At 38.5% G+C, this 142,201-nt stretch overlaps 11 protein-coding genes across 20 annotated transcripts in view; 8 read left to right on the forward strand and 3 right to left on the reverse strand.

Moving 5' to 3' along the window:
- The first annotated feature begins 12,989 nt into the window (after positions 1-12,989).
- Positions 12,990-18,828, forward strand: LOC306989212 (uncharacterized protein). The gene is made up of 5 exons (XM_079594660.1): positions 12,990-13,500; positions 15,172-15,519; positions 17,145-17,402; positions 17,497-17,751; positions 18,597-18,828. Exons 1-5 carry the CDS (start codon positions 13,254-13,256, stop codon positions 18,620-18,622), a joined length of 1,134 nt encoding a protein of 377 aa, XP_079450786.1. The 5' UTR covers positions 12,990-13,253; the 3' UTR covers positions 18,623-18,828.
- A 409-nt stretch (positions 18,829-19,237) lies between these two features.
- On the forward strand, positions 19,238-27,242 carry LOC306989201 (uncharacterized protein). The gene is made up of 6 exons (XM_079594643.1): positions 19,238-19,752; positions 19,967-24,718; positions 25,251-25,440; positions 25,522-25,613; positions 26,294-26,379; positions 26,474-27,242. Exons 1-6 carry the CDS (start codon positions 19,696-19,698, stop codon positions 26,535-26,537), a joined length of 5,241 nt encoding a protein of 1,746 aa, XP_079450769.1. The 5' UTR covers positions 19,238-19,695; the 3' UTR covers positions 26,538-27,242.
- Positions 27,243-34,679: 7,437 nt separating this feature from the next.
- On the forward strand, positions 34,680-43,604 carry ppp4cb (protein phosphatase 4, catalytic subunit b). 2 transcript variants are annotated; one of them, XM_079594674.1, is made up of 9 exons: positions 34,680-34,889; positions 37,116-37,392; positions 37,490-37,541; positions 37,994-38,044; positions 40,083-40,184; positions 40,284-40,457; positions 40,602-40,728; positions 40,812-41,001; positions 42,598-43,604. In XM_079594674.1, the coding sequence occupies exons 2-9, from the start codon at positions 37,295-37,297 to the stop codon at positions 42,725-42,727; spliced, it is 924 nt and encodes a 307-aa protein (XP_079450800.1). In that variant the 5' UTR covers positions 34,680-34,889; positions 37,116-37,294; the 3' UTR covers positions 42,728-43,604. The 2 variants fall into 2 exon arrangements, with proteins under 2 accessions (XP_079450800.1, XP_079450801.1); XM_079594675.1 differs by lacking the exon at positions 34,680-34,889 and adding an exon at positions 34,914-35,214.
- Positions 43,605-44,329: 725 nt separating this feature from the next.
- Positions 44,330-64,039, forward strand: eif3c (eukaryotic translation initiation factor 3, subunit C). 2 transcript variants are annotated; one of them, XM_079594653.1, is made up of 23 exons: positions 44,330-44,563; positions 45,877-45,992; positions 46,898-46,963; positions 47,058-47,247; positions 48,629-48,754; positions 49,951-50,002; positions 50,125-50,249; positions 50,365-50,489; positions 51,584-51,829; positions 52,728-52,869; positions 53,374-53,499; positions 54,170-54,263; positions 54,344-54,531; positions 55,505-55,729; positions 55,811-56,002; positions 59,208-59,379; positions 59,476-59,635; positions 59,720-59,785; positions 60,429-60,516; positions 60,604-60,769; positions 61,619-61,660; positions 63,308-63,355; positions 63,607-64,039. In XM_079594653.1, exons 2-23 carry the CDS (start codon positions 45,895-45,897, stop codon positions 63,702-63,704), a joined length of 2,835 nt encoding a protein of 944 aa, XP_079450779.1. In that variant the 5' UTR covers positions 44,330-44,563; positions 45,877-45,894; the 3' UTR covers positions 63,705-64,039. The 2 variants fall into 2 exon arrangements, with proteins under 2 accessions (XP_079450779.1, XP_079450780.1); XM_079594654.1 differs by having other exon boundaries at positions 44,557-44,818.
- Positions 64,040-67,577: 3,538 nt separating this feature from the next.
- prodh2 (proline dehydrogenase 2) lies at positions 67,578-74,611 on the forward strand. Of its 2 annotated transcripts, XM_079594656.1 has the most exons (12): positions 67,578-67,865; positions 67,983-68,463; positions 69,721-69,911; positions 70,486-70,612; positions 72,995-73,066; positions 73,151-73,231; positions 73,320-73,463; positions 73,553-73,719; positions 73,850-73,876; positions 74,051-74,161; positions 74,250-74,338; positions 74,413-74,611. In XM_079594656.1, exons 2-12 carry the CDS (start codon positions 68,221-68,223, stop codon positions 74,592-74,594), a joined length of 1,434 nt encoding a protein of 477 aa, XP_079450782.1. In that variant the 5' UTR covers positions 67,578-67,865; positions 67,983-68,220; the 3' UTR covers positions 74,595-74,611. The 2 variants fall into 2 exon arrangements, with proteins under 2 accessions (XP_079450782.1, XP_079450783.1); XM_079594657.1 differs by lacking the exon at positions 73,850-73,876.
- Positions 74,612-76,584: 1,973 nt separating this feature from the next.
- tbx6 (T-box transcription factor 6) lies at positions 76,585-82,200 on the reverse strand. The gene is made up of 8 exons (XM_079594655.1): positions 82,115-82,200; positions 80,936-81,143; positions 80,267-80,534; positions 79,478-79,621; positions 79,271-79,341; positions 79,082-79,143; positions 78,646-78,907; positions 76,585-78,564 (listed from the first exon to the last, which is right to left on the reverse strand). Exons 1-8 carry the CDS (start codon positions 82,182-82,184, stop codon positions 76,911-76,913), a joined length of 2,739 nt encoding a protein of 912 aa, XP_079450781.1. The 5' UTR covers positions 82,185-82,200; the 3' UTR covers positions 76,585-76,910.
- Positions 82,201-87,034: 4,834 nt separating this feature from the next.
- Positions 87,035-92,898, forward strand: gdpd3b (glycerophosphodiester phosphodiesterase domain containing 3b). Of its 2 annotated transcripts, XM_079594671.1 has the most exons (10): positions 87,035-87,201; positions 88,152-88,194; positions 88,269-88,404; positions 88,486-88,531; positions 88,634-88,752; positions 90,140-90,229; positions 90,332-90,465; positions 91,829-91,888; positions 91,978-92,029; positions 92,121-92,898. In XM_079594671.1, exons 1-10 carry the CDS (start codon positions 87,060-87,062, stop codon positions 92,259-92,261), a joined length of 963 nt encoding a protein of 320 aa, XP_079450797.1. In that variant the 5' UTR covers positions 87,035-87,059; the 3' UTR covers positions 92,262-92,898. The 2 variants fall into 2 exon arrangements, with proteins under 2 accessions (XP_079450797.1, XP_079450798.1); XM_079594672.1 differs by lacking the exon at positions 91,978-92,029 and having other exon boundaries at positions 92,121-92,568.
- nif3l1 (NIF3 NGG1 interacting factor 3-like 1) lies at positions 92,754-98,069 on the reverse strand. The gene is made up of 7 exons (XM_079594659.1): positions 97,935-98,069; positions 96,844-97,463; positions 96,616-96,772; positions 96,414-96,537; positions 95,643-95,781; positions 93,530-93,613; positions 92,754-93,431 (listed from the first exon to the last, which is right to left on the reverse strand). Exons 2-7 carry the CDS (start codon positions 97,454-97,456, stop codon positions 93,247-93,249), a joined length of 1,302 nt encoding a protein of 433 aa, XP_079450785.1. The 5' UTR covers positions 97,457-97,463; positions 97,935-98,069; the 3' UTR covers positions 92,754-93,246.
- Positions 98,070-103,888: 5,819 nt separating this feature from the next.
- On the reverse strand, positions 103,889-109,469 carry cabp5a (calcium binding protein 5a). Of its 2 annotated transcripts, XM_079594682.1 has the most exons (8): positions 109,423-109,469; positions 109,209-109,317; positions 108,994-109,077; positions 107,396-107,426; positions 105,190-105,333; positions 104,845-104,954; positions 104,327-104,474; positions 103,889-104,211 (listed from the first exon to the last, which is right to left on the reverse strand). In XM_079594682.1, the coding sequence occupies exons 3-8, from the start codon at positions 109,027-109,029 to the stop codon at positions 104,183-104,185; spliced, it is 498 nt and encodes a 165-aa protein (XP_079450808.1). In that variant the 5' UTR covers positions 109,030-109,077; positions 109,209-109,317; positions 109,423-109,469; the 3' UTR covers positions 103,889-104,182. The 2 variants fall into 2 exon arrangements, with proteins under 2 accessions (XP_079450808.1, XP_079450809.1); XM_079594683.1 differs by lacking the exon at positions 109,423-109,469 and having other exon boundaries at positions 109,209-109,331.
- A 3,268-nt stretch (positions 109,470-112,737) lies between these two features.
- taok2b (TAO kinase 2b) lies at positions 112,738-138,696 on the forward strand. Of its 4 annotated transcripts, XM_079594649.1 has the most exons (20): positions 112,738-113,190; positions 115,871-116,011; positions 116,128-116,199; positions 118,221-118,322; positions 118,538-118,583; positions 118,712-118,808; positions 120,317-120,430; positions 120,613-120,704; positions 122,022-122,115; positions 123,434-123,515; positions 123,625-123,792; positions 124,950-125,156; positions 125,335-125,694; positions 126,136-126,210; positions 126,886-127,014; positions 127,093-127,296; positions 128,336-128,575; positions 132,976-133,188; positions 133,393-133,575; positions 135,345-138,696. In XM_079594649.1, exons 2-20 carry the CDS (start codon positions 115,880-115,882, stop codon positions 136,185-136,187), a joined length of 3,453 nt encoding a protein of 1,150 aa, XP_079450775.1. In that variant the 5' UTR covers positions 112,738-113,190; positions 115,871-115,879; the 3' UTR covers positions 136,188-138,696. The 4 variants fall into 4 exon arrangements, with proteins under 4 accessions (XP_079450775.1, XP_079450776.1, XP_079450773.1 ...); XM_079594650.1 differs by lacking the exon at positions 126,136-126,210; XM_079594647.1 differs by lacking the exons at positions 132,976-133,188; positions 133,393-133,575; positions 135,345-138,696 and having other exon boundaries at positions 128,336-132,455.
- A 594-nt stretch (positions 138,697-139,290) lies between these two features.
- mazb (MYC-associated zinc finger protein b (purine-binding transcription factor)) overlaps positions 139,291-142,201 on the forward strand; it is a 14,136-nt gene continuing 11,225 nt past the window's right edge. The window contains exons 1-2 of one of the 2 annotated variants that reach the window (XM_079594658.1): positions 139,291-140,078; positions 140,263-140,413. In XM_079594658.1, coding sequence (XP_079450784.1) covers positions 140,046-140,078; positions 140,263-140,413 — 184 coding nt within the window. In that variant the 5' untranslated portion in view covers positions 139,291-140,045. The remainder of the gene's footprint in view (positions 140,079-140,262; positions 140,414-142,201) is intronic. The other variant, XR_013795596.1, reaches the window with a different exon arrangement.

Below are 142,201 nucleotides of genomic sequence, written 5' to 3' on the forward strand. Positions count from 1 at the left end.
CCTATATAAGTGTGTTTTTCAGTATGCAATACAAAGAGCAAGAAGCAATGAAAGAAAGAAATAGAGTAACGATAAGGAGTATGTTCGCACTCCAGTAAATCGACATGAAGTTTAAAGTCCTGTTCTATTTATGGCTGCTGGGCCTAATAAAGCCAGGTGAGTACTATAGCCCGTGCGTTTCATCACAGAAACAACACTACATATATTGTTAAGGTTCTCTAAAGGCATTGCCAAGAAAAAAGTTATTTAATGTTTGCTATATATTTTGTAATTGCCCTGAACTGAATTTTAAAGTTTAAAACTGGACGTGTGTTAGCTTACAATATTTTGCGGTGTAGTGTTGTTGTTTTTGAATGCTTTGTATTTTTGACATTATTGAAGATAACCAAAACTTTACCCAAAGATGAACAATAACTGTGTGATTCAAATTTTTAATACCAGAAATGTCCAAGTTGTTTGTATCCACAGCCTCCTTTCATAAATGGAAAATATTAATAGTCATTAAATAAACTGACAAACAATTCTCAATGGCACATAAGTGTTTATTAATAATAATAATAATTGTTGTTGTTATAAATAGCCCTCTAAAGTTGATTTTGTCTCCTAATTAAAATAGCATTTCTTCTTTTTATTGTAAATGTTTATTTAGCACCCTAGTGTCAATTCAGCATGCCGTCTTAAATCAGAAATGCAAAGAAGAACGTTTGAACTTAGAATGATAGACAAAAGCCAAGAAATGCATTAGTTTGTGTTATCCAATCATGGGAATAATAATATCATGCGTAGTCCACATATAGAGAGGTCTAGTAAGATGACCAAGTTAATTATTATAAAGCAGATGAGTTTTATTCAAAACAACTCGCAGTGCACTTAATCAAGTGACAGTTCTCCTGAATTTGAGTGCTTTTCTTAAAACCTTGAAGCGTCCTTATTTTTTAAGCAGTCCTAAATCGAGCACAGGCTTAGAGCTACTGCTCTTGTTTTTGGATTAAAGTGCCCCTATTATGCTATTTTAAAGGTTCCTAATTTTCGTACAGGTTTACATGCATCCACGGTCAAAAACACATGAATGTTCTCATAATATACATTGCACATCACCTAATTTCTCAAAGAGTCTGAAAACGGTTCGTTCAAAGATTCCGTGTAAACCCCTCCTTTCCGCAAACCCACTCTGCTCTGATTGGTCAGACGGCCCAGTCTGTTGTGATTGGTCTACCGCTTACATCACTATACCATATCTGAATTTCAGCTCCAGAGGCTTCCTCAGCAGTTTTATACACAGTGATATGAACTTTAACAATGGCGTCGGTTTTACTAAATTAATTCCAGCGTGAGTCCCCATCCTTTTTTAAGTGCATGCAAAGTAGATTTGCAGCACTGAAAACAGCGTCTTCTCAGCAACAACTACTGTGTCTGAGGGCGGGTCAAAGTACACCTTGTTCGCAGGCAGCCAATGAAGACCATAGTCTGACATTATGCAAATATGTTACATTGTTACATAGGTATGCAACCTGAAGTCAGACTGGAATTGAGACTGAAACTTGTTTCGGCAGTTCAGAATCGATTCTTTCTTTTAAGAGACAATAATTTAATTTGTTGTGTATCTTGATCTTTAAAACTTTTGTTCAAAAAAGCATAATAGGCCCACTTTAAGAGTCTGAAAATTGAAATGCTTTTCCTTTCATATTTTTCTGGCCTTCTCTTAAACTCAGGCTCCTCTGCAGAAGTCTCTGTGTCTCCGGGCTCCTCAGCAGTCCTCAACTGCTCCTTTACACTGCCGCCTCTAGTTGATGATTCACTCTTAAACATCACCTGGTCCTTCGGTGATTTAGTCATTGCCTCAAGGAATCACACTCAACCAGGCTTCTTCTTGAACACAACTGCTTCCTTCATTGGCTCCTTCCCACTGACTGTTTACAATGCCACTCCAGACCAGCAAGGGGTGTATGAGTGCAGGGTGAACTATAATGAAACCGATTACTTCACAGATGTGACTCTGACAACACTAGGTAAGTCTCAAGTGCATCTCACATAGGTCACTTGTATGACATAGTGGATGTTGTTGAAAAACACAGGACCAATATTCAACTTATTCTTATACAAATAAATATAATATCAGATACATATCCCAGACAAGCTAAACCGTGGATTTGCATTCTAAATCTCTTACAGTTCCTCCACTGGTTTCCATCATCTTACCTGAAGTATTCCTGAAAAGAAAAAGTGTGTTCGAATGTTGGGCAAGGAGCTTTAGTCCTCCACAAATCATGTTTACCTGGACACGAGCAGGAAACAAAATCCAAGAACCCCAAAAGCTGCAAGTGAACCGTACAGAGGACGGGCTTTACGATGCAGTCAGCTGGCTAACCTTGATCCCTGAGATCTCTGACCAGAACACAAGCTTTGGCTGTAAGGTGCAACATACAGCCCTGGTGAAACCTATCCTTGAGGAGTTCACACCTTACATTATAGGTATTCAGAATTTACACATTTGATTGGTAGATGTCATTCATTTGAAACAGGATGCAACTTTGCAGTAACAGTACAACATGTATAAGTTCTTTCAGCTTATTTAACATTAGTTACATGCATTTCACCACTCAATGAAGTGGCTTCATCAGTTCATGTCGCAAGTTTTTTGCAGAATTGTGCAACTTGCTGTGGGATTTGTCTCAAGCATCAGTTGCAATTGATGAAGGAAATAACTTCTTGATGTTGTCAGTTTTGCTCTGCGACTCTGAATTGGGGAAAAACTATCAGGATGTAATGGATACATTATGGTTGTTCTTCTTTGACATACATGAACTTCCTACATCATTCCTAAACAATCAGTCCACTTTATCCAAGACTAGTAGATCCAATCACCGGCCATTTGGTCCTTCACTTTTAGAGTTTTCACACTTGAAATAGTTAAAGTCCCTATTTCCAAATTTGTGGTGTCAGTGTCATTGATTGAACGAACGCAGCACGCGACCTGTTACCATAAAGGCTCTAAAAGAAAGCATGCATCGAGCTGTAATATTCTAACGCAATGCGGGGCTAATACCGCAAAAGTGCTAACCCTGCTCCGGAGCAGGGTGTGAAGAGTTCCTTTACTCAGGGTTAAAAGCGGGATTTAGAATGACAATAGCAGTGTGACAGGACCGTGTGAAAAGCCCTAAAGATTTTCGGGTAGAAGTCTTCTGTTAAGTACGCATCAGTGTTGTTTCTGTAAAAGGATGCATTGAGGGTTTAAAGTGAGTGCTCATAAGCATCCTCCTGAATCATAAAACTACAAATGGGACACCCTATGTCAGGACACTTCAACTCCAGTCCTGGAGGGTCAGTGTTTTGCTGAGTTTAGCACTAACCCTAACCAAATAGACTCAAACAAGCTAATCAAAATGTTCAGAATGACTTGCAAATTACAGGTGGGTTAAATTGGGATTGGTACTAAAGTCTGCAGAACATAGGCCCACAGGACTAGACTTGAATAACCCTGCCCTATTGTATTGTAGACTTCATGAACATCAATTGGAATAATTTGGGACAGAATGCAAGTATGCAATGCTGTCTCAAGATGGTTCACTCGTCTGTGCTGGCCCTTATGCCTATGAAGCAGTTGTTTCATTCTCTGATGTCTAAGAACACTTTGCAAATAAATGTTCATTGACTGAAGTCAGACAATGCCAGAAGTGTCCACTCCTGCTTCTGGAGGACCAGCGTCCTGCCGAGTTTGACTCCAATCTGCTCCAGATTACCTGCTTGGGAATTTGTAATAATCCTGAAAACAATGGTTAGCTGGATCATTAGGGCTTTTTAATTAAGTTTGGAGATTAACTCTGCAGGACAGTGGCCATACAGGAGCAGGATTGGACACCCCTAGACTAGGCAATAGTTGCTTTCCAAAATCTTGCAGGCCATTCAAGGCCGACATTTTACTACTCATTCATGGTCATTTATTCATCTGGGAAATCAACATACTCACGTGGTTTTAATGGACTACTAGTAATTTGTGGTTAAGATTGATTACTGGTACTTTTAGTATATTTCATTCTTTTATATCTCTTTTTTTAGTTCTCCCGATGGTCACTCTCTCAACTGTTCCCTCATATTCCCACTCATCTCCACTCACCCTCTCCTGTGACATCAGTGGATTCTACCCTAACAACCTATCCATTCTATGGATACAGAATGGAAAGGTTCTTCCTGAGCTTCCCTTGTCGATCCAGAATGAGGATGGAATGTATATTAGACATCAGTATCACACCTTGAGCGTGGAGGAGAGGAGCAGAGGAGGAGAGGTGAAATGTGTGGCCCAGCAACACAATGTGCAAGAACCTGCCTATGGAACCATTGACCTTTCCACTGATGACCCACGTGGTAAGCGAGAAAGGACTTCACTTGCCTTCTTGCACTTCACTGCTCCTGGAGGACCACATTCCTGCAGAGTATCACAACACACCTGCCTGGAAGTTTCTAGTGATCTGGAATACCTTGATTAGCTGCAAGGTGTTCTTATTTAGGGCTAGACCTGATTTCTGCAGGAATGTGGCCCTTCAAGAGGAGGATTGCTCACCATTAGCCTACTTCTGTTGCAATCAAGTTCTCATGGGAAGTTTATATTTGTACCATTTCTACATAAAATTCAACAAGATTTTTTAAACTCTACATCTAGAAAATGGTGAAGAATGTGCATTGGGTGCGTTTTTTTATGTTTTTATTCAATTTATGAAAGTGGTGTTAATTTAATCGTTATAGATTATGTTGCAACCATGGAATTTTATGATGAATGAAAAAAATATTTTTTAACAAATTTGCCAGATGATGCATCCATTCTGTCCGACACTGACTCACCCTCAACTTAAGACTTCTGGGCCACTCCCTATTATGAACTTGTGCTGAAATTCATGTGACATGACTTGAACGCATTATTCGACCAGTGGGTATCAGTTTACTGGAAGGGGTGTGCATAAGACTGACATGACACCTTCATAATCATGACATGACACATGTCATAAATGTGAAGGAATATTTATGCATGTTTATGGCAAGTGTCATTTGCTCAATTATGACATTTTTAATGCAAATATGACATTGTTTGAGATGTCTGTGTTATGACAACTTGACATAAACCAATACATCATAACCTGTCAGTGTCTTTGTCATGACAACTTGACATTACCAAGACAACATAAATCAAGGGTAGTGTCAGTTCTGGCAGGTCATGGTAGTCGAGCTCGCATCAGCTGACTCTCAGCTGACCCTCATCTACCTATAGGAATACGACGCATATCACCATATATAAGCTCCTTCAGTATTATCAGTTGATATCTCGTTTCTCAGGAGCTAATTACCCTCCTAAATCCTCAGCTCTTCCTCTCGTCAGTCTACTTTAAAATCAATACAATACAATACATTTATGTTGGTTCTGTTCTGTTTATAGCTGCTCTTATCCATGCTAGGCTGCACGGATGCACATGGAGTTCTTCCCCAGAACAGAACCATACCGCCAATCCAAACTGTATGCTAATTGTCAATCGTATTCGACAATAGTGGTCCTGACAGAACCTGTCATAAATATTACATAGCAGATTAATTATCAAACTTAAGAAACTACTTAGCTTTATGGGTTAACATTACATTAAACTGGCATGTGGTTGGTTTTGACATTGGCTGTCATGAGGCCTTTATAACTGTGTCATGAATGTTTTTCTGACCACTTTTTTTTCCAGTGATACAAATTGAATTTGTTATTAAAATGTCATTAAGTGTTAATACTCTGTCAAATTATTTTATAACAGTGTCATGTATACTTTTCTTGACCTCAACTACAGTGGTACAAATTGAATTTGTCATTAAATTACATTTTAATGACAAATTCAATTTGTACCACTGTAGTTGAGGTCAAGAAAAATATTCATGACACAGTTATAATGGCCTCATGACAGTCAATGTCAAAACCAACCACATGACAATTTAATGTAATGTTAGCCCATAAAGCTAAGTGGTTTCTTAAAGGTGCTATGTGGAGTTTTTCTACTAAAATGAATCCATTTTTTATTGCCTGTGTGTGAAGGGGTTGTAATCTCACAATGAAATGTTCCACTTGGCGGGTTTTGCTCTGAAAATAAGTATTCCTATTTCTATGTGAAGTCTCCGGGTCGGATTCAACGTGAAATCCAGTGAGGTGACTGAGACCTGCATGCGCACTCCCGAGCCTCTCGCCTCGTCTACTGACTTTACACTCAACAGCGACGACACTGCAACTTTATGACATGGAGTCTGCTAATACTAAGAAACTACCAGCACAACATAGACTCTAACACAAACTCCACATAATAATAAAAAACAAAAAAAAGCATGAGCACGCGCACGAGCACTCGCTTGTAAACGTATTGGTTGCAATCTGAAACATCACCGCTAGATGCCGCTGAAAACTCCACATAGCCCCTTTAAGTTTGATAATTAATCTTCTTTGTCATGTTTATGACATATTTATGTTGTCTTGGTAATGTCAAGTTGTCATGACAAAGACACTGACAGGTTATTATGTATTGGTTTATGTCAAATAACAAAGACATCTCAAACAATGTCATATTTGCATTAAAATGTCTTAATTGAGCGAATGACACTTAATGACAGTTGTCATAAACATCCATAAAACCATCCTTCATATTCATGACATGAGTCATGTCATGATTATGAAGATGTCCTGTCAGTCTTATGCACACCCCTTCAATTAAAGTGTTCCCGTTAAAGGTAATAGAAAACAAGTACATAGAGAAAAAGATACTTTATACATTTACTGCTCTAATCTCTTTCAGTGCAAAACCCAGGTCTGAATAAGTCAGCCAAGGCTTCGGTAGCAATGATGATCATTTCACTCACCCTTGTTTTATTGCTCTGCTTGGGATTTTCTTGGAAGAGAAGGGATGGTAAGTCTAGTTACACACCAATGACTTAATAAAATATTATTACAAAGTAATATTATTACTTAGCAGAGTCAAACTGCTAAGATTCTGTTAGCAATCCCATTGATCTTAATGGGAGTTGCTTGATTCATACCTAAAAAGTATGTGACATCTTTCCCAATCTGGAAACATTTTGAGTCAAGTCAAGTCACCTTTATTTGTATTTATATTATACTTTTTACAATACAGATTGTATCAAAGCAGCTTCACAGTTATAGCATGAAAATAATACAACAAAGTTTGTTTCTAGAAGAAAATTGCGTCATCGTCCTCCTTAAGTAAGGCAGATCAATAATATTGTTGAATATTAAATGTCCCCAACTAAGCAAGCCAAAATCCAAAAGCCAAGGCAACGGTGGCAAGGAACCAAAACTCCATCAGGTGACAGAATGGAGAAAAAACCTTGGTAGAAAGAAACCAGGCTCAGTCGGGGACCAGTTCTCCTCTGGCCAACAAACGAACAGTGTATGATTATAATTCAGGCAGCATTACAGCTCAGAAGTCAGATTGGATCAAAACATTCAGAGTATTTATCCATTTCCTTCTGGAGTCTTCACATCGGTATGAAGAGGAGTTTGTTGAGGATCAGTGCCGATGGCTGTCGTGTCGATGAGGCCTTCACGGGCTGATGAGGACTTCACAGGGCTGATGAGGACTTCACGGGGCTGATGAGGACTTCACAGGGCTGATGAGGACTTCACGGGGCTGATGAGGACTTCACAGGGCTGATGAGGCCTTCACAGGGCTGATGAGGACTTCACAGGGCTGATGAGGACTTCACGGGGCTGATGAGGACTTCACAGGGCTGATGAGGACTTCACGGGGCTGATGAGGCCTTCACAGGGCTGATGAGGACTTCACGGGGCTGATGAGGACTTCACGGGGCTGATGAGGCCTTCACAGGGCTGATGAGGACTTCACAGGGCTGATGAGGACTTCACAGGGCTGATGAGGACTTCACAGGGCTGATGAGGACTTCACAGGGCTGATGAGGACTTCACAGGGCTGATGAGGCCTTCACAGGGCTGATGAGGACTTCACAGGGCTGATGAGGACTTCACGGGGCTGATGAGGACTTCACAGGGCTGATGAGGACTTCACAGGGCTGATGAGGACTTCACGGGGCTGATGAGGACTTCACGGGCTGATGAGGACTTCACAGGGCTGATGAGGACTTCACAGGGCTGATGAGGACTTCACAGGGCTGATGAGGACTTCACGGGCTGATGAGGACTTCACAGGGCTGATGAGGACTTCACAGGGCTGATGAGGACTTCACAGGGCTGATGAGGACTTCACAGGGCTGATGAGGACTTCATGGGGCTGATGAGGCCTTCACAGGGCTGATGAGGACTTCACAGGGCTGATGAGGACTTTACGGGGCTGATGAGGCCTTCACGGGGCTGATGAAGACTTCACGGGGCTGATGAGGACTTCACGGGGCTGATGAGGACTTCACAGGGCTGATGAGGACTTCACAGGGCTGATGAGGACTTCATGGGGCTGATGAGGCCTTCACAGGCAGGTGAGGACTTCACAGGGCTGATGAGGACTTCACGGGGCTGATGAGGCCTTCACGGGGCTGATGAGGCCTTCACAGGGCTGATGAGGACTTCATGGGGCTGATGAAGCCTTCACAGGCAGGTGAGGACTTCACAGGGCTGATGAGGACTTCACGGGGCTGATGAGGACTTCACAGGGCTGATGAGGACTTCACAGGGCTGATGAGGACTTCACGGGGCTGATGAGGCCTTCACAGGCAGGTGAGGACTTCACAGGGCTGATGAGGACTTCACGGGGCTGATGAGGACTTCACAGGGCTGATGAGGACTTCACAGGGCTGATGAGGACTTCATGGGGCTGATGAAGCCTTCACAGGCAGGTGAGGACTTCACAGGGCTGATGAGGACTTCACGGGGCTGATGAGGCCTTCACGGGGCTGATGAGGACTTTACGGGGCTGATGAGGCCTTCACAGGGCTGATGAGGACTTCACGGGGCTGATGAGGACTTCACGGGGCTGATGAGGCCTTCACGGGGCTGATGAGGACTTCACAGGGCTGATGAGGCCTTCACGGGGCTGATGAGGTCTTCACAGGGCTGATGAGGCCTTCACAGGGCTGATGAGGACTTCACAGAGCTGGTGAGGCCTTCACGGGGCTGATGAGGCCTTCACAGGGCTGATGAGGACTTCACAGAGCTGGTGAGGCCTTCACGGGGCTGATGAGGACTTCACAGGGCTGATGAGGCCTTCACGGGGCTGATGAGGACTTCACAGGGCTGATGAGGACTTCACAGGGCTGATGAGGACTTCACAGGGCTGATGAGGACTTCACAGGGCTGATGAGGACTTCACAGGGCTGATGAGGACTTCACGGGGCTGATGAGGACTTCACAGGGCTGATGAGGACTTCACAGGGCTGATGAGGACTTCACAGGGCTGATGAGGCCTTCACAGGGCTGATGAGGACTTCACGGGGCTGGTGAGGCCTTCACGGGGCTGATGAGGACTTCACGGGGCTGGTGAGGACTTCACGGGGCTGATGAGGACTTCACAGGGCTGATGAGGACTTCACGGGGCTGATGAGGACTTCACGGGGCTGATGAGGACTTCACAGGGCTGATGAGGACTTCACGGGGCTGATGAGGACTTCACAGAGCTGATGAGGACTTCACAGGGCTGATGAGGACTTCACAGGGCTGATGAGGCCTTCACAGGGCTGATGAGGCCTTCACAGGGCTGGTGAGGCCTTCACGGGGCTGATGAGGACTTCACGGGGCTGGTGAGGCCTTCACGGGGCTGATGAGGACTTCACGGGGCTGGTGAGGCCTTCACGGGGCTGATGAGGACTTCACGGGGCTGGTGAGGACTTCACAGGGCTGGTGAGGCCTTCACAGGGCTGATGAGGACTTCACGGGGCTGGTGAGGACTTCACGGGGCTGATGAGGACTTCACGGGGCTGATGAGGACTTCACAGAGCTGGTGAGGCCTTCACGGGGCTGATGAGGACTTCACGGGCTGATGAGGACTTCACAGGGCTGATGAGGCCTTCACGGGGCTGATGAGGACTTCACGGGGCTGATGAGGACTTCACAGGGCTGATGAGGCCTTCACGGGGCTGATGAGGACTTCACAGGGCTGATGAGGACTTCACAGGGCTGATGAGGACTTCACGGGGCTGATGAGGACTTCACAGGGCTGATGAGGACTTCACGGGGCTGATGAGGACTTCACAGGGCTGATGAGGCCTTCACGGGGCTGATGAGGACTTCACGGGGCTGATGAGGACTTCACAGGGCTGATGAGGACTTCACAGGGCTGATGAGGACTTCACGGGGCTGATGAGGACTTCACATGGCTGATGAGGCCTTCACGGGGCTGATGAGGACTTCACGGGGCTGATGAGGACTTCACAGGGCTGATGAGGCCTTCACGGGGCTGATGAGGACTTCACGGGGCTGATGAGGACTTCATCAGGACTGATTCAGGACTGCGTTGTCGTCGTGTCCAGACGCAGGTCCTTCATCAGATCTGGATACGGCCTGGATCCGGCGGGCTGCGGTAAACCTCGGGATAAACAGAGAGACTAATATTAGCGTAGACGCCATCCTTTTTATGATGTACCAAGTACCAGGATTTATAGGAAGTGTTCCGGGTTCCGGCTTATCTAAATGCAGCCTAACATTGAATTATAGAAGTCTATAATGTGGTATTTGTATGACAGGTTAAAGATATGTGTTTTTAGTCTAGATTTAAACTGACAGAGCGTGTCTGCTTCCCGGATAATGTTAGGAAGATTGTTTCAAAGTTTTGGTGCTAAATAGGAAAAGGATTTACCACCAATAACCTAAGCTGTAAATGTGACTTTTCACTATTAGAAGCTAGGTATCAAGCTTTTCTTTGTTAGCATGGTCCTGCTAGTGCTAGGCCTGGGTGTAAAAGCTTAATCTGCACTATTCTGGTGCAAAAAAGCATCTTTCTCCATTGGCGGGTATTCAAAAGAAGCTGCGCATTCTGATGAAATGTCATTATTGGAAAGCGACATATAAAGTGCAAATATTTCATCATAGTATATTAGATTTGTTCAAGCCCTTAAAAGCATGAAATGGGCTTATATTTTTATACGTCCATTTCATGTTTAATGTGACAGATCAGGATAGTTACTAGTGACTAACAAATGATGGCAGAATGCTAGTGAGCTGAATGGAAATGCTAACACTTTAACCTCTTTTTTCTCATGCATTTCTTTTTCTCAGAGAAGCTGAAGTCTCTGAACATCTCAGCGGTTGTTCTGCCACCCAGGGTGATTGTGGGTAAGAAAGGCAGAGTCACTATCAGTGTGGAAGGCAGGTTGGCAGAGAGGGTACAAACGACATGGTTTCTGAATGACGTGCCCATCACAGACACTTCATACAAAGGTATCAGACCACAAGACCATTCACCTTCATCCTTTACTATATCAAGCTGACCATTATATATGCGGCCATTAGTTTATTAATCAAATCTAATGACACATGAATTGATTATGGATAGAGGAATTTTGAATTCTGTGAATTTGTGTAAAACAATTGCAAATTAAATCATGTTAACCGGAACACACAGAATAGTAGAAACAAAACTGTTTGAAACTGACATTTAAATGCATTGTTTTCACACTGCTTTTTCATTAAGTCAAATGGACAAAAGCAGTTGATATGAAGTTGAGATGAAAGTGGTGGATTTAGACATGACTGAGATTTTTATGAACTTATTCAAATTATTAACGTGCATTATTAATTCAAACTGGTTGTTTGTCTGAATATGTGTTTCATCCTCTCATTCTCTCACACACAGAGAAAAAATATGGTCCTTTTCGCTCAGCATCCTACACGCCTCGTAACTCTCGTGTGTTTGTGGTGTCAGAGAAAGGCCCTCTGCTGCCCTCTACTGCCTCTGGATATTACAAGATACACACACAGATGCCACCGCGCTCGTCCTCCAGCCTGAACAAACAACTGTTCTCCTCTGTCACATTTATACCCAACCTGTCCATTCACAAGGGCGCAGTCTTCAAATGCCACATCTCGTATAAGGGGAAAGACAAGATTGTGGCCGAGAGAGTGTCCGACAAGTTTACTATTCTAGGTCAGAGGGCATGTTGAGGTGTATTGATGCGGTCAAGTCCTCCTGCATGGGAAGTTTGTATTTACAAGTTGGGAAGTCGTAATTATGATGTCATGTGTGTTTAAATTTAATAAAATATAGCGATACCTTTACAACATAAAATTCAATATGTTAATGAGGGGGAAAAAAAACATTAATGTTAACAAATCTACCATTATAGATCCTGCATTCATTGGATCCAAAATGTTTTGTCATTGACACACCCCCAACTCAAAAATTCAGAGTTTCCCACTCGTAATTACGACTTTTTGGTGTTGTTGCGTTCAACTGATAAATATGATCTTTCCTATGTGACTTCAACACACAATGCATTCACCTCACGATTTACCTGCAGCTTGCTTTATTTTCTTTGAAGTTATTGTGAAAATCATATCACCCCAAAATGAAGAATTGGAAGAAATTATATTTTGCACAAAGAAATTCAAGCCTGTTTATCACTGTTAGGATTTTTGCAGTAGACATTATTTTCAAGACAATTAATCACATTTTGCCTCAATATCATTATTGTAATGTGTTCAGACATGCGTTTTTTAAGTTTTTTTTTTTTTTTACTTCAATTATTCTAAAAGGGTGATTTATTAATAACACAATATTTTTTTAAATATAATATAATAAATGCAAATTATACAATGAATTATAAATATTTATATAAATATATAGGCTATTAAATGTAATTATATATATATATATATATATATATATATATATATATATATATATATATATATCTTTGTTTGTTTGTTTGTTTGTTTGTTTGTTTTTACATTACGTTATGAGAATTGGATTTAAAAAAGTTATTGATTTTAGAGTGAAATATGACCCAGACATGTTGACCCATACTGGCGAGGTTCACCTCAAGTTTCATCTACTGGTTCCTGTTAATAGATTTTTGTTCTCTTTTAGCATATGAAACAAGAGGCATGTTTGCATCTCTTTTCATTTCATCATGTTAACATTTGTTGACAGCATTGTTTTTTTTTGGTTTAGCACCACCGGAAGTTTCAGAGATCCAGTTCTCAGAGCCAAATGAGGAAGGAGGTATCACATACAGAACACACATTCAAATATTTCAAACTATTTGAATTTATTATGAAAGGCTGTCAGTAACAGACCCTCTCTGTCTCAGGAGTTGTGACAATGGTAGCCCAGGCCTCTCGCTTTCATCCGGACGTCATTACCTTCCGCTGGTTCTGTGAGGGAGGCGAGCTGAGCCCGGTGTCCGTCCCGCCAGCGCTGGCAGCTCCTCGGCCTGATGCTGAAGGCTTCTTCTCAGCCATGAGCCAGTGCCGGCTTCCCAAAGTAGAGCTGGAGAGAGGAGAAGCCAGGGTGTGGGTCACCGTTCACCACGTGGCCCTAAAACAACCCATCACACGGGAAACCAGAGGTGAACACTGGAATGAAACAACTCAATTCTTGTAAATGAGATTGAAGGGTTAGTTCAAACAAAAATTCTAATTCTGTCATTAATTACTCACCCTCATGTCTTTCCAAACACGTAAGACTTTTGTTCATCTTCGGACGTTGTTGCGAGAATGCGCATCGATAATTATTATTTTGTAAATAAAGTGTTAAATTGTGTTTTTTGTGTGAAAAGCACTCATGTCGCTTCATAAAATTGAGGTTAAACCGTCACATAGATTACTTTAATAATGTCTTTACTACCTTTATGGGGCTTGAAAGTGGTAGTTGTGTAACTGTCAATGGAGAGACAGAAACCTCTCAGATTTCATTAAAAAAAATCTTAATTTGTGTTCTAAAGATGAACGAAGTCTTATGGGTTTGAAACAACATGAGGGTGAGTAATTGAATACAGGATTTTCATTTTTGGGTGAACTGGGCATTAGTGTTAGACAGGGTAAACCCAGCCCGATCTGCCGGAGATTTGATTTCGCCCTGCAGCTCAGGCTGGAAACCTGTACATTTATCTCTCCTGCTCATAGTTCGAATTACAGAGGGCACTGGGGGGTACTATACCCCTCAATGAAGACCCAGTACCCCCCAAAGGGACAAAAATATCAGTTTTGGGGGGGGTCAGATAATTTTTCTGATATTGTGAAAAAATATAATTACAGTTACAATACAGTTACATTTCAACTCCTATTTTCACTGTAGGAACATTTGAATGTAAAGCGATTTCAGACACCCCTATTGTGGACCGTACCATTTTTAACCACCGTGGCTAGAAGCAACGGAGATAGAGAACGACTTCAACTTCTCAAGCAAGTGTCAACGTTGGTCAAACGCTAGGGAAATTCCTCCAGTAGGCTAAATTCGGTTTGCTGCTGACGTGTATGGGTAAATGTAAGTTGCTAGCTATCGGCCAAGAGTTGAGACATTTAAACAACAAACTTGAAGCAAAATACCCATAATACTGTTGGTTTTTGGTACATAAAGTGTAACTTATATTCTACTTTACTTGCATACATACAGTATACTCACGTAAAGCATGTATACTTAAAAGCAAATCTCAGCTGCGATTGTTTATCGTCGCAAAATGTAATTTTTATTATCGCCCAGCTCTTTATATATAGTTAGATATATATTATATCGAACTTTATTTGCAAACATACAGTACAATGAATCACGTAAAGTGATAATATGTAGTAAGCCGTATCACAGCAGTCCAATGCTGGAAGTACATTAACGACAAAAATCCGTCCTTCGGATGAGACGTTAAACCGAGGTCCTGACTCTCTTTGGTCATTAAAAAATCCCAGGATGTCCTTCGAAAAAAGAGTTGGGACGTAACCCCGGCATCCTGGCCAAAATAAGCCCAGTGGCCTCTGTCCATCATGGCCTCCTAATCATCCTCATATACTGATTGGCTTCATCACTGTCTCCTCTCCACCAGTAAGCTGGTGTGTGGTGGGCGTTCTGGCGCAATATGGCTGCCGTCGCATCATCCAGGTGGAGCTGCACATTGGTGGTTGTTGAGGAGATTCCCCGCCTTCTATGTAAAGCGCTTTGAGTGTCCAGAAAAGCGCTATATAAATGTAACGAATTATTAAAAATGTAACGAATTATTGATCAAATGACTGACTTTTTTCTTTTTTAGGATTCATAAAAAAGCCCACCGTTTCAGAAATCATCTCTCCCCTTCCGTCTGCTGAGGAGGGACCTTTGACCCTGGCCTGTGACATAACTGGTTTCTACCCGCCTGAAATCTCTGTGAAATGGCTGCATCTAAAAGGGAATGAGACTGAGGATGGAGAGGACAGCGAAGGGGAAATCAAAGACGGGGCTGAGCTTTGGGGCCCTTTGCAAACTCTGCCGAGGACATTTCGAGCAAAAGCATTACTTACAGCGCTGGATGATACAGCGAGGGGAGGAGAGATCGTCTGCAGAGTGGCACACTGCTCCCTCCTGAAGCCTGTGGAGAGATTCTGGAGAACTCCTCATATGGGTAAAAGGACACACTCAAAAATAATGCATTTCTGAAAACTAATTTATGCTCACCAGTGCATCTATTTGATACAGTATGTCATTATTATTACAATTTAAAATAACTGTTCTTTATTTTAATATTTTCAAGTCCATTACTCCAGTCTTCAGTGTCACATGACCCTTCAGAAATCATTCTATGCTGATTTGCTGCTAAAGAAACATTTCTTATCATCAGCAATGTTGAAAACAGTTGCGCTGCTTCATATTTTTGAGGAAACCATGATATTTTTTTATATAAATAGAAATATATGAATAGAAAGTTCAAAAGAACAGCATTTATTTGAAACAGAAATCTTTTGGAACATTATAAATGCATTTACTGTCATTTTAATCAATTTAAAAGTAATAATCTCTTCTCTTTTTTTATCTTACTGACCACAAAGTTTTGAACAGTAGTGTGTAAATATCTAACTGTCCATCATCACTAAGAAAGAAATAAGGATGTTTCTAAAAAAAAAATTTAATGTTAATGCATATCATACATAGATATAAATTGATTTATGTAAATTTTTATGTTTAATACGTCTTATGTTTAAAATGACTTGCTAAGGTATGCCAATCGTGTGGCTTGTTAAGGACTTTGATGATTATGGTTTACAGTTTATGAAAACCCCAAATTCAAAATTAGAATATTGTGAAAAGGTTTTCATATCTGTAAGCCATAATCATCAAAATTATACCAAATAAAGGCTTGAAATGTCTCACTTTGCATGTAATGAGTCTATATAATATATTAGTTTCACCTTTTATAAGTGAATGTTATTAAAGGTGCAGTAAGCGATTTCTGAGAAATGCTGTTGATATTTGAAACCAACCCAAATAAACACAACTTCATTGCTCCGCCCCCAAAATGCACGAACGAACAATGCAATAGCTAAGTAGATCTATAGCTTACGTTACAACAACAGCGAAGCTTGATTCTGTGAAACACAGCAAAACCAATGTTACTCCCGCATGGAGCAGAAACAACACAATCTTTGTTTTCAAGCTTTCTTGCTTAGCTCTCTCCAGCGCTGGAAAGCTTTTCTGATATTAACGTGGGTCCTAAACCTCTTGCCTGATCATAACCCTTCTTTTTCCAGTGATATTCCTCTGAGCTTTTCTCTTTTGTAATGTCTCTCAGCCATCTCTCTTTCTACAGTCTTTCTTCAAATCTCCCTCTTTCTCTCTCTCTCTCTCTCTCCTCCCCCATCATAAGTGGATATGCCCCCTACTGCTGATTGGCTACAAGTGTCTTGTGCTGCTCTGTCCAATCCGCTCTTAACAGCGTTTCTCAGAAATCTCTTACTACACCTTTAACTTTCGAACAATCAGACTTTCACCTCCTGGATGATAAAACTAAGGAAGACCATATCTAAAGACCAGAATATCATAGAGACTTATGTTAAGGCTCTTTTGACGCAATCACCAAGCAAAGCCCCAGCAACCACAAAGCAACATACTCAAAACAACTGAGAACTCATTAACCATTAAGCAACACTCTGACAACCACCCACAATGCCTTAGAGCATCAGAGTTTTGCACATGCAAGCACTGCACACATTTAGTTTTCACACCTCTTTCTTTCTCTGTCTTTTTTCTCAGTTGCTCCCTCAATCCCTCGTTCTTTGTCGGTTCACTGGAGCAGAGATGGAGTGGGAATATTCTCTGTTCTTCTCTCTGGAGGAAAGCCTGTGGCTGAACTGCTCTGGGCGGCTGGTGGCACAACTCTCTCCAAGCTTTTGTCAAAAGAGAGAGAGAGACAAAACAGTGAGGGGAAACTCGAGCTCAAGAGCGTTTGTGCTTTGGTGAGGACGACAGGACGACAGGAAAGTGGCAGTCGCAGAGGAGGACACGCACGCAGTAAGTATGCCTATATTTCTTAGAATAATATGGTGAGTAGACTGAAAAATTCTCAGCATCAACCTTGAAAACTAATTTTGGGCTTATTCTACAGAAATCAGGACACCGAGTGTGGACCATAATGCAGAATATGAAAAGATTAATGAAAGCGTGCAAGGAATGAAATCAGTGCAAGAGGACAATCAGCCTGAGCCGAACGAGCACGGGGAAGAGAATGATGAGGATGAGGACATAGATCCATCATATATAAACACTGTGAGATTGAGGAAAGAGAAGAGAGAGCGTCTGAGAGTTACTGTGGAGATTACCCATCCTGCACTATGCTCGCCTGCGTACCTTACCTGGACAGGTGAATAATGTGTCTCTTTGCTTGTTGTTGACGTACACGATGTTGTGCATGCGTAAAGTTAGTAATTTACAGGATACTGTCCAATTAAATCACAAATATCCTAAATATAATTATCATTTCGTTCACTCAATTATATATGCCTCTGTAAAATATACACGGGCCAAAACTGGGCAAAAGTTTGGAATAATTAACTTTTATTAAATCTTTTTCAAATTTCTTATGTTCACTGAGGCTGCATTTATCTGATGAACAATACAGTAAAAACAGTAATATTGTGGAAATATAATTTACAATTTAAAATAACTGTTTCCTATTTGAATATTTAAAAAAATATTCCTGTGATCAAAGCTGAATTTTCAGCATCATTACTCCAGTCTTCAGTGTCACATGATCCTTCAGAAATCAGTCTAATATGATGATTTGCTGTTCAAGAAACATTTCGGATTATTATCAATGTTGAAGACAGTTTTTGTGGACACCGTGGCACAATACAATTTAAAATTTGGGTTAAGAATTTTTTTTTTTTTATGTATTCAACAATGTACTCAACCATTAAACTGATTCAAGTGACAGTGAAGACATGTATAATGTTACAAAAGATTTCTATTTTAAAAATAAATTTTCTATTCGTCAAAGAATCCTAAAAATAACAATAAAACTGCATCAAAAACTGAATAGACTCCTTTCAAAAACATAAAAAAAACGTAATTATTCCAAAAATTTTAACTCCAGTGCAATATTGTTGACAAATATGTTTAAAATCATGTACACTCACATGAGATGAAGGCTGCAATCTGTGGCGAGATTTGAAGGTGAATTTTACTTCTCAGTTTTGTGTTTTGCAGAGCCTGCAGAGGAAGTGTCATCTTGATGGCCATAAAGATTATTTAGAAATCTACATCTTTTCTGGACATCCACCCAACTCTGAGCACCTTTATACCTTTGCTGTTATATTTATTTTTTAAAGTATTTTTTTTTACTAATATGATCCATGAAACAGAATATTTAGCATTCACTTCACACTTTTGAATTACCATCCATTTTCATTAAATAAACTCTTTAAAATTAGGCCTAAGCTATGTGGGTTGTTTTTGTGTGTTTTTTTAACTGTATGTGAGAAAGAAAGAATGAATGCACCACTGTGACTAATTTTGTCCAAGGAAGCAAAAAGTCTAGCCTAGATGTCAAACCTCAACCACAACACTTGTGCATATTCAAACAGTGCACATGAAATTTTATTAAACGCTTTAGTTATCTACCATAAACAAAGTCATAATTGTCCAAACGCATAATTTGCTACATCTTAAAGCTAATTTGATGAAATATCTTGACGGAAGTTTTAGGAGCTGCTCGCACTTGTTCCGCAGCTGTTGCAGCAGTTCACTATGTTTGTGTTTCAAGACCTAATGAGATTCCTTCCTTTACAGCATTTCGGTGCTTTCTGACTCTAAAGGTGCTTAAATATTATGATTTCAACAATGATACTGCGTCTAAAATACTGCGCGCCTGTAGCGCCCAAAAAGGCACAACGCGCCTGCCCAAAATGCCGTCTATTTAGACAGCTCACTAGGATTTGACACACAGCCGGTAAACTTTAGAGAAGTGTTCACAGAAATGATGTGTGGTTGGACATGACAGGCTCAGTGACTCTAACCACAAACCAACTCCGTGCGAGTGTTTGTGCTCGTGCGTTAGCTGGTGTTTATGCAGCTTCACACTGCGCGTCTTCCTCATTTAAACGCCGGACTTATGAGCATCACGAACTAAACAGATGCGAGCTCCGTCAGTCAGTCACCATATAACTTCCTTTAAATGACTTAACTTACAAAAGGGACATGTAATGGTCTGAATGTTGTGAGGAAACATTCGCAATCAAATCAAACTTCGAAAGAGCTTCATTGATCTATAGCTGTCAGCACTTCATCATTTTTCATTTAATCGGCTATGGATGCGCCTGAAACCTCAGTGAACCGCATCGGTCGCACTATTTGGACTGTTTGGGTGAGTAAATGCAGCACCATTTTACAATCAACGAGTTTCACTGATTAAGTTGTGAATAATGAGGACTAATTTGTGTGATTACGATTACTAGTGTGTATGTATAATGAATAGAATGCTTAGTCTGTATGTATCAAACAATTCTATATATTTGTATCGTGATGAGTTATAAGGTATTTTCAATGAGTCATATTTTTTTCATGTTTTGCTGATTTAGGGTTATCTGTCAGGGGCTGTTGCAAAATATCTGAGACCGGAAGTCACAGATGAAGGAAACCAACGTGTTTGTTCAAGATCAGATGAGATTGACTTGAGTGCAGCAAACAAGATTAAGAGAGAAGTAAAGGCAAATAGTAGTGAGAAGGAAGAGAATAAATCTAATCGTAATGACAAAAGCACAGGGGAGGTCAAGTGTTCCCCGGCTGAAGTCAAAGTGCAAGTGGCCTCGGTACAGTGGGAAAACACTGATGTGGTCAAAGACGACAAGAACGATGAACTTCATGTTGACACCGCAAGAAAACAAACTTATTGTGCATGGTCAGCTGAGGCCGGTCATGAAGGGGACATTTCAGGTGATTCGGAAAGCAGAGGATGCAAGAGTGGCATGCGTGTTGAGAAAGAAGCAGTTTTATCCGATGAGGGTCCGGCTGAAAGAGTACATGCACACAGGAAGGACAGTGAAATTGTTCAGGAGTTGGATGAAACTGGGGGGATTGAACTAAATGATGGTAACGATGAAGAATGTGATCAGAATAAGGATGAAAAGTGTTCAAAAAAGAGAGAAGGTCCAGATAACGCAGATGTAATTCAATCTGAGCTTTATGGACAAGATGTAAAACAGGGAAAGCAGATTAACATGATGGACCATGGAGAGACAGAATGCAGTGGAGGTTTTAGACATGCAGGTTTTATTGATGAAATGGAGAAAAAAACTGTTGGCCTGAGCGATCAGGTGGAAACTGAGATTGATGAAGACCGAGGACCTGAATTACAAGTGCCAGCTGATGCATTTGTCCTCGCAGTGCAAGATTTGCCACCAGAGTTGGAATATTCTGCAGAGGAAACTGATGGCCTTTCAAAGCCTGAAAGGCTGAAAGTAATGGAAAAATATTTGGATGAAATTGCAGAATTCTGTGAAAATGAGGTTGAGGAGATGATTCCAGAAAATAGGGGTGCAACCGAGAGTGAACAAGACACGATTCAATCTGAGTTACGGGAGTCAGCAGAAACACTGCAAAGAGTTTCCCAAGAAAAAACAATATTAAACATTGAAACAGAACTGAAAATGACTTCAGTATTGGATGAGTTTTTTGAAACCGTTAATACACCAGAAGACTCCCTGCAGTTAGATTCAAAACAGGATACTCCAGAAAATACTTCAGAAACAGGAACTGGATTGCCTGTGGTGGCCATAAAAACTGGAGGCATGTTTTCAAAGCCGATTGTTTGCGAGTTCCCTGGAGAATCGGGGAAAAGGCCAGAGACTGCTTTGGGATGTTTTGAGGAGATCAAAACTGAGTCCAAAGTCTCTGTTGAGCATCCCGAGACACAGAAAGCAGTTGAGGAAGCTGTGGAGATTGAACAAGACATTGAAAGTCCAATCGAATCCTTGGGTGCGACAGAAAGTCAGACACATCAGGAAATAGACGACACCAAGTTCTCTCTTAAAAAACATGTTGAGTTAAAAACGGAGCTGATTGTTGAAACAACAGAAATAAAGATCAGTTCTGAAGACGAGGAAGCAGAACCATTCGAGTCACAAAGTCAATCATCAAACATCAGAAATGTCACTTTACAGACACATGAGCTTCTTGAGTTCACAGAAAGAGAATGCCAATCATCTCAAGAAACAATGGACACTTTCTGTGAATCACTGGGAAATGCAAGTGTTCCTGAAATCACTGGAACTGCAGAGATACAACATGTTGCAGAGGACCAAACCGACGCCAAACCTGTATTAGCAAGGCCTTTGAGCCCAGTCGAGTTTCTGGAGGAAACTCTAGATCTGCAAAGTGAATCCGAGCGATGCGTTGAGGAGCTGGAGACTCTGGACACAGATGTGGTGAAGACCGCTTTAGAGTATGTAGAAGGAATAACAAATCAAGTCTTGAAGGAAATGATAGAAATGGATAACAACTTGGTTAAAGAAACAGAAACTTTGGAAGGACTTTCAACAGAAGAACTCGGTGATGCAGAATATCAAGGACCTGGCGGTTGTGTGTCAGTCGGTGCATTTGTTCTGGAAGAAGAAAGGAAGTTATTGAGTGAAGCAATGGGAAGTATAATGGAGGTGGAAACCACACGCAGGGAAGTTGCTAAACAAAATGAGCAAGATATTATTTCACAAGAGTGTGAAACAACTGAAGCTGATCAACAAACTTATCTTTGTGCTGGGACAGATCATGGAGGGAGCAGTTCATGTGACACAGAAAGCGATGTTGAGAATGAAGAAGTTTCATCCAATGAGGGTCAGACTGAAAGAGTACACGCACACAGTGAATGTAAGGAGAGTGAAACGCCACTAGAGGTGGATAAACCTGGCCAGATTGAACAAAAAGATGATAACGATGAAAAGTGTGATCAGAATCATGAGGATGAAAAGTGTGAAATGAAGAGCGAAGATTCAGATAACACAGAAGTAATTGTCCAATCTGAGCTTTATGGACAAGATGTAGAACTGGAAAAGCAGATTAACATGATGGACCATGGAGAGACAGAAAGCAGTGGAGGTTTTAGACATGCAGGTTTTATTGATGAAATGGAGAAAAAAACTGTTGGCCTGAGCGATCAGGTGGAAACTGAGATTGATGAAGACCAAGGGCCTGAATTACAAGTACCAGCTGATGCATTTGTCCTCGCAGTGCAAGATTTGCCACCAGAGTTGGAATATTCTGCAGAGGAAACTGATGGCCTTTCAAAGCCTGAAAGGCTGAAAGTAATGGAAAAATTTTCGGATGAAATTGCAGATTTCTGTGAAAATGAGGTTGAGGAGATGATTCCAGAAAATAGGGGTGCAACCGAGAGTGAACAAGACACGATTCAATCTGAGTTACGGGAGTCAGCAGAAACACTGCAAAGAGTTTCCCAAGAAAAAACAATATTAAACATTGAAACAGAACTGAAAATGACTTCAGTATTGGATGAGTTTTTTGAAACCGTTAATACACCAGAAGACTCCCTGCAGTTAGATTCAAAACAGGATACTCCAGAAAATACTTCAGAAACAGGAACTGGATTGCCTGTGGTGGCCATAAAAACTGGAGGCATGTTTTCAAAGCCGATTGTTTGCGAGTTCCCTGGAGAATCGGGGAAAAGGCCAGAGACTGCTTTGGGATGTTTTGAGGAGATCAAAACTGAGTCCAAAGTCTCTGTTGAGCATCCCGAGACACCGAAAGCAGTTGAGGAAGCTGTGGAGATTGAACAAGACATTGAAAGTCCAATCGAATCCTTGGGTGCGACAGAAAGTCAGACACATCAGGAAATAGACGACACCAAGTTCGCTCTTAAAAAACATGTTGAGTTAAAAACGGAGCTGATTGTTAAAACAACAGAAATAAAGATCAGTTCCGAAGACGAGGAAGCAGAACCATTCGAGACACAAAGTCAATCATCAAACATCAGAAATGTCACTTTACAGACACATGAGCTTCTTGAGTTCACAGAAAGAGAATGCAAATCATCTCAAGAAACAATGGACACTTTCTGTGAATCACTGGGAAATGCAAGTGTTCCTGAAATCACTGGAACTGCAGAGATTCAACATGTTGCAGAGGACCAAACCGATGCCAAACCGATATTACCAAGATCTTTGAGCCCAGCAGAGTTTCTGGAGGAAACTCTAGATCTGCAAAGTGAATCAGAGCGATGCGTTGAGGAGCTGGAGACTCTGGACACAGATGTGGTGAAGACCGCTTTAGAGTATGTAGAAGGAATAACAAATCAAGTCTTGAAGGAAATGATAGAAATGGATAACAACTTGGTTAAAGAAACAGAAACTTTGGAAGGACTTTCAACAGAAGAACTCGGTGATGCAGAATATCAAGGACCTGGCGGTTGTGTGTCAGTCGGTGCATTTGTTCTGGAAGAAGAAAGGAAGTTATTGAGTGAAGCAATGGGAAGTATAATGGAGGTGGAAACCACACGCAGGGAAGTTGCTAAACAAAATGAGCAAGATATTATTTCACAAGAGTGTGAAACAACTGAAGCTGATCAACAAACTTATCTTTGTGCTGGGACAGATCATGGAGGGAGCAGTTCATGTGACACAGAAAGCGATGTTGAGAATGAAGAAGTTTTATCCAATGAGGGTCAGACTGAAAGAGTACATGCTCACAGTGAATGTAAGGAGAGTGAAACGCCACTAGAGGTGGATAAACCTGGCCAGATTGAACAAAAAGATGATAACGATGAAGAGTGTGATCAGAATCATGAGGATGAAAAGTGTGAAATGAAGAGCGAAGATTCAGATAACACAGAAGTAATTGTCCAATCTGAGCTTTATGGACAAGATGTAGAACTGGAAAAGCAGATTAACATGATGGACCATGGAGAGACAGAAAGCAGTGGAGATTTTAGACATCTAATTGATGAAAAGGAGACAAATATTGTTGACCAGAATGATCACGAGAAAGCTGAGATTGAGGAAGACCAAGGGCCTGAATTACAAGTGCCAGCTGATGCATTTGTCCTTGATGAAGGAAGGGAGTTATTAAGTGAGACAGTGGAGGTGGAAAACGCAAGTCGTGAAGTCGTTAATCAAATTGAGCTACAGAGTTCACCAGAGTGTGGAACAAATGAAGCCGATGGACGTCATGAGCAGATACAGAACGCCATTGCTGGAGAAACAGAGTCGAGCGGTCATGAAGACTTCATGGAAATCAGCCGACCTGGGACGAAAAGAGGATTTGATGAAGTGAGCAAAGACCTTCCAGTGGTGAAGATAGAAGGAGAATTTGATTTGGATCTACAGGTAATATTACATATTTTCAGTAACAGCTCTACTAATACATTCAAGTTGACTTGTCTAGTGCTTTTCACAATACTTTTTGTGTCAATGCAGCTTTACCGAAAATGCATTTTTTCATTGTTAGGGAGTATTCCTTTGATTTTGATTTGATTATTTAATTATATCAAGAATACCTTAAACATATAACAAAATGCATCAAATACAATCAAGGATAAAAAACACAATAAAGTCCAGGACTTCTTTCCATTGTGGTCCTCAACACATAACATCAGGACAAGACACATACAAATTGTGTGATAATCAATGACATAACATACTGTACAAACATGTCCCTTAAATAAACGAAAATAGAAACGTTTATAAGCGTTATCAGTCATAATAGTAATGTTCATATGGCAGTTATACAGCTATAAGTTATGTGGTTAGTAAACATCATCTATTCAGTTAAGCAGATATAAAGATTACTGCATTTATATAGAATAGTGTGATCCTACATCATGATTAAAGTTAAACCTTCATGACTTTTTATCCATAGGCGTTTGAGGACTCATCGTTGGACTTTACCGTTCAGAAGTCTAGAATTGCTGTGAAGAATCCTCTCGTTCGGCCCCCCAAAGACCCCAGAAAGCTCCTCTACATGATCTCGGTCGAACCGCGTCTCCCACGGCCTCCGCCGCGTGAAGTCCCTGTTCCGAGTAAAGGGGGGGTTGGATTTAAACTCCCAGGTATTTACCTCAATAAACCCTTCATGAAAAGTACATTACAATTTTATCAGTCCATTAAATCAGTCCATTATATATTCTTAGGACTGGGCGCAGGGCTGCCGGCTCTGAGAAAAACTGAGTTTGGGAAGAAAGCGAGAGAAGAAGGAGAAGCGGAGCGCACACTACATCCACAGGTACACAACTGAAGCCGTGTGTGTCCTCATGGAAACATGGCGATGTTACTGTAGGATCTAAGCACAGTATTACACTCAAAAATATTTAGGCCTATATTTAAGATTTGTGTATTTGAATTGCATATCAAATTTCTGCACATTTGGATTACACAGTTTTTACACAAAGTGAGAAACTTCATGTGATGCATATTTGACAGTTGTACATAAATGAAACATGTAAGAAATAGCTATATTTATGCATGCAAAAAAATACATATTTTATTAACTATTTGCATCTATTTGATTTTATTTAATTGACAACATTTTCAAAATGCATTCATTCAAATTACTCAGTTAAAAAGTGTGAACATGGGTAAACAAGCAACATTTAGTTAGTTAAAATGTATGAGATTGAAAGAAATTGGATTTATTGATGATAAATATGTAAACCTGGTTATTGTGTATTTAAAAAGCATTCAATTTATTAGTAATATTACAGAAATCTTACCCGTTTCATTTATGTGTATACTGACAAATATGAGTCATATTAAGTTTATTAGTTTGTTATTTGTATTGTGCATTACATTTTTATCCAAATGACTGGACATTTTATATACAATTCAATTGCATAAATCTTAAATTTAGGCCTAAAATGTTTGTATCCAGGTAGTTACTTTAGGAATTATAACTGTCTTTCTCAGCAAAAGTCAGTTGCAGTAACAGAGGATTCTGTCAAACAAGAGCAGGCGTCAGCTAAACCCAAGTGGACACCCCCGAAGCTGCCTGGGTATGGCCTGAAATATTCATCTGAATTCTTCATTTTATTCTATTTTGTTCACAAATCAAGAACTAAAACTGTTTCTTTATTTTGTTTTGTGCAGCATGGGGAGTCCCTTGATGATGGCGGAACTCAGAAACAAACTCAAAAAGCCTGTTCAGGAGTGATACATTTCATCACATCATGATTTTCAAAGGCATTCTTCATCTATTCTTTATCTGTCGTCAGCTGTCGTATTCAAGCACTATGCAGCCTGGTAAATATCGTATGAAATGATTCTATTGCACAAGTATGTAGATGTAGCATAACGTTTCATTTTACTTGAGTTGTTGTTAGAAGTTGTTGTTGTTGTTGTTGTTGTTTGCTTTTTTCTCAACCTCTCAACCGTTTAATGAGCTTGTAAGTCTTTATTTGTGTCTGTATTTATTTATATTTGAAGAAAAACAAGTATGAGGAAAAAATGTTGTAAACATACAAAAAAAATTAAAAAAATTGCACTTTTTCATTTCAGTATTTAGTTTCTGTGACATTTATTTGTTTGCCACTAGAGGGCAGAGGAGAGCCGCTGGATATACATCACAACGCCACTAGAGGGCAGAAGAGTCCATTTCAAAAAAATTAATTACCAAAGCATTATACACAAAACAAATAATATAATAACAAAGGGACAAAATGTACAATATAACAAATAATTGTATTACAATAAGGTGCTAAGTAATTCATAATATGAGATTTTAAAAATCTATTATATATGTGTGTGTGTGTGTGTGTGTGTGTGTGTGTGTGTGTGTGTGTGTGTGTGTGTGTGTGTGTGTGTGTGTGTGTGTGTGTGTGTGTGTGTGTGTGTGTGTGTGTGTATGGAATAATGAAAACATGAAGAAAAAATGCTTTTATATGTGTACAGTTATGATCTTTGATTATATTGATCAAGGCAGAAGTTGTTTTTTGAGGGTATGCGGCTGAAAAATGAATTTTGCTAAAATGAAAGCGCTGGCTGTTATATACATCACTCCGCCACTAGAGGGCAGCATTGGATTCAGTTGTGAATGTGATGTTGATATACTTTGTACATTTTGTGATCTACATGCATAAAAAACATTCTGTTATTTTGGAGTTGTCCTTATTCAAACATATTTCTGCTCATTTGTTAGAGATCATATCATGCCCAGCATTCAACTTCGTTTTGAAAATGTTTTATTTGGCTTTTTTTTTTTTTTTTTTTTTTTTTTTACTTATGACATGTCTGTCCTATTTTTAATTTTGAAATCAGAAGTTTAGCAATACCTAAAAGACTATTTATAATCTGAAAAACAAAAAATCGCAATGTTTTTTATCTAGGTTTTTAGTTATTTATTGTGTTTGTATTTACTCTTAAGTACTCTAAAACTGTTTTTATATACCACCTGGCTATTAACTATTTAACTATTGTTAAAAGCTGTTTTCATATCACTCTGCCACTAGAGCAAAGCAGAGTCATTAGCTGTAATTATGTGAGTACGCCACTAGGAGCAGCAGAGAGTTATTAGCTGTAATTATGTAAGTACGCCACTAGAAGGCAGCAGAGAGTCATTAGCTGTAATTATGTGAGTACGCCACTAGAAGGCAGCAGAGAGTCATTAGCTGTAATTATGTAAGTACGCCACTAGGAGCAGCAGAGAGTCATTAGCTGTAATATATGTAAGTATGCCACTAGAAGGCAGCAAAGAGTCATTAGCTGTAATTATGTGAGTACGCCACTAGAAGGCAGCAGAGAGTCATTAGCTGTAATTATGTAAGTACGCCACTAGAAGGCAGCAGAGAGTCATTAGCTGTAATATATGTAAGTACGCCACTAGAAGGCAGCAAAGAGTCATTAGCTGTAATTATGTGAGTACGCCACTAGAAGGCAGCAGAGAGTCATTAGCTGTAATTATGTAAGTACGCCACTAGAAGGCAGCAGAGAGTCATTAGCTGTAATATATGTAAGTACGCCACTAGAAGGCAGCAGAGAGTCATTAGCTGTAATTATGTAAGTACGCCACTAGAAGGCAGCAGAGAGTCATTAGCTGTAATTATGTAAGTACGCCACTAGAAGGCAGCAGAGAGTCATTAGCTGTAATTATGTAAGTACGCCACTAGAAGGCAGCAGAGAGTCATTAGCTGTAATTATGTGAGTACGCCACTAGAAGGCAGCAGAGAGTCATTAGCTGTAATTATGTGAGTACGCCACTAGAAGGCAGCAGAGAGTCATTAGCTGTAATTATGTAAGTACGCCACTAGGAGCAGCAGAGAGTCATTAGCTGTAATTATGTAAGTACGCCACTAGGAGCAGCAGAGAGTCATTAGCTGTAATTATGTAAGTACGCCACTAGGAGCAGCAGAGAGTCATTAGCTGTAATATATGTAAGTATGCCACTAGAAGGCAGCAAAGAGTCATTAGCTGTAATTATGTGAGTACGCCACTAGAAGGCAGCAGAGAGTCATTAGCTGTAATTATGTAAGTACGCCACTAGGAGCAGCAGAGAGTCATTAGCTGTAATATATGTAAGTATGCCACTAGAAGGCAGCAAAGAGTCATTAGCTGTAATTATGTGAGTACGCCACTAGAAGGCAGCAGAGAGTCATTAGCTGTAATTATGTAAGTACGCCACTAGAAGGCAGCAGAGAGTCATTAGCTGTAATATATGTAAGTACGCCACTAGAAGGCAGCAGAGAGTCATTAGCTGTAATTATGTAAGTACGCCACTAGAAGGCAGCAGAGAGTCATTAGCTGTAATTATGTAAGTACGCCACTAGAAGGCAGCAGAGAGTCATTAGCTGTAATTATGTAAGTACGCCACTAGAAGGCAGCAGAGAGTCATTAGCTGTAATTATGTGAGTACGCCACTAGAAGGCAGCAGAGAGTCATTAGCTGTAATATATGTAAGTACGCCACTAGGAGCAGCAGAGAGTCATTAGCTGTAATATATGTAAGTACGCCACTAGAAGGCAGCAGAGAGTCATTAGCTGTAATTATGTGAGTACGCCACTAGAAGGCAGCAGAGAGTCATTAGCTGTAATATATGTAAGTATGCCACTAGGAGCAGCAGAGAGTCATTAGCTGTGATATATGTAAGTATGCCACTAGAAGGCAGCAGAGAGTCATTAGCTGTAATATATGTAAGTACGCCACTAGGAGCAGCAGAGAGTCATTAGCTGTAATATATGTAAGTATGCCACTAGGAGCAGCAGAGAGTCATTAGCTGTGATATATGTAAGTATGCCACTAGAAGGCAGCAGAGAGTCATTAGCTGTAATATATGTAAGTACGCCACTAGGAGCAGCAGAGAGTCATTAGCTGTAATATATGTAAGTACGCCACTAGAAGGCAGCAGAGAGTCATTAGCTGTAATATATATAAGTACGCCACTAGGAGCAGCAGAGAGTCATTAGCTGTAATTATGTGAGTACGCCACTAGGAGCAGCAGAGAGTCATTAGCTGTAATTATGTGAGTACGCCACTAGGAGCAGCAGAGAGTCATTAGCTGTGATATATGTAAGTACGCCACTAGAAGGCAGCAGAGAGTCATTAGCTGTAATATATGTAAGTACGCCACTAGGAGCAGCAGAGAGTCATTAGCTGTAATATATGTAAGTACGCCACTAGAAGGCAGCAGAGAGTCATTAGCTGTGATATATGTAAGTACGCCACTAGAAGGCAGCAGAGAGTCATTAGCTGTAATATATGTAAGTACGCCACTAGGAGCAGCAGAGAGTCATTAGCTGTAATATATGTAAGTATGCCACTAGAAGGCAGCAGAGAGTCATTAGCTGTAATATATGTAAGTACGCCACTAGAAGGCAGCAGAGAGTCATTAGCTGTAATATATGTAAGTACGCCACTAGGAGCAGCAGAGAGTCATTAGCTGTAATATATGTAAGTACGCCACTAGAAGGCAGCAGAGAGTCATTAGCTGTAATATATGTAAGTACGCCACTAGAAGGCAGCAGAGAGTCATTAGCTGTAATATATGTAAGTACGCCACTAGGAGCAGCAGAAAGTCATTAGCTGTGATATATGTAAGTACGCCACTAGGAGCAGCAGAAAGTCATTAGCTGTGATATATGTAAGTACGCCACTAGGAGCAGCAGAAAGTCATTAGCTGTAATATGTGAGTACGCCACTAGAAGGCAGCAGAGAGTCATTAGCTGTGATATATGTAAGTACGCCACTAGGAGCAGCAGAAAGTCATTAGCTGTAATATGTGAGTACGCCACTAGAAGGCAGCAGAGAGTCATTAGCTGTGATATATGTAAGTACGCCACTAGGAGCAGCAGAAAGTCATTAGCTGTAATATGTGAGTACGCCACTAGAAGGCAGCAGAGAGTCATTAGCTGTAATATATGTAAGTACGCCACTAGAAGGCAGCAGAGAGTCATTAGCTGTGATATATGTAAGTACGCCACTAGGAGCAGCAGAAAGTCATTAGCTGTAATATGTGAGTACGCCACTAGAAGGCAGCAGAGAGTCATTAGCTGTAATATATGTAAGTACGCCACTAGAAGGCAGCAGAGAGTCATTAGCTGTAATATATGTAAGTACGCCACTAGAAGGCAGCAGAGAGTCATTAGCTGTAATATATGTAAGTACGCCACTAGAAGGCAGCAGAGAGTCATTAGCTGTAATATATGTAAGTACGCCACTAGAAGGCAGCAGAAAGTCATTAGCTGTAATATGTGAGTACGCCACTAGAAGGCAGCAGAGAGTCATTAGCTGTAATTATGTAAGTACGCCACTAGGAGCAGCAGAGAGTCATTAGCTGTAATATATGTAAGTATGCCACTAGAAGGCAGCAAAGAGTCATTAGCTGTAATTATGTGAGTACGCCACTAGAAGGCAGCAGAGAGTCATTAGCTGTAATTATGTAAGTACGCCACTAGAAGGCAGCAGAGAGTCATTAGCTGTAATATATGTAAGTACGCCACTAGAAGGCAGCAGAGAGTCATTAGCTGTAATTATGTAAGTACGCCACTAGAAGGCAGCAGAGAGTCATTAGCTGTAATTATGTAAGTACGCCACTAGAAGGCAGCAGAGAGTCATTAGCTGTAATTATGTAAGTACGCCACTAGAAGGCAGCAGAGAGTCATTAGCTGTAATTATGTGAGTACGCCACTAGAAGGCAGCAGAGAGTCATTAGCTGTAATATATGTAAGTACGCCACTAGGAGCAGCAGAGAGTCATTAGCTGTAATATATGTAAGTACGCCACTAGAAGGCAGCAGAGAGTCATTAGCTGTAATTATGTGAGTACGCCACTAGAAGGCAGCAGAGAGTCATTAGCTGTAATATATGTAAGTATGCCACTAGGAGCAGCAGAGAGTCATTAGCTGTGATATATGTAAGTATGCCACTAGAAGGCAGCAGAGAGTCATTAGCTGTAATATATGTAAGTACGCCACTAGGAGCAGCAGAGAGTCATTAGCTGTAATATATGTAAGTATGCCACTAGGAGCAGCAGAGAGTCATTAGCTGTGATATATGTAAGTATGCCACTAGAAGGCAGCAGAGAGTCATTAGCTGTAATATATGTAAGTACGCCACTAGGAGCAGCAGAGAGTCATTAGCTGTAATATATGTAAGTACGCCACTAGAAGGCAGCAGAGAGTCATTAGCTGTAATATATATAAGTACGCCACTAGGAGCAGCAGAGAGTCATTAGCTGTAATTATGTGAGTACGCCACTAGGAGCAGCAGAGAGTCATTAGCTGTAATTATGTGAGTACGCCACTAGGAGCAGCAGAGAGTCATTAGCTGTGATATATGTAAGTACGCCACTAGAAGGCAGCAGAGAGTCATTAGCTGTAATATATGTAAGTACGCCACTAGGAGCAGCAGAGAGTCATTAGCTGTAATATATGTAAGTACGCCACTAGAAGGCAGCAGAGAGTCATTAGCTGTGATATATGTAAGTACGCCACTAGAAGGCAGCAGAGAGTCATTAGCTGTAATATATGTAAGTACGCCACTAGGAGCAGCAGAGAGTCATTAGCTGTAATATATGTAAGTATGCCACTAGAAGGCAGCAGAGAGTCATTAGCTGTAATATATGTAAGTACGCCACTAGAAGGCAGCAGAGAGTCATTAGCTGTAATATATGTAAGTACGCCACTAGGAGCAGCAGAGAGTCATTAGCTGTAATATATGTAAGTACGCCACTAGAAGGCAGCAGAGAGTCATTAGCTGTAATATATGTAAGTACGCCACTAGAAGGCAGCAGAGAGTCATTAGCTGTAATATATGTAAGTACGCCACTAGGAGCAGCAGAAAGTCATTAGCTGTGATATATGTAAGTACGCCACTAGGAGCAGCAGAAAGTCATTAGCTGTGATATATGTAAGTACGCCACTAGGAGCAGCAGAAAGTCATTAGCTGTAATATGTGAGTACGCCACTAGAAGGCAGCAGAGAGTCATTAGCTGTGATATATGTAAGTACGCCACTAGGAGCAGCAGAAAGTCATTAGCTGTAATATGTGAGTACGCCACTAGAAGGCAGCAGAGAGTCATTAGCTGTGATATATGTAAGTACGCCACTAGGAGCAGCAGAAAGTCATTAGCTGTAATATGTGAGTACGCCACTAGAAGGCAGCAGAGAGTCATTAGCTGTAATATATGTAAGTACGCCACTAGAAGGCAGCAGAGAGTCATTAGCTGTGATATATGTAAGTACGCCACTAGGAGCAGCAGAAAGTCATTAGCTGTAATATGTGAGTACGCCACTAGAAGGCAGCAGAGAGTCATTAGCTGTAATATATGTAAGTACGCCACTAGAAGGCAGCAGAGAGTCATTAGCTGTAATATATGTAAGTACGCCACTAGAAGGCAGCAGAGAGTCATTAGCTGTAATATATGTAAGTACGCCACTAGAAGGCAGCAGAGAGTCATTAGCTGTAATATATGTAAGTACGCCACTAGAAGGCAGCAGAGAGTCATTAGCTGTAATATATGTAAGTACGCCACTAGGAGCAGCAGAGAGTCATTAGCTGTAATATGTAAGTACGCCACTAGGAGCAGCAGAGAGTCATTAGCTGTAATATATGTAAGTACGCCACTAGGAGCAGCAGAGAGTCATTAGCTGTAATATATGTAAGTACGCCACTAGGAGCAGCAGAAAGTCATTAGCTGTGATATATGTAAGTACGCCACTAGGAGCAGCAGAAAGTCATTAGCTGTGATATATGTAAGTACGCCACTAGGAGCAGCAGAAAGTCATTAGCTGTAATATGTGAGTACGCCACTAGAAGGCAGCAGAGAGTCATTAGCTGTGATATATGTAAGTACGCCACTAGGAGCAGCAGAAAGTCATTAGCTGTAATATGTGAGTACGCCACTAGAAGGCAGCAGAGAGTCATTAGCTGTGATATATGTAAGTACGCCACTAGGAGCAGCAGAGAGTCATTAGCTGTAATATATGTAAGTACGCCACTAGGAGCAGCAGAGAGTCATTAGCTGTGATATAGAGCTGGTAAGTCCCGCCCCTCCGTAAAACCCCTCTGGACCTCAAAGTTGAAAAACCGTCAATGCAAGTGAATGGGAGAAAATAATTATTTTCTGGTCCCGTTTGAATTGTGCCATGAATTTGAACATATGTTGACTGTGAATTTTTTATATAATCTTTCGTGTGAAAAATGCTACAATTTAGCGGGTAGAAGTTTGATACAGGTAGACTTTGTGTGAGAGCACTTTGTGGACTACAACTCTTCGCTGCTGTCGCCGCGTTTGAAACGTCAACACCACTAGCTCACGGCTCTAGCTCACGGATCCCGCTAGACATGGCTGTGTCTTTGGTGCACTTCACCGCCTTCTTTCAGGGAGAGGACAAAATCGTTGAGGTTGGCGAAAACCACGGGTAAGTCAACTTTATGCGGTGACGTCACATAGGCGACATGTAGTCTTTCTCGTTATGTCTTTTCCACAACTGCTAGCCGACGAATCGTACCATATACTGTCAAACTTGTAACATGAAAGATTATATAAAAAATTCACAGACAACATATGTTCACATTCATGGCACAATTCAAACGGGACCAGAAAATAATAATTTTTTCCCATTCACTTGCATTGACGCTTTTTCAACTTTGAGGTCCAGCGGGGTTAGCGGAGGGGGCGGGACTTACCAGCTCTATATGTAAGTACGCCACTAGGAGCAGCAGAAAGTCATTAGCTGTAATATGTGAGTACGCCACTAGAAGGCAGCAGAGAGTCATTAGCTGTAATATATGTAAGTACGCCACTAGAAGGCAGCAGAGAGTCATTAGCTGTAATATATGTAAGTAAGCCACTAGAAGGCAGCAGAGAGTCATTAGCTGTGATATATGTAAGTACGCCACTAGGAGCAGCAGACGTCACATATGTGTGGCTTTCCAAAAGGGAGGCGCTTGACGCCGGTAGAGGGTGGTGGAAGAAAAAGACCGACGAGCCGGGTGGAAGCCCTAAAAAGCGAACTGACGTTATATTCCTTTGATTGCTCTATTTTTTACAGGTCTGTTCGGAGTGATTAAAGGTAGGTCCCACTCGTATATTTACTGAACTCTGTTGTAGTTTAACCGATAAAGAAGCATACGCTGGCCGTGTGTTTGAGCAGATGTCTAACGTTAGGCAGATGAGCTCATTTTCTCAGGCCTTTAACGTTAGCTGCTCAGGCTAGTTAGCTCGGCTAATTCCGGATTGATTCGCCTGTGGCTTTAATTTGAGGTCGAGTTTGACATTAGGACATCGTGATGACTAATACTTATCGGTGGTGTGTTTATCATATTAGTTTAGAGGTTATTTAATTCATCAGGGAGTTTTCAGGAAAGTTGTGCCAGTCTAATTCACCGTCACATTGGGTAAGCGAACCAAGCCAAGTAGTTATTCCATGTTTTGTAGACCCTATAATAATTTTGACAACGTATATGAATATAAAGGCTTTTTAAAATTATTTTTTAGGTTTTATTTTAAACAGAGCTGTGATAACTCTCGGCTAAAGTAGAAACCAAATTGAACTGTCATCCTATTGTGATTTAATGTGAAATGTAACGTTAACTTGCCCGTTTTAGATTCGTTTTACTCGTTTGACTTTTAAATTAAGGTCGTGTATGACTGTGAAATGAAAACTTGTTTAACTTGAGTTGTGCTGCATAGTCAGCAGGTTTCTTTACCAAAGGCCATTGACCTCATCCACTAATTATTTTTCCTCTCGTGACGTTGTTCATTACGATGATTACTACCATACAATATTCAGATTTTACTCCCTCATTAAACACGTGTAACTGTTTCCAGAAAGCCTCAAATGACTGTAAACAGCGTTATGTTGGCCTCTCTTCTTCATGACGTCACACTGTGTCGTCATTTGCATTGACTAATGTTGTACTCGCGGATAAAGGCCAATTAAAGCTTTAAAAAAAACAGTGTAATTTCTGCGTCACTACTATCACCACACGGAATGACAAAATAACTAAGTTACACACACAGAGCACAGACAGGTTTTCAAACAGTCCCCCGTTTGCTATTGGTCGAACGAACGAGTTAGTCCCGCCTCCAGCGCACGCGATTGGTTTAAGCAATAGATCGCAACCCTTAAAACCCGACCTACTGTGAGCTACGAGTTTGTTAATTAATGGTGTAGCTTTTGTTAAAGCCGTCAGTGTGCGCATTATTTCAACATAGTATTAAAATTCATTATATAAATATTTGAATAATATTTTGTTGACCGCAGAATTAACTCCCACCCTCTGGCATAAATCAACCAATAGGCTATTAGAGAAATGGCGAGCAAAATGGTTTGAATATCAAAATAACAAATTATTTGAAATAAATGATCTGGTTGGGCAAATATGTCTACCCTTTTAAATCAAGACACGACCATGGTGTGGGATAGGTCATACTCCACGGACCCATTGGCATTTAGTGAAGGGTGAAGAAGCCCCTAAATGTCAATACTGTAGTTAGTACCAGCAACTTGTCTATAAAACTTATACTTTTGGACTGCCCAATTTTTAATGTTATGAGACGGCACTTTTTATCAGGACAAACTTTTAAGGACTTATTTATGCATCCAGAAAAACTTTTACAATGTTTTGTTCAAGTACGTCTAAAGAATATGTTATAGAAATGTACTCATTTTGTACATGTGCTTATTTCTCTTAGTTTTTAAGTCTTAGTTGAAATATATAAAATGTTTGTTTTCATTATACTGTATTTATGACTATGTTGTTAAATGCATTAATAAAGCCATGTAATAGCCAGTGATGCTGATATGGCAATAAACTCAAATACTACTACATGACAGCAGAATTTCTGGTAAAAAATTACCCATGACTCTGCAAAAAAAAAAAAAGGATTCAATATACACAACCAACATCTTTAAATCAATAGTTTTATATTTCTCCATCCTTCAATTTTCGTTTGCCATGCTTCATGGTATTAGTACTTTCCCCTCATTAAATCCATTAAGTTCACAGTCTTGTACCTCTTTCTTTTCTTTTCTTTTTTTGTTTCAAATCAAAGTGTATAATATTGTGATCCTCCTCGTAGCTGTTTGGTTCGTAACTCTTAAAATTAATACTTCTGAAACCAAGGCCATTGAAATAGCTTCTTGGGTGGTTTTAATATTTTAAAATTATCACAGATCTACAAGATTTTTGAATTAACTTCATCAGTCTTTCCATCACTGGAATAAGAGACATATATAGTATAGTTAAATTGACCTTATTAAAATAGTTTTTTCTGTTCTCTTTACTCCTGACAGGTTACTGTGCCCAGATTGGTCCCGCCACCTCTCCACGTCTCTTCACCTGGTGTGTGTGTGCGTGTCTGTTTGCATGTGTCTGTGTTTGGATTGCACAGAGAGACACTGTTAGTCCTACAGTAGCTGTATTCACGGGTTTCGTGTGAGGGGGAAACAGCTAGACGTCTCGGAGATCCACCATGGGTGACATGAGTGATCTGGACAGACAGATCGACCAGCTGAGGAGGTGTGAGCTCATCAAGGAAAATGAGGTCAAAGCCCTGTGTGCCAAAGCCAGGTGATTACCACAACCTATCGAAAACAAATCAGTCGCTTTAAAAAGCATTTTAATGTTGATCATAAGCTCATACAACACCAATGTGTGTGTGTTCCAGAGAGATTCTTGTAGAAGAGAGTAACGTACAGAGGGTGGACTCGCCAGTAACAGTAAGTGTCCTCAAACGGTGCTTTACAGCAGGTTTCCTTTTGTCAAACTACATAAGTTAACATGAACTAACAATGAAAAGTACTTCTAAGGCATTTATCAATATTTAATGTTGATTTCAACACTTACTAATACATTATTAAAATCAAAAGATTTGAAACGGTCACATGCCTATAACAAATATATTGCTCATAGTTAATGTTAACGCATTAACTAATGGGACCTAATTGTACTAGTTACCAAGCTTCCTTATTTAGATCTTTTGAATAATGTTAGTAACCTGAACGTTTTGGTGACTATTGACTTCCACAAAACAAACACAGAGATATTTAGAGATTTATTTTTTCAAAATATCTTCTTTAATGTTTCACACAAGAAAAGCAAGTCATTTCTTCAAGATTAAAAATGATTTGATCATGTAAATGAGAAGTAAAAAGCGCTTTCTTCCCTCCAGGTGTGTGGTGACATCCATGGGCAGTTTTATGACCTGAAAGAATTGTTTAGGGTAAGTTATTATTCATGAAAAGTAAATACAAACTGGTAAAGCGGTGCATGGAAATCCAGAGTTCTCGCGAGAGCACAAGTTGAATTTGCTCAGCGAGTTACTCTGGTGTCGAGTAATGATGCTCATTAAATATGCCCTTGTATCTGAGCTGCACCAATCACATCGGGTTATCTGATATATGCGAGCTGAACAGATGACGACAGCGCGGTGACGTCGAAGTCATTAGTAAACATTGCAAGATGACTATGGATGAACACCAGTTGTTTGAAACGGCTTTGGCCGCTACAATGAACGAGTTAGACTTGGCTTTTTATCTAAAAGAGGATCAGAAGACGGCGCTCGAATCGTTCCTTTGCAAGAAGGATGTTTTTGCTGTTTTGCCGACCGGATACGGCAGAGTCTAATCTCTACCAGTCAGCTCTGCTGGTAGCTAAGCGTATGCGGCTTAGACCGTGTATTGTTGTGATTGGTCGTAGTGTTATCCAATTGCGTGCCGTGAGATTTTCAAATGCATGCTATTATTTGAAAGCAGATTTACAGAAAATAAACGATGTTATTGTTTAAAATGACTTGTGTTGATTTAGCAGATTTGAGTTGGGTAATAGTATAGTTCTAAAATTTCAGTCCCCAAGTCTCCCTGCTCTGCACAGTTTGTATGTCTCTTATCCGACACGCCTGCTTCAGATCATCAGCTTGTTAGACGAGAGCTCTCTGAACCATGTGCGTCCAATCACAGGGTCCCTATGAAGTGTTCACTACTCCCTAAGCACGATATATCTGTTAAAGTTCACGTAACTTGACTTGTTATTCGCAACACCCTGCAATGTCATCAAACACCGACGAAACTCAAGTCACTCGTCTATGACTGCGTCCGAATCTTTAAAATGCTGCCTTCTGAGGATGCGTTCCAAGGCATCAAGACACGTCCAATCCAATGTTAGCTACTCTTCCTGCCTCCTGACAGGCCTTCATCTGATGGATTTGTGAAGGCAGCAGAGATGTATCCTTCACTGTCTTTGATATCCCACAATCCTTTGCGTTCCATTCTGTGACAGTTGAGCTAGAAAAATAAACATGGCGTCTGAAAGTTGCGGTTGGAGGTCAGTTTGTGTGTAATTGTACGTTTTTGACCAACGTTTTCCTCATTATATATTAATTATTCGCTTAGTTTTCATCAAAGCTCGCTCTATTTTGCTGTGGATCATTAAACCGTTACGCTGCCTCAGAAGTCTCTCCAAAATCAGTTTCGTGAGGTATCTCTGTGTGCCTACAAAAGCTGTTTCCACCTAAATTACCCGGAACAATTTGTCCCAGGAACTTTTTTTCCCCCCTGGTCCTGTTGCTGTCTGTGTTTCCACCGCGGCCTAAAGTACTGTGAAGATAGTACACCGGCAAATAGTCCAGTGACGTAGGACTGCGCGCTACTTCACAGTTCCCGCTGGATTTCATCCTCTGATTTTAAGCTTAATGAAGCCTGAACCTCGTCGTCGGTCCATCTATCGTATTCTTTAAACTCCATCGTTGATTCGAATAGCAAACAACTGTTACTCCACGCACCGCAACAGATGAAATGCTGCGTGGACTCAACCAATCAAAATGTGGCATGAATTCAACCAATCAGCAAGTCCCACCCCTGAAAGTTCCTGAACTTTGAAAAAGTACAACCTCGCAAGCAGGGACTTTCTGAGGGGGAAATATTTGCCCAGAACTTCATTTAGACCCTGGTTCCTGCAAAGGGACAGCGCCAACTACTGGCCTGGCAGCATAATACAGCGGTTGTAGTTTTCACGGATCTGTGTGAACGGGATAATTTTGACAGCATTTTTTTCAGTTTTTAACACATCGTTGTTGTATAAATGTACCTTTAGTTGGAATCAAAACAGTGGTGCAGTTATTTACTTAAATACATGCTAGATGTGTTACTGAGCTGCATATTTAGGAAACAAGCGTACTGTTATTTAACTGGAATATACCGTACTGACTAATCTATTAGTAATTGATTAATAAATTAGTGTTTAAAAAATCTGTTCTGCTTCAGGTGGGAGGCGATGTTCCAGAAACAAACTACCTCTTCATGGGAGATTTTGTGGACAGAGGGTTTTACAGTGTCGAGACCTTTCTGCTACTTCTTGCCCTCAAGGTACTGTCATCGTGTTATTCATAGGACGTCTGTAATGAAATCTGATGCTTGTCGTTGTTATTATTGGACATGATGAATGTATGGTAATGCTCCTCGCAGGTGCGTTATCCAGACAGAATCACCCTGATCCGGGGAAATCACGAGTCCAGACAGATCACACAGGTGTACGGCTTTTACGATGAGTGTTTGAGAAAGTACGGCTCGGTCACGGTATGGAGGTACTGCACAGAGATCTTCGACTACCTGTCCCTCTCCGCCATCATTGACGGAAAAGTGAGTTTGAAGTTGTTTGTTAGTTAAAAGGATAGTTTTTAAAATTAAAATGGAATATGATTTTTTGGGTAAACTAGCCCTTTAACTCTTGTTTCCTCAACACTGGCCTGACTTGGATTTGTTTTTTCATCTTGCGTTTTTCAGATCTTCTGTGTACACGGAGGCCTGTCGCCCTCAATCCAGACTCTGGACCAGATCAGAACCATCGACAGGAAACAGGAAGTGCCTCATGACGGGCCCATGTGTGATCTTTTGTGGTCTGATCCTGAAGGTAATTCTGATTTCTGGAATACCGCAGATATGTTCTTCATCATCAGCATCTCATTATATGAATGTGTCCCCCGTCTGACTCAGACACCACCGGCTGGGGCGTTAGTCCGCGGGGTGCTGGATATCTGTTCGGCAGTGACGTCGTGGCCCAGTTCAACGCCGCCAACGACATCGACATGATTTGCAGGGCGCACCAGCTTGTCATGGAAGGTTACAAGTGGCACTTCAACGAGACTGTTCTCACTGTGTGGTCCGCTCCAAATTACTGCTACAGGTGGGGTTTCGTCACACAGCTGCGGAGTTAATAAAGTATAGTCATTGTTATTTTTAGTATCCAAGTGACCATTATAGTGTTTATTGATATTTTAAATTAGTTTTTATATATTGTTATTTTAAAGTTTTAGTAATTGTATTGTCTTCATTTTAATAGTTTTAGGGGTTTTTTGTACATCAAGTTAAACTAACTGAAAATGAGAAACATTTCCTTTGGCAACTTGCTGAAATGATTTTTTTTTACTGTATTTAAATAAGTTAACTTATTATATTGGGGGGGAAAAAGTAGTTTTTTATTTTAATTAAATTTTTGTTTTAGTTTTCTAATGTATTTTTTGCTATAGTTTGATTTGTTTTTATGTTTTGTTATTTATTGACTTGGTACATCAGTTTTTAGTACGTTAGTGAAATCCTTGAAAATGAGTAATGTTTTGAGTAGTTTCTTTCAATGTTTTTTGTGGTTTTATTTTTTTATTTCGACAGTTTTTATGGGGGTTTTTTTGTATTTTTTTTGTTTATGTATGTTTGTACATCAAGTTAAACTAAAATGAAGATGAGTAATGTTATAGCTGAAATAAAACATGTTTTTTATATTTTATTTCAGTTACAAACAAACAATTTGTCGTTTAAACACTTTTATAATGTTAGTTGATATAAAGCGTGATGAGTTTGCTCCGCAATTCAGAGGATCTGATAGCCTGGGAAAACCCAGACCACTTCCGGCAAATTTAGATTTGCTCTGCAAGTGGGTCTGGCAAAGAGCCCATTGAAACCCATTTCCAATCCGTCGAAATCGCGGCACCAATCAGAAACGTTGGGGCGGGCTTTACACGATGACGACAGAGCAGAGACGGTCACGCAGATTTTGTACATTACAAAGATGGATGCCGCCGTGGAACATCACAACATCACTCGTTCGAATCAGCTATCGCGTCTGTTTCAAGCGATTTAAAATAGTCATTTTCGTTAACACAAACAGAGAATTGCTGAGAGTCTCGAGATGTTTCTCCGTCGCTCTGCATACGTCATGTCATTCATCGCTCTGATTGGTTTTAGTTTTATCCGACGTTCGTTGGTGACGCCCCTGTGGAAATGAATTGTCTATGGAGCTTTGCCAGACCCTAACTCAGTTACAACTGAGAGTGGTCTGGGTTTTCCCAGGCTAAGGATCTGATGGATTTACATAATGAAAATTCTTCCATTTTCCCCGAAATGCATAATAAGTGGCCAGTGAACATGTGAGAAGAATCAACTTTGTTTCATACACAATGTGCATCTGATATTAATAAAGCACAACGTCAGATTATAATTGAAAGGATTACTATTGCAGCTTCCACAGACATCAGTGTTTGGAATTTGAATAAAAAAAATTATAAATGTCTTTTTTTATATATAGTAATTCATTTAAATCTCTAAAACCTCAAATAAACATTATGTGGTTAAAAACACTGAATAGTTGTGATATATGAAAGCACTGAGCGCGTCCGTCTCTGGCTCGGACGTAAGAGGCTGTATCATTAAGAAAAAAACTAATAATTCACAAAAAATATTATTGGTAATTATTTAACATGGTGATGTCCCCTTTTCTTTGTCACAGATGTGGTAATGTGGCGGCAATCCTGGAGCTTGACGAGCACCTGCAGAAAGAATTCATCATATTCGAAGCTGCCCCACAAGAAACGAGAGGCATTCCCTCCAAAAAGCCAGTTGCTGACTACTTCCTGTGAGCTTCCTGTGTCCTTAGGATGCAAGCACTCTCAACAGGAAGTGGTGCCCTGTGTGTACTTGTATTTCTCTTTCTGTTTCCCGTTCCCTGCCCAACTGTCTTAATTGTGCTTCTTTTTTTTACTTTCTCTATAATATTCCGTTTTTTTTGTTTTTTTAACTTTCCATCCACTTTCACATTCTTCAACTTTGCCATCAAGACACACATTGGCATTATATTCTCACCCACTGCTGTGAAATCTCTTGCTCTCAGACTCATTGTATGCTGTAGATGTAGACGTTTATTATGAATGTGAATAGCAGTAAGGGAAGGTGGCGTTTCACGTGTTCCTCAGAAAGCTGCGTTTGGAAACGGCAGGTTAAAACAGGTTGTTGGACATTTTTATTTTTTATTCATATTCTTCCTGTACGTTCTCTTCTCACGCAAGTTGTTAATGTGTTAGAGAATGGGTATGACATATTTCCTGCTTTTATTATAGTTTACAGTTATCTGTTTTCACCGAGTCATCACAGTTTCACAGATTTTGAGTTTTGTGAAGGAAACGACTGCAGATGCTGAGCTCCCAACACTGCAGTAAGATATATATATATATGGACATTAACTACACTGGAAAACATGAACACGACACACACACAAACCAAACTGGATTTAGAAAATTTGCTTTTTCCCTCTTGACTGTTTTCTCTATAGGACTTATTGTTGATTTTTATTTTTAATTTGTGAAAATAAAATGTACTTTTGTATGAATTTAAGATGTGATTTTTCTGGTTTTCCTCATCAATTTCTCAGATGTTCTGCCTGATCAACTCGCCCATTTATTTCATCCACTCTAGCAAATATTTTTCTAATTGAGAATTGGAGTTGCACAATGTGTGTAACTTTGGGACACAACCTCAGCAAATGGGATTTGAAACAGTTAAGTTATTTGTAAATAGCTTCTGTGTTATTCTGGTATTAGTTAATGAACCTTAAATAAGCTATATAGTTTATGCATTTTTGTGTAGAAAAATATTCAATACTATTTTTCAAAAGATTGGGAAGAATTTAAGTAATACTTTTAATCAGCAAGGATGCATGAAATTGATTGAAAGTGACAGTAAATATGTATGTTACTAAAGAGTTATATTTTAAAATAAATGCTGGTCGTAGACTTTTTCTGTGGTCACGCCATGTCATCATTACCGCAATTTCGATATGACAGCACGTGACGTTCTACTCGGAGCTTTTCACGGACTCGGAATTGTTGCAGCGGTCACGTGCACAAGTCGGAGCTCTCGGAGAATTGCCAATTTACAAGTTGTAATTAGAAGGACATGAACGTTTTTTACAAGTTGCAATCAACATGGCCTTTTTTTATTGATCAAAGAATCATCTGTTTCCACTATATACTGTAAAACAAAAGGTTTCCACAAATATTAAGCAGTAACGTTACAACTTTGAAATGTTTCTTGAGCACCATATTATAGAATGATAGTATTATAACGATTTCTGAAGGGTCAGGTAATAAAACCATTTACAAATAAGAGAATGTTTTACCGCGATATATTTCCTTATATACTGTCTATGTATATTTCACGTACGTTCCTTCATTCTACTATGGAATACATAAGTGAGTGAGGTATATTTTGTGTAGTTCTGCTCCAGGCCAGCCGGTGGCGGTAGAGCACGTGACCTGTAGGTTTGGCGCGTCTATCGATTCGCTTCCTCTCTCTCTCTCTGGAAGTACAGGGCTTTTACGCACGCCGTCAATTGTGCTGACAAAATTGCAAACCTGGATCTAAAATCTACACAAAGGGAAATTACAAACGAGGAATATTACGTTTCCAGCACGTAACAGGTACGGTCTGTCATTTATTTTATCTGTCGGTTCTGTAGGACTTACGTAATTTACACATGCAGTTACGGTCCCGTTAGGCCTCAAAGCCGGTCGCGGCACGCTTTCCTCGATGTCTACACGATAACTGATGTAACTACGCAGCAATCGTTTATTATGAGTCACATATTCACCATTCACACCAAATGGCCTATTGGTTATAGTTTATTTCCATTAATGCTCAGATATTTGGTCTTTTATCAGTTGTCAACTAGTGAGGTGAGTGTAGTTCATTCATCAGCAACTGCCAGTAGCATTAGCCTTATCTGATGTGTTTCTGAATTTGAGTTATTCAATATTTAACGTTATTCATTTTTTATTTTAGTAACTACATAAGGATTTTGTTTTAAACTTCCTAGTAATTTTCTAATTTATGCTTTTAAACCTGTAGAGCCTGAAGAATGATACATGGTAATAAGATAGGCTACATTTATTTTCTCTTACGGTTTATTGAAATAAAGTGAAACTTTAATTATGAAATGTAGTGAAAGTTCAATTATGTATGTGTTTTGTATTATATTTGATACATCAGGGTTGTATGGCTCGACTGTATGATTCAGTAAAAATGTGGAGCTCATACTCGTTGAGGAAGAAAACGCCTTCATTTTTATACAAAGGACCAAACTGTGCTTAAATATCCAATGTGATGCAGATTTTTATGTTATTATATGGCCAAAAAGTTGATGAAATTCGGATAACTTATAATATAAGTCAGTGAAATATGTTTAATACAAACTACTTGCATAAAATGCATATAAATTTCAGTCGTCACTATATCTGTCAACAATATGTCTTAGTAAGATTATATTTAAAAGCTAAGTTTCATATGATCAAAGCTCTGTAGTTTAAGTTATATTATACAATACAATATTAGGATTATTGAGATCATGTACAAACAAACCTTCCTCAAAATCCTGATGGCTCAAATTTGATTCATACATAAAAAAAATTTAAAAAAATCAGTCAACTCAAGTTTTAATTACAATATAAAAGTTATTCTTACATTTACTTTAGAAAAATCTGTAAAGATTTCCAAGCAGAAAGACTTGTTTACAATTATACTAAAAGGCCTAATCAATGAATCAATCAGACTATAAGTAAGGCATGTACAACATTGTGTGCAACAGGTTGATGGTTTTGATCATTTAGAGCCCTTTGCAATTCATGTATCAAATATGAAACTGTAGGGTTAACGTTAGCCGAATTACTTCTAAACAAAGCCTTGTAGGTTTGAGAAAGTATTGACCACTGTCTGATTTCTGCATTTCTCATTTCAGTTTTAGCAGCCATCTGTAATGTCACGTTTCTTCGCTAAATCCGACAGCGAGTCGGAGGAATCCTCATCCGCCGATGAGATCACTCCCAAAGCCACTGGGACCGCTTTCAATAAGCAGTGAGTCTGCGTTTCTTTATGAACCCTTTTCACACACTGCCAGTTATATATATATATATATCTGTATGCTATCCAATTAAGGGAAATTATATGTATACAATGCATAATTGTTCACTATATTTTCACACCATTAAAGTAAATAATGTTGACGTTTTTTTTTTTTGTATAAATTGTTATATTTTACAAAATTCCAAGAAAAAATCTAAGTTTGACGAGAGCAAAACAGAATGAAATCATGAATTGCAGTTATTTTCATGATCATCAGCACAGAATTCATCATTGCAATTCTAAAGTGCTGTAATTAGTTATAAACAAAGTAATTGTCTTCAATGGATATATTAAAAACTATTGCCGATAGTTCCACAAACCAACTGTTATTGGTGCCGATTAATCGGTAAAAAAAACAATACATTGGTCGACTTCTAATGCGCAATCATGGAACGTTTTCATTATTTTATTTATTTCAGGTTTATTTAACAGGGACAATGCACACTAATAATACATAAATAAATGTACAGTGTGCCAAAATTAGCCAAAAGGCTATTTTACATCTGCTGATCCTGGACAGATCTTGTCACACTAAAAAATTTTTTTTTTAAAAATTAAATAGTACATACAGGTTAGTACGAATAAAATAATTACTAAACCAACATATAAAATAGAGCAATTGGTAAATATCAACACCAACACACACATGCCAAACTGTCAGTCCATTGAACAAAATTGTTTTGGACATGCACAAAAAACAATATAACTTTGTCCAATTACAATGGACAAATAGCGTACTCTCCTGTTTACCGCTATATAAGTTTACCCATCAATGATGTCTTCTGGGTCTGAAAAGCAAGGAAATGTGAAAAGGGGTCGTTAGGTGATCAGTAGTGACTCTGCTGGTGTCTCTTCAGGTCCCTGTTGCTGAGCGATGATGAGGAGGACACCAAAAGAGTGGTACGCAGTGCCAAGGACAAGAGGTGAGTGTGTGGGATGCCAACGTCGGCACTGGAGAATTAAGGAGCGTTCACACTGACCTCATTTATAAACGCATCGCTGTCCGCTGCGTTTCAGGTTTGAGGAGCTCACCAACTTTATCAAGACGATCCGCAATGCCATGAAGATCCGAGACATATCCAAATGTCTGGAGGAATTTGAGCAGTTGTGTCGAGCGTTCATCAAAAGCAAAGCCATCGTGGATAAAGAGGGTGTGCCGCAGTTCTACATCCGCCTGCTAGCTGATCTGGAGGACTATCTCAACCAGGTCTGTAGATCATACTGGAGCCAGCAGGAGATCTTAAAGGATAATTCCGGTATTTAACAGCTTGAGTCTATATTGTAGTTTGTTTTGGATGAACAAGAGTGGTGGACAACATTTTTTTGACTGATTCCTCTCTCGAGTTTTTGACTATAATGGAATTGGCCATGGACCCATTTAACATTGGAGTCAATGGGCATGTCCGAAAATGTCATTAAAACAGCCAATAATGTTCGTTTACAAAACTGTTAAACTCACCGAGTGGTTAGTGGTGTTCGTTGATGATTATAAACAATATATCGTCGCAATATATGATTCCAATCCGTTTATTTTGCGTTAGTGGAACTATTTTTTCAGACACTTCACAACTGTGTAACTTCCGCTCAATATTTGAATCTGAAGCGTTAGCACACTCCCGACCACTTGATGGCGATAACCGATGTTTGTGTCTCGCGGGACACTCACGGTCACAGTCGAGTTCAACTTCATATTACAAGTAACAATTAATGAAGGTTTTGTTTGTTTATTTCGCTTACTCTCCCGGAGCACAGTTGCTCTGCTCGCTAGCCTTATGAGAAACGGAAGCGAGCAACAAGACTACATCGACCAAATGTAAACAGCCCCCTTTCCGTTTCCGGTAGCGCATTTATATTAACGAGCACTCAATCCTTCAACAGAATTCAATGGGATTTTACAAAATGACGAATAAAACACGACAGAAACTGTATTTCGCAACACTTTTTGTTTCTGGAACATCAACTAACATCACTAATCACTCGGTGAGTTGCACAGTTTTGTAAACGAACATTATTGGCTGTTTTAATGACATTTTCGGACATGCCCATTGACTCCAATGTTAAATGGGTCCATGGCCAATTCTTTTATAGTTAAAAACGAGAGAGAGAGAGAGAGAGAGAGAGAGAGAGAGAGAGAGAGAGAGAGAGAGAGAGAGAGGAACCATTGTCAAAAAAATGTTGTCCACCACTCTTGTTCATCCAAAACAAACTACAATATAGACTCAAGGTGTTAAATACCGGAATTATCCTTTAAGTCACGTGATTAAAGGGATAGTTTGCCCAAAGATTACATTTCTGTCATCATTTACTTGTGCCAAACCTTTCTTCTGCTGAACACAAAGATATTTTAAAGAATCTCGGTAACCAAAAAGTTGATGCGCTCCATTGACTTCCATAGTTAACGGGCTCCATCTACTGTTTGGTTACAGACATTCTTCAAAATATCAACTTTTGTGTTTAGCAGAAGAAAGATTCATACAGGTTTGGAGCAACTTAAGGATGAGTAAATGATGACAGAATTTAAATTTTTGGGTGAACTATCCCTTTAATGCTTCTCCATGAGCATTCAACAGTGTTTGCTTTCATTATAGCTATGGGAGGACAAGGAGGGCAAGAAGAAGATGAACAAAAACAACGCCAAAGCCTTGAGCACACTGCGCCAGAAGATCCGCAAATACAACAGGGACTTTGAAACTGAGATTGTCAGCTATAAAGAGGTACTGAACTGTAGCCAAAATGTTATTTGTGTATGAGCATGTTTATGATTTTCTACTGGGTTTCAGCCGGTCCTTATGTCTTAAAGGCACACTGTACGATTTTCGGATCAAAGTATTCAAAAACCATTAGAACAATGTTAAATATTTTGTTTATTTGTGTACTTGCAAAATCCTAAATGTTTCTACGAAAGTTTAAATTCAGAAAAATAAGCAGTCGCCAATCAATGACATCATACCCGCGTTACCCTCGATTTCTGGTTTTATTTTGTAGAAACCATGGAAACACCAAAGACGCTTTAATATATTATGTGTTTTTTTAGACCGGTTTGGATACATTCATCGACAGAAAACTAATCATTGTTCTATAGCTCAACACAGTTAGTCTTTTTGTCTAAATCTCTTTTTCTTGATTTACCGCGAGTGCCCGATTATATTGTAATTTGTTGTATATGATTACCAGAAGGCATATTTTATCTTCATCTTTTTGAATGAGCAGCTGGAAGCATAGACATTTCATAATAAGAGTCCTAATGAATTTCGGTTTTGTTTATATTTAAAAGTTCTGTATTATACATATAATCTTTTTTTCTGGATGTTATTGATATTTTGGTTACATGATAAACTGTACCTGACATTTACTTCAAACTGCTTTTTGGGCTGCTGAATGTCACAGGAAGAAAAGACTAAAACATTAAGACATTCAGTGTAGATTTGACTAGTATCAGCACAATAATCTTTTTAATCCCTTTCTATAAACGCATTATCATCGAATCGGCAAAATAATAAATTGATCAACCTCTAATTGGTACGCATTAATATATTAGTGCATAAACCAATTTTATGTATTGTCTAAAACGTCTTGAGAATTTTAAACTTGTTGTTTTGCAGTTGAATGTGCGCACCAGCCTATATAATTAAATAAAATAATCTGAGATATATGATTTTCTTTGAGGTTGTTATGGATGGACATAAAATAATTTTACTTCTTCAGCTCTTAAAAAGGATCTTAAGAAACCCTGTAGAATTTTAAAGAAACCTTTCTCTCATAAGAATTAAGTATTTGTTCCTTAAATTGTCATTAGTGCAATTTAAAAAAAAATAGTAATGTATACCATATCCTTTTGTTTTATTTTTTGCTGTCTTTTTTTTTTTTTGGTTTTGCTGTCAGTCTCATGTTTGCTTTGTTTTTATTGCAGAACCCTGAGCAGTCAGCTGATGAAGAGGAGGAGAAGGATGACATTGGCAGTGGTTAGCCTTCTTGTTTATCCTTGAGCTGCTGTCAATCTTCCATAAAGTTGTATTATGAAATATTGTAATGGTGTGTCTTATGTCTTGTTCGTTTACTCTTTCTTTGCTCCTGTGACGTGTAGGATCCTCGGACAGTGATGATGACGACGATGATGATGATGGCACTGCCAAGAGCTTTATGAAGAAGAAGCCTCAAGAAGAGGAGAAGAAAGCACCAGAGGCCAGCAAGTTCCTCAAGGGTGCTGCTGTAAGTCCAAACACTCCACGTTTGACAGTCAATTACCCCAAAACGACTTTTTGAAATGTTCTGTGTGACTACCATGAACATGTGTTTACTATTCACCACTTTGTCTTTGTGTCAGACTGAAGAGTCAGACAGTGACGATAATGAGAGTGAAGATTGGGCCTCTGATACAGTGGACAGCGGCAGTGAGAGTGAAGACAATGAAGGAACTGCGGCATCACTGGCTACGGTTTTCCTCAAAAAGTATGTGCTTCAAAGCTGTTGAGTAGGGGTGTGTGATATGTATCGTCTATTACAATATCGTAATTATTATTTTAACGATGTGCATGTTGATATTATCGAGTATTTCTCTCACTTTGCAGAAAGCAAACACATATGATTTGAGTGCACTCTTTCACTGTAATAGTAGTTTAAAGGTTGTGAGAAAGCAAACTTTTCTCTTTTTTCTTCAAACTTTTTTCCAGGCAGAGCAAACTTTTCTGGAAAGTTTTACACTTTCAAACTCCAGAAAAAAAACCTTCATTTTAAACTGATATTATTCTAAATGACGTCACACCAGTTTGTTCTTTGATTTCGCTTAAAGTATATCGGGACCTTTTAAAATACTCAAAATTCAAAATATACAGGGCCATTATCTCTTTCAAGTTTTGTTATATTTTGTCTTTTTACGAGTGCTGTTTTTCCCAAATACCTGCACAATTGTGAATGTCCGATTTGGAAAATGTGGAAAAGTTAGACTGGAGCCCTGAACGGTGCGCTTTTTTGGATATTCAAAAACTCTGGCTCTATTCAATGGCATTATAAAGCTGGAAAGAGCCAGGATATTATTTAAAATCACTCCAATTTTGTTCGATTGAAAGAAGAAAGTCATATACTCCTATGATAACTTTAGGGTGAGTAAATTATGGGGGAATTATTCCTTTACCGATACCAGCTGTTGTTTTAGTTTCATACTTAAAGTATCATTTCATTTTTAACAAATAATTTCATAATTGTTTAATTTAAAAAAATCTCAGCATTATTTATGCAATTGAAAATGCAGTGTAAATGCTTTCAAGTAACCTCAGATGCAGATTCTGTGCCACTTGTGGATTCTGTTGATACTGTTTTCACTTGATTGGTAACAGTGTCTTTTTATTCTAATATCACGAAACACACTGGGCGAAATATCATCTAATTATAGTTATTGCCAAAATCCATGACGGAATCGAGATATACATTTTTTTTTTTTTTTTTTGGCAATATCACACACCTCTACTGTCTTTCTCTTTGTGCCTTAATGGCATCAAGTGTCTTTTAAACTCCACTGAGACTTCATGATTATTTGCTCCGCACAGAGCTCAAGAAGGCGACAAGCCGACCGACACCAAAAGGGAGGAAAGAAAGAAGAGACACAAGAATAAGGAGCGAGCAGAGGAGGAGGGAGATGGAGAGGAAGGAGGATGGGAGACTGTGAAGGGCGGCGCGCCGCTTGTGAAGGAGAAGCCCAAGATGTTCGCCAAAGGCACAGAGATCAATACTGCTGTCGTGGTCAAGAAGCTCAGCGAGATCCTGCAGGCCAGAGGAAAGAAAGGAACAGACAGGTATGACAACACCATCAGTCTTTTAATGAGTTGCTAGACCCTCATGACAGTGTCCAGTTCAGTAATCATTTTATATTACAAACAATCATATAATTTGATCTTTTATGTGAACTCCAAGGTTTTCAGATGGTAGGACCACTCAATATTCATGATTAATGAAATGATTATTTTCAAGTACAGTTTTATAAAGTTTGTTTATGCACTTATGTGTATTCAAGAGAGATATAAATATTTTTAGTCACTACTTGAAAATAGAATATTTACAATAAAACTATTTCTAAGAACTCATCTAAAAAATATATATTTTTTTTTTATATATATATACTTGACCGTTCAAAAGAATGACGGCTGGTAAGATTTTTTTTTTGTGTGTTTTTAAAAAGTGTTTTATGCCCACAGAGGCTGCATTGATTTGATCAAAAATACCGTAAAAACAGTAATATTTTCTATATTAATATATTTAAAAACATAATTTATTTCTGTGATGCAAAACTGAATTAGGCTACTTCAGTCTTCAGTGTCACATGATCCTTCAGAATTCATTAATATGCTGATTTGTTGCTCAAGAAAAATGTATTATTATTAGCAATGTTGAAAACGGTCGTGCTGCTTCATAATTTTGTAGGAAACATTTTTCCTTAGGATCCCTTTTAATAGGAAGTTCAAAAGAATAGCTTTAATTTGATATAGAAATATTTTGTAACATTATAAATGTTTTACTCTCACTTCTGATCAATTGAATGTGTCCCTGTTGCATAAGTGTTTTTTTTTCTTTGGAAAGAAATTCTTACTGACCCCAAACTTTTGAAAGGTAGTTTAGCTACTCATCTTGTCATTTTTACTTGGTAAAAAATTAACAGGCATAAACGCATTACATTTTTGTTCTCTTGTCATGCAGAGCTGCTCAGATCGAGCTCCTTCATGCTTTAGCTCTCATTTCTAATGAGAATAACCTCGGTGAAGGCATCCTCGTCAAGATTAAGTTCAACATCATCGCCTCCCTATACGACTACAACCCCAACCTAGCCGCCTTCATGAAGGTGAGAAGCTCTCTGGCGTGCTGACTTAAGACTTCAGCTTAACGAGGACCTATTATGTTTTTATTTTTTGCATTTCAGCTTTCTTTAGTGTGTGATGTTGCTCTTTGAGCATGAAAAAGGTCTGATAAGTTACAAAACACAAAGTCCCTCCAGCGGAAGTTATTCTCTATATCAGTGTCAGTGTTTCTGAACTCCCTGAAACGCCTCCATTGTAGTCTTGAGGGTTTTTTTCCCAGATACAATTTTCCTCATTTAAATAATTTGACCCTATTGACTATTATTAAAGTAAGTGAAGCCAGTCCACTGTCTGGTTACTGACATTCTTCAAAAATATCTTTAATATCCTCTGACTGGACAAAATCATACTCTGAAGCTACACTACACGATTTTATGCGATATTTGTCCAAAATCTGCAGACTGGCTGCAAATCAGGGCAAGAATAAGTGCAAAAGTGGTCTAGTGTATTCCAGTCTTTACATTATGCCCTGTTTCACCCTTCTTTAGGCGGATATGTGGAAGAAGTGTCTGGAGTGCATCGATGAGCTGCTGGACATCCTGTTCAACAACACCAACATCTTCATTGGAGAAAACATCATCGAGGACAGCGAGAACCTGGCCATTTCTGACCAGGTTAGTATTACAATGTCACGTGAACAGCATTTCATGCTTACTTTTGACCCATTACAAATGTAATGTAAAATAAAATACTTTTTTAGTCTTTAATTTCTCAATTTTCAAACTTTAACCCATCATCACAGCCTTTGCGGTTTGACAATCGCACTAAGCCATGTCGCGATTTCGGTTTTATTTCGATTAATTTTGCAGCTGTTTTATGGTGCGTCAATTTAAACACCTTTTACCTGATTTTAATTATTCTCAGGTTAGGTAATGTAAGTCAAATCTGTCCTAAATAATAAGCATTTGAATTTCCATACTTACAATATTTAGATCACAGAAGACTTGACGTGGTTAGTTCAGCTCAATCTTTTATAAAACAGAGACTTGTGGCAGGCGTGCTTAATTTCAATTTTATATATATATATATATTTGATTAAATACAGTTTAACTAGTTTACATAAAAGGTACTAATATACAAAAAGGCATAATTATAATAGAATAATTGCATATTCCATAACACAGCCCTAATTGGCAGTTTCACGTGAGGCAGAATGTTTTCCCCACAGATTTCACACATGTTCAAGCAGTGCTTTATACATTGCTACACTTTTGACAATGGGCCTTTTTTTGCTTGTGTAATTTAACGGTAAGGCTGTTTATGAACTGCGTTTCCTTTCTTCAGCCGTTCCGAGTACGTGGCTGTATTCTCACTCTGGTGGAGCGGATGGATGAGGAGTTCACCAAGATCATGCAGAACACAGACCCTCACTCTCAGGGTAAGTACAGACAGATTTCAACCTCTGAGCTCATTAGGACAGCGTGTGCCGTGATAAAGCTTCCTCTCACACTCTTGCAGAGTATGTTGATAACCTGAAGGATGAGAGCCATGTGTGTGGCATCATTGACCGCCTGCTGGAGTATCTGGAGACTAAAGGCAGCACGGAGGAAGTGTGCCGCATCTACCTGCGCAGAATCATGCACACGTACTACAAGTTCGACTACAAAGCCCACCGTCGCAGCCTGGGCCTACAGGGAGAGACAAAGGTGAGTGTCACACCATAGATGGAGAAAGATGCTTTGTGGAGCCAGTAGAGGGGTGTGATATGGATCATTAAAATAATGTCATAATTGTTGTTTTAACAATGTGGAAGATGTCAATGTCGAGTAGCCTAGTAGAATGCCGTTACAAAGACCCTGCAATTCAAGAGATGGCAGCAACGGGTGGAAACTCGAAAAATTAGAATATCGTGCAAAAGTTCATTTATTTCAGTAATTCAACTTAAAAGGTGAAACTAATATATTATATAGACTCATTACATGCAAAGTGAGATATTTCAAGCCTTTATTTGTTATAATTTTGATTATGGCTTACAGCTTATGAAAACCTTTTCACAATATTCTAATTTTGAATTTGGGGTTTTCTGTACGCCATAATCATCAAAATTATAACAAATAAACTCACTCGAATTAATCGGGTGTTTGAACTAATAGGTTAAATAAATTACAGTGACCATTTCACTTTTTTTTTTTTAAACCTTTTCGATATTCAGAATATTATTTTTAAAGCATTAATCTCTTAGTGATATTTTTTCAATCGTACTTGCAGTGTATATACATCTAAATACTGCTTTAGACGCAGCTTCTCTGCCACTTCTGCAGTGCTAAAATGGATTTAGTTTTATTTGATTGGTAACAGCCTATAGTGTCTTATTCTAAATAAATTTGATTAATTGTGAGAAATAAACGCATTAGATTATGCATATGTCTAAGAACATTATGTAAAAATGCCCCTGGAAATTAATTTAAGGTGACTAATAAAAAACTGAAGTTTCTGTCAGTGCTGGGAACTGACCACCGCACACAATATGACAAGCTTCAGGAGTCAGAAATAATCGTCGCATTATCGCTACAAAAGCCCAGAAATAGAGATTTATTTAGTCAGTATCACGCACCCCTAGGAACCAGCTAACTGGACCACTCATTTAGACACCTAACCTCTGGCCTCTTTGTCCATTAGTCTGAGCAGGATCAGGAGGAGAGCGAGGGAGAGGACAGTGCAATCATCATGGACCGTTTGTGTAAGTTTATCTACTCCAAAGACCGCACGGACCGTATCCGTACCTGCGCCATCCTGTGCCACATCTACCATCATGCCCTGCACAGCCGCTGGTACCAGGCCAGAGACCTCATGCTCATGAGCCACTTACAGGACAACATCCAGCACGCCGACCCTCCTGTCCAGGTGCACACACACTTTCTCTCTGAAGAACAGTTGGTTTGTGGGATTTGAGAGTTTCCTCGCTGATCTTTTCTTATCTCTTAGATCCTGTACAACAGGACCATGGTGCAGCTGGGCATCTGTGCTTTCCGTCAGGGCATGATCAAAGACGCCCACAACGCCCTCCTGGACATCCAGTCCAGCGGCAGAGCCAAGGAGCTGCTGGGACAGGGACTCCTCATGAGGAACATGCAGGAGAGAAACGCTGAGCAGGAGAAGATCGAGAAGAGGCGACAGGTACAGCCACATCACACATGACAGTTTGCTCTTATGAAATCAATCCTTGCAGTGGCTCATGGTCAATATATGATTTAATTTGTTAACTTTGCAGCCTGAGGTCCAAGAAGGGCTGACTTTTTTTTTTTTTTTTCACAGTTGTAAGGGTTTCTATAAGAGCTGTAATATTTAGAATTTAATAGTTTGGACTGTTAATTTGAACATTTTAATAATAATGTACCAACTGACAGTGTTCACTGTATAGCTTACAGCAGGGGCGGTGCTAGGGGTGGGCTAAGGGGGCTTAAGCCCCGAATGTTTTGTCAAAAGCCCCGAATCTTTTAGTTTAAAAAAATAAATAATTCAACTTAGTTTCATTTCCTCTCAGTCTTTCTGACTGGAGCGGCAAAAAATGAAACAAAAGCTCTATTACCGTGCGTGGTGGCGGACGGTAATGCATCGCGCATCACTCAGCTTGTTTGACAACTGAAGAATATAAATATTCTTCTTCGTCGTTGTCATCAGGGGCTGGCGGGCTATTGTATGTTACACCGGCGTCGTAGCGAGCTTACTGGCTAATCGGCTGAAGTTAATATGGACATAAAGTTTTTTATATGGAACACTAACAACCTCACCGGCCGGAGAGAGATTCAGAAGCAGCGTCGGACGAACCGCGGACAAGTGTGTGCTGCTAATAGAGCGTCTGGCGTGAGTGATTTCAATGTTTAAGTCAATGTGAATACGCGTTTACGCGCGTCTGGGGAGGTCCTGCGGGGTGATTGAGGCGTTTACTAGCCCGGCGCGGTGAATTCACTTCTTTCACGCGTCCAGGTTTTTTTTTTTTTTTTTTTTTATGCCTAACTATCATCATTTTCCCAGATAGTTTATAGATTTTTTAGGCATTCTATTATCTCAAACAGCCTGAAAAATAGTGCATTTAGCTGACGTAAATGGGAAAAAAATCTTCCCGGGGGAGTATGCCCCCAGACCCCCCTACATTTGGGCTAAGCCCCGAATGTTTACATCGTCTGCCTCCGCCCCTGGCTTACAGTAATAGTTGGGATTTTTTTTTTTCTTAAGAAAAATTGTGCTGTACCCATGGTCCGAAATTAACTTTTTGGCTCACCTGCCACGGGGACATTTAATTGAGATAATAAGGTATTATGTTGAATACAAACATAAAAAATTGTCCAGAGCAAAATTTAAAATGTATAATAAAAAAAAAAATCTATATAGGCTATTCATTTAAACCGTATCTGAAGACAAACATTACCCTAATGTTACAGAGCCATAGGAAAGCATGGAGCTCTCAATGTCAGCATCAGCAGGCCTATTATTTTACTGTATTTACACAATTATTTTGAGGTAAACCAAAAGCTTAACAAAATCTGAGAAATAACCAATACTGGCCCACGTCTGCTAAATAGTCTTTAAAAACTACATACAAAAACACTAATCTAGCTACAGGAGGAAAAACATTAAGGCGGGCGTACACGGTCCGATTTTTGCGTCATGTTATTTTTGTAGCTCTGAACAATCTGATTATCCCGGCAGCTAGGACATCCCACAATATTTGTGTCAACACAGAAAACGTTTAATCACTGCATACTAGTTTTTTTTCTGTTTATTTAAAGTGTGGTTTATGTCAGCTGAATGTGCGGAACGCTTTTCATAGAAGGTGTTTTAGCACAATTCACACCCAGCGGTAATTCAGGAAAAAAAAATATCCGAATGCTCCACAAGAAACTTTGGTCTTCCGACCTTTTACCATCGTGTCGATTTATTTTGATTAATATGTGCCAGGGAGAGAGAGCAAGACAGCGCTTATATAGGAGACAGTGAAGCATTTATACTTTTGCCTGGCTCCACAGAGAGAGAGAGAGAGAGAGCGCGCGCACGCGACAGGGGCTCGCTCTCTCTCTCTGCTCGTTCTTCAGTTAAACATGCGCCGGCGCCCTGTCACACGCGCAGCAGTTCGTCTACATTCGGCTACTCATCACCGATCAGATAAGACTATGGTGGGACAAACATTTTATTAAAAACATTTTATTACATTACTATTTTGGTATGAACATTCACCCGCCAGTGTGGCGGATAGCCTTTTGAGATTTACTCGCCAAACGGAAAATCTACCCGCATTTGCTAATCTAATTCATTTGCGCTTGGCGGGTGTTAATTTCGGACCCTGGCTGTACCTAAGAAAACAATATTATCGAATCAAGATAATTTAAATAAAATTGATAGTGAATAACCATCTCTAGGTTGTATGTAGAAAGTTTAGCCAGTAATTAAATTTAGTAGCTTTAGTAAAAGTTGCTGTCTGGTTGTGGCTGATATTATGAACATATTTTATTATAATTTTGCCTGCTTAAAAAGCCCACAACACTGCCCTAAAATGGCAAAACACTTGAAGTATACATTTATGTAAGTACTTATTGTCAAAATTCCATTATAACCAAACTCGTTCTTTTAGACTTATTAAACTCATCAAAATAATCAAACTTATTGATTGATATGATATGGTTACCAATATCATACATCCCTAATTTTGAGGTTTGTAGCTGGGTAAATTTGACTAAATGGAGGTTATGTTGGAGGATATGTTTGTACATCCATTGAAAGTCCAAGTAATCGATATAGTCAGTCTTTAAAAAGTACCTAAAGACTTTGCATAATAATAATTATAATCCATTTGAACCAAAGAGACACAATCGCTTCATATGATGAAGAGATTTGAGGTTTTATTCACAGATAAACATTCATCAATACACATACACATCAAATATGGTAAACGGATATGAGGGTTACCAAGTGATTGCAGTAGGGCTGTAAACGATTAATTGCGATTAATCAAATCCAAAATAAAAGTGTGTGTTTACATAATATATGTGTGTATTGTGTATAATTATTTTGGATATATATATAAACACACACATGCATGTATATATTTAAGAAAAATGTGTTGTTTATATATAAAATAGTTATATTTATATATAATATAAATCATATAAAAATATATATCCAGTATATAAATGCAAATATTTCTCAAATATATACATGCATGTGTGTGTATTTATATATACAAAATAATTATACACAATACACACACATATATTACGTAAACACAAACTTTTATTTTGGATTCGATTAATCGTTTACAGCCCTAGATTGCAGTATTCATATTTGGATGAGCTATGGCTTCAATGTTTGTCATGTTGTTTTTTAGGTGCCGTTCCACATGCACATTAATCTGGAGCTCTTGGAGTGTGTGTACCTGGTGTCAGCCATGCTGCTGGAGATCCCTTACATGGCGGCCCACGAGTTTGATGCCCGCCGCAGGATGATCAGCAAGCAGTTCCACCACCAGCTGAGGGTGGGCGAGAGACAGCCACTGCTGGGTGAGTGAGAGAGAGAAAGAAGAGGGGAGAGATGGGGGATACAAAGCGAATGACCTCGAAATACGAATGACCTCTCTCTCTCCATGTCCTCCTCAGGTCCTCCTGAGAGCATGAGGGAGCACGTTGTGGCCGCCAGCAAGGCCATGAAGATGGGCGACTGGAGAACCTGCCATTCCTTCATCATCAACGAGAAGATGAACAGCAAAGTGTGGGATCTGTTCCCAGAAACCCAGTGTGTGCGGGAAATGCTCGTCAGGTAGAGACTCGATGCTTGACATCATTTTAGCATCATTCACATTTAATTTAAATTGACTTTTGGTTGTGTTTTCTGAACCTACAGGAAGATCCAGGAGGAGTCGCTGCGCACTTACCTTTTCACCTACAGTAGCGTCTATGACTCAATCAGGTACATGTGATCAACGCACAGACTAGTGCTATATTCATGGCCAGAATTTGGATGCATAATTTTATTCTTGGTTCACTTAAAGGGTAAGTAAAAAGAAATCGCTAGTTAATACCACTAACACGGCTCAAAATAGACTCACACTAACACGGTAGCATAATGAGGGTCCCTACATGCAAACCGAATGTAGGCTCCTGCCTGTATACGTGACGGGTACTGTCTTTATAAAGTATCTTCTTATTAAATTGTCTGTACACTTACAAAGTTCTCAATGCTTCGGTTTGCATGTAGGCACCCTCATTATGCTACAGAGTTAGTGGTATTAACTAGCGATTTCTTTTGACTAATATTCAGTGCCCCATATACTAGCGTTATAAGCTAATCAGTTTTTAGAGATAAAACTCTTTACATTCGATTATCATGAAAACAAATCCCAGAGAACGATCGACTCGGTAACCATGTGTTAATTACCCCTAGGTTCATTTTGCGCCGGAATTGTTTTTTAAATCTTTTATTTCCTAAAGATAGTTCTGCCTGAACTGTCCTTTTAAATGGAGCCCAGTGATTTTCCAGCTCTTCATCTCTCTCTCTCTCTCTCTCTCTCTCTCTCTCTCTCTCTCTCTCTCTCTCTCTCTCTGTTGTACAGTATGGCGACTCTGTCAGAGATGTTTGAGTTGGAGATACCCACAGTGCACAGCATTATCAGCAAGATGATCATCAATGAAGAACTCATGGTAAAAGAAAAACAACCGGTTTTCCCCTAACTCTTCAATCCGCTATCCATACTGGTACCTTTTATTTATTTGCGTCTCCTCTGTCAGGCATCTCTAGACCAGCCGACCCAGACAGTGGTGATGCACAGGACGGAGCCCACATCCCTGCAGAACATGGCCCTGCAGCTCGCCGAGAAACTGGGCGGCTTGGTGGAGAACAACGAGCGTGTGTTCGACCTCAAACAGGGCGTCTATGGAGGATACTTCAACAGAGGTACGTGATTAAAGATCACATTCATATAAAGATAATTTTATGTTAGTTTTGTAAATGTTAAAATAAGGAATGTAAGGAATATGTGATAATTTATTTTTTAAAATTTAATGTAATTTTATTATAATTTAATTGATAATAATGACTACATTTACATGCACCCTCATAATGCGATTATAATGTGATTTTGGCAATACTGAGATTAAACTTTACTCCGTGTAAACACAACACTAATGTGATTAAGCTCATAATCGTATATCAATAATTGCATCAAACCATGTGGCGTACGCCTATGTTATTCGCTCTTTTTGCCATGTTTATCACAGCGCTGAATAATATCTAATAAGTCCATAGAAATGTGTTTTGCATTTGATTTTAAGTGGATTAAAACTGGCCAGTAACACCTACTGTATCTTTTGTGCTTTGGGGTATGCAAATTAATGGTGGTAAAAATAACCACACTTCTTGGCAAATAATCAGAATTATGAAAATTGCATGTAAACAGAAATGAAGAGTTTAATTACTCTGATTATTGTAAAAAAAATTATCTATTATTTACTGGTAATTATGATTTGTTTTTTATTATTTATATTTTATATAAATAATTAAGATTAGTTTTGTGTTTTTGAATGAAGCCTCTTGTGCTCACCGTGGCTGCCTTTTTGATAAAAAAAATCAGTATATTCAGTCTATTTGAATATATTTAATAGAGTAATGATGCTAAAAATTCAGCTTCACCATCAAAGAAATAAGATACATTTTTAAATATATTAAATATTTTGAAACATTTTGGATCAAAATTATATATCCCCCACCATAATTGCACATGACTTGAACCTCTTTCTCTCACAGATCAGAAAGGTGGTTACCAACAGAAGCAAGGCTACCAGAGAGGTAATTATCATTTACGAAGCCATTTGAACACTCAACCATGACAGAATGTCAATTTAGGGGTTTAACGGTACCGTCACAGTTCGGTGCATATACAGTCAGTCACAGGCGATCCACACTACAATCCAGTAGAGGGCGATCACAGAAATGCAACGCTGTTTGCTAACCGCCACAACAGGAAAAAAGAGTAGAAGAAGAGACGATCTTCGCACCTACCCAAAACAAGAGTTCAGATGACACGCAGGAGCTTGCTAGTGGTCTATATGCTGATTTCTGCTGTTATAATAAGGGGGGTAGTGGACATCATCCAAATGTGCAAAAACTAGGAGTGCAAAAACTAAACTCTTCTAAACTAAAAGTTTTTTTTTCTCATTTTTCAAGTACTTTTTTTTTTTTGTACTTCTATAACACGAGATGCTTTTCCGTTTTGTAGCTGATCGTGACCAAATAACTTGTTTTGTGTCAGCCCTAAAAAAATTACCTAAGCAAGAGTGCACATTCTGTTCATTGCTTAGTGCAATATACTAAAAAAGGCTGTACTGTAGCAACTACCTCAGGGGGGATTTAATGCCTCTAGAGCCGCTTTCACACAGCGCCTTGATCCCGGGAAATTGCCAGAGTGCCTTCTGTGTGAACGCAAACACTTCCCGAGATGGCAATGGCGATTTATTTATATAGAACAATTAAATACAACCCTTACTGTCCAATGTGCTTTACAAGAACTAAAAACACAGATACTAACAATACAACACATTACAAAAAAAAACTATATATATATAAGTAAAATACCATAAAATAAGTGCTTCAACATTTTTAAATAACAGTGGAAGGGTGCTTCAACATGTATTAAATGCTTTATCACACTAAAATGTTTTTAACTTAATTTAAAACCAGATAAAGATGAGGCCAGTCTAATCGATATGGGAAAGTCATTCCATAGTCTGGGGGCAACTACAGGAAAAAAAAGAGCACTAGGGTTGGGGATCTAGTAACATAACCGGTATCAGTCCCGGAACGCACTCTGTGTGAACAAAAGCTGTAATCAATACCGTAAGGTGTGTGTCGTAGTGATGACGCTGAACCTGCGATCGTTCGCCAGCTAGTGAAACGGTACGTAATGCGCTAGTTTATGATCGAATCAGGAAAATAAAATGCACTAGCGAGAGAGAAATCGCAGCTCATACGCAAACTTAAGACGCTGGAGACATTACGTCACATCGATGTCACGTGTCTTTACGGGATCTTTACGTGTTGTGTGTGAACGCAAAATTACTGGCAGTGTAAATGAACCAAAATCAAACAATCCCGGGTCACATTATCCGTGTATTTTCCGCAATCTCTGTGAAAGGGGCTTAGATGGAACAAACTGTAATTTGCACAACTCTTCAAATAAATAAAAAGACACCTAGCATTGGGGATTTGTTGCTTTTTCTTGTACCGAACTCGTATCAAACCGTGACCCCAAAAGCGAGGTACGTACTGAACCGTGACTTCTGTGTACCGTCACACCCCTAATGACAATCCATACACACTGTGCTTGTCGCTTGTGGTCACTTGACGCGGCTGCTGTGAAATGTTCCTGAAAAAGTGTGTGTTGAAGTGCTTTTGTGGGTGAAAGTGCTTGTCCTCTAAACACTTTTCACTATGCAGCTGGAGACCAGAGGGGAGGTTACCAACAGAAGCAAGGTTACCAACGAGGTGGTTATGAACATGTTAAATCATTCTTCATCTCTTCATCTCTCACCTGTTCACTCATTTCTACCTTTACCAATGAATGTGGTGGCAACTCCACCTGGCTGTCCTTTACTTCTTCTTGCTCACTATCTTGTTCTTCCTTGAGAAACTCAAAGCAGCTTTAGTGTAAACAGTGATAAGAACAGTAAATGCCACATGTATGACTTGTGAAGTCCAATATCGCTGTCTCTTTCTGTTTTCTGTCACTGCTATAGATCAGAAAGGTGGTGGTTACCAGCAGAAACAGAACTACCAGCGAGGAGGATACAGGAACCAGAACCAGAGCTCGTACCAGAACCAGAGCTCGTACTGATCCCAGTGCAACCTGTTCAAACACGGCTTCATTCCAGAACCAGTTCCTCTGCTTTGCTCTTCATCCACCAACTCCAGATCTGGTGCATTACATCAGCTGTACCCTCAGTTTTACAGATAACACCAAAACATACAAGCCTTTATTGTTAACGCATAAAGTGGCACCACAACTAGCATGTTTTTCTGTGTACTTGAGTATTATTTGAGTACTTGAGTTTACAGTGTCAAGGGTTCTGGAGTAGCAGTTATGAACATAATATAGTGGGCCGGGAAGAAATATCAAGTTTTTTGTGTTACAACCTGGTGAATTAATAAACATTATTCAGTCAAAATGAAGTAGAGTTTCCGTCAGTCATTTGTGTTGAGGTTTCAATCTCATTTCCTTTCATTTCTCAGTATGCTGAATTAAACTGCATCACATCAGCTAAATTTCTGTGAAATGTTGCATGCATAAAAGGTCCGTTGTATATGTGTAGCTATAAATGAAGCGCAGCTCACACAGAATTCACATTCTAGCAGTTTAATGTTGGTCAATGTGGCGATTCCTATTGAAATGGCTGCATTTCCAATGCAAATATTCACAGAACATTGGCATATTTCAAGCATCTTGTAAATGATCTGTAAACCTGTTTAACAACGTTCATTTGTAATAAATGCTTTGATAAAGCAAACCTGAAGTAATGGAGGAAACTACTCTACCATTGTCTATGAAAGCCCGTTTCTGCCACAAGAAAAAAAATTATGCTTTTGTAAATTGTAATCAAAATTCAAAGTCATATTTATGAGATGAAGTCACATCAATGACCTAAGTCGAAATTGTCACACTTTGTCATTATAGTTAAGTTTCCATCCACTTGTCAATCGAATTATATGAAGTTCGGTAAAAAAAACTCATGCAAATAAAGCTGGTGAAAGTGTGTTTCCATCCAACGGCTTTAAAGCGAATAAAAACCTGATTTTTTTTTAGACATTTTAAGGTGTTTGCATTCATTTTCGCACTGATTCGCACAACATTCAAGCCAACATTTGCGAACAAAGTTTTGCTAGACAAAATGCAATTCATTATTTATTCGGCAAATAACGTTTCCATCAGCGTTTATCGCATAAGCCGTATATCGGTCAAGATAAAATCCAATGAGACCGAACGCATTTCATTTGAGTCGATATTCATGAAATTCAATCGAATTTTACTGTTTCCATAAGGCATTTTTCGTTCGATATCTCTTCATTCGGATAAAAACGTGTGGATGGAAACATAGCTAACGACATTGAAAAGTCAAATTGACAAAATTGTGATGTCATAATTTGGATTTATCTCAATTTCGATTTAGGCTTACACTAAACAAAATTAATTGCCATTATTTGCATGACAATCATCAGCATTTGTCAAACCTCATGACCGTGGCAGGCCTTGTGGGAAATCTGTTCTGAAAGCAGGTGTTCAAACAAACACGTGTACTGTGTATAACACTGTCCCACACAAAATCCACAGACCTTCAGTCGTCTACAAGTTCTTGACATATAGAAACATTTACTAAATGTCAAGCCATGTGATAAACCATTTTAAGCCGTAAGCACAGTGACTACTAAACTAAATATTACTAATGGAACACATCTACGGTCAAATGCATTCACTGCACAGAAGAAGACGTCAGTAAAACAATACTTGTAGACAATGCTTCCAACTTGTTACAGAAAATTTGAGTAAAGGCGTATTAATATATTGCCGGTAAAACAGAGAGAGGATTGATGTTAGTCACATTGCATTTAATACCTCTGCAGCTGGTTTTCTGAATGTTTTAATTTAAGGTTGTTTGGAGTTAATTTTTGTCTCTTGTTTGTAAGTATCGACTGTTCAGGACAAAGTCTAGAGTCTTGTCCAACACATCCCTCTTCTTCCCAAGATCCAAGGTCTGTCTGACATCTGCTCGGTTCCCTTGCTTCTCGTTTCTGCTGTATTTTTTTAACATCTCTTTCTTTTTTTATATATATCCTAATAATTCTGCAGTTGTTAATTAGGGCCCAAGCCCTGAAAGGGCGCAGAGCCCTATTGTTCTTCTAAGGGTTTTTTGTTCTTCTTCTTCTTCTTCTTCTTCTTCTTCTTTATAATAATTTTTTTTTCAAGGTTTTTGCCACTTTTGGGGGCCTTAACGTGCTCAAAAACTCTTGAAACTTTGCACACTGGTCAGAACCTGCGGCCATTAGAGCCGGACTGAAGCTGGTACCCGGGCGTGGCAGGGGGGCTCGACAGCGCCCCCTGTAACGGGGTCCGAAAACTTGGTCCATAAATCAAACACGCTTGCATGAAATAATATGAAACTCGGTACACTTATAGATCTCATCGGTTCATATATCCTTCATGCTCTGACTTTTTACCCCAGCCCAACAGGAAGTCGGCTATTTGGCGTAGTTTAAAAAACACATGCAATGGAATTTAAAATACTCCTCCTAGACGATTCAACCAATCACCACGAAACTCGGTGTGCATGAAGTCAAGACATTGAGGATGAAAAGTTGCGAGGGGATTTTTGATATCTCGAACGGTTTGGCCGTGGCGAGGAAACGAATTTATGGCGAATATTGGAAACAGGAAGTGTGTTATAACATCCTCATACATTAACTGATCTTGATGAAACTTCAGCAGTGTGTTCGCTGTAAGAGGCCGATCACATGGATGTGACTATTGTGAGTCAAAGTTATAGCGCCACCAACTGGCAGCAGGAAGTGTGTCACTTTCGAAATGCTTTGAAATCACCCTCTTATTTTTACCCGATTTGCTTCAAACTTCATCTGTATAATGTAAACACACGACAGATGTAGACCTGTGAAAGGATTATTGATATCTTTAATACTGTCGCCATGGCAACGCTTTAAACTTTTATATTCTTTTTGGATGCATTTGAGGCTCTTAACATGCTTCAAATTGCATGAAACTCAACAAGCATTTGACATTTATTGTGTAATAGACATGTGCGAAGTTTCAGAAACGGGCGTGGTAAGGGGCTCAGTAGCGCCACCTTTAGTCAAAAATGGGGTATTAGTTTTACCTACAGTAACCAAACTCGGTACGTATATTCTTCTCTTCGATCCGGACAACTTTCTAATTTACAGTCATTAGCTCCGACCAACAGGAAGTCAGATATTTTGGTTTGAATGTGTACTGTTTGGAGCATTTTCCTTCTGCCCCTCTGTGTGTGTGTGTGTGTGTGTGTGTGTGAGGAGGGGGGCTAGTTTAGTTTAACCCTTTCTCTGCTGTGTGCAAAATCTCTGGCACTTTTGAGGGCCTTAACGTGCTCGAAAACTCTTGAAATTTTGCACACAGGTCAGAACCCGCGGCCATTAGGGCCAGGCTGAAGCTGGTACCCGGGCGTGGCAGGGGGGCTCGACAGCGCCCCCTGGAATGGGATTCGAACACTTGTCCGTATATCAAACACGCTTGCATGAATTAATATGAAACTCGGTACACTTATAGATTTAATCGGGCCGAACAACTTTCCCTGGGTCAAGTTTTACGCCAGCCCAACAGGAAGTCGGCTATTACGGGTTGATTGGAGAACGCTTGCTCTCGCATTTGAAACACTTCTCCTAGAGAATTCATCCGATGACCACGAAACTCGGTCAGCATGAAGTCAAGACATGGAAGATGATAAATTGCCAGGGGATTTTTGATATCTCGAACGGTTTGGCCGTGGCGAGGAAACAAATTTATGATTAAAAAAGGATGCATAAAGTGTGTTATAACTTAGTTATAGTTTTACCTACAGTTACAAAACTCAGCGTGTATATTTCACTTTGTTGTAGCATCACTGCGTTTTCAAAATATGAGTTACCTATGCTGTGTCTTCAAAGTGGTTATTAACCAGTAACTATCAGTGTGGTTCCAAATCCAGTGTATCAAACTTGATTTAAAACTTCTTAAACTTCTCAAACATTTAAAGAGTAGCTATTGATTTTGTCATATATCAGAAAGTTAGGGCACAAAGTATCTGCCCCTCAATCTTAATGTCCCAAAGTTCAGACGGCACATCAGTCATTAACCAGCATGCCTAAAACGAGCCTCCCCTCTCTCTGCCCCTTTCATTTGCTCTCGTCATATCTGTTTATTTGCTCTGGAAAATTGCACAGAACTTGCATATGTTCATCTTGACGTCCATAATAACAGGTGAGAGAAGTCATTTTCAAAATTTCCTGATAATTTCAATCTTTTCACCCCAGTTCTCCTGGACTTGGGCACTAAAGGGAATATGTTCTGTTCTTTCCCATGTGTGTATGCTTACAGGAGTCACTGATGTTTGGTCTGTCTGTGGAAACCAACTGGTATTGGTCTGTATAGGTAGATGTGGTTGTGTGCAGGCATGTATACAATAACACAGTTTATTAACTGAATGAGCATTGAAATTGCACAATATTAAAGGATTTCTGAAAGAACGGCACATTCTGCAACTCCTGTGCACGGATCAATAAGTTTCATTAAAAACCCTCTCTTAGTATCTTTATTAATTGTCAGAGCGGTGGAGATGTGTTCTCTTCTCCGGCCTCCGGTGTTCAGTCGTCTGGTGTCTGTGCGGCTCAAGAGTGTGGCCGCCCCGCAGGCCCTGACGGCCAAGCATGATCTCGACCTCTGTAAGCCCTCGTCTCCTGGCCTTCTGACCTTTGAGGATCCTCAAGCATTCAGGGTGAAGAGTTCCTGGGAGCTGATCCGAGCCCTCGGCGTCTTCAGGCTTTGCTCGTTCCCTGTGCTGGTTAACAACTGTGGTAAGGTGAGGACATCAGCAACATCTATAGATCCGTGTGTTGTTACCACTAATGAAACAAACTTACTGAATCAATGTGAACCTGTGAAGTCACCACTCATAATCACTAACTAAATCTAGTTTATTTGCACAGCACATTTCACAATATATACAGGTGAAACTCGAAAAATTCAAAAATCGTGCAAAAGTTCAACTTAAAACTGGTGAAACTAATATATTATATAGACTCATTACATGCAAAGTGAGATATTTCAAGCCTTTATTTGTCATAATTTTGATGATTATGGCTTACAGCTTATGAAAACCTTTTCACAATATTCAAATTTTGAATTTGAATTTTAAAATGATAACAAATAAAGGCTTGAAATATCTCACTTTGCATGTAATGAGTCTATATAATATATTAGTTTCACATTTTAAGTTAAATTATTGAAATAAATTATTTTTTTGCACGATATTCTAATTTTTCGAGTTTCACCTGTATATATTGTGAAATGTGCTGTGCAATAAACTAGATTTAGTAGTTTCTAAGTAGCTTCACAGAATGATTGTCAAATTAATGTACATATGGCAATAATATGCAGCTACAGATGGTACTCAACCAGAATGCATTTTTTGCTGCCATGGGTGCCGGATAAGATAATACAAGTTATGTGGTTAGTAAACATCATGTATATAGTTAATAATGAACAATGTTAGGCAATGATTACAATAAAAGGATGATATTTGACAGTTTTGTATGTTGACCTGAAAAGCTGGACTCATCAGAAGTCTTCACGATAGTTGGTGCAATCTGTACTAACTTTGGGATGCCATTTTAGGCCAAATATGATCATTTCATAATTGTAGTACAAGTTTATGAGAAGCATTATGTGAACGCTTGGCTAAAGAGTTGTCTTTAGTCTGGGTTTATATAGAGTGTGTCTGAGCCCCACACATTTTCAATAAGGCTATTCCACAGTTTAGGAGCCAATAACTCCCTCGGGTGCAAGAGATCTAATGTTTGTGTAATTTTATTATTATCTTGTTTAATTGCAATCAGATTTTTTTTCTCAGTCCTGCTCCTGTCGTAAACTGTTTGTTCTCACTATTCGGGTAACAGACACAGTCTAGTCTATAGAATGGACTAGGCTATGCCAAATATGATTTAAGTGGTTAGAATATGTTATCATAATAATTGATGTTTAAAATGTTACTCATAAAGAGGATGGTCCATGGACAGCATCTATGGTAACATTTCTCGTCATCTCTTGTCTAATAAAGCTAATGAGCTTTACTCGGACGGTTTTGGGTACGCGAGGTTTCTCCATGGTCGTACGCCCATCCGTGTACGCTCAGTTTGTTGCCGGGGAAACGGAAGGTGAGATCGCAGACTCCATGCAGAAGATGAGCTCGCTGGGGCTCCACCCCATGTTAGCCGTCCCCATTGAAGAGGACCTAGGAGAGAGCACTGGGTAAGATTTTGCCATAAAAATATAACCTCACTTTAATAAGTCAGACAGCATTGAGTGGATCAAGTGCATTGTTGCCTCTATGAGTGCATATTTTTGTAAACACAAAACATAGATCATCATTCAATGTATATAAAAAATAAATTCCACCTTGAATTTTTTGCACAAATTAATTTGTTCACAAGATGGCAACACTGCCCTGGCCCTTTGCTCCCGGCTTTACACATGCTGAGTATTCGTGTAAAAACCGAAGCATACTTGGGGCTTTACTGAACTCAGATGATGAGCTGCACCACATGGCCCAGTGAGCCCAGATATGCAGCTGCACCATGAGACCCACTAAGCCCCGAGGCTGAGCTGCATCACGGGACCCAGTGAGCCTGCACTTGAAGCTCCGCATTATAAATTTATCAGGCTTTTTTGCCCTATATTGTACCAATAACTTTTTAGGTGAATTTGCAGTGATGCGATATAGTTTGCAATATAGTTTATAGTTTGATTTATTGAGTGGTGGGATTGTAAAACATTTAATTCTCAGCGAGTTTGACTTTGATCATGGCACACATTATATCTACAGAGAACAGCGATATGAAGACAACCTGGCTGCCATGCTGGATTGTGTCCTGATGTCTTACGTTAATGGCTGGAGTAAAAATCCCATGATGCAGCTGAAGATCACAGCACTAGTCAGCCCTGAGCTGTGTGTGGGTGTTTCCTCTCATCCCAATATAAAGATTCATTCTTATCAGTTGAGATTAACAAAGATTAAGGTTCTTTAATTAAGGTTAAAGGATAATTCCGGTATTTAACACCTTGAGTCTATATTGTAGTTTGTTTTGGATGAACGAGTGGTGGACAACATTTTTTTGACAATGGTTCCTCTCTCGAGTTTTTGACTATAAAAGAATTGGCCATGGAACCATTTAACATTGGAGTCAATGGGCATGTCTGAAAATGTCATTAAAACAGCCAATAATGTTTGTTTACAAAACTGTTAAACTCCCCGAGTGGTTAGTGGTGTTAGTTGATGTTCCAGAAACAAAAAGTGTTGCGAAATACAGTTTCTGTCGTGTTTTATTCGTCATTTTGTAAAATCCCATTGAATTCTGTTGAAGGACTGAGTGCTCGTTAATATAAATGCGCTACCGGAAACGGAAAGGGGGCTGTTTACATTTGGTCGATGTAGTTTTTTTGCTCGCTTCCGTTTCTCATAAGGCTAGCGAGCAGAGCAACTGTGCTCCGGGAGAGTAAGCCAAATAAACAAACAAAACCTTGAAAATATTGAAAGACGTGACCACTGACCAGTGCAATATGAAGTTGAACTCGACTGTGACCGTGAGTGTCCCGCGAGACATAAACATCGGTTATCGCCATCAAGTGGTCGGGAGTGTGCTAACGCTTCAGATTCAAATATTGAGCGGAAGTTACACAGTTGTGAAGTGTCTGAAAAAATAGTTCCACTATAGCAAAATAAACGGATTGGAATCATACATTGCGACGATATATTGTTTATAATCATCAACGAACACCAATAACCACTCGGTGAGTTTAACAGTTTTGTAAACGAACATTATTGGCTGTTTTAATGACATTTTCGGACATGCACATTGACTCCAATGTTAAATGGGTCCATGGCCAATTCTATTATAGTCAAAAACTCGAGAGAGGAACCATTGTCAAAAAAATGTTGTCCACCACTCTTGTTCATCCAAAACAAACTACAATATAGACTCAAGGTGTTAAATACCGGAATTATCCTTTAAGGTTCTTTGTCTGGTACACAACTAATCAAAAGTTTGGAATATTTAAGTTTTTTCTTTAATGTTTTTGAAAGAAGTTTCTTATCCCCTTATATTGGCCACGGCCATTACGTATTTAAAACAGTAATATCCTATACTAAACCTAAACTAATCTTGACAAACTATATATCATTTGAAAGCTTACAATCTCTATACATATTTGGACTGATTTTCAAAATAAATTACAGAGGAGCCATAATTTATCAATATGCAACAAGAATATTTTCATACTCCTAAGGCATGTTCAGACCTTTATTTTGAAATATGAACATGAAAAATCATAAAAGAATGGTAGAAACCTTAGTTTGTTTTCATGCCAAGAGTTAAAAAGATAGCATCCATTCAATTCTTTTAGAAAAAAAGGTTTGAAAATGTTTTAATATTTAGAAAAAAAGAATAGATTCAGCATTTGTGATGTGGCAGCGAGCTATAATGCACATACTTGATCTTTTGTGTTTCTTAGAGGTTGAATTCATTTCAAAATCTGCCAAACTTCCAATACTACTTCTGAATAGGTTGTCTACTTCATAAATTGTATGAACATTTTAAAAATAATGGTTCAGATCAGTCAAACAACATATGGAAATGGAGGCACCATTATGTGGGCAGTAATGTCAACTAGTGGAGAAGTGTGGTACTGCGCCCAAACTAAATCTCACTGAAAGCTTAAGTTATTTCAAGAGATATCAACCTAAAATTTCAAACACAACTTGTTCAGATTTTTGGCTTTGATTTTTTAGCATTTTTAGAGTCCACCAGGTTTTGAAAATATATATTAAATATAAAATATGAATAATTAAAATTTGAACATTGTACATTTTCATAAACTCAAACTTCTATAACTTTTTTCCTTTTAACTTTCTTTTTTATGTCTACAAAATCAGCCAAATGTCTTCTTTAAAACAAGACCAATCGTACATCTATATTCCAAAGCATTCTTGAATTACAACCATTTAAGTTCGGCATGAGCATGTCTATTAAAAAAGGGGGGTGTCGCTTAAGGGGTTAAGCTCACCAAGGCTGCATTCATTTAATAAATAAATAAACAGTAACAACAGTAGTAATTTGAAATACTATAACATTTGAAAATAACTGTTTTCTATATGAATATATTTTAAAATGTACTTGTGATGCAAAGCTGATTTTTCAGCATCATTACTCCAGTCTTCGGTGTCCCATGATCCTTCAGAAATCATTCTAATACGCTGATTTGATGCCCAAATAACATTTATTTTGATTAGAAATTGCTAGCAGTATTAGTAGGCTAACTATATAAACCCTGTTCAGGTTAAGCTGACTTCTCTGCTGAAGACAGAACAGTATGATCTGAACGTGCTTGTGAGAGCCATGGAGGGAGAGGTACAGTCGCACACCACAAGCTTACTATAATCTGCTATTTATGTCATTCTTATTGCTTTAGATGGTTTTCTTTTTCACCGATAGGAAGTCGTGTTTCCTGGTCTGACTGAGGGTGAAAACACACACTTACTATTCAGCCTTCAGAGACTCAACAAAATAGGAGAGGTACCAAAATGTAAACGCACAAGTTAACAACATGTTAAAGCTAAAAGAAAGATGATGCTGGGAATGACTGAACAAACGCTGTGTTTAGGCAAGTGTTGATAAAGTCCGTGTCCTGGTGGATGCTGAGTACACTTACATGAATCCTGCCCTGTCACTCATCACCATGGCTATGATGAAGAAGTTCAATCAGCAAAGCGCCTGGATCTGGAACACATATCAGTGCTACCTTAAGGTTGCCACGAACCTTCATTATTTAGTGGTCATTAAAAAAAAAAAAAATCTATCATGGCTTTACAGATATACTTGTTTCTTCACATACAGGAATCCAAGAATCTATTACTTGATGCCATTCAGACATCCATTGATCAGAGTTTCTGTATTGGGGTTAAACTCGTCAGAGGTGCTTACATGGACAAAGAGAGAAAACTAGCCCAAAAAGAAGGGCGAACAGATCCAATTCATGAATCATGGGAGCTCACTAATGACAGGTGATTCTTTGACTCCAAATGCCATTAAAAATGGAAAAAAGTTATCATTGAGAATTTTCAATGGGTATAAATAACCTGGAAATATATGACTGATTTACTGGTGTGAAACTGTCCTGACATTTTTTCACAGTGATTTTTTGGATCCATATTACTCTTTGTGAGTGCACTAATATTTATAAATAAAAATGTATAAATTAATTGCCAACAATAAAAAAATAAATGATAGGCTACAATTACTTTTTCCCCTTGCAATTTGTGTTTTGCAAGTGTTGTAAGTCCTTTTAGGGACTTCTTTTTTTAAAATGTCTTTAATTTTTTTTGTTATTTGCAGTTATAATGGATGTCTGGAGATCATGCTGAACCTCATTTCAGAGAAACCTGAACGCTATATGATTATTGTGGCCACTCACAATGAAGAATCGGTGAGACGGGCAGTGACACGGTACACCTTCATAAATCGGTCATTCCACTGACAAGTCATTATCAGCATTGTAAAGAAGACCAGTGTTTATTTGTGTGTTGTGTTTCAGGATGGACGAGTTGGGGCTTCACAGAGATGGAAACTCTGTCTGTTTTGGTCAGTTGCTGGGCATGTGTGACCATGTCTCTCTTACTCTAGGTGAGTCTCATTTTATTCAGTAGCTTTCCTTGCCTGAACCCCGGTCAACCCTCACATTCATCTTCTCTTCTCAGCCCAGCATGGTTTCTCAGTGTACAAGTCAGTGCCGTACGGCTCAGTGGACGACACACTGCCATATCTGGTGCGGAGGGCTCAGGAGAACCGCACTGTGCTCCAGGGAATCCGTAAGGAAAGAGATCTACTCAGACAGGAGCTCCGGCGCAGACTCAAAGAAAAGATCACAGGGGCCAGATAGAGAGAGAGAGAGAGGGAGAGAGAGAGGGAGAGAGAGAAATCAGGGTAAAGGGCAAGTGGCAAAAGACTTTCAAAACATCTTAACTCGACTGATTGCCATGCGTTTGACACATTAGCCTTTGAAAGTCCTTCTAGGAGATAAAATAGTGCCTTCTAGTGGACATTTATGATGATTTAGAATTGAAGTGAGCATGAAATCAAAATTGTCACTTTCTTAATGCATGTTTCTGTTCTTAATATATATAATTTAGGGCTGTAACGATTAATCGCGATTAATCGAAAACCAAAATAAAAGTTTGTGTTTACATAATAAATGTGTGTGTATTGTGTATAATTATTTTGTATATATAAATACACACACATGCATGTATATATTTAATAAAAATGTGTTATTTATATATAAAATAGTTATATTCATATATAATATAAATCATATAAAAATATATATGCAGTATATAAATGCAAATATTTCTCAAATAAATACATGCATGTGTGTGTATTAATATATACAAAATAATTATACACAATACACACACATATATTATGTAAACACAAACTTTTATTTTGGATTTCGATTAATCGCTACAGCCCTAATATAATTGCATTAGAATCAAAATGCACAATTATTATCAGTCCAAAATATTCCAAAGAAAAAAGTTTGCCTTTGTAACATATATTGCATTAAAATCCTCATCAGAAGCACATTATTCATCAGTGTGGACATTCAGTGTGTTTGCCGCGGTTGGCGGGTCACGAACAACAGTGTGAGACTCAAATAAAATATATTAAAATATATCAAACCACTTTCTAATATGTACTCAGTTGAAGTGTCTCTCTCAGCACCCTGTGCTTGAGTGTAGAGCTGTTTACCTAACCTTATTTTAAACCCTCTCTTTGTCTATCGCCAAATGGAAAAGGAGGAAAGAGAAATCAATGGAGGTGGGAAAATGAAGGAGGGGGTTGAGGTAATTATCACCTGGACTTTAATGACTGTTCCTGAGTTTCTAACGCACACCCACTCTCAACACCTGACCATGAGCAAATGTTGTGCAGAACTGGAATCAACCCTGAAGGCCAACTGACACCCAGAGCTGATGGTTAAACTAAACTACTGGAGAGATATGGATCGTTTTCACAGATTTGTTTTTATATTTAAATTATATTCTCACTTTCATGTTCTGTCACAATTTGAATGTGCAATACTTTTTAACTTTCTTTCTAAACTATCTGCGCCCAATTGCATGTAAGTAACTTATCAGTTGTGGTTGGCTGGCAAAAATGCAGCAGCCTTATCCACATTTTTTGTCAAGAGTTTCAGTTTCTTTATCTTACAATTTGAAGAATAGAGTATCTGCAAAAGCAAACTAACCTGTTAACGGTTTGCCTCATTCAAGTATTGGTCAGGAATTTGACCAATGAAATTAGATTTACTAAAATATATTTTTTTCATGACAGGAATAGGAGCACTTTTATGTTGTAATGTACACTGTAAAAAAATATTTTCATGATTTGTTATCACAACTTTTTATATTTTGTCAAATCAACTTCGATAACTAATGTGGTGAAGATAACATACTATTTTGAGTTTCTGTTTATTAAACCATTCTTCTTCATTGTATTAACTCAAATTTTCAATTACAACAAACTCAAAATTTTAAGGCAACAAGGTAACTTGCTTTTTTTAAGTTAAACCAACATTTTTTTTACAGTCTATGTTAATTAATGTGCATTGACTTTATACAGTATATGAACACTGGTTAGTGGAATATTAATATGCCTAGTTAATGTGATAACCCACATCTATGGTTACTTTGCTTGGACATCCAGGGGACAGGAAAGGTCTTGCAGCGTTCGTTTGCGGATGCAAACTTATTTCACATTTTGGTATGTAATTTTAATGCAATGACATTTAAACATTTAAACCTGACCACCATAGAACATAAGAAAACAAATAATTACAAAAAAATACAGTTAAACTCATTCAAACTTTATTTTGTAATTTAAGAATACAAATAGAAATAAGATCTAGAAATATACAGCTTTATTAAACTTCATCAAGCACTGGTTAGGATAAAATGTACTAAAAACCTTCTAACAATCCCATGAGCAGCGTAGTTATGATTTTCTTTTTCAACCATAAACACCAATAAGTTTTACATTTTAAACCACTACAATGTTTGGGATTGTCTCTTTTTGTCTCACATGGCCTCCAATGCAGTAAATAATGTGCAGTGCTTCCATCATCTTCCGAGCAAAGTCATTGACTGATGCAGTATCCTTGCAAACTTTGCCCTACATGTTATTTTTCTGTTTATCTTCAGAAAACTGCTCTTCCACCAATGTCAAAGTAGGGCCCCTGACCATGAGCATGAGCATGCTGTGGCTGTCTATAAATATGCCTGAGGGGTAAATGCAGGGAGGATCGAGGATCCTGGCAAAGACGGAGTGAGTAGGAAGGGAAAGGGTTATAAAGGGACGGGGGAGCAGGGGAGGAGAGTGAGGGATCAAAAGGAGGGAGCAAGGAAGGGTGCAGTACCATCTCTGGCAAGTAGGGGGCAGCAGAATTGAGCTGCGAGAAGGTGCCGATCTCAGTAGGAGCTACAGAAGGGTATGCGTTTGATGAGGTAGGACATTGTGGATGGTTTGAGATTTGAGGAAGTTGGGGATTTAATTGAGAGGTATTTGAGGTTTGGATTGGGTGAAAGGACTGGGAGGTGATTTGAGTGGGGTTTCCAACTTGGGGTTGAATATGAGGGAAGGAGGGATTAGGGTAGGACTGGGTAAAGGTAGATTGCATTTGGGCAGGGTTTGGGATCGTCTGGACACTATAGATTGAGTTAGATGAGGGCAGAGTCAGACTCTGAAGAGGATGTTGAGCAGATGGGATAGAAGTTGGGAAGGGGTAAGAAGTGTGAGATGATGTTGGTGCAGGATTTTGGAGAGGGCCAGGAGTAGTGTGTTTCGGCAGAGATGCAGGGAATGAGGTGACCGGGTATGCTGTGGTATGGTGCAGTGTGTTGGAAACCGACTGCATAGGGCTTTGATGGATAACATTGGTGGAAGGAAAGGAGAAGGATCCAGTTGAATAAATTGGGTTTGGAATTGTTGAAAAAGTGCACAGACCTGAGGATTGGGAAACTGGAAAGGAACAAGTTGTTGGAGTTTGAGCAGATCCAGGGGTACTCAAGTTGAGATTAGGGATCTGTTGAAAAGGGGGAAATGGGAAGACTGATTGGTTTGTCATAGAGTTAGGGGTGGACTGTGCTGCGGGAGGGAAGGGGAATGCAGTTGGCGTCGTATTTGAGTCGGAAGGGGTGGGAATTTGATTAGGGTTGCACTGCGACACCGGTTGGAAGGATAGGGCAGATTGGGGTAGACTTTGACATTGAGGGGATGTTGGATCTGGGTCGTTTGAGGACTGCACTGGAGGGAAGGGAAAGGCTGTTTGGGTTGGGTTTTGGATGGCAGGAGTTGTTTCATTGGATGAGCTCAATCCACCGTCGTCCACCTGATTTTGGCCAGGGTCAATAGTTAACCCAGAACCTTGACAAGAAGAGGGGGGGATAGATTGGAAAGGTGGATTTGTAGGTGTATGGGGACTTAGGTTGTCTTGGGATTGGTCTGTTGGAAGAATAGAGTGGTAGGATGACGAGGAGAGAAGGTGTGGAGAGGTGGAGTGAGAGATGGGAGGGTACGAAGAGCCTGGGGGAGAGGTCGTAGAGGAGGGCATAGTCGTAGAGGAATTTAGACCAGGATAGTCTGATGAAGGTAAAGAGGAATATGTGGACATAGAGGGTGGCGATGAAATTGTGGAGGGCTGGGGGAGCTCAAGGCCTGAGTTTTGTGTAGAGGACACCATTGAATAGATGGAAGGTGACTGATGCAACGGCACTGATGCATGTGATGAGGATCTGAGATGAGCAGTTGGGAAAGTTGATGTGTATCCAGGAAGGTCCATCAATTGACCAGACCTGTAACAAAAAGTAGACCATCTTTAACCCTGCTCAAAAACATTGAAAAAGTGTTTGATAGACATAAGCATATAGACTTACCCATCCATCAGTGTGTTGTTCACATTATTTTCAGGGGTTGTCTGTGGATGACTTTCCATTGAAGAGGGAATCTCAGAGGTCAAGAATGATTGTCCAAGGACAAGTGGTTGGTCAGAGACTGTCTGATCTGGGAGGGATGGTACGTCTGTGTGAAAACCTGAGTCTGTAATTGGGAGGGCAGAGTTTATAATGGAGAGGGCGGAGCTTGGGAGTTCCACTGATTGTGGGAGGAGCTCAGTGGAATCACACGGGTCACATGACTCTGAAAGAGGGAAGCAGGAAAGCAATATTTGAGAAACCAAGTACTTTTTTATCAAGTATTTTTTTTGTGAAGAGAACAGAATAAATCTCATGGATTTTTAATGTATTTCAGTTGTGTCTTGGTTTTGAAAGATTATAGATTCTGAAGTAAATAAAAATACATTATTATCCTCACCAATATCCAAAGATTCCTCTTGATTGCATGTAATTTTCCTCTTCAGCCTTGCATCTCTTTGTCTGAGGAAAACAACAGAAAAATATTCCACTCTCAGTCCGAATGTCTTAAGAAGTTTTTGTGTTTAAATGAGAAATGATGTGTACTAATAGTGAATTAATATTGGTGTGTAATTGGTGTTTAACTTACTTCTTGCAGTTCATGCCATTCTCTCTAAAGCCTTTCGCAAAAGGATTTGAGTTTATTTTCAGTTCAGTGATCTAGGAGAAAATGAGAAAAGAAAAAAAAAATCAAGAAAACAGTCTGGATTTATTTGTTTGTTAAATGTAAATATTTAGTTTTTCATTGTGTTAAAATGATTTGATCTTAATCTGAGAAATGTGTTTTTGCTTTCACCTTGTTGTTCTGGTATGCAGTGACCGTAATAAACTGTGTTTCTGGGAAGATGAAAGAGTGCTGGGCTCTTCCCCACATCAGCACATCACGGGCCTCGATCACATGCACTCGTGGCTGGTATCGATGTAGGGAATGGAGAATGATCTTTAGGAGAAAGAGCGTGGGAAATCACTGTTACAGTTGTGGTATTGCTGAGGCATTATGTTTTTCATAAAGTCATGATGCCCAAAACAAAACATAAATACCACTTTATAATTAGTTTTATTATTATGTCATGAACAAACATTTTAAAGTGCTAAACAGTTCAAATGTTAATATACAGTGGCTCAAGAAGAATTTGGGCACTAAAGTCACACAATATCAAACCACCAAATATACCATTTTATTAAAATGATAAAATAGATAAGGAGTTCAATAATGAATACAGAAACATTAGAAAACTCCAAACATTAGTGGCACGTTTAGTTTAAAAACATTAGTGACTGTCACTCAGAAAAGGGAAGTTAGATTTGAGAAAAGTCTTGCATTATTTGTTTCCTCTCACAAACCTGGTTTGATATCTGTTTAATATCGTATTATCCATACAATGAAATTTATTTGAATGTACAAATAGTTTTTGGAGCCACTGTATATTATAGAAAATGTCAAAAGTATTGTAACAAAGTATTCGGTTTCATATTACACTATTAAACACCTTTGAAAAGTTAGTTTTACCAAAATTGAAAATAGTAGTATAATAGAATCGATAACTTTATAGGGACAGGTATTGAAAGATGCCTTTTTACTCACATATCCTTGTGCGTCCAGAGTGTTATTGGTGAGTTTGGCCCGGTGGAAGGATATGCTTCGATTCTGCCAGTGTTCTCCAGTTGCAGGAGAGTCTGGGTGGATGAAGACGCGGTCTGGCAGCCGAGCCTCGGCGCCGCCGACCACCTGCCAGCTGCTGTCTTGGAAACGATAGCGAGAGGAATCAACAGGTACAATGTCTAAAAGAAGAATGTAACGCAGAGTTGGGTTCAGCCCTGACAGCTTCATTCGCAGCTGTGGAAACATTCTCCTGAGGAACAGAGAAGGATGAGAAAGGTTATGGCATTTTACCAAACTGACCAAATGTGTCGTAGTGACACTCGAAAAATGTATATTATATAGACTCATTACATGCTAAGTGAGATATTTCATGCCTTTATTTGTTATAATTTTGATGATTATGGCTTATAGCTTATGAAAACCTTTTCACAATATTCTAATTTTGAATTTGGGGTTTTCATAAGCTGTAAGCCATAATCATCAAAATTATAACAAATAAAGGCTTGAAATATCTCACTTTGCATGTAATGAGTCTATATAATATATTAGTTTCACCTTTTAAGTTGAATTACTGAAATAAATGAACTTTTGCACAATATTCAAAATTTTCGAGTTTCACCTGTTTTCTTTCCATACTCAAAATGTGCTCACCTGCCCTTCTTAGTGACAATCATCTCAGTGCCAACTGTGCTGAACTGCTTCCACAGTGACGCGTTCTCAAGCTCCATTTTGACATTGTCCTGTGGCGTCCCAGGAGTCTCCGTGGCAGGAGGAGGCTGCAGCAGCCGAGCGGGAAGCCCACGGGCCGCCATGTCACATGTAGTGGGATACAACGGCACATGCGCTGCGGGTTCACGGTCTAAAGGAGAGATGGGCAGACAGGAGGCAGAGGGTGATATCTGTATGTTAGAATTCAACATTTAAGATCCATTGCACAACAGGTTCTTTGTGGTGGAAAAAGGTTCTTTAGATTATTTACAGGAGAATAAAATGTTATTTTAGGAACTGTTCAGTAAAAGGTTTTTTGGGGATCCAAAAATGGTTCTTCTTTGGCGTCACTTATTTTGGAACCGGTTTTAAAGAGCTAGACGCAGAAGTCTCAACGTGTTAGATAATGGCTTGATGAGTGTTTTATCATACTGGAAATGTCTTACAAGTCTTCTAATGCACTGCTTATCTCTAGTACCATAGTGTCGGCCCACATCTGGCACCCGTGGAATCCACATGTGCCAGATGTGGCCCGGATCTGGGCCGACACCATGTTGCTGTATTCAACTATAAACCCTATTTTCACAGACAGGGTTTAGATTAAGCCAGGATTAGGCCTTAGTTCAATTAGGACATTTATAGCTTTTATAAACGTGCCTTGGAAAAAACTTTACTGGTGTGCATCTTGATTTTAAGATATCAGAGCAAGTTTCTTTCAGTTAAAGCTCAAACATGCATTTTAGTCTGGGACTATAGGCTTAAGTCTTGGGGTAAATATTTGAGACTTAATTATTATCAGCACTCTTAAAAATAAAGGTTATTTATTGGCATCTGCTTCCACGAAGAACCTTTAACATCCATATAATTTTCCTATGCACAAAAGGTTACACTAAGAAGAAAAAAAGGTCTCTTTTAAGAACTGTTTGGTGAACCCAAACCGGTTCTTCTATGGCATCGCTGTGAAAACCCCATTTTGCTGGATTGTTACTTGAACTGAAGTGCTCGACTCACTTTCTCCCATTAAATCTCTGCAAACACTCATACTAATTTAAATGCATGCACATTTCTGCTTTCTTCTATGATTTTTTTTCCCATTGCATTGAAAGATCTGCTCTCTCTCACCTCTATAATAGCAGTCGCTCAGTCTCTGGGGTCCCAGGGCCAAACTAGGGTACATCTCCACACCCAGCATGTTTCTCGACGTCCTTTTGTCCTTGCTTCACTTTTGAGTTTATCAGTATCAAATCAACACCTCGCTTATTGAGCTTTCATAATGGAGAAATACTGTTTCAAAGTCTTCTGCTGTCTTCGTTCGAGCCTCCGGTGACTCTTCCTTTCTGTATCTTGTCTTCTAATGCCCCTGCGTGTGTCTCCTCGTGTATTATATAGGTGAGCACACCTTCACACGTTTACCAAATGGTGGTGAGGTCTTCACACTTCATCCCTCTTCTGTTTCTTCAGGGTCCATCTTTTGGGCCCAGCACTTCTGGTCTTAACACAATGGCTAAATAAACACTAGTCTGTTTCTCATACACAAACACACACACACACACACACATTGCTTAGCACATCAAACCTAAAACATCAATGTAGTATTCCTGCTTCATCTGCTTCATTCAAAGTTAGTAGTTTCTACATTGAGTTGTGTGTGAATCGACTGGTATCTGTGATTCTGCATTGACGTTGTACTGGCCCACAGTCATAAATAATATTTTTTTAATAACTTAAATAGTTCTGATTGACAGTAATGGGATTAAATGTAGACGATCATTGAAGTCTTTCAATACTTAGATGTTGCTCTAGAGAAAAACAAATTGTCCCAAGGATGTATTCGAACGGCACTTTTTTTTTTTTTTTTTAAATTGCTTGTAAAAATATGAGCTATAACAGAGATAGTACAGTATGATTAAAAACAGTGAAATGGTAGAGATTTTTATTTAGTCATGGTACACTTTACAGTAAATTTGTTTTCAATTAATTCAGATTAGTTATGCAGTATCTATTATGCTATGAATATAAATAGTTTGTTTATTAATCTAGGTTAATGTTACTTTATGAATAGTTCACTTTAAATTCAAGTTCATTCATTATTTGCAAACTAATGTTAATTTATACAACTTGTTCAAATGTATAATATACATTTTTAACATTTTAACAATACATCTTCTATTGTTATGTATTTTAAAAATACATACATATTATGTAGAAATTAACTAACATAAACCTACATAACTGTTGTTTATTTTTATTTCATGGTATTATATTCTATATATATTATATTCTGTAAATATACATAATATATTTGTATAATATACATGTATATTAATGTAATGGAAAATGTATATTATATTAGTATATTGTGTTATGTTTTATATTATATTGTATTAATGTATTTTTGGTTATGATTTAAGAGTGAAGTGAGGTGGTCACAGCAGAATTTCGTCTTTCCTGAAGAACTAAGAGCTCATGGATTTAACTGCTGATGTCAGGTCCTTTTCCTCCCACAGTGAAAGAGGAAGGTCAAAATGAAAATGAAAGCCAAAACGTGTATGACGTAATGGCACAACCATATACGGACTGTCTGTACCACTACCGCTATCCATATACGGGTGTAACATTGACCGGATGAGGAGGACTGGATCTGTTGTTATGTAATGCTGAAAGGATTTGATATGCAGTTTAAGGTTGGCCTTTGACCTCCGCTCAGCTGGGGGTGAGGGTTGCAGGTGGAGGCGTATGACACAGTTTGGTCTTCTTACTGCAGTTTGGTCTCTAAAGTAAACACAGGGGGTTCAGACACCGCATCCAAATGTTATATTAACTGCTTTGGACGATGACACTCTTTAAACAAACCATTTTTACTAAACTGCCTTCATTCTTTAAAAAGATACAGTTCTTTACACACTAATATATTTAAAACCATATCATCCCGAAGAAACTTTTTTGTTTTTTGAGTTATTCCCGCCCTTTTGTTTTTAAATCTCTAACAAATCCTTTCAATCAACCTTCCTAATAATATACAGGCTGTCAACACACTCTCAACAGGTATTCTTGATATCTTTCTTGAAATGTGTGCGTATTTTAACTTTCATATTGTAAGTTTGGTTTCAAGCTTTCAAATTGTTTCGTATTTCGTAATTTAACAGAACATGTGAGCTCTGTTAAGTTGAGGAAATACTTCTCTCCACTAAGCATGTACATTAAATATTGAATTTATGATCCATATTGTAAGAGTTCACAATTATTACTTGGGTTTATGAATAAATATGCTTTGTCACAAAAAAACATTACCTAAATCTAAACACGTACACCTAAAAATAACGTTTTTTTATTGGAATATGGTTATATGAAGAACATTTAACATCCATCGAATCTTTCAATTGTACAAATGGTTCTTTAGATTATTAAAATGTTCTTCACATTAAGAAAAAGCAGAAGAACCCTAATCTGGTGATGTTTAGGTCCATTTTTCTAAGAGTGTACCCTAAAAAGGCATATTCTGAGTCTTAAACTCTGACAGATCCGGATCAGACTGCTTCAGCATTACTTCAGCTTGACACTGTTGTTGTAGTTGTTGTTTTTGTTGTCCGTTCACAGGCCCGTGATAAAGCAGGGCTGTGAGAGCGAGGGGAAGTGGAGGTGTGTGTCTCAGAGGGGGGTGGATGTCATTACTGTCCACAGTGTGTGTCCGTTGCAGAGTTTACAGGGACTGTAAGGCCTAATGGCAGCTAATGTGTTTATGAGTGCCCAGGTGTGTGTGTCTTTAAGCAACAGTAGCACAACTAGACTCGCCGTAACGAGGCCGTTTTAGTGTGAGGATAGTGAGTTGGACCATGTTTCAATCGGCTAACCGCGTTATTAAATAGCTGGGTTACACTTTATTTTAAGGTGCATTGTCACAGTGTAATTATATATTAAGTACTGAGTAATATTAAGCAACTATGTACATACTATAGGGTTAGGGTAGGATTAGGATTTGGTTGAGGGTTAGTTGCATGTAATTATGCATTAATTACTGTTATTGTAAGTATGTAACAAGGACACTGTAAAATAAAGTGTTACCTAAAGCTGCTGTACCTGTTAATTCCTACAATAGATTTCAGGAGGTCAATTTGACATAGATATGCAGCTTCACAATTCATATAAAGACTGTAAATTCACTCATAATTGTATATACACACATGCTGTTATTCGTGTGTATGTTAAAATATGAAAGCCCATTAGTCTTACTTCACGCTCACAAACTCTTTTCATTGTGTTCATTTGTTAAAAAGTCAGTGTTTATGAAAATATTTTAAATGTTGTGACTGACAAATATAAGCAACAAAGGGTGAAACAGGCACAAGTGTTGATTATGGTAAGTATCTTATTTGATTTATGCTGTACATACAATGAGAGAATGCACTAGGAAATTAGTATTAAGTTGATTTATAATAAATTACTGGTAGAAATTGTTGAAAAAATTACACTATTGAAACGTTTGTAAAAAAAAAAATGCTTTAATAAAATAAAAACTGTTAAATGGTACACTGTTACCAAGTTAGCATAGCATTACAGTGAAAAACTAACATCACATTATATGTAATTTCTTTGTTTTTAAGAGTGAATGATTGTTACTTTGAACTAAAGTGCTTCAAATAGGAAAAGATTGCCCCTCAGTTTCACTCACAGACAAACTTGTTTCATTGTGTTCATTGGTTAAAAAGAAAATGTTTGAAATGATGTGACTCATGGTGGTCTTGTTTTGAACTTACTGTAGAATGAGAAGTATATTAGGAAATTAGTATTAAATTGATTTATAATCAATTACCGGTGGAAATTATGTTGAAAAGATTACACTGTAAAAAAAACTATTGTACTGTAAATTACAGATTTGTTTTAAAATGCTACAGTAAAACCTGTTAATCTATACAGTGAAAACTGGTTAAACATCACATTATGTCGTTTTACTAAAATAATGTAAAAAAAATTGGATTTTTTTGCAAGAAAAACTATTAACTACCATATAATTTACATTGAAAATCAGTAAAAACACATTTCCAGAAGTCCCTGCATGACACATATTATGATTATTTTATATAGTCAAATAGTTTTTTTAACCGGTTGCTGGGTTTTTACCGTACATGTAACAGAATATCGAGCTGCAATCTTTATCTGGTCAATTTGACCTGGTAACGTCTTTAATGCCAACACCATGAAAAACATTTCGCTTTTGTGATTTCATAAACTGATCAGTTCGAGTTTTCTTAGCGTAGTTGTTCTGTGATTGGATCATCTGTTCAGGTTTGATTTTACACATGATCCTGGACACTTCATAAACTTGCCCAAAGCCTCAACATGCTCATTTACAAAACTTTATACGGTAATTTGTACTGTCCAACACTTGCAATTAAGTGTCTGACAATAAAGCACTGAAGCATTCTTTCAAAATATATATCCAAAAGTTATTTTTCACACGGGCCATAATTGAACATTATGACATGGGGGGAATTTTCCAGCCATCATGACATAAACAAAAATGGGATGAGGTTTTGTATGTCTTCACATGTGTCTCATGAAGTTAAACGTTTGTCATGTGTTACTCCAACAGTATTACTAAGCAGAAGTGTGGACTTTGTCAAGTCAGAAGGTTCAATTCATGCGCCGTCTTTGACACAATCTGAAGCTCTGACCACAAACCACGACAGTTCAGCTAAGAGATAAACATCATGGGGTCACACAAACCAATGAATATTTCAATATTATAGTTTCACAATCTCAACGGAAGTATACAATATGAGATTTGATTTCTTAGTTATCAGTTAAACCACATTTCTTTCATTTTTTGAGTAGTCCGCTCTTATGATATCAGCACTGAACTTGACCACACACCCAATACTCACGCATGATCACATGTTCAGACAGAATGAAAGCCATAAAGCCTACAGAGCAGACGTGAGCAGCATACAAACAGGTGGAAGACGTCGAGGAGCTGCTGATATATATATACAGCACTCATATTTGCTTCATAGTATCCGGTTCTGAGAGTCAAAGTGCAGTTATAGTGAGGGATTAACTAGTTTCCAGAATGGACGCACTGAGTGTGATTCTTCTTCTCCTCTGCTTGCCGGTGTATGTTGCTTGTTCTCTGTTCCTGCTTCACAATCCATGTCTTCTTCATAAGAGGAAAAAGCTGAATTTCCACTGCAGACACATTTCACACAGAGGAGGCAAGTGCAGTTTTCTTCTTCTTCTGAATTTATACCTTTTTAGAATAAATTATAACACTTAACCTGTGTGTTGTTAAAATTATGTGTACCGTCGTTATGTTTCGAGTCAATTGTACCCTAATTGGATTCAATACAATTCACCAAAAATCACATTATGGAGAGAAAAAAAAAACAGTATCACTTTACAGTAAGGTTTCCTTTTTTAACACTAGTTAATGTATTAATTAACATGAACTAATCATTAGCAATACATTTGTTACAGTATTTGGTCATCTTTTTTAAGGTTAGTTCATAAAAATACAGCTGTTCATTGTTTGTTCATGTTAGTTCACAGTTAATTTAATAATGTTAACAGGTACAACTTTTGATTTGAATAATGTATTAGTAAATGTTGAAAAGTGCAGTTCATTAATAGTTCATGTTAACTATTGAAACCTTATTGTAAAGTGTAAAACAAACAAACAAAAAACAAACCTAACATTAATACTTCACATATTTAAAAAAAGAAAAAAAAAGATTTTTAAAACAATATTTAACCATTTTAAAACATTTATTTTCATAAAAGTAAATAGTATGTTAAAATTCAATGTATTTTAAATAGATTTTGTTGTGTGTGCGTGTGTGTGTATGTGCGTGCGTGCGTGCATGCATGTGTGTGTGTGTGTGTGTGCGTGCGTGGATGCGCGCGTGTGTGTGTGTGTTCCTGAAGCTCAAACAGTATAGCATGGCGTTAGCAAAGCCAGTGGGTTCAAGTTCAAACTGATAAAAATGTAGGCGTTGTGCAGTGTACATTTCTAAAAGCGAGAAAAAAAAAAAGCGTCTGCCAAAAATGCAAACACCTTCAGAGAGTAACTCAGAAATGTGTTCGGGTCAAATTGACCCAGAACGTAATATAGGTGTAATTAATTGAACACTAATTACAGACATAAACTGATGCCTTTTGCCTATAGGGTCTGGAGAGAAGATCGAAAACACAATGGAAGCATTTACACAGTGAGTTTCTCTCCTGCAATGTCTCCTTTTCTTCTCCTTTTCTCCACTCTAACCCTTGTGTGATCATGTGATAGTGCTGTCGCTGTGTGCACGGAGATGTTGGAGATGGACTGTCACCTTACACTGGATGGCTGTGTTGTGGTTTCACATGATAAAAACCTTTTGAGACAATCAGGATGTGACAAAACAATATCGTCTCTTCGATTCCAGGTATCATTTTAACATTAAACTTTCTCTTTTCTTCTACCTGTGATTTGTGATGGATTTTTAATCCTACTTTGTATCTTTCAGGATTTGCCTCTCTATAAAGAGCGACTTGAGGTCACATTTTATGTTGGTAAGTCCGTAGATATGATTCTGCATGGTCCACTTTTACAATATTAAGTGCTTTACGGTAATTATTCATATCTGAAATCTGTAATACATTCCCATGTGTTAGGACACTACAGTACAGGGAAAGACAGAGAGTTTGTGTTGCTGGAAGATGTTTTCAAGAAATTTCCCAACATGCCAATGATGATTGAGATCAAAGAAAACAATGACTTGCTCATTAAAAAGGTGAGATATTCAGTGTCTAATAACTGGTTCAACTCATTCAATTCACATTGCTGATAAAGCATGTTTATGATCATCCATCACAAATAAGTGACTTGTACCTTTAATGATTTGTTGAAACGGTCTCTCAAACTCACAAGTTGAAATACACACCACAAGAAGTGTAGTCAGAGACAATGGGGTTGTCAGAAATCACATACTCGCTTGATTCGGTTCTTATTTTGAATAAGTAATTAATGTGTGTAGTAATAATGTAATCCGGACCAGCCTGTACTCGCGTAAAGGCGTCTCTATAGCACGCAGTGTGTTTATCGTGCAATTTATACACGAAAATGAGCTTTTCCGTGAATATGATATGTAGGGCTGTAAACGATTAATCGCGATTAATTGAATCCAAAATAAAAGTTTGAGTTTACATAATATATGTGTGTGTGTATTGTGTATAATTATTTTGTATATATATAAATACACACACATGCATGTATATATTCGAGAAATATTAGCATTTATATACTGCATGTATATTTTTATATGATTTATATTATATATAAATAGAACTATTTTATATATAAATAACACATTTTTCTTAAATATATACATGCATGTCCGTGTATTTATATATACAAAATAATTATACACAACACACACACATATATTATGTAAAACACAAACTTTTATTTTGGATTCGATTAATCGCGATTATTGGTTTACAGCCCTAATGATACGCAGTTTTCGCGCACTTCATTGCGTGTAATACACACCCCACACCACTAATCCTAACCAAACGTATAATACACACGTACCCCACACCACTAATCCTAACCAAACGTGTAATACACACGCACCCCACACCACTAATCTTAACCAAACGTATAATACACACGCACCCCACACCACTACTAAACCCAACCCATGCGTATCCTATGCACGTAAAAATTCATCTTCGCGTATAAATTACACGATAAACACACTGCGTGCTATAGAGACGCATTTAGTGTGAATTGGCCATGTTGTCATTATCATGTGACCAGCATCAGTTATTATCACTACCATTCTCAAATCCTCTCCTGTGGCCTCATGGGATAGTAAAGTGTCCATCGTGTGCACACTTCAGGATCATACGAGAAATAGTAGGTCATCCGGGTATTTGTCTAAGCTGGATATTTTAATGAAGCATATTCAAAAAGGCTTTGAAACTCACGAGTATCTGTTTGCATGTGTCAGACAAATCCTTCAGTGAATGAACTCAATGAATCTGACTCGCTTACTGACCCGTTCTTTCAGTGATATTTATGTGTATTTATTTATTTAGTTATTCTCCTACTTGTCTAAATCGAAATGGACCTAATGAAATTCCTAATAACTTGGTATCACTTTTATGTGACTGCAGGTCTCTTGTCTCGTGAAGCAATATGACAGAGAAAGCATTACAGTTTGGGCTTCGGAAGAGTCTGAAGTTATGACTAAATGTCAGAAGCAGGTACAGTAATGTGCTCCATAATCAGAGATGTCTTATAAAAAGTGCTATAATCTTACTGTAAAAGATCTTTGACTTATTATTCTTTTCTATGTGTGTGTGCAGAACCCATCCATCCCCTATATGTTCACTATGAAGCGTGGACTACTGCTTTTATTGCTCTTTTACACTGGACTCCTTCCCTTTGTGCCTCTGGGTGAAAGTGTCCTGCTGTTCTACCTGCCCAGGGTCATCAACAGGTCAGTCTATAACCTAGTTTTAAAAGTGGGAAGGACTGAAATTTCATAACTATCTGTTTTTTAAAAACGTTCTTAGAGTTATTGGTGGGTTTGAAGTCAAATCTTCCTGTATGTTTTTATGATAACACTTGTAACCTTAGTTAACTACATTAATTAGCATTAACTAATGCTTCTAAAGCATTTATTTATCTTCGGTAATGTCCATGTCAGCATTTACCAGTGCATTAATAATATCAAAAGTTGTATATAATATTATTTAACACTTTCCCTGCCGGCGTTTTTTAAAAGGTAGTTCACAACTACTAAGTAATTTTCACAAAATATTTTGTTAAAAGAATATCTGAACATGCAAAATGTCATATATAAATGAGAATAGAGCCTCTGCTTAAAAAAAAAAAAAAAAAAAAGTATTCTAGGTTCATGCATCTGTTTTTTTCATTACTTGAATGTGGGCAGTAAGATTCATAAAAATTAAAAAAGCAACATTTTGAACAAAAAGTTGAGATAATCACGTTATTGTCAAAGACATTGTCCGGTTTGGCTTCAGAACGATGATCAAGATAAAGCAGATCGAGTCCATCAACACCCCTAATGCTTCACAGTCCGTATAGCTTGTTCTGGGTCAACATTTCATTCAGGAACATTCGGCAGTTTTGATTTATATGCTGTTTGATCACGCCATTTTACATGTGCATAACTAATGCTGTCATCACTTGTTTTTGGTTCTTATTTGCCTGCGTTTTGACCCGAATATTTTGTTCTCTTTTAAAAGATGCATAATAGCACATTTATTTCAGTAATTTCAGTAAATGGCAGAGAAGTATGGAAGCTTGTTCCTGCCACAGAATAAAAAAAAATAAAAGATAATAGCACATTTTTTTTCAGAATTGTGAGATATAAACAAAATTATTTATATATATATATATATATATACAGTATATATATATAAAGTCACAATTACCTTTTTTGATTTTGTTGTCTCATAAACCAAAAATTCTGTCAAAATGGTGGGGAAAGAGTTAACAGACCTTATTCTATTTTTTTTATAAATTCGATTTATAAAAGTATTAATAAAAATTAGGCCTAGTCTTGGGTGCCACTTTACAATGAGGTTGTAAAATTAGTTTACAACTAATTAACTTACATTTATAAATGTAAGTTAATTAGTTTACGATAATGTTAATTTCAACATACCTAACATTATTAAAATGACAATTTTGTTAATATTATTAAATGAACCTGAGCTAACGTGAAGTAATAAAGATGTGTTTTTATTATAAATACTGTAACAAAACTGTAATGAGCATTTTCCATACATTGCATTTGAGTAATACTAATGCAGTAGTTATGTGTGATCTCTCAGGACTTATATTCCAGAGGAATCCTATCTGAAGAACAGATTTGTTGTGTATCTTATTCAGAAGTAAGTGACATTCATCTGACATAGAGCAGTCAAACAGCGTTTCCCTCAGTCTTGTGATGTGTGATTGTGTTTATCCACGCTCTGCTTAGGTTGACCATGCGGAAATCTTTGTTTGAGCATTTGTCTAAGAGGGGCTTGCAGGTGAATATGTGACTTTTCTCAGTAGAGTAAATCTAAAAACAGTTCTAACCCAAAGCAAAACCATTCATTTCATCTGACTTTGGCATCTCAGGTGCAGCTGTTTGTGTGCAACGAGGAGAGCGATATAGAAGCTGCATTTGCAGTCGGAGCGACAGGCGTATTGACCGACTACCCGAGCCTCCTGTCCAACTACCTCAGAAAACACCCTCTACCTCCTGCTGCTGTTCATTAGTTATGATATCCAACAGACAATGAAATATACCTTTGAATAAGAATTGTATCCAACTTCTTCCTACATTCCATGAAGCTTTGTGTGAATTATGGGATCAAAGCACTTTCTGTCATTTACAAACTGTATTTATGTTCCATGTGCGTATCTGCTGATAGGGATTATCAGTGAAAAAGCAGAGACAATTGTGTTTTAAGAGGCCATGTGAAACCAAACTGAGAATGAGACGAGAGTGAGGACATTTTTAGTTCATTCCAGTGAATTATAATTGTATTTTAGTCGCAAAACATATAATGCAATGCAAATAATGATGATTGAGAGTTTTACACAGAAACATTCCTAAAAAGCCTGATATATCATATTTGATACATTTTACTATTTTTTTCTAAAAATATATGTTTGGATAATCAAGCAAACCTAAGCTGCCTCAGTCCAGCAAGTGTTCATCTCGAAATATTAACTACGTTTTTTTTTTTTTTTTTTTTTTTTTGTACTGTGTTGATTGTGGTATTGTTTGTTTTATTATTTTATTGTAATGTGTTTTGATTTGTTCCTTGTTTTGTATTGTATTGTAAATTAGGACCCCCTCGAAAACGAGATGGTTCATCTCAAGGGGTTTATCCTATTCAATAAACTTATATATATATATATAAAATATTAACTAACAATGTAAAAGTTGTTCTTAGGTTCACTTTATAAAGATCATTAAATATTCCACAGCAAAGACACGTGAACCATGATCTGAAGGTGTTTTACTTACTAAAAAAGCATAAACAAAGTTGAGCAAAGTTCTGATCGTGTTGATAATTTAGAAGCAATAGAAATGTACATATCATATATGATACAGTAGGCTGGATAGGACAGTTTATTTTGCTCGTTTATAGGACAATGTTACATTTGCATTTACAAACTAAAGGTCAGACAATGAATATTGTGATATCCATATATCCAGTCCAACATGACTAAATGGCTGTGAGATCGGTTGAGATCAGATCACCTGTAGCGGATCTCGGTCTCTTTGAGAAACCGATACGGTGACAGCGTCGCCCAGTCGTGCGGTCAGTCTGTCTCTGAATACGGTCAGGAAGCCTCTCTCGCTGTTGCTATGCTCGCTGAGGATCACGCTCGTGCCTTGAGAAGCCGCATCTAGAACCTCATGATGGGACATCTCACCTGAACGTGTGAAAAATAATCTTTGTACTGTTATTATTTGTACTCTGGGACTTCAATAAATTGATGAGCATCAGCTTTTGTTTGTTTCTGTGACATACCAGTGATGTAGAGGTCTGCTTTTACTCCCTGTATGACAGACGCTCCAGACCCGGCACATACTGCAACCGTCTTCACCATAGAGTCTAGCACATCATATAAATCACGTTAGGTGATAATAATCGCACACATGTTACGTACACTTATTTTTCAATGTGGAGGTTAAGCTATTTTCTGTGAATGTGAGACGTCCAATGCATTAGCCACTATGGGTAAATAACTAGAGAAATAACCAAGCGCAGTAAACGGTAAAACTATTTGTGCTACAAACCAGTTTGTATACGATTACTAGGGCTTCCCCCTAATAGTCGACCACATGTTAGTCGGTGACCGACCAAATTTAACTTGGTTGCAGAAAAACAATCCTCCACAGATCACTAACACGGCTGGTCCATGTGGGAATTGTGTCAGGCAAGAAATCCAAAAGTTTGCCTATCATTGATCGACCTCAAACATGGCTTATTATTTGAAACATGCAAGTAGTAGCCTAACGCTAGCCACTTTCCATGGCCGCTTGTTTTAACATTAACCAAGATAAATGTGCGCTATTATTATTAGGCGCATATACAAGTGTTCGTGTGGAAGCTAAATTAGTATTGAGTTTAACGTTACTGCATGGCATGTTTAACTTAACGTGCATTTCTCTCAATAGACAAATCCACTATAAACTAGTGATGCTCCGATTGATCGGCTGCCGATCATGATCGGCCGATATTGGCTAAAAATAGCTTGATCGGTGAACCCCAAAAGCGCCGATCAAAAAAGCCGATCACATGACGTAAATTACTCGCGCGAGTTTTTTCCACCTGCATGCGCGGCGCACGGTCACACAACAGCAGACCGGAGCTTGCCAGTGGCAACATGATTCTGGCCGCAGAAAGTCATTACAAAGTAGCTAAAATGTAGTCGTAGCCTACAAAGCGGAGTTCTAGAGAGCAGGGGTCTCCAACACGTCGCTCGCGAGCTGCCAGCGAGATGAAAAAAATATCAACTTCAGAATTCCACAAAAGCTACTATAACTTCTTTGTCGTTGTGGAGAGCGCAGTGCGTTGTGGAGAGCGCAGTGCATGGTTGCATAGCAACGACAGACGCCACGGAAAAATCAGACCGAATTTTACTATTAATAATAAAAGATAAGCTAATGTGCATTGTAAATGTCAGTAATTTATCTTTTTTTGACTCATTCTTTTTATAATAAAATATTTAAAGGCTGAAATATGAGGTTTATCTTTTTTATAAAACCTTTTTTGTCAAAACTTTATTTGCACTTGTACATGTTAGTAGATAACATGTTGCAAGACACTCTTTTAAAATCTAGCCATAATTTATGTTATTATTTTAATGCTTATGTAAACAAAAAGTGCATATTGATGCTAATGTTATTTGTTATTTGCTGGTTAATGCGTGTAGGTCTTAAATTTCAATCTTTATGATCTTAAAATGGTCTTAAATTTGACATACAAAAGGTCTTTCATGAATTTTTGTCTGATAAACAACCTACTGGTTGTGGGGTGTTTTGCATAATTGGTTGTTTCAGAAAAAAATAGTTATTGCCACCTCATAGTTACCAGTAGTTTAATTTCTACAAATGGTGCAAACTCTGCTACATTATAGATAAAAGATTCCCATTCCTCTGCCATTCTGTGATCGGCAGTCGGCAGATTATGATTTTGGTGATCGGTAATCGGTGATCGGCCCCAAAAATGCTGATCGGAGCATCTCTACTATAAACCATGCCTTTATGTATACTGCGTCCACTTCATCTTTGCAGCAGACACTGACTCAGAAAAACACTATTTATTAAATTATTTTTGGTTGCGCTGCAGCAGCTTTATGCGAGCACTTGAGCGCTTAAAGGCTCATTGCTATGGTTTAATATTTCTCTGAAATTCTCTGAATCTCTTTCTCAGCCCTGAAACTCAAACCATTTTCAGATGCCATCCACCCAGTGTATAGTTCAGTATTTAAATATCATAAACATGCGACTAGAAAAAACTTTAGAGGAGGGCAGCCCTAATGCACTCTGGATTAAAGCTGACACTGGTAGCCTTGCGTTTAAGGTTAAAATGGTCCATTCTTACATTAAAAATAAGGTGGAGATCTCTCATACCGCACCTAATGTTTGCTGGTCCCCCAGGGCCAGTCTCAAATGGGGCAAACCCAAGTGAGTCTTCATTTTCTGCACTGCTGTGAAAACAGACACTGGCTTATCCAGAACACTGAGTCGTCCTTGACCACAACCCAACAAGGGAGGCTAGAGAGGAGAAAGAAAAAGAGAAATCAGAGACAGGTCAAATGAAAATGATATAGCACAATGTCAATTATCAAATTAAATGGAAAGGTTTATAACATATGGTCCTAAAAATATGACAATTTTTTTACTATTTGCTTGCAGAGAAAAGGTTCACTCTGGTTTCACAGACCAGACTTAAAGGGATGGTTCGGAGTAATTTCAACCTAGGGTCCTCTGCACCATGACCTCCATCTATTTGAATACACTTTGAAGTATAATTTATTCCTGTGATCAAAGCTGAATTTTCAGCATCAGTCTTCAGTGTCACATGATCATTCAGAGATCATTTTAATATGCAGATTTGCTGCTTGAGAAACATTTCTTATTTTTATCAATGTTGAATTTTTAGAGTTAGAGAAAGCGTACAACATTTTTTTAGGATTCTTTGATGAATATTAAGTTCAAAAGACCAACATTTATTTCCAATATAATCTTCTTTTTTTTATTATAAATGTATTTACTGTCTCTTTTAATCAATTTAGAGCATTTTTTCTGAATAAAAAATAAATACATTTTTAAAATATCTTTCTGGTGAATAAAAAAAAAAAAAAAAAAGACAAATTATAGAGCTAAATGTGTTGTTGTTTGCTCACCTGCTGGACTTGTGTGATGTTCAGGGATTTGCTGGCGTGTGGATTTGACACCAGAATCTGCACAGCAGCAGTTAGTGCTGAACTATTACACGTTAGATTCACCTGCTGCCCTCCACTTTCATTCCTGAACATGAATATGGAGCTGTGTTTGAATGTATAAATGTACATATTTATGGGCAAAACTACTTGCAAATGTACTTACCTTATTGTAGAGCACTGAAAAGTTTCACTGCCTTCTATGCGTCTTAGCTGCTCCAAAAGGCTGTTTAGTTCTTCTTTATTAATGGACGAGAACTCAAGCCTGTGTCTCTGTGGGCCGCAAGAGTGGGCTTGACTTAATACTGACACTTGTCCGCTGCCTGTGAATAGAGGGACAAGTCAGAATCTCTGACTGTTTGACCCAGACTACAGAAAAGGTGTTCTTTCTTACCCATTCCTCCAACTAGCCAATCATTAACGCCTCCTTCGACACTGTCCCATGAAGTGTGCGGGGAGAAAATGGCAATGCCGCCCTCTATTGCTCTGATGGTCAACCGCTGCTTCCAGTCCTTCTGAAGCAGACGTTTGAAAGGTCGAAAGAGTGGCGGGTGGTATGAGATGATGAGGTCGCAGTTCATCGCTACAGCTTCATCCATGACGGTTGTAGTCAGGTCATTGGTTAGCAGGATTGTTTTGACTGGACGTGGTTTGCTGGGCTCCACCAACAGGCCAACGTTATCCCACGATTCAGCCAATGACAGTGGAGCAAGGTGTTCGAGAACCCCGAGCACTCCCTGTAAATCCATGTGTCCAGCAGAATGGGGGAAACCAGAAAGGTTACGAATAACTTTATCAGACCTAAAACTAGACCCTGAGGGAAGGAGGTGTTGAAAAGACAAACGTGGACCAGGGGAATATGCAAAAAGAGAAGCGAGAAATGAATGAGAGGATGAAAAATGGAAAGTAGAAAGATGTGGACTACAGAGAAATCTGCTGGTTTTGAAGGAAATGCTACAGCTCAAATGGAGAAGTTTTCCAGAAAATTCCCTACATCTGGTGAACATGAGGAACCTGTGAAAGAATAAATGTCACATTTAGAAACTTATTTCTAATACCAAACATACAATGCAAGCACAGGACTTTTCAGAAGCCTGTATTCAGAATGTTTCGCAAATCTCTAAAACTGTGTTTTCATGGGGTCTATAAGACAAAATCACGACTGCAACTTTTAAAAAAGGAAAATATTTACTCAGCACATATCAATATAATGCATAATGTGATACAGATGTTTGGCATTTGCTCATTGAATGTATCCTGATCACGATAATTTATTAAATAACAGGTAATGTCTCCACGTGTGTTTGTTGTCTGCACTGCCATCATCAGGTAACTTAACTTGCTACAGCAAAAGCTGCACGCGGGAAAAGATTGTCAGATTAACTGCGCTGCAATAAACTGTTTAAAACACAAGTCAGAAGGGTCGTCAGATTGAGATTACGCTAAGCAAACTAAACAACATGTTATATTAAATATAGAACTCACTGGAAATGTCACTTCCTGGAGCGAATGGAAGCGGCAGCTGTCAGACGATAGAACGTGTGAACGTAATATTGCTTGACACGTCATATCCGGTCATTCGCATTTTATTATGGTTCTTGTAGTTTTTTTTGTAATGAACGCCAAGAGCATCTTATCCACCTTATTTTTAAGACAATGCAATAAATAGAAAAATAAGAGATCAACTTATAGAAGGACACAATTATAGAAAGACATAGATTGATAACAAATGTTATAATATTATTGTGATTTCAGTTTTTTTAATATTTCATTTGATTATTTAATATTTTTTTCTTAAACATGTAGCATAGAAACTGCAATTAATTAAACAATTGTGAAAATTTAAATTAAATTAAATTAAAATATTCCCTGGCTCACATATTGTGCTGTTAAAGTGATTCTTTTCTCGTATTTAAGTGCTACATAATTACTGTAAAATCATGTCTCTGGGGATTTGTGACTTTAAAAAACATGGTGTTATGAAAAAGCTGATTAGAGTGAGAGGTCATGATCCCGATCAACCAATAATGCTGCAGTCTGACCTGCGGTGCAGAAGCCGCAGTATCATGAATAAGAGAGAGAGAGAGAGATGTATGCGGATAACACACCCTGTCATGGATGTTTCAGGGATAAAACTGAAATGATGGGCCAGAGGCTATAATCATTACATCATTTGCCATCCTCTTACATCTCTTTTTCATGTGAAAGACCCATCAGGTTCATTCTCCGATCACACTCTTCTTTCGGTAAACTGGAGGCATTCTTGTAGATGTTTTATTATATTCTCTATACAACCACATGTTTTTCTTAAATGTTTCTTTGTTCCAAGAGGATGAAGGCGTCACAACGTTTAGTCTAATTTTGTGCTTTGCAAGTCTACAAATCATGTTTCTATCCCAGACACTGAAACCAATAGGCCGACATGTTATATAAGTTTTTAATCTAGCACTTTTGGGGCATGAGTCGTGGCCGTGGCACTGGACAGCGTGACTAGCCGGAGTGCAGTTGTGCGGGACAGATGTGCTCTGTAATATTGTGTGTGAGGGAAAGGGGTGTTAGTTTACTTTGGGTAATTTGTGGCCTAAGCCCTTCATTCCCAGCTGTCAAGCAAATACAACAGCGACTATTGTCATGCGACTGCAGCAGAGGATTCTGGATATCTGTGTTTGGTTAGATCGAGATAATCTATTATCTGGGCAATATAACACCAACAAAAAATATATATTTCAAATGATTGCAAGTTCTTTCTTTTTTTACTTTCTTTTCATCAAAGAACCCTGAAAAATATATTTTTGTATCAATGTTCCCACAAACATATTAAGCAGCACAACTGAAAATGCAGAACAAAATCAAAATGAAATTTCAAATGAAATGTATTCAAATGAAAACAGCTTTTTTAAATTGTAATATTCACAATATTATTGTTCTCCTGCATTTTCATCAAATAAATGCAGCCTCAGTGAGCAGAGGAGACTTTTAAATACATATAAAATCTGAATTATTCCAGTGTCTGTCTCCTTGAGATCTTCTTTCCCTTCCACAAAACAGACAGTAACCATAGACATGTAGATGTATAGATGCCACATTCGACCGCTTCAGACACGTATGTCGTCGTCCACCATCTTGAAACGGTCAAGCTGTCATCAGTAAGAATCAATGATGCCACAACATTGCACAGCTTCTGGTTGTGAAAACACCAATATTTAAGTTCCAGAAGAAATGTGATAACCTTTCACATGCAGGGGAGAATGTGTTGGTCTGTGTTTCTCCCGGTTTCACAGACAAGACTTAAAGGGATAGTTCACTTTAAAATGAAAATTCTGTCATCATTTACTCACCCTCAAGTTGTTTCAAACCTGTATGAATTTCTTTCTTCTGCTGAACACAAAGGAAGATATTTCGAAAAATGTCAGTAACAAAACAGTTAACTGGTCCCATTGACTTCCATAGTATTTTTTTTCCTACTATGGAAGTCAATGGGACCAGTTAACTGTTTGGTTATACTGACATTTTTCAAAATATCTTCCTTTGTGTTCAGCAGAAGAAAGAAAGTCATACAGGTTTGAAACAACTTGAGGGTGAGTATATGATGACAGAATTTTCATTTTAAAGTGAACTATCCCTTTAAGTCTAGTCCGTACCAAACTAAAATGTATATTTGAGCTGTTTTAACTGAAAGTGACTTGCACTGACAAATCTTAAAATATGTAAGTAGCCATTGTTTTGTCTCAAGATGCAAGTATTGTATTTTTCTCTAAGCAACATTTATAAAAGCTACTTAAATAATTAAATAAAAGCTATTTCAATAAAATATCCTCCCGCTAAAGACATTTTTTATGTATGTATATCTGGTAACAACAGCAGGAAAGTGACTTTGCAAACACAACAACTTGAGATGACCAAAAATCCTTATTTTTGGTCTGTGTATTTTAAATATCTAGTTTGATTTCTTAGATTTTTGTTTTTCTTTCCAAGATTTTCTTCACCCTTAAATCTGCAATCTCAAGCTGTCCGGCTGCAGTTTAGCTGCTTATGCAACATGTCAAAGTTTGATCGTATCTGTTGTGTCACGCATGTATGAAGAATCACAGCACAACCGGTTCGTTTTCATCTCTCAGTATGAATGGACAACTCTCTTCCTTAATTACATTGATCCCTTTCTTTATTTATTTCCTTCTCCCATGTTCCCTCTCTCTCTCAGGCTGATCCAGGATGTTTTGGGATTTTAAAGCATTTGCTAGTCACACGGCTTCCTCTCTTCTGTTGTCTGATTTTCATGAGCTCTGTGTCAGGGTTATCTTCTGTTTGTTTCGTTTTCTAGTTGTGGTTTTATCCACCTGCCCGTCTGTCTGTGTGCTTTGAGTTCGTTGCCTTGGTTACTGATTTAGTCACACACCTGTTCTATGTTTCTTTAATCAGAGGGATGTGTGTTTATAGCCTTGACAACGATGTATTAAATACGTTTTTTTCCCTTGTGTTTTTTGCCATTTTCAAAACAATCCCGTTCACATGGATCCGCGGAAACGACTAAAAGTAAAAACGGTGTATTCTGCTGCCAGGCCAGTAGTTGGCGACGTCACTTTATAAAGAAACACTACGCGCCTACAGACTAAACACATGTTACACATGCACATGACGTCACCGTTTTCACAAATTTGTGTTTTTGTAGTTAACACAGATACGATAATGGTATCGTTTTCAAAAACGTGCACTTTGAAACCTGTTTTCCAAAGTCTGCATTTTCAGGCCCCCAAAACATCAGTGTCGTGTAAATGACCAACACTGATAATAGGTTTCCTGTTTTTATTTGAAAACGGTTGAGTAAATGGTCTCTAACGGTCACTGTGGACACACTTAAAGGTACAATATGCAATATTTTCTGCCACTAGAGGGCACTACATTACAAACAACAACAACGGCGTAGCTTGATGACGATGTGAAGGAGCGTGGAATGATGGGAACTGTCGTTTTTAACTCCACCGTGGATATAAATCAGTCAGACGGGAATTGAAAAATCATGTTCATGGATGAGATAAAGTTCTATTTTTATAAATGTTGCGTTTAATGACATGCTTTTATTCTATTAAAATTAATTAACCGCAAGAAAAGTAAGGTTTAATACTAAATTGGTTATCATAGATGTTACTGTATTTGTCGAATTCATTGTTGTGATAACACTGCGCAGTTTTACGTATTCTAAACAATTGTTGTAAAAGTACATTAGAAAATACCCACATAATTTGCCAAAAGACTGATTATGTATAACACATGCTATATTTATTTACATGGCCATAAACACCAGACGTGATAAACAATGTCACTAAACTAAACACAAACCTAAAGCAATAATACTTGCCTTACATACACATAACTATTACCGAATGCTACATTTGGAATATATAAAATTGACCCGTACGTTTATGGGACTTGTCTTTGTCGACAGAACCGGCTGCAATCGGTAAAGAATAATTGTGTTCCATAACGACTGCACGAAACAAGCTAACGTTTGTTGCTTGATAGACGTTTCAACTACAACTTCCGCATTTGTCCAGGAGGGTAACGCGGATATGACGCCATTGACAGGCAACTCCCAGCTCACCCCCGCTCACACGCCTCATTTCCTTGGTTAAAATCGCAATTTTCTTACGATTTAAAAATAGTTGGAAACATTTGGGATATTGTAAGTAATCAACTTAACAAAATATATAACACTGGCCTTGTGATTCTGGGATATTTTAATGCAAAAATCGTACATATTGTACCTTTAACGACTGTAAGGCCGATTATGATTGTAATTTGATACTTATGATCATGTCTAAACATGCCGAGTCGCGTTCAGTCGGTGTTCACGGTCGTGTTTAAAATCTGCTCCAGTCGTTGGAGACATTCTGTAAGTGTGTTCAGTTCAGTCTTAGAAGGTTTCAGCAAGTCGTTAAGTGTGTCCCCTTCAGTCTTTTGTCTGTTCTTGTCATCTTATTATTGGTTGTTCTGTTCCAGTGTTTTTGAAGGATGTTTCTGAGTTCATAAATACTGCTGCGATTAAATCCAACTCTTTTATTAGCATGTTTGCAACCAAGTGTGACACTCTGTCATTCTGGGTTTTGTGCAATTCATTTAAACTTACCTGGAGGTCTCTGTTGAAGTTGTAAGTATTTCCCATCACCTTGTTTTTGTTTGATGTATTATGCTAACATTTTGAGATTATTACCCTCCTCCATCTCCAGCTCCACCTCTCGTCAGTCTGGTATGAATCCCCTTTGAATCAGAATAAATTCTCAAATTATGTTGTACATTAAAATATTGACATTAATGATATCTCTGCAATACATTCATGTTGGTTCTGTTCTGTTGGGGTTATCGCTGCTCTCCCGGCTCTTATCCACGGATGCGCAGGGAGTTCTCGCCCAGAACAGAACCATCCCGCTAATCCTAACTGTATGCTAATTGTCAATCATATTTGACAATAGTGGTCCTGACAGAATTATAGTTATTTCTAGTAACTACATGTAACGTGTAACACGGACACTGTAAAATACAGTGTTACCTTAAATAGTTAAGATAACTAAATAAGTAAATAAATCAGTATCATAAGCGTGTACCAGTGTATGTCACTTCTAACAAGTCTAATTTTGTCCTCCTTCTGTATAGTTTTTGCCGTAATCCACATCAATTTGCTCATGAACAGTCCAAAATCTTTCAGCGCCTCTCATCACATCATCCTTCCATTATCCCCTCTAATCTTCCAAAGAAAGTTTCTCTTAAAAGTGATTTCTCATCTTCACCATCTGCTCTCGGCAGCAGCCCAGTACATAGATTACATGGCTTGTTTCAGTTTTTTTTTTTTTTTTCGGAGAAACGACAGATTAATGGAGATATTTGGTTACAGGAAGCCTACAGGATCTTGCATCATTCATAAAAGGGTGACGACAGCAGCGGACCATGCTGAAGAGCAGAGTCCAGCTGAGGGTCACTTAATCTGAAGGTCTCAGGCATAAAGATTAGGAGACAGATCTCATGCTGTGATGCATTCAGACAGAGGCTGCATCCGAAATCACACGCTCTCTTTAAAAGGTTCTTATTATGAATAAGTAATTATTTTGCGACTGCTAAAAAAAGTATGTTCTATATAGTATGATTGTGTGAATGAATGTAATGGACGTACTAAATTCGCCATGTTGTCATTATCATGTCACTTCACAGCCATTCATAGATCCTCTCCCGTGGCCTCATGGGATAGTAAAGTGTCCGTCGTATGCACACTTCAGGATCATGCCAGAAGAAGTCGGTTCTCTGGATAGCCTTTCATGAGTACTGTGAATTCAGACTTAATACTCTTGTCACACACTGTTTTTCACCCATTAGTGGGGATGAATGCGATTTTTTGAGTGCTCAAGAAAACTCACATTGACATACACAAAAAGAGAAACATCACTCCATGTCAATTATTTCTTCATTTTGTATTTTATTGAGGAAATATCACTTAAAAATAATGTAAAGATGATATTATTGTATATATAATTTCAGATAAATATTGTGAATATAGTTCTAAGATCAATAACTTAGTATTGCATTGAAAGCTTGAGATTTTTGCATAGTTTGTGTGTGTGTGTGTGGGGGTCTTTCTGTACATTTCTGTTATATTTACGTCCACGCATATCCTTGTGTCTTGTGTGCAATCATTTTCCTGTGTGTATGTTGTATGTGTCTGCAGCATCCAGAAGAAGAGGATTTTCTCAGCAGTTCGACAACATCTTCACAAATTCTGCAAAAACAAGCAGAAAAGCATTTCACACGTAAATGTGTAGGAAGTGTGAGGAGTCTATAAATGCTTGATTTGTCTAGCATGTCGTGCGCTGAAAATGTGTGTCATTTCTCACCTTCAAAATCTACTGTACCGTCGCCATTATTGTCGGCCTCTCGGACGACGGCGTCAATCTCTTTGTGGTTCATGTGTTCTCCCAGTAATTTACTCATAGCAGATCTCAGTTCCTCAGTAGTGATCGAGCCATCGCCATCCATGTCAAACTGTAGACGAGAAAAAAAGGACAGAATTCATGTGTAAATACAGATGTTGTTTGGCACAGTGGTTCTTATTGCGTTTACGCTGGCCGTGACCTCTAAACAACAAGCATGTAGTCTATACTTGGGTCACAACCCACCAACCGAGAACCACTGATCTGCTTTTCTATTATCAGGATAATTAACTAAGGACTTCGTCCTCCTCCCACCCGCTAACATGAGAGATATGGTAACATTATGGTAACAGGTCAAATGGAGTTTGCTGAAGCCAGGTGTGAGTTTCGACGCCTTCTGTTTGGGTGAATCCACAAAATACCTTAATTGTTCGTCATTGCGCATCAACAGACACATGTTTCTCTTTAGTTTGTCTTCTCACCTCTTTGAAAGCATCCTTCAGTTCCTTCACACCGATCATGCCTGCTGTTTCTGCCAAAAGCTTTGGGGTCATTAACTCCACAAAGTCTTCAAAGTCTACCCTCCCTCCCACTGAGACGAAAAGAAAGTGAAAACAGATTACAAATAAACATGTTTCCCTTTACTTTACTTTTTTTGCAGGTGTATTCATGTTTTGCTAATATCGTATGCAAAACAATCACGCCACTACTTTGAATTTAAGCCAGACAGCAACATAGTGTCGTCGGCCCAGATCTGTTACGGGCCGACGACACTATGTTGCTGTCTGGGATTCCTGATAGAGAAAGACACTCTTTATGCTACTTACAATTCATGTTGATGTTCTGGCCCAACTCGATCAGCTCCATCTCGGTTGGCATATAACCCATCGTCCTCATCAGGTTTCCCAGATCCTTACAGCTAATAAGACCATCTTTATCTTTATCAAATTCATTGAATGCCTCTCTCAGCTCTGAGAACAAAGAAAGAGTCATCAAGTTAAAAATAAAAGTCACTCCAATGAATTCCACAAAAGGTTCTTTATAGTGGAAAAATGTTTTTTAGATTATTAAAATGTTCTTCACACTATGTGGCGTCACACAACACTTTTCATTCCCTTGACTTCCATTCATGCATATGAATATTGAATACTGGAAATGCAAGCTTGTGTTAAGAAGTTTCACATTTTGGTACGTTAATACAGAGCCCCGCGTATGACATGCGGACAAAAGTATTTGTTTTAGTAAATTGTGGCCACGATTTAAGAATTCGTTCCCAGGGTAGATAATTAGGCAAGTCATTTCGGACAGGCTAGCAATAGCGAGCTAGCTTTGAAAGCATAAGATCCCGCCCTGCCTTCAGAGCGTCTCCAAAGCCACGCCTCCTTCAAAACACATGATTGCGTACAGCAGAGACAGAGTCAAATGTCTCAAAGCACATAACATTACAATAACAGTAAACAATTGAAAGAGCCCTGACTTGTACCACCCGACTGCTGCAGATTCATTTCATAAACGCATAAATCCGAGTCTGAGGACATGAACCGCTCCGAGTATAACATCACGGGCTTCCATCTCTTAATTACGGTAGTTTTAGGGTGAACGCAGCATAAGTTTGTTGTTTTGGAAGAGGAGGAACTAAAAGGCGGCTGCTGTTTCGTTTGCGCTGCTCGGTGACTGGCGTCTGTCTAACTCCGCATAGCATGAGACACGCTGATGACGTGTGATGTCTGCGCGAGCTGGTGCGCCGAGGTATGGAAATAAATACGTTGACAGGCAGGTAGATCGAACCAAATGCAGTGATCGGACGAACATTTTTTGGTCCTATGACATATGATTTATATAAATATATTTAGACCACTTTACTTAATGATTGTTATGTGAAGAGACTTTCAACTAGCATAACAAAAAATGTTTCTGGAAAAAATCGACTATATCGTTCCCTTGTTTTAGTGAATCTTAGCCACGTTGAACTACTTCGATCCCTCGTTTTGATTTAATTAAAACAAGGGAACAAATGTTTAGAATGTTGCCATGATTTAGTAAAATGAGGGAATTAGTTAAGCCATTCATTTATGAAGAGCTAGCTAGAATGTCACGTGACTTACATCGTGCCAAACGTAGCGTTTATGTATTAGTTCACTAGTTTAGGGAGTGTTGCCTTGAGTTGTAATTTTTGTTTGTTAGTTAGCGGATGTAAGTTAGCGCGCCGAAGAAGTTTCTTTTTGTTTTTTCTTTGTTTTAACTAGGTTAGATTTCATAGTTATAGTTAGAGGTGTTTTGTTTTATTTAGTTCTTTGATTTGGGCAACACTCTTCATTTTATTTGATGAATTTCATTGTATTTTTCTTTATCTTTGTTTGACTACTTATATTTTGAATCATTCAAAGTTTATTTTTCTATTGTGTTTATGTTAATATGAATAAATCACTGTTCATACTCTGAATTGACCTGCTTTTTCATCATTACCACTGTTTGCATTTGTACTTTCTGTATATTCAGTGACAAAATAACTGTTACTCCCTTAATGTCCTTAGACAAAATTAAATCATCTTGGGACGTAACAATGGGAATTCATTATTACAATGTGCATGTTCACGATTATTTTATGTCCGCATGTCATGTGCAGCGCTCGGCTCAGCAAACTCTGATGTAGAAGTTGTGTGTGCTCAAAGTCTAGTGTGACCGCAGCGTGAGGAAAACACGGCCCTTTTCAGAACTGGTTCTTTAGGGAGCCAAAAATGTTACATGGCAACACTGCAATATTGTTGTGTGTATAAACAGCACATTTTATATTCCAGTAATAAAAGCTATTAATTAGAATGAATAAATGAGTAAATAAATAAAAAAATCTGCAATGTTTCTCTACCAATATTTCTTCTCATTGTCCCAAAGATGTGTCCGTAAAATAATGCGTCTTAGTAAAATGACATATTATATACGGTAATAATATGTAATATCTATAATTTGTTGCATACTTCAGTTTAAGCTTTGACAGTAGAATATCCACATATCACAACTGACAGGTGTGTTTACCTTCAATTTCATCATCTGCCAATTCTCTGTCCTGCAAAACCAAAATGACAGGTAGTTAATCCTCTTAAACGTCGGCTGGACGTCCTGGTCTCTATTTAGATGTTTTTTTTCCCCCCAGATTAATCTAAAAGGCTTATTTTAAACCCCAGTTTGATAATGGAAAAGTGCTTTTTAAAGTAGTCACAGTGCATTGTAATATATCTCATTAGGAAGATACACTCAATGGCACGTTCCTCCCATTTTCATATGAATTAAAGGGTTTATCGGCTGAATGTGACTAAGGGTTTACGGTGATGACAGATTAATACCCCAGCTGATTTAGTGGGGCTGAATATGATTATGTGTCTGTCTGCTGAATCAGGACAAACACAGACAATCATTTAATACAACACAAATCCATTAATGACAATTTTCTGATTGCACAGCATTTCCATTTTACTCATATTTAGAGATTTGTTTCATTCTAAAATTATTATAAAAAAACAAAGAAACATAATAAAAACGAATAATTAAAAAACACTTAATAACACTTAACAATAATGTTTCATTCAATAACTTAATAGTTAACTACATTAGTTTACATGAACTAAAATTAAGTATCTATTAATATGTTAAATTCAACATTTACCAATACATTATTAAAATCAAAAGTTGTTTCTGTTAATATTATGTATTGGACCTGAGTGAACCTGAACTAACAAAGAACAGTTATATTTGAATTAACAAACATTAATAAAGATAAATAAATACTGTTACAAATATATAACTCATTGTAAGTTAATGCATTAACTGAAGTTAACTAATGGGACTTTATTGTAAAGTGTTACCAAATTAAATAAAAGTAATTAAAAAAATATTCTGAACATAATAAAATGGGATAAAGTCATTCAACACAAATGCATTACCGGTAATAAAAATGGTCTTATTGCATTGTACAGCAGTTATGTTTTCCCCCTCATATTTTAGACTTTTGTTTCATAAAAAAATATAACACTTTACAATAAGGTTCCATTAGTAAAGTTAGTTTATGCATTAACTAACAATACAATACATTTGTTACAAAATTTATTCATCTTTGTTAATGATAGTTAATAGAAATAGTTCATGTTAGGTCAGGTGACAGGTATATTAAATAATATTAACAGATACAACTTTTGATTTTAATAATATTAATACATGCTGAAATTAACATTAACTAAGATTAATAAATGCTTAGGAAGTATTTTTCATTGTTCAGCATGAAACCTAATGTATGTAGTTGGTTGACAAATGAAACTTTATTATAAAGTGTTAGCCATAAAATTAATAGAAATACGTTAAAAAAAACATACTAATAAAACATCACACAAATGATATCATCTTTAACTCATCAAAATATTGTATAAGTTATATGTGAGATTCAACTTGACTTTTTAAGTCAGTTTAATATAATTCAAGTTAAAATGACTTGTACAACCAAGTTTATCCTTAAAATGGCTTCAACTGAACTTAAGGTGGACATTTATAAAAAATAATTTTCTATAAACACAATTAGTCTGGACTGTGTTCTATAAGGACATCTTCTAATGATTGTAACTGTAAATATTCAGCATACTTACAACTTTGGCTCCCCGTAAGAAGATGCATGCAGTCATAACTGTGAGTATTAGGATGAGCTGTCTGTGAACGGTGTGTGTCCAAAACTGCGGATACAACCAATGCATAAGTACATACCATATGTGCATCTATCAGCTTATTCATAAGGTCATTATTAAATGCAATATTAAAAACTGTTTTGAACAGTGAATGACAATATTAAAATAAATATGCTTACCCTGTGCAGTCAGTCTGGAGTGAGATTCATCAAATTCGTCTCTGGTCTCAGTGTGAGCGGACTCTGGCGAGATTGACCGGCTCGGCTCATGTGGGCTTTTGTATGGTGTCTGGAAGTGACCGGGGGAGGGGTCACACTGACATCAGTTTGAAGGCTCATATGATCAACAATCAGACTCAGACAGGACATAAAGTGAACCAACTGCTCTACTTACCTTGATGTTTCTGTAAAAATAAAAATCCTGTTCAATTAAATAAATAAGGTCACTGTAAAAAAAAATCTGTCGTTTTTACAGAAAGAATGATTTCCAGAATAGCTCAGTAAAATACAATGAATATGTAAACATAATTATAGAACAACCTGTACATTTTACAGGTTAAAACTGGAAAAAAATTAATAATAATACTTGGTCAATTAAACAGCCCTTTTCTGATGAACTTGCAAGGCCATATTGCTACAAAAATCAGATTTTTACTTTTTACATGACATCCACCAAAATGACACTGATCATGATTCAATATCAAAATGATTTAATATCACTACAGGTTTTCTTCATTTATTACAATATTTACTATTAATTAATTAACAGGTTTTTACTTAGTCACGTTTTTTTCAGTCTTGAAAATTGCAAAAATCTTTTTTTTTAGATAGATAATTTTTTTTAATTGTCCTCGAGAGAAATAAGATTGTCAACATATCATAAGTTACCTTTAAGAATTTGTTCTTGTTGGTAACTGTTAGCATATGAAAAAAAACAAATGGCACCATAGGTAAGGACTGGCTCAATAATACTGCGATATAAAAGAAGACGTGGTGAACAATAAGTGTCTAAGTTTACGAATAGCTTTCAGTCTTTGTTGACAGCGTTTGTAAACCCCTAGTGTGCTGGTTGAAGTTGAGATTTTGATCCAAAGTAATGCCTTTTACAGAGGACAAAACAAGCTGGCAGCTGCGGGATTTGCCAGAAATTCACTATAAAAACAAATGTTGCATTAGCTATAGAATGGTATTTTGTATCTAAATATTTTTGGTGTAGCAGTAGATCATCTTGCGGGAGTGGGATTAAAAATGGTTTCAAAGTGTACGTTTTTGAAGTCATACCGTTATCATCTTCGTGTACACCACAAAAACGTGAAATTGTGAAAATGGGACATCATGTGCATTGCGTTCAGTTCATAAAGGTGCGCAGTGTTTCTTTACTAAGTGACATCGCCAACTACTGGCCTGGCAGCAGAATACAGTGTGTTCTGTCATGTTCGCGGATCCATGTGAACCATGTGAACAGGGATCATTTTGACAACATAAACCCTAAACTACGTGACATGATCATGACACCAGGATCTTGCGTGATAAAGTTTTTTCAAAGGTTAGTGTAGGGCTGCCTGGTTTTAGAGCATTGACGTAAAAAAGAAAACAAAAAAGAAAAACATCACCAGCAGGTAACAGGTAATTAACATTACAAGCATAATAATAAGATCTGACCGATTCATCTGAAGAGATCCTCTTCTGATTGCACATTCATATTATTTCCACAGGCTGCCAATAGACAAATAGGGATTAAATGAAACACCCCTGCTGTTTCTAAGGGCGTTAATTCATGTCATCATGATAAATCCTTTCCGTGAACTGCAGAAATTTCTCAGAAAATGTCCCTTTTCAGAACCGTCCTTTATGATGTGCACACCACACAATTGTCTACATACTGCAGTAGCATTACAGTTATCAGAATAATGAATACACAATGTGATGCTGTGCTGATCATGTGCTAATATAAATCATATAAAAACAAGACTAGAGACGTAGTGCACATGTGAATGTCACAGAATTGTCATTAATCGTCTTTATTGCACTCATTTGTCACGGCCGTCATTGTTATTCCACAAATGTATTACATTTAACTCGTTGCTGTTACATAAATGTATGGTTTCATCCAAATCGTACCCAAATTCCACAAATCTGTTGCGTAAGGGTCTAAAGCTTCGGCCTTGGTCAACTTAATACAGATATTATTATTATTTATTTATTTTCCTCATGTTTTTTTTTCAGAGGAGGGGAGTGATGTCAGAAAAGGTTACATAATGGACAGCATCAAGGAGAAACTAAGGAGCAAGAGGCTTATATTTAGGTGTCATGGGGACCCAGGATGAAGTCCAAAGAGAAGTTGAGGAGATGAGAATATCTAAAAGCGAGGATAAGAAGGATAAAAGGCATCACATTTCATAAACGGATAAACAGATCTGAGACAGATGGGCTGATTCCTGCTTTAACGGCATCTAAAAGAACTTAATTTATTTTTTTAGATGTCATTTTATTAATTATAGCTAGAATATAGCATATAATAAATGTAATAAAATGTATGTGTAATCTTTTCTGCCATGATGTTTTCATATTTCATATGAAAGAACTGTTTCCAAACATATAACATGCTAGAAACATAATAATCACAGCAATAATGATCCAGTCATCTGAAAGGATAGTCATGGTGTATATTACATTATTTTTTTCAGACGAATACAATCAGAGTTGTATAAAAAAAAATCCTGGCTCTTCCAAGCTTTATAATGGCAGTGAATTGCTTTTCACTGTTTCTGTGAAGTCTATAAAAGTGCATCTCTCCATCAACTTGTGAAGTCAGAAGTAGCGTAGTGCATCGTAGAGTAAATATAGCAGTACGTCGCATTACTCGCATAAGTTGAGACTTAAATGAAATCCGTATGTTTGTTTGGCTGGAAGCTAGTTATTTTACTTAATAAAGTTTTAAATATGGATTAAATTTTTCTTACACAAACTCATCGCTTCGCTTCAGAAGGCCTTTATTAACCTCCCGGAGCCTGTGGAGTTATTTTATGATGGAGAGATATAAAACAGAAACAGTGAAAAGCAATTCATTGCCATTATAAAGCTTGGAAGAGCCAGGACATTTTCTTTTATATAACTCCGATTGTATTTGTATAAAAGAAGAATATCATATTATACACCTAGGATGACTTGAGGGTGAGTAAATCATGGGCTCATTTTCATTTTTGGGTGAACTAACACTTTAAGTATTTGCCTATATTTTTACATTTTTGTTTATAGTGTATGACCAGTTAAAGCCTGAATGGACATGCATTTACTATGGGTGTATAATTCTCACAAAATTACTAATTTTGTTCTTTCAGAAATAAATGGTAGGCTACAAACGCTGTCGCTCATAATTATAACAGCTGAGTGCTACTGAGTAGTAACAAATATAAGTAGTGTGGACCTTATGACTCTGTATTATTGATGTGAAACCTAGTGTACTTTAATATTAATTATTTTGAAGCCATTTTGAAGCAGTATACACATGGGTTTAAAATAGCTGTAATATACACACAATATTATAGTGTTCTAACGTTATATGCGTTTCATCTATGAATTTATGTTGTTTTACGCTGACTAATAGACTCAAACCTGTAGAGCGACTTTGCCTGTGTGTGTGTGTGTGTGTGTGTGTTGTAATGAAATGCGTATTTAGAAAACATTAGAAACCCTTAATTTGACTTCACCCGCACTTCCGGTTTCCGGCCGGCTCCCGCCCCGCTCCGCCATCATGAAGTCCTGAACAAAAAGCGAATGAGGCAGGAAAAGAAAAACAGGGACGGACCTGTCGATGACAGAAAGAGGCGAATTAAATGCATGACGCCGACGGCATGACAAAAAATGATAAAAATACGCGCGGCAGAGGCGGAATATCGGACTGTAGTTTAAAGTGCTCATCCGTTGTGTTTGACAATCAGCTGATCGAGTCCGTTAACGGTTAACAACAGTATTAGGCTAACGTTATCCATTCAATTATATTATGAACGGACTGATTACCGGCCGCTGATCGTTATCGTTACGTTAGAAGTAGATGGATCGCTTTTTGTGAAGTGAGAAAGGAGAAGAAGAGGCCAGGTTTTCCCCAGCAGGCCGGGAGCTAGCTGACTCTAGCTAGCTACAGTGGATCCCATAAACCACGGTAGGACAGGCTCGTGTAAATCATTTAATGCAGGGCTTGGTGACATGCATGGTGTGGATTATCGCTAAAGTGTTATTTTTGTTGTCTAAACGTTACATGCAGCTGTTTTTTTTGCAATGCATTTGATGTGTTTTGGGTAATTGCATTCATAGGCTTGCACAATGTAACATAACGTACATTCGCATCGTTTCATCTTCCTTGTGCTCCATCAACCGATTGTGCAACATAATCTATTATTTAACCTGGTAAAGCCTGACATACAACTTACAAATCATTTAAAAATGGAACCGTTTATTGAACCTTTAAACAAAATGTAAAAGAAAATCTTTAAAAAAAAGAGAGAAAAAAAGGTGTGCATGTTTTGTCACATTTGATACATGAGGCTTTTATGGCACATTATTGGGGAAATATGGAGCTCATAGTCGGGGAGAAAGAAACACCGAAGTTATTCAGAGGCTCAAATTGAGCAAAAATATGTAATTTAGTGCGAATGCTATTTATTATTAAATACGTAAGATGAAATTCTGATAGCTTGTGATGTAAATCAATGAGGTCTTTATACAGTATAACGCGACATTACTTACATAAAATCCATATAAATTTCAGTTGTCACTCTTTATCTCCCAATTATAAGTCTTATTAAGATATTATTTAAACACTTGTTTGTGAGCAAAGCTCTTGTGTTTCTAATTGTGGGGGGCAAATCATATGCACTGCACTAAAATGATTGAGAGATGAACATCTTTAACTATTTAAAAATGAATCTTACATTTATTTGAAAGATCATTAAAGATTTCACAGCAACCACATCCGGAAGGTGGACGGTTTTACAATCAGATTACAGAAGCCATGTAGTAGATCGTGTGCAACTATTTTTTTAGCAAAGTTTTGATCTTGTTGATTATTTAGAGGCCTTGGAAATTAATTTATGAAATATGTTGGTATGCATTAAAGTGTTAAGATTAAAGTCACACAACAAGTTTGACAAATAATCCTGTTATGTATGTGAGGGTTCCTTCTGCTCACATATTGTATATTCTCAGATTTCATCTGCTTTTTCTCTTCCCAGGTGAATCTTTTTTTGCATGCGTGTTTAATCTTAACATGAACATGACTCAGAGCGTCATGGAGAGGTGTGAATCTGAATTGTGAGTCAGGTGTCTGGTCCAGCGTCCTGAATGCTCTTATGTGATGCATAATCAAGCACAATTATTCTCATACAATCACTTCAATTGTGGATGGTTCAGAATCAGATCATCGCCCTATTTTAGTTGTTCTTATATAATGCACTCTGTTGCATCTCATTATATAGTGGCGCTTGACTTGGTCAACCCTTATTCGTTTTTTGCATAAATCTGACCTGCATTGAGACAAGATCATCTAAGCCGTAATGTATAACTAGATACATAAAGTCCAATTCAAAATGGCACAAAACATACTGTATTATTTTCACTTAAACTGGGAGAAGTGCCTTTGCTGTGAACCCAGTCCTGCACATTAGCTTGGAGGAATTTTGGTCCATTTGGTTTCAACTCTGGGTTTACATGCAAGAACTGATTTGAACATTTCCATTGGCTGAAGATCAAAACTTTGCCTTGTCCATTGCGCAGTTTTTCACATTTTTACTGCCGAAGACCTGCCAAATCCGTCCTGGTTTTACATATAAAACAAAAGGTTATATTTTGGACTCATCTGTCCACAAACCATTCTTTCAATAGTCTCCTGGCTGTACATGAATGTGGTTTTCTGCTAATTTTAGACTGGCAACAGTGTTCATCTTGGAGCGCTGTGGTTTTGGTTCTTTCTGTCCTGCAATGCACATCCACAATGCTTTTTTGTGACCTCCTGGAATATTATTTTGCTCCTGGACTGATTTGATCCATTTGTACACTCCTTAGATCGGACACACAATTCTTTCATATAATGTTTTTTTGAAAACGTTTCCAGAACAAGATCAGACTACCGGTAGATAGAGAAGATCTGTGTTTATGTCCTTTCAGTAAAGGCCTGCTAAACTTGGTTTAGTATTTCTCATTAGTTTTCAAGTATTCCAATTACCTCATTAATTAAACTGAACTAATAATGCTAGTGATTCACATACTTTATACCAGTGATGCACATTAGCTTGATTTTCATTAGCATGCAAATTTTGCCCGATACGATGATCCTTTATTTTGAAAGCCGATAACTGATATATTAGCAGATAAATCGAAATACAAAATAGATATGTTCATCAGAAGATCGATTAAAATTAATTAATCAATATTGTTAACCTTGCCCTAACTGGTATAGGACCTGGATAAAGATAAAAAAAGAACTTCTTAAGGGTTTTTCTAGCTTTGTTTAATTTTGATCAGATGCCCGTTCTGGTCCACATTTGTAAATGGCACTTTTGATATGTTGAATGTTTCTATTATTGGTTGTTGGAATGAATTATTCATAATGTGTTGCAGAAATATAGGCCTGTCCCCTTTTTATCAGCGTTAACCCTGAGCTGTATCCTAGATTCTGGAGTTGTTTTGCTGTATGTAGGATAGAGGCTTTTATAGCTGATTTGTCCTCTTTAGATTCTCCTAATGGTTGTATTTTTGTTTTTTCCAGTCAATCCTATGCTGATGTTGTTGCCCCTGATGTTAATGTGCAAATTTCCTTTTGTGTGTGTGTGTGTGTGTGTGTGAAGGCGCTGGCCATGCCGTCGAGTGTGCGGGCTGGGAGTCTCAAGGACCCGGAGGTGGCGGAACTTTTTTACAAGGAGGATCCTGAGAAACTCTTCACAGACCTGCGAGAGATCGGCCATGGCAGCTTTGGAGCCGTCTACTTTGTAAGTGGCCATTAGGACATTCAGAGCTGTAGCACAGTTCAGTGAACAGAGATGAAGTGACTATCTGTGCCTCTCTTCCTCATGCGTTTCTGCTTTTATTTGTCCACTTCCTATAGGCCCATGACATCCGCACCAATGAGGTGGTGGCCATCAAGAAGATGTCCTACAGTGGAAAGCAATCTAATGAGGTGAACACAAACACACCAACACACAGCAGCGTTCCTGTATTTTTGGTTGTGCAAAGCAGTGCGACTTGGCTCGAATCAGTCTGCAAGAAATCTCGCACATCATGCAGGTGGCTTTATGTAAGAGCAAGATGATGGCTCTGTTCCAAAACCTATTGAGCTGCCTCCATGGGAAGCATTTTTAGGCGTCATTGGCAGACTTCTCACACAAAGCATGTTTTAAAATGGTAGCAGAATCATTATACGGCCTTCAGTTTTGAGGTGAACTGCTTATGTATGTGCACAGCCAAACATGTAGCTATTAATAGTTAATAGTTAGTAAGGCCGTTGTTAAGTTTAGGTATGAGATGAGTAAGGGATGTAGAATATGGTCATGCAGAATAAGGCATTAATATGTGTTTTTATAAGTACTAATAAACAGCCAATATCCTAGTAATATTAATGCTCATAAGCAACTAGTTAATAGTGAGAATTGGACCCTAAACTAAAGTGTTACCAACTCTTTTTATATTTCTCCTAATGCTGCGTTCACACCGAACACGAATTGAGCGCCAAATTCGCTTCTATCGCGTCTAGTTGGACGCTTGAACATTTTGAATCCGCATAAAGCGAGCGTTCGAAGCGAAGTAGACGCTCGTGCGTTCGAACGGCAGGTTTTCCACATTAGTATATAAGGTAAAATTATAAAATCATACATTATTAGTAGTCCTATTATTAATATAACATGGTAAACAATCCCATATTTGGAGTTTTTCTTCATCTCATTCAGACATTTATGACCTGTGATTTTATTTATTTTTTATTTTCTCACACAACACTGTCCAGACACAAACTATGTTCTGATACACCAAAGAATGTTGGTTGTTTTTACATTAAATAATAATGTTTCATATAATCTAGATTTAGATGTGGAATAAATAGCATTCAATACAAAATGACTGTCTCGTATATTGAAACCAAGTTTTTATGTGATAAAAGATTTGCTTTGTTGTGCATTAGAACCACACCAGGCATTTAGTCATATTACAAAATAATTTATTCAGGCCAAACATATAAAATAAGTTATTGAGTTGTTGTTGAATGAGGCCTGCCCCCGTTTATCACGTCACTTGGTTAATCGTCGATTGGTTAACGCGGCCCGAACAGACGCCAAAGTTCAGATTTTTCACAAATTCAGTGCACAAAAAGAACCACATAAAATCACTGTGAGGCGAAATCGCGCTCATCGCTTTGTGCTAAACACGCGTCTATCGTGCCGCAGGACCTCCAGATGCGTGTCATCGCGTCTTTACATTGACTTAACATGGAAATCACTCGCTCCAGACGCTCAATTCGCGTTCAGTGTGAACGCAGCATAAGTTTTCTATTTGATTGTCATTTTCAATGCTGCATGGGATTGTGTTTCTTTCCTTGCACTCTTTATACTTGTACTTTTTTTTTTGTTAAGTTTGTAATGTTGTTGTGATCCTCCTCGTAGCTGGTTGGTTTGGTTCATGGCTTATAACTATTAAACAAACACCAGAGAAACAAGGCCGGTAAAAAAGTGGGTGGCCACCTTTGATCTCTGAGTTGTCTCCTCAAGTTGTTGCCTATATATTGGGCATTTTTAAATCGCTCTCTTATGAGGTTGCAGTTAGGATTCTGCCTGTGTAGGCACTAGACAGGAAGGCAGTTCATAGTGTTTCTTGTATTGACTGGCATGTTACCAAGTTCTGTTCTTTGCAAGCCCCAGCATTGCATTCAAATTATGCAAATCAGACAGCATCTCTCTGGCCGAAATAGACCGTTGTGCCATTTAAACAGCGGAAACTACTCCCTTCACTGTGCCGCAGAACACTCAAACACCAAGTGCCACGCTACGCGCCTCATTTGCAATCTCACCGCAATGCCACACAACATTTGAAAGTACACACTTTCGGCCGTTTCACACAATCACATAGATCAGAAATTTGAAATGAAGGGGAGCAGAAGCCGACGCTGAATAGTCCCTTGATTGTTTCATTGTTCTCTCGTTCCTGCTGTAGAAATGGCAGGATATCGTCAAAGAGGTGAAGTTCCTTCAAAAGCTGCGGCACCCCAACACGGTGGAGTACAGAGGCTGCTACCTGCGCGAACACACAGCATGGGTGAGTGTTTCTGTGTGTGGGAGGGAGGCTGAACGCTTTTCTAAAGCCTCGTTCAGAGAAGAGAATGTACTGACCCGCTAACACTGTTTCCATTTACTACAATAGCAGCCCTACATGTACCACTTTTCGCTTGCTAACAGCAATTATACCTTTTCTTTATCTCCTCTTTTCTGTGTCTACCTCTCACTGATCTTCCTTTCCTACTTTTCTTGTAGCTGGTGATGGAATACTGTCTGGGCTCTGCCTCGGATCTGCTCGAAGGTGAGTGAACTGTTTCAGGGAGCATGTGGATGTTTACAGCTGATGCGGAAGTGGAAAACGTCACTGTTCAAGAAGTTTGCAGAAACAAAAAACAGGATCCTCTACGTTTTTTTCTTCCCCTTTCCCAGTGCACAAGAAACCACTACAGGAAGTGGAGATAGCAGCAATCACTCACGGTGCATTGCAGGGCTTGGTATACCTCCACTCGCACAACATGATTCACAGGTACAGAGTCTTGATTTTCAACAGCATCACGCAAATCAGGGGTGTGCGACGTGTATTGTTTACAACAGGCGTGTCCAGTACTTCTCCTGGAGGGCCACTGTCCCGCAGCGTTTAGCTCCAACCACAATTAAACACACCTGAACCAGTTAATCAAGTTCTTACCGGGCACAGGCCTTCCAGGACCGAGTTTGGTCTCCCCTGGTATACGATAATATAAATGTTGTTTTTAGGATGGGGAAGCTGTCATTATCTAGCATGTCACTCACTTTACAAAAAAACAAACACACACCTTGAGTGCACACTTTCACTTCGTGATGTAGCCTAGTAGATTGACTCCAAAACTCAAGACTAAAAATAGTTTTCTTATATTTCTATATGATATAGTTGAGCAGTATTACACAAGCAAGCATGCAGTTTATCCCAAATGTTAGCACAGTTGCAAATGTGATTTGATTTTATACAACAGTTCAGTAAACAAGAAGTTAATATTCTGAATTACATTTTAGACATAGTATTGTTTGTTTTTACGTTTTTATCAATGAAAATAGTTCCAAACAAATCCTAAACCGAACCGTTGTGCAATCTTCGAGCTTGTAATTGCAGTGTAAATGCTGCTTGCTTCTGCCATGCAAAAATTGATTTTTTTTTGATAATTTAATTTGATTGTTAACAGCCTATATTGTATTATTATTCTTTTTATCAACTGAATGTATTGCTTAAATTAGGGATTTTGACGTAAAAGATGATGCATGCATCTAATAATGTTAGAAAGTACCTTTTATAAAGGTAAAAATGCCCCTGGAAGTAAATTAAAAGGGATAGTTCATTTTAAAATTAAAATTCTGTTATACTCACTCCCCCATCAAGTTGTTTCAAACCTGTATGAATTTCTTTCTTCTGCTGAACACAAAGGAAGATATTTTGAAGAATGTCAGTAACCAAACAGTTAACTGGTCCCTTTGACTTCCATAGTAGAAAAAATAAATACTATGGCAGTCAATGGGACGAGTTAACTGTTTAACTGGTTACTGACATTCTTCAAAATATCTTCCTTTGTGTTCAGCAGAAAAAAAGAAATTCATATAGTTTTGAAACAACTTGAGGGTGAGTATATGATAACAGAATTTTAACTTTAAAGTGAACTATACCTTTAAGGTGGCAAATAATACCACTTAATGAAGAAAATTCTGTCAGAACTGTAAACTGAACAACGCACAGAATATGAAGGCTATGAAAAGCTTCAGGAGTCAGATGTCCATGACAGGCCTAAACTAACCAAGGTACCAGCACAAAAACACATTCAGCAAAATATTGTCTAATTATCGCTTTCCACAAAATCCCAGAAAATATCTTGATATAATTTGTCAATATCGCACACCCCTAATGCAAATGCATTCTGATATATTGCCTTTACGATCCAGTTTTGTCAACTCTGCAAATCATTTTGGCAGTCGCCTTCAGTTACAATATATCTTCTTTTGAAACTTTAATGTTTCTTCCTTTTATAGGGATGTGAAAGCAGGTAACATCTTACTGACTGAGCCTGGCCAAGTCAAACTGGGAGACTTTGGCTCTGCCTCCATTGTTGCTCCTGCCAACTCCTTTGTGGGCACACCTTACTGGTACAAAAACTCTTCCCATTAATTACAACACCTTTTATCAACATATTAGGCAGAAATATACCCTTACGCATGAGTTAAACGTCATTTTAAATGGTTTTCTTGCACATTAGATTCTTGCAAATAATGAGATCATCTGGTCAATTACTGTTAGGAGAGATATAATGAAGTTGTGCTGTTCGCAGGATGGCTCCAGAGGTAATCCTCGCTATGGATGAAGGGCAATATGATGGCAAGGTTGACGTGTGGTCACTCGGCATTACCTGCATAGAGCTTGGTGAGTCACGCGTGATGTGCAAGAGAACACCCATGTGTTGTATGTTGAAAGAGAACATGCGTCAGTACATCTTTGGCGTGAAAATGTACCATTTCTATGTTCAACATATTTCACATTTGTGGATTACTGTTGCTTACCACAGACAAAATATTAGAGAGGCCATATTACGTCATTTTACAAAGTCTTGGTTTTGATTTTGGGGTCTGCTATCACATGTTTTCATGCTTGAATGTAAAAAAACAACATTATTTTTCACATATTCTACATTGTGGCAGTATTTCTCTTCCCAGTACGTCAGTAACGCTCTCGGCTGCGTTTCAAAAGCATCGTAAGCCTAAGTACGTAGATCGCAGAACCATTGCCACCAACGCACCAATCACAACGCATGTGTTGTGATTAGGGCTGTCACATTTGAGAAAAATCTAATTCGAACATCAAATACCAAGCTATGTATTCGAATATATTCTCGAATACCGAAAGCAACAGATATGAGCTGCATTTTATTGATCATCAGCTAACATTTCAAAATCAAAGACTGCAATAAGAGAAAGCGGCAGCCCTGGTAAGATAATTTCGTTTCTTTACTTTTAATGAAGATTATTATTATTGTGTGTTCAAGTGTCTGCGACTTACTTTCACTTTGATTTGCGATAGTTTGCACGTTGGCTTGACGCTTGATGAATAGATCATCTGCGGTGATGCGTGTTGCAGTGCGCCGTCATATCTGACTATAACATATGTAACACGCTTTTTTAAAATAAAAAACAAACGGACTAATCATAGACTGTAAAAAAATGCGCTAGACATGGCACTTTAAAAACCGGATAGTTTATTTGTAGTTCGATTTCGGATATTTCACGTCATGTTCGAATGCATATTCGAATATCGAATAAAAAGTGACAGCCCTAGTTGTGATCGGTGCGTTTGAGAAATGTCACGCCCCTTACCATGACTGAGAGTTTCAACACACTACTAAATAACTCAACCAGGCCTCTCCCCTTTATTCTGCGTATGCCTTGGGCGGGAATTATTTAAATGAGGAATATTTTGACGTGTTCATTCCCGGAAGAAACTCTACAATGGAGGCGTTTCAGGGAGTTCAGAAACAGTGACACTGACATAGAGAATAACTCCCGCTGGAGGGACTTTGAAATTTGCAGAGCTTTTTCATTCTCAAACAGCAACATTACACACTAAAGAAAGATAAACATGTAAAAAAGCATAATGGGTCCTCTTAAGGCGAATGTTTACTGTAATATACTTATAATAGATGCTTTGCAGCTAACTGCTTGCTTGTTTCTTTTTACTCTATTGTAGCAGAGAGAAAGCCTCCCTTGTTTAACATGAATGCTATGAGTGCCTTATACCACATCGCCCAGAACGAGAGCCCAGTCCTGCAGTCCAATCACTGGTAGGGAACCAGAAGAGCTTCATCCACACTGTCAAAGATCTCCTTGCTTTTTATGTGTTTCCAAAGCAGCTCTGTATTGATATACCTCAAACATTCTGATCCGGGATTGCAGAAAAGCTTAACCACAAAGCTTAAAACTTCATAAATATGCTGTTGAAAATACTTGTGGACGTGGAGCCTTCAAAATCAGTAATTAAAGGAACACTCCACCGTTTTTTCATATTAAACTGTTATTCCCTTAACTAAGACGAGTTGATGCATACCTCTCTCGTCTCAGTGCACTTAATCGCTCTGGCGCGCGGTGACACTTTGATAGCACTTAGCTTAGCCCAGTTCATTCATTAGGGACCAAACAGAGATGAAGTTAGAAGCGACCAAACACCTCCACGTTTTCCCTATTTAAATAGTTACACGACCAAGTATGGTGACACAAAATAAAACGTGGTGCTTTTCTAAGCGGGTAAAATGGATAACTATAATGTATGGCGGAATAGCACTGGGAGCACTTCGACTCGGCGCAGTAATATCATCACTCCTGATGATATTACTGTGATGATATTACTGCGCCGAGTCGAAGTGCTCCCAGTGCTATACCATACTTGCTTGTGTAACTGTATTTAAATAGGGAAAACGTGGAGGTGTTTGGTCGCTTCTAACTTCATCTCTGTTTGGTCCCTAATGAATGAACTGGGCTAAGCTAAGTGCTATCAAAGTGTCACCGTGCGCCAGAGCGATTAAGTGCACTGAGACGAGAGGTATGCATCAACTCGTCTTAGTTAAGGGAATAACATAGTTTAATTTGAAAAAACGGTGGAGTGTTCCTTTAAGTAAAGGCATCAAGATAGGGGTGTGATCCTTTTGGGTAGGGGTATGTTTGTTTTCGTGTTTTCAAATATCAATAGCGTTTACTAGAAATCGTTTACTAGAAATCGCTTACTGCAACTTTAACAGCTACCTTACTAAATATTAATAAGCACCAATTAGGAGTTTATTGAGGCAAAAGTTGTTTAATAGTGAGAATTGAACTCTAATCTAAAGTATAACCCAAGTTATTATAAAATATTTGGGCATTTGATCATTCACATGTGTAGCTGTATCCCTGTGATGTGCAAAGCACGTAAATGTTTATTACCGTTAGATCGGTCACATGTCAGTCAGATACCGCGAGTACCGAACTGAATCATACCCCAATTTAGTATCAACTTGATGCCTATAGCCTTAACACTATTCACTTTGTACCAAGTAGCTCTAACAGCAAGTGCCTTTTGAATTGCACTTCATTCAACTAATTTGCATATTTTGTTTCCCAACCTCTCAGGTCAGATTATTTCCGTAACTTCGTAGACTCGTGTCTGCAGAAGATTGCCCAGGACAGACCTACCTCTGATGTGCTGCTTAAAGTAAACGTCTTTTGAGGAGCTTTAAGACAGTTAATGTTACATTTTTCTGAACACGACACATTCCAGTAAATGCTGTTTGGAAATAAACCTCTCCGCTTTGTTTCTCCAGCATCACTTCATGTGCCGTGAGCGTCCAGTGACCGCGGTGATGGATCTGATAGCACGCACTAAAGACGCTGTGAGGGAGTTGGATAACCTGCAATACCGAAAGATGAAGAAGATCCTCTTCCATGAAACGCATAATGGGCCAGCTACCGAGGGGACGGAGGAGGAAGAGGTGGGAAAACCTTTCATTCGTCTGATTGTCAAAATGTCATGCACTATCTGTGTACACTGCAGTAGAAGAGCTATATTTGGAAAGATCAAATGTGGTCAGTACAATAAATATGTCTGCCTGGGTGCCGTACTCTCATCCAATTGTTAGATCATGGAACCAGAGAACAATTTTAACAATAGACATAAACAATTTAGGGTTTGTTGAATTGTTTAGTCTATTCACTTGCGTTTCAGATGTTTTTCAGCTCATGTTTCAAACGTTTGGAGTTGGGAGTCTTTTGTTCCTTTTCACCGGTTCGGACCTGGGGTGTGCTTGAGTGATTTGTCTGTGACGCAATGGCAAAGTGGCTCTTTGATTTAGCTAGCCTTAAAGTCAATATGAACTCGAGAATTATCTTGTTTGTTTTCAGAGCATATTGGTTTGCTATCGTAACGTTTTTTTTCTTTGTAGTGTTTCTTCAAATGTAATAACTTGCTTTGCCTCTGAAATGACTTTTCTTTTTTTCAACGTTCGTTATAGAGACCACTTTTCACAATCTAATCAATCAATGGGCATTTTCTTTGTCCGTAATACACACTATAGGTGTGAATCTTGTCTTTCCTCATGATTTGATTGAGATTCAGGGGGCAACGAATAGATGCATCACATTACATCTTGTCCTCCAGTTCTTTTATTATCAATACAACTTTTTAATTTGCTATTTTCAAACAAAAGAGCTTGTTAAATTACAAGACAACCTGTCTATTTGTTCTTTTTAAACAATTGTTTTTAGTGGATGTAAGTTATGTACTTATGAAAAACAAGCAACTTTTTTATTAATACTCAGTTCTTCATTTACAAAAAAAACCAGTACACCATTTAATTACATAAAATAAAATGATTCTTTAGTTTTTATGCATCAGTGCAGAATCCTTCACATCAGCATTAGGATGCAACATGAAAACAATTATATTCCACAGCTCTAAACACACATTATGGGTTTTTTTTTAAATCTAACTTAAACTAACGCTTTAATAGGATTGATCTGGGTTAAATGTTTCAATTAGATTCCATGTTTTTTCTTTTGCAAATGGCATTTCCGGGTGATTTTAAAACATTGAACCATCTCCTGCTGGTATCGTAGTTTCTGTTTTTAAATGCAGTCTCGTGTCTTGCAGGATGTAGAGCAGTATATGTTGCGGACGGGCACGGTGAACAGCATGGAGAGCTCCCATTCGCTGCCGTCCATGTCGATAAGTGCCAGCTCCCAGAGTTCTTCAGTGAACAGCCTTGCAGATGGTTCGGATGACAGTGGAGAGATGGCTATGATGCAGGAGGGTGAACATACGGTGTCGTCCAACAGCTCTGTGCTGCACAAACCTCTGGTACGTGTCGATGGCTGTAGTTGAGCTGCGTGTGCTGAAGCAACTAAGACAAATTACATAAAAAGAAGAAAAAAATCTAATCTTTTGATAAGTCTTGTACTCACCAAGGCTGCATTTATTTGATCAGAAATAATAATTAGCATTTATAATATGTCCTCAATTTCCAATTTCCACACAGATCCATGATAACATCTATGACGACCCGTACCAGCCGGAGGTGGAGTGCCAGCCGCAGGCCCCCTCTGGCGGTCGCAGACGTCGAGGACGGGACCACTTCGCCACAATCCGCACAGCCTCATTGGTGACCCGTCAGATCCAGGAGCACGAGCAGGGCTCAGCGCTGAGAGAGCAGATGTCCGGATACAAGCGCATGAGGCGGCAGCATCAGAAACAGCTGATGGCTCTGGAGAACAAGCTGAAGGCCGAGATGGACGAACATCAGCTCAGGCTTGACAAAGAGCTGGAGATGCAGAGAAACAACTTCGGCAGTGAAGCAGACAAGCTTGGCAAGAAGCACCAGGTCTTCCTGGAGAAAGAGGTGAGTGGAGGAAACCATGCTTGATGGTTTCAGATTTCTTTTCTTTATAAATCCCACCTTCTGTCTTCTAATCACCAGTACATATTAGATAAATGGCAAGCAAAATTATCTGTCTGTAAAGCATGTTTTGTTATCTGTGTTATGATTTCTTCTTGTGTCGTCATCATTTTCAGTTCTTTATTTAACAGGATTGAATAACTCAGCGGAGGGAAGAAGGTTTAAGCTTCCTTCTTCAAAGTTTTACTTTATGTAGCTAATATGATATGTTAAGGTTTGGTACAGGGATGCATCCAATAAGTAGTGTACACAACCTCATATAGAAATGCTACAGAAAAGAGAATAACCAGTCCAAATATAGGATCCTTCCGGAACATAAGAGACTTTCCCCCATCCTTGACTTGTTGGCCCAACAGTAAACCCACTGACCTTTCTCCCCTAAAGGAGCAACCTACCATCTCTGCCTTGAACACCTTCTGGGTGGTGGCAAAAACAGATGTGACCAAACAAAGAGAGATAGTGAGTGAAAGTCAGGCTGAGAGCCGTTTTATTCTGCCAATCTGCCCATTTTTAAATGTCATGAGACAACGGGTTTTATATGGCAAACTCTGAAGAACTTATTTTGTATCACAAGCAAATATTTTTTTTTATCACAAGTACATTATTAAAGAATCTTTGACATTTTGTAGTATTTTTTCCCTCCATCTTTTTGTAAAAGAAAATGTATAAAAAATTAATTTAATTATATAAATATGATTTAATTTATTTACATTTATTTAAAATCTAAATTAACCTATATATATATTTAGATTTTAAATAAATGTAAATAACTTAAATCATATTTATATAATTAAATTTTGTATAAATGTTATATATAAATGTATAAAAAAAATCATTTATTTATATAATTATGTTATAAATATATAATTATAATTTATAAATGTAAATTACTTAAATAATAATTAAAATATTTTATACATTTTATAAATGTTTTATACATTATATATGTATGTGTATATGTGTGTGTGTTCATTTATAAAAAATATAATACATTTTTTTATTTATATTTTAATTTTATTAAATGTTTGTATTTTGTTGAATGTTGAATCTGTATCTGCCATGTAATAGCCCGTGAATATGATATGGCAATGAATTTAAATACAACTTTTCTTTTCTCCTTGTCTTAACACTTAGACTAAGGGTGCTCTCACGGAAGAGAAGAAGTTTCAGCAACATATCTTGGGCCAGCAGAAGAAGGACTTGACCAGCTTGCTTGAGTCTCAGAAGCGCCAGTACAGGCAGCGAAAAGAGCAACTTAAAGAGGTACGTCAGAATCTGATGTGGCTGTTTGGATGTGGATTTGCTCAGATGTAGTGCTGAATGTTTTGGCCCTTCACGCAGGAGCTCAATGAGAACCAGTCCACGCCGAAGCGAGAGAAGCAGGAGTGGCTGGTTCAGCAGAAGGAGTGTCTCCAGCAGATCCAGGCAGAGGAAGAGGCAGGGTTATTACGCAGACAGAGGCAATATTACGAGTTGCAGTGTCGCCAATACAAGAGGAAGATGCTGCTATCTCGCCACAACATGGAGCAAGACCTGCTCAGAGAGGTACTAGCCAAATAATCTACCGATATTTGATCATTCATGATTATCGGCATTATTAGTTGTTTTTAATTACTTTGTTATTATTAATTTGCATGACTCTACTGTGACGCAGCTTGTGTTTCAGATGACCGCTTATTCACAAAGGACAAACTGGTTTATTTGCTTATGTTGTCAGTCACATGCAGTCTTTTACACTGGATTTTGTGAGACCGTGGTGGATGGTCCCCTGGAAGAAACTTTTGAATATTTTAAAGTTAATTGCATGCCTATGAAAAGAAACAGCACCAACCACTTATGAATAACCAGATTAAGTTTTTATTATTATTATTATTATCTCGAAAGAATATATTACTCTTGTAATACAACTGCATTGTAAAATAAAATATAAATATTTGATAATAAGTATATAAATTACTATACTACACAATACAGCAGTAAAAATTACAAAACTTAATTTCTTCACTTGCAAGAGGTTAGTCCATAACTTTTATTTTGGTGAATATGAAAATAAAGCGTAACTGGCACACATAGCATTCATAAATGCACGTAAAATCAGTACATCAAGAGTTCACTGCATTAACTGTGAAGCGAGCCGCTCTTAGATGTTGCAAACTCAGTTGACGGATGCTTTGCCAAATCAACAGCGCAAAAATATATTTTTTTAATTGTGGCAAGCCGCCACAGTCTAGGCAATTATTGGGAAACACTGCAAATATGGCCAGTGTAAACAACATTTTATTTTATTTCAGATAATGAGGTTTTTTTATGGTATTAGCTTTTTTTTGTTTACTTTTTTAAGTTACTGATGATAATGTTTAACACGGCAGCGAGGTCTGACGTAGATGCTCCTACTCACAACTGCAAATTGTCTTCCATACAGCGAACACTTTCCAAAGGGAGCTCTTAAAAGACACCAGTCCAATGAAAACTACTAATTAAATACCATGTAGTCATTTATGCCTGACCACAGTTGCCTGATGCTTTTCTAACCACCATCCTCCATCTCTGCCTCCTTTCTTTCCATATACTTGTCTCAATCTAGGACCTGAACAAGAAACAGACTTTGAAAGATCTAGAGTGCGCCATGTTGCTTCGCCATCACGAGTCGACTCAGGAGCTGGAGTTTCGGCAGCTGGGTCTGGTGCAGCGCACACGGGCCGACCTGATCCGGACGCAGCACCAGACCGAGCTCACCAACCAGATGGAGTACAATAAACGGCGTGAGCAAGAGCTTCGGCAAAAGCACGCCGTCGAAGTCCGCCAGCAACCCAAGAGTCTGAGAGTGAGTGACTGTGACATTACGGAAGGGGAGGGGCCTCTTGGGGAGGGGGAGGATCATGTTGAAAGGGAGGGGCTTGAAGATGAAGGGGTGGAGCCAAAGGAACAGCTAGAGGAGGAAGGAAAGAGAGATGGAGAAAAGATAGATGGGGATGAGAGGCAGCCGGTAGGTGCTGTTGAGGACACAGCTGAGCAAGCTGAGAGGGAAATGCAACTTGTTGAAGGAAATGACACTGAAGAGACATTTACTGACCAATGTGAAACAATAGACAGTGAAGAAAAAGTGGAAGATGCCGCAACATTAGCTGACAATGCCAACGAAAGTGCAAAAGATCGAACTGAAATCTCGTTAGATGAACCGCAATATGTTGAGGGCAAAATTGACGCCGATCCCAGACAAGTAGAAGGGCTTCTGTGGGATGACGCTAGCGAGTCAGAGTGCGAGGACGAGGATAGAGGTGTGGCCGACGGCTGTCCATCAGAGCTAATCCCCGCCCCTTCTTTTGAGCGCCGCCCACTAGAGCGTGACGCAGACGAGCTCTCTGAGTTCTACTTTCCGGATACGTTAGAAGAGCTGGAACCTCCGCCCGTCTACACTCCTCCCTCTTCCCAACCTACCCTTCCCTCGCTCTTTTCTCACGCTATCTGCCTCGTTCTTTCGCTCTCGGCTGCCATGCAGCCGTCCGTCTTCACCCTTCTTTTCCTTTCCGTCTTCCTGCTTTCCTTGCGCCGCTCGCCGCCTCTTCCTTCACTCGCTTCTATCCTTCTCTCTGGTGAGCTTGCCTTCCTGGCGCTCTTCTTTTCCTACCTATTCCTGCGTTCCTGCTGCTCGCTCTCATTTTCCACATACCTTTCACTAACATATTGGGGCTCAGGCCTGTTCAGTCTGGGTTTGTCTTTAAGCTTAGGACTTTATTACGTCCCCGTAGCCTTGATCTCTGCGTCCTTTCTCAGTTCGCCTTCACTTTTCCTCACCCTTTACCTTGTGCTGGTCCTGGTCGTCCGGCCGGCCAGGGTCTTCCTCCAAAACACTCCACGCAAACTCAATCGCCTCTGGATGCGAGTTCTTTTTCGACTGCCAAAGCCTCTTTTCACTGTGTGCCAGTCTCTTCTGGGTGGCCTGACCGAGCGCAGCCTCTACGACATGTTCCCTAAAGCCGGACGCAACTGGGGTGGGCGACAGTCCCGAATCCCCGTGCCTCTAAATAGCCTTCTTGCACAGTATCAGGCCAAAAGCAAACACTCTGTTCTGTTTGCACGGTTCCTGCTTCTGGGACGCCGGTTTGTCTGGCGACCTCTCGGCACTCTGACAGACCTGGCTAACTCCGTGGTGTTGCTCTTAGCCAAGCGTGTACTGAAGGAACTGCCGCAGAATTACCTGAAACGCCTGCAGGCTTTCGGGTTGCTGCGACGGGAGAGACCCAGCAAGCTGCCGATTCTTTTGCCTAGAGCCGTGAGGGAACAGCGGCGGAGGATGAGGGAGAGACGAGAGAAGGAGAGGAGGAGCAGGGAGGAGAGAGAGCGGATGTACAGGGAAGACGGGAGGTGGGAGAGTGTGTTGAGGAGAACCGCCTCAGGGAGGACTTTAAAAGGAAAGATAGTGCCTTGGAGATAGATTGAGATGGAAGAAGGGAGGTATGCGAGCATGCACATGCCATCATCCAATCCATCATTGTTCATTTTTCTTTCTGATCTTATGGCTGATTTATTTTGTCCGTTTGCTTACATGCACTCCTTTTTTTTTGTGCCTGATTTTACAGGGAAGTACCTGGTTTTAAGGGGATAGTTCACCCAAAAATGACAATTCTCTAATTTACTCACCCTTGTGTCGTTCCAAATCCATAAATGTTAAACATTGAAGCAAATTTTTTTTTTTTTTTATGAACTCGCATTTGAAATTCCAGGTAACCAAAGCTTAGAAGGTCTAAAAGGTTGTAAAGGTGTCATAAAATGTATTACCTGGACTTTCATTGGAGGGAGAGAAAAACGATCTTAATTTGTGTTATCACACGAGGGTGAGTAAATCATGGCAGAATGTTTATTTTGGGTGAACTATCCCTTTTAGATTAACCTACTATTTTTACAACTTGCTCATTCACGGTCAAGTTGCCAGTGAATGGAAAGCTTTATTTGATTATTGTGCTTTTTGTAAAAGTTTCTGTTTTATTTTTTATTTTTTACTCTTGAGTTATTTTATTTTCAAATAGCAAGAGCTATACGTGTTATTATGGTGATTGTTGAAGCCATGTCTGTGCAATCTTGATTTAGTTTTTATTTTGTTTTGAAATTCTTGATTTCTACATTGAAAGTGTATTATATTCCAAAACCAAAATGGCTCTTGACCATAGGCCTTTCAAATAAGCCATGCACGTTAAATGCTAAATTAATTTACTGTCTACTGTGAAAGTGGATTATAATACTGTGCTTTACACTATAGATCTCCCAAAAACGCAACACTACAAGCTTATTCTTCCAAAAGTGCAATAGAAGTTTATTGAATAAAGCGCCAATGATTTTTTCCTACTTTTTAAAGAAGTCCTGGTGTATAAAAGGTTTTGTATTGAAATCGTAAAACATTGAAAACTAGGCTGCATATTGTTGCAAAATCAGTGTTTTGTATCATTTCAAAAGCTTCAGAACAACCAAAAGCAGCTAAAATATTAATAAAGTCCTCTCACTGGAAGTTTTAGAGGCAGGACCTCAACAATGGCAATCTTATGCCACATAATCTGGGGTTTTTCCACCATCAGATGGATGAGCAATCCTAAATGCTGTTAGTTCAGTTCTGCCACTTTAGCAGTGGACTTTATTGAATGTTAATGTTCATTTAAACATTAATCTCTTAACTTTAAGTAAAATATTTACTCTTCAATGTGGGTGATCTATTATAAAGTCAGTATATGAGATATGCAATTTTATTTAGATTTCTGTTGTATTACTAAATATGTGGGTGGTTGATGTGCTTATTTGGCACATAGAAGTTCATATACTTGTAGTTTAGCGCCCAAAAATGTTTTTACACAACAGTATATGAGGAAATGTGTTTGTAGACCACTGAATTTGGGAATATGTATACGGAGTTTAGAGAAATATATTGTTATTGCACTAGAGGCAATGATCTGATAATATTTACCATGTAAACAAATGTTTTGGACATATTCTTATGAAGAGAGGTCTAGCCTGTTTAGATGAAGCATTTATGCAAGACTTTCATAGGTTAGCCCTAGTTTTTCAATGTTTGCATGGCACTGTTATTTTATATTTATTAGTAGTCTATTACTGCATATCAAAGACTATAATAAGAAGCCATTTGACAATCATCTTAATGTAAGGTTTGACAAGAAGAATACAAATTGAAAACCAAAGATTAAAACAGAGTTGTGACATAAGAAATGAAGAGGTTGATGGTTGGATTGATGAAAAATAACTTCTAATATATTAGTATGAAACGCTCTGTAAATACAAAAAGGTCTTCATAGAAATCTTAACATTATCAAAGGGACCATTTGTGTACTACAATGGAAATGAGACATGAGTGATGAGGAAATACAATATCAATATTTTAAGAAAATTAAATTTCTTGGCAAAAAAGGATGCTTTTCAGTTTTAGCCATATTTGTTCCAGTTTTTGAATGTCATTTTTGTCTTGTTACTTATTGTTTACATATGCTATGCTCCCTTTTAAAAAAACAAATCACAAATTCTGTCTTAATTATTATTTGATGAATGTTTGTGTTATTTTATGTTGCATTGCACCGTCTGTTTCAAGGCCATTGTGTGTGCATTTCATCCTCATTTTGTGTGTTTGTGCATGAATGGATGTTTACTTCAAGTTTATACAAAGATTTCTGTTATATGTTTCTGAAATAAATTCTCTATTCTAATCATTGTCCTTTGGTTCATTTTACATTTATTTTAAGTATTTTTGTCTTATTCATCATCATCTCAGTTTTGTGTTTTCCATTCATATAGCTTTGATGCTGCTGCTTTAATGTCTTTAAGTTATCATTTATAAAGTGTCTTATGAATTCTGATAATCACTTATGTTTAACTGAGGGCAATATTAGCTTATTAAATTGTACACTCAAATATGTCATTTTAACTAAGTTAAAAATGTTTTATTAGGTAAAACATGAATAAAAAGTGAGTCATTTTAATTGGTATAACAGACAACAAAAATTGTGGAGACCAGATAATCTGTATTTACAGATTTCTGCTCAAAATTACTTGTGCCGTTTTGTGTCCCACAATGTAATGCTACATTAAAATAGACATTGTTTTAAAGTGTTTTATGACCAATGACGGCACATTCGTGCTGTGACGCTTTGTCCTTCCTTCCCCCTCCACTCTTTCTTATGTGTCTGCTGTCAAACCTTGTTACAACCCTCTTCCCTGTTCCTGTAGTCCAAAGAGTTGCAGATTAAGCGTCAGTTCCAGGACACGTGTAAGATCCAAACACGTCAGTTTAAAGCTCTGAGGAACCACTTGCTGGAGAACACACCGAAGTCGGACCACAAGGCCGTGCTGAAGCGTCTCAAAGATGAGCAGACTCGTAAGCTGGCTATTCTGGCCGAGCAATACGACCACTCAATCAACGACATGCTGTCCACACAGGCTGTGAGTAAGGCAAGGACACATCAATCACAATTCCCATCCCACTGACCACCAAAACCCTCACTCAAACCTACATCATCAGTGACATACTCTCAAAACTGTACATGGTAAGGTATATCACCCTACATCTGATCCCAGCAGCCACACTCCAGCATCAGTTACCCCTGCCTCATTGACCTTTGACCGTTTTGTGCTGTTTCACTCCAGCTGCGATTGGATGAGACTCAGGAAGCCGAGTATCAGGTGCTGAGGATGCAGCTGCAGCAGGAGTTGGAGCTGCTCAATGCGTACCAGAGTAAAATCAAGATGCATACTGACACCCAGCACGAGAGGGAGGTTAAAGACCTGGAGCAGAGAGTGTCCATCCGCAGAGCCCTGCTGGAGCAAAGGGTAAAGGCTGACTGCATTCATTCATGGCCATGACTGTAGACAAATGGAAACTAAAGCAGTGGTTCTCAAGTGGCAACTAAACGGTATCTAAATTGTACAAAAAAATGCAATGTTCTTCAAACAAATTCCAATTGAAGAGAACGCATTTTAACCCTCAAACTGGCAATGTGATCTGGGTGTAACATCGTTTTTGGGGCGTAAGAATGATTAGCATAAAAAATATATATAAAAAAAGCGATTAACCCTACTTTTGACTATCTTTGTATTCTGATTTTTATTTTTTACAAATGATAAAATTTACAGGTTTAAAATGCAAGAAAAATGGACCAATAAACAATTTTTTGACGCAAATAAAAAACAACAACAATATTTACAAACCTGCCATCCCCCTTTTTGAGAATATATGTAATATTGCACTATCCAAATTTAAATGGTTATTCAAGAATGCTTTAGGAGCTGTATCAAAAATAGCCACTGTTTTTTTTTGTAACAAATGTATTTATTTTTAGTCTCAATGCAGTCTCAGACCTTTCCGACGACAAGTGTTTTGTCAAGATTAGAAGTTTTTTATTCTTAAGTAGTTAAAATAAATTTTGTAATAAGAAACCCGACACCACCCACTAGGTAAGGAACTCGCTAAAATAATTTAAAGTACCATTTTTATGGTAACACAAGGTCCGATTTAAAAATGGTTTTCACAGGTTAGGTCTTGAGTTTGTAAGCTTTCCAATGAAATGTAATATGTCAACATTATATGAGATGAAGTATATGATAAAATTGTTTTAAACATGCAATGGCAGTTACAGTTAAAGATTTGGACCTTTTTTTATACCCTAAACAGGCAATGTAATCTGGGAGTCACAACTCATAAAATCCAAAATACATAACATTTTTCAAAAATTATTTTGGATATGATATACTTAAGTCCAGATGAAATTATTTGTTGCTTATCATTTTCTACTCTTGCCTGTTTAAGGGTTGAGAAGTGTCCAGTCAAGCTCTATGGTCTAGGGTTTTTAATAGTCCATCTCCATCAAAGAAAACTTCAGGATGACCATGGCACTCTTTCGAATTAAAACAAGTCATTAATTTAAATCGAAAGAGCGCCATATGCAATATCCTTTTCCATTAATACATTTTTGGGATGTACAATGACTATTGTAAAATGTACAATGACTATTGATGTAAAATGATTATCAGGTTGGTATACACGGGTTTCTGTGCAACGTCATCACGTAGATGCGCGCGCATCTAAGAGGCAGAAAGCAACAGTCTTTACGGCTATATCTAGCAGAAGCAGAGATGACGCGGAGCTGTTGTGTTTTTATGATTTTATACTAATGTTTTTATGATTTGCAAACTTAGTTGGACAATTTCATACTAGTCAACTAACTAACTTTTTACATAATGTTATATTAATATGCAAATGAAACACAAGCAAACAGATTCAACTCTGAAATTGCAGTTTATTATTGAGTCAACAAGAATTTACAAACAATGCGAAATCTACGTTAATTACAATGTTCTTTTACAGAACTCGGCATAACATATAGCGGTCTTGCCTCTTGGATGCGCGCGCATCCGGTATTGTTTGTATACAAGAAACCTGTGTATACGGTTCTCCATCATCAGATAATGATTCATCAGTAATGTTTTACTTGGGAACAGTATTGCCCAGTCAATAGGGTCTAGCCCCTAGTCATGACCCGCCAGTTGAGGACCACTCTTGTACAAGTGCAATTCTGACATCCATGAATCTCTTTCTCCAGATCGAGGAGGAGATGCTGGCCCTGCAGAACGAGCGTTCGGAGCGCATCCGCTCCCTCCTGGAACGCCAGGCGTCGGAAATCGAGGCCTTCGACTCTGAGAGCCTCCGCTTGGGATTCAGTAGCCTGGCGTTGACGGGCATCCCCTCCGAGGCTCATCCCAAGCAGGGCTACCCGTCTAGCCAGACCCCCCGTCCGTCCGGCCACTGGAGTCACGGAGGAGCGCCGCATCCCCACTCCCGTAGGGGTCCGAGCCGGGCCGAATCCTCTTCCTCATCATCCGCCTCCCACGCCTTGGGATTACCGCGAGACGGGCCTATGCACCACTCCTCCCGGTCCTCGTCTTCATCTTCATCCTCCTCCTCGTCTTCCCATCACAACCGGCACCACCTTCCCCAGCACTACCATCACCAGAGCACGCCACAGCTGTACAGGGAGAGAGAGAGGGATAGAGAGAGGGAGCGGGAGAAAGAGAAGGAGTGGGGCGGAGGGAGCAGGGGGGACCTCGCACACCCCCACGTCTTCTCCCACCACCTTCCCTCCCGCTCCTCCTCCCAGTCCCTCGCTCTCCTCCCTCCTCCTCCTCCCGCACCACCTTCCATCACACTGTCGTCCTCCTCCGCCCAGTCGTCGTCGGTTTCTCAAGGAGTCTACGGAGGTGGAGGAGGAGGAGGGCTGGTGGTTCGGGGTCCCAGCCTGATGGCGTTGAGGAACAGCCCGCAGCCCCTGCGCAGAACCGCATCTGGCGGCGGCCCAGGAGGGTCTGCTGGTGGAGAGGGAGTCCTCAGCCGTAGTACCTCGGTCACCTCGCACATCTCCAACGGATCCCACCTCTCCTACTCTTAAGGGAACGGAGTAAGGAGGTCGGGCTTGCTTAGTTGAATTCCTCCAAGCCATTACAATACGAGCGAGAGCACATTTTACTTGTCCAATTGCTTTTGTTTTCCTTGCTCGTTGTTGTTTTGGGGGTTTTTTTGTAAAAAAAAAAAAAAAAAGAAGGGGAAACTGGCTTGGAAAATCACCACTGCCTTCTAGACATCTTAAAGGGATGTTGCGCGACTTCTTTAGTGTGATGGGGAGAATTTGTACATGCACACACTACAGTATGAACACAGAATGTTTATAAAGTTCAATGTCAGTCAGACTTATGAATACATTTACATCTATGGGAGTTGCTCCAATGCATGAGATTAATGTAGTAAATACATTTGTATTCATATGTTATCCAGTCACATTTGAGATGTAAAGGTGCGGTCACGTTAGCGAAGTTTCAGGGAAATTTCACGGATAAAAAAAAAAAAAAGGGTTTGTCTGTTGTCAATAGCGTTACGATGTATGAAGCACTGCTCACACAGAAGTCACTTTCAAACTAAGTAGCTTTCTGTTGGTCAGCACTACGTGTGGAACTTTGTCGCCTTACTCTTTTTTTTTTTTTTTGCTTTAATACGAAACTCCTCAATGTGCAGATTCCTATTAGATCGACTGCATTTTTCGCCTGTGAAATTTCGTCTTGCTACGGTAAATGTGACCGCACCTACCTTTACACAATTGACTGCATCCAAAATTGCATACTTCCCTAATATATTATGTGAAAAACAGAACGTGGCCATAGTAGTATGTCCGAATTCACAGTATTCATAAAAAAGTACTACTTCCGGCGAGATTATGAAGTGCACATATGATGGACACTTTACTATCCCATGAGGCCACGGGAGAGGATTTGGGAATGGCAGTGAACGGACGCAACTGATGCTGGTAGGTCACATGACAATTGTAGTACTTCCGGATAACATTCATCATTTTTTTTAATGGTTCTGAAGTTACTTATTCAAAAGGAGAACCTACTTGGAGTGTATGCAATTTCGGATGCAGCCATGGACTTTGAGTAATTCTCCCACCAATTGGATCTTTAAATGTGTATATATAAATATATATATATATAAATATATAGTATCTAAAGTGTTGAAGCATTGTGTCCACAGTTTTCTATAGTAATTATGACTATTGCCATTTTGATAAAATAACATGAACAGAATAGACCTAACATTTAATAGTAGAAATTGGATCTGGAGTGGATGGCGTAACTCATGATACCATGTTTGATGTCATCATGACAACATTTTTAACATATCTCAAAGCATCTGGTTGTACTTTTTAAAAGCAAGAAAACGTGCTTAATCTGGTCTAGTGTGTTAACAATGGTTTATAGTCATTTTGAGTGTATGCATTCGCTGAATGGGATGCGGTCTGGTAATATTGCCACTTTTGTACACAAACACACCAAAAAAAAAAAAAAAAAAATGATTTAAAGGAAGATCTGGCTTATTCACTTGGGTAAGCATCCTTTAATTCATATCCTAGACAATAAAAACAGACTTGATTTAATTACAACGAGTTACAATCACTAATCTTTTGGAAAGAATTGAATCATTGTCTATTATTTTGAATGTTGAGAGGTTGGGTGCATTTATTGAAACTCTCCAGAGACAGGCAGGTGCAGTAAGTCGTCATATGAAGACTCTCTATTACAATGAAGATGTGAAGAACTTTGGGAATGTTGCGGCTGCTATAGCTGTGTTTCTGTCTAGATTTAAGCTGAGTGCACGTGTGTGTGTGCGCGTGCGTGTGTGTGCGTGCTTGTGTGTGTATACAAATGTGTTGCAGTGTTCTCTGATCTTGGGACGTGTGGGATACTGCAAAGTGTGTTTGACAATGAAGAGAGCATTCAACAGATACTCAGCTGTTCATCGCCAAGGCTGTGTTTTCACAGATGCGTTCAGAGATATCCAAGAAGAACACAAAGTGGAACTTGATGAACTCCAAAATCAAACAAGAAACACCAGCTCTGATATCTCTCTCTGTATAACCTACTACTTTATGCTTGGTTTAAAGTAAAACAGTGCATGCAGAACTTCTAATGTATTAAGGATGTCAGATATAGTGTTTGGAGGGCCAATGAGATTGTACCATTGAATGGACTGACTTGTTTGTGAGATATGGTGTGATGTTACTTCATGATCTTAGGACAGTGATCCCATTATAATGTTGAATGTTAGAGCTTATATTGCAAAAGCAAGTCCACGGGCAAGTCAAACTAGTCTGGATCCATGTATGGTGGTAAAGGAGGCTCTCATAGTTAGTCTGGGGTGAATTGTAGAGATAGACTATCTGTCTATCATCTGTGTATGTATGTGTTGGCTGTGAAACAGGTTGTTGGGTCAAAGTTGAGGTTTTTCTGAGAGGACATTTCTTGAACAATTAATTTCTAAAATCAAGCCGTTTCTGGCTTAAAGGGAGAAAACACGTGGAAGAAAAATAAACGCGAAACAATTTAAATGACAATAAATTGATATTGACGTGGATTTGTCTCGTTTTGACTTTGTTCTTAACACATTTTGTTCAGTAGCTAGGCTATAGAAAAATATAGTCATTCCCAAATTCTTGGGAGGTTTTACATTTACAAACATCTAATCTTCACTATATCCGACATTGATGTCTGGCATCAATAACAAATCCGATAAAAATCCTCTACGTCATTGCGACGTGCCCTTTAAGACGCGCTCGAGGTTACTGCGTTTTCATTCATTCATAATTACAAGACACTGACACAAAGTACGATCTTGTACATATAAATAAAATAAAATGTTGTAGCCTACATTCATGTAAAAAATTATAAAAAAAAATGGATATGGAATTTGATATGGCTTGTTTATTAATAGCTACACACATCCTTTTGGGGTTCGTAAGGTTATACAAACCAAACATAGTCTTTAACCAACAAAGAAAAAACTGCAAGCAAATAATCACATAACGTGTTTACATTTTTTAATATATAAATGAACGCAGTGCAGATTCATTTCTAGAGGTCATTTTGTCTCGGTCAACAGACTGTAGTCATGTGACGTCACCAGCGCGATGCTGTTACTGTATTTCTGTCGGCTCAGTTTCTGAGAGGAAGCAGGAAAGCGACGGAAATAGGAGGGGGAGAGAGCCATCCATCCCTTTAAGAACAACTGGGACATAGCGGAGAGAGGAAAAGGAGAGGAGGGGGTAGAAGAAAGAGGAATTAAAAAAGAAAAGGAAGAAAGAGACAGGGGTGGGAGGGAGAGAGAGAGAGTGCGCGCGATAAAAAAAGAAAGATGACATCCTGTGAATTGAAGCACCGAGGTGGAGCGGCGGGCTGCGGCCGGGCTCGAGTGTTATTCGTCCGGGTCACGGCTTGAATCCTACAGCGAGGCTTCGACAAACACCCGATTGGCCTGTCGGGGGGATCGAGGAAAAAAACACTGATTTATACATAGCAACCTTTAAGTTTGACTATTTAAAATGCGTCAAGCGCATGACGTATAACCGTTTTTTTAACGTCTAAATGCCTCAACTGCTTTTTTATAATGCATGTTGTAAGAGTGTAGGAATAACATTTATTGGTTTCCGATTTTAAGTCATGCAAATGAATAAATAGCACGTTGTTGTAATGTCTCGGGTTAAACTTGGATTGGATAGTGGTTGGATAATTAAACACTAAATAGTGTGCATTATCGCCTGTTAATCTAGGCTGTTAATTAAATATGTAATTGGGGGAGTAGTTTAAAAACACATTTAAACACTATTTGCAAACTACAGACGATTGAAAGGATGTCAGTTGTGCGCTATTAATCTTGATGATTGTGTAGTTGATTATAATATCCATCGCTGTGGAACAAAATGGATGCCGCGTGGAGCAATTTTCTCTTCCAGGTGAGATTTAACGGTTTGTGTGTGTATAAATAAATGTAAATTGATGTGAAATTCATGCTATTACAAAGTTGTAACCACATTACTACATTGAAATTGCGAGGAGGTTCACTTCAGTGATACCTATTACCTACCAACACTGAAGTTTTAAATTCAAACTTAGTACTTTGTGATTGTTCTTTCCCAGACCACACCTTCCCAGACCCAAGTGGAGGGGACCCTCCAATCAGAACTTCTGCCAGTCCACACGACCTCGCCTCAAACCCCGCCCAACGAGCACATAGCTCCGCCTCCATCGACAGTGGACACTGCTGCTCTCAATGAGGACCCTGTACCTGGTGGGTGAGAGGGAGGGAGGATTGGAGAAGAGTGAGGAAGCTGGCTGGGAGGGGTTGGAGGTTTTCTGTGGTTGCTCAGTTCCTCAGAGGAGTGCAGTAGCACGGCTGTCTGGAATATAGTCACGTTGTCTAACTTCAGAGAAGGCTCTACGATTGATCTTTTGTTATGAAATTTTTAAGATCCTAACTCTATAAATAGGAGCACGGTCATAAAAAATCTGGAAATGGGGGGAAACCGATGGAATGGTGTGGTCACATATGTAGTCAACATTTGAAGTGGATCAAAAACTATCATCAAAGTTATACATTTTGAACAATACCCGTTCTTGTCTTAGGACAACTTTGATGAACTTGTTTTGATCCACTTCAAATGTTTAGCTGGGAAAATCCAGTCATTTCAGTCGGAATCCGTGCAAACGAATTTCACGCGAGGGGGAAATATTTCCGCATGCAGATTCCACAATGAATTTGCCGCTTTGACCAACAAAAAGTTGCTTTTTTAAAACTGGCTTTCTTTGAGAGTTGTGCTTAATACATCACTAGACCTTTTTTGCTTGCAAAATCTTGTCAATGTTTTTGGAAAGTCAAAAAGTTCTGTGCTTCATAGATTTCTACTATTGCTAATATACAGGTGAAACTCGAAAAATACATTAGAATATCGTGCAAAAATTCATTTATTTCAGTAATTCAACTTAAAAGGTGAAACTAATATATGTACACTCATTACATGCAAAGTGAGATATTTCAAGCCTTTATTTGTTATAATTTTGATGATTATGGCTTACAGCTTATGAAAACCTTTTCACAATATTCTAATTTTGAATTTGGGGTTTTCATAAGCTGTAATCCATAATCATCAAAATTATAACAAATGAAGGCTTGAAATATCTCACTTTGCATGTAATGAGTCTATATAATATATTAGTTTCACCTTTTAAGTTGAATTACTGAAATAAATGAACTTTTGCACGATATTCTAATGTATTTTTTGAGTTTCATCTGTATAATGGACCTTTTTTGCCCTGAAGTCGTAGGTCAAAAGTGTGTCTGTAAAGGTGTCCTCCACATTTACCATTGTATCACTACACTATCAACAATAGATCTTTTTTTGCCTGTGAAATTTTGCCAAATTTCTTGTAAAGTCATAGCTCAAAAAGTGTGTCTGTAAAAGTTTGGTCACATATATTGTTGTTCAATGAATTTTCACAGGCAAAATCAAGTCACTTCTGTGGGAATCCCCTCAATCAAGAATTTAGCATGAGGGAGAAAGATTTCCCTATGTAGATTTTACAACTGGTTCAAGTTGGTCTTGCAAAATTGCCGCATGGACCAACAGAAAGCTACTTGGTTTGTAAGTGACACAATTTTTGCAGGCAATATCCAGTCATTTAAATAGAGATCCAATCCGCCTGGGAAAGATTTCACCAAAGCAAAGTTCAAGTTGGACACGCAAATTCGTAGGTCAAAAAGTTCTGTGCTTCATACATCGCTACACTATTGACAATAGATAATGAATCTTTTCTGCCCTAAAGTCGTAGGTCAAAAAGTCTGTCTGTAAAGGTGCCGTGACATTTACCATTGTACGTCCAGTCATTTCAGTGGGAATCCATGCGATCAGGAATTTCTCATGAGGGTGAAATATTTCCACATGCAGATTTCGCAATTGGTTCAAGTTGGTCACACTAATTTGCAGCTTTGACCAACAGAAAGCTGCTTGGTTTTTTAAAACTTCTGTGTGAGCTGTACTTCATGCATTGCTGTACTATTGGCAATAGACAATGTACCTTT

This window comes from Phoxinus phoxinus (genome assembly GCF_949152265.1).
Source record: "Phoxinus phoxinus genome assembly, chromosome: 21".
In the NCBI taxonomy this organism is placed as follows: Eukaryota; Metazoa; Chordata; class Actinopteri; order Cypriniformes; family Leuciscidae; genus Phoxinus; species Phoxinus phoxinus.

Coding starts and splice junctions, on each gene's coding strand:
- LOC306989212 (XM_079594660.1), top strand. CDS start 13,254: ATGGTAGCCCAGGCCTCTCGCTTTCATCCGGACGTCATTACCTTCCGC. Junction 15,520..17,144: donor CTGGAGAACTCCTCATATGG/GTAAAAGGACAC, acceptor CTTTTTTCTCAG/TTGCTCCCTCAATCCCTCGT. Junction 17,403..17,496: donor CAGAGGAGGACACGCACGCA/GTAAGTATGCCT, acceptor CTTATTCTACAG/AAATCAGGACACCGAGTGTG.
- LOC306989201 (XM_079594643.1), top strand. CDS start 19,696: ATGGATGCGCCTGAAACCTCAGTGAACCGCATCGGTCGCACTATTTGG. Junction 24,719..25,250: donor AATTTGATTTGGATCTACAG/GTAATATTACAT, acceptor TTTTATCCATAG/GCGTTTGAGGACTCATCGTT. Junction 25,441..25,521: donor GGTTGGATTTAAACTCCCAG/GTATTTACCTCA, acceptor ATATATTCTTAG/GACTGGGCGCAGGGCTGCCG.
- ppp4cb (XM_079594674.1), top strand. CDS start 37,295: ATGGGTGACATGAGTGATCTGGACAGACAGATCGACCAGCTGAGGAGG. Junction 38,045..40,082: donor ACCTGAAAGAATTGTTTAGG/GTAAGTTATTAT, acceptor GTTCTGCTTCAG/GTGGGAGGCGATGTTCCAGA. Junction 41,002..42,597: donor GCTCCAAATTACTGCTACAG/GTGGGGTTTCGT, acceptor TCTTTGTCACAG/ATGTGGTAATGTGGCGGCAA.
- eif3c (XM_079594653.1), top strand. CDS start 45,895: ATGTCACGTTTCTTCGCTAAATCCGACAGCGAGTCGGAGGAATCCTCA. Junction 56,003..59,207: donor AGATCGAGAAGAGGCGACAG/GTACAGCCACAT, acceptor GTTGTTTTTTAG/GTGCCGTTCCACATGCACAT. Junction 60,517..60,603: donor TCATCAATGAAGAACTCATG/GTAAAAGAAAAA, acceptor CTCCTCTGTCAG/GCATCTCTAGACCAGCCGAC.
- prodh2 (XM_079594656.1), top strand. CDS start 68,221: ATGTGTTCTCTTCTCCGGCCTCCGGTGTTCAGTCGTCTGGTGTCTGTG. Junction 68,464..69,720: donor TGGTTAACAACTGTGGTAAG/GTGAGGACATCA, acceptor TGTCTAATAAAG/CTAATGAGCTTTACTCGGAC. Junction 73,232..73,319: donor GACTCAACAAAATAGGAGAG/GTACCAAAATGT, acceptor CGCTGTGTTTAG/GCAAGTGTTGATAAAGTCCG.
- tbx6 (XM_079594655.1), bottom strand. CDS start 82,184: ATGCTGGGTGTGGAGATGTACCCTAGTTTGGCCCTGGGACCCCAGAGA. Junction 81,144..82,114: donor GAGCGACTGCTATTATAGAG/GTGAGAGAGAGC, acceptor TCTCTCCTTTAG/ACCGTGAACCCGCAGCGCAT. Junction 78,565..78,645: donor AACAACACACTGATGGATGG/GTAAGTCTATAT, acceptor TTTTTGTTACAG/GTCTGGTCAATTGATGGACC.
- gdpd3b (XM_079594671.1), top strand. CDS start 87,060: ATGGACGCACTGAGTGTGATTCTTCTTCTCCTCTGCTTGCCGGTGTAT. Junction 88,753..90,139: donor ATGACTTGCTCATTAAAAAG/GTGAGATATTCA, acceptor ATGTGACTGCAG/GTCTCTTGTCTCGTGAAGCA. Junction 90,230..90,331: donor TGACTAAATGTCAGAAGCAG/GTACAGTAATGT, acceptor GTGTGTGTGCAG/AACCCATCCATCCCCTATAT.
- nif3l1 (XM_079594659.1), bottom strand. CDS start 97,456: ATGTTCACCAGATGTAGGGAATTTTCTGGAAAACTTCTCCATTTGAGC. Junction 96,773..96,843: donor TTGGCTAGTTGGAGGAATGG/GTAAGAAAGAAC, acceptor CTCTATTCACAG/GCAGCGGACAAGTGTCAGTA. Junction 93,614..95,642: donor GGGGGACCAGCAAACATTAG/GTGCGGTATGAG, acceptor ATGATGTGCTAG/ACTCTATGGTGAAGACGGTT.
- cabp5a (XM_079594682.1), bottom strand. CDS start 109,029: ATGACTGCATGCATCTTCTTACGGGGAGCCAAAGTT. Junction 107,427..108,993: donor TCTTACGGGGAGCCAAAGTT/GTAAGTATGCTG, acceptor TTGGTTTTGCAG/GACAGAGAATTGGCAGATGA. Junction 105,334..107,395: donor GGCAGATGATGAAATTGAAG/GTAAACACACCT, acceptor CTTTGTTCTCAG/AGCTGAGAGAGGCATTCAAT.
- taok2b (XM_079594647.1), top strand. CDS start 115,880: ATGCCGTCGAGTGTGCGGGCTGGGAGTCTCAAGGACCCGGAGGTGGCG. Junction 125,695..126,135: donor AGGTCTTCCTGGAGAAAGAG/GTGAGTGGAGGA, acceptor TCTCCCCTAAAG/GAGCAACCTACCATCTCTGC. Junction 127,015..127,092: donor GAAAAGAGCAACTTAAAGAG/GTACGTCAGAAT, acceptor CCCTTCACGCAG/GAGCTCAATGAGAACCAGTC.